This window comes from Erpetoichthys calabaricus, chromosome 12, assembly GCF_900747795.2.
Source record: "Erpetoichthys calabaricus chromosome 12, fErpCal1.3, whole genome shotgun sequence".
NCBI classification, from domain to species: domain Eukaryota; kingdom Metazoa; phylum Chordata; class Cladistia; order Polypteriformes; family Polypteridae; genus Erpetoichthys; species Erpetoichthys calabaricus.
This window is the reverse complement of record NC_041405.2, coordinates 137,205,270-137,349,448: the sequence shown is the minus strand read 5'-3', so window position 1 is coordinate 137,349,448 and position 144,179 is coordinate 137,205,270. Positions and strand designations below refer to the sequence as shown.

The window sequence follows — 144,179 nt, the reverse complement described above, 5'->3', positions numbered from 1 at the left end:
TTTTTCAATTGAACCGGCAGCCCATCACTACCATTTACCATTTAGTATAGGCCTAACTGTTGTGGATATTGGTACAAAGTTAGGTATTGTACAAGTGGAAGTAAAAGAATACAGTACATAGTTATTTTCTTAATTTTCACATAGGGCCTATGTATGCCTATGTGCATCAGTTCAAATAGGCTACTAACTACTCAAATATGGAAAATGCATAATGGCCTTCATACAACTAATTACATGTAGGCCTAATCTGCCTTGCAATGAAATTAATTATACTCTACCAGTTCGGGCGCATGAAAATGGAAATGAGAATAGTGAATAAAATAGTTTGCTCCATATATGGTAGCGATATGTAGCCAGAAGGCACAAAAGAAGAACCAATGTGCAATTGTTTTATTTTGTTTTATTTGTCTGTTGCGTCAATACTGCTCCTCTCGAAAATATTTTTATTCTAGAAACTTATCATAAAACCATAAGCAAAACTTTCAATGTAACAGGTGGCCATACGCTCCATTTCTAACCATGTGACACAAATGGTTACTGTGGAACCAGCGTGTAGGTGACCTAACCTGTTGCGCTGCTGGTCAAAATTCGCGTCACATATTGCATGTCCTATGGGGAAAAATATAAAGTGGCCTCGCGAAGTACAACGTTTTCCAAAAAGCAAAAGTGGAGCTTCACCACATGCTTACATCAGTGGGGGTGCAGCCTAAGCACAAGCCAGCAGACACAGACAGTGCCTATTTGATTTTACGTTATTTTTTCCAAATACAAATTAATGGCAAAAAATGTGTACAAAATAAATATTTGTAAAAATCCTCTGTTGTGCTTACCGAATACCGTATTCAGATTTAGCTCCATCCTACATTACAGAGTAAGGCAAAACATTTAATCTGGACCTAAACCAGATCCAGAATGTCACATCAAACTGAACCAACTCACGTTCAAGTTCTTCACTTGCAAATATGTTACGTTAAGTTTACCGTTCTTAGATAGATGAGCTTATTCAATGAACCCGTTCTTTTTAACTACCATATATACTCGCGTTTAAGTTCTCCCGCGGGTAAGTCAGGGCTTGATTTTGCCGTATAATTTCCGGTATTTTATAATGTCGGTTGTATAAGTCAAATTCAGAAAACTGACACTATTGGTCCAGGAGATTATGATATGCTAATACCCACATGTGAGAGTAACCATGGAGCACACTGCCATTTTTTTTCCCTATGTATTATGCCTACATGACCACATGGTAATACCAGAACTATTCCGAAGCGATGTTTGTACTATTTTGTGTTTTTTGTATCTCACACCCTAATTCACCTTTGTCGATAGAGCATCCCTTATCTACGATGGAACGTTCAATCAAAAGAAAATATGAAACTGGTATTAAATTAAAAGTTGTTGAAGTGGTGAAAGAAATTGCTAACTGCACTGCTGCAATAAAATTTGACGTGTCTGACAAACTTGTGTGAGATTGGAGGAAGCAAGAAGATGTAATAAAAAAAAAGTAAGTGCCGTATTTTTAAACGGCGTATAAGTTGGGGTCTGATTTTATGATCGATTTTTCGGGTTTCAAGACCCGACTTATACGTGAGTATATACGGTAGTTCATGCACAACATTGATTCTCTGGTCTAATGAAGCCAAAACTGAGTTCTGAGTGTAAGGCTCCTTGTGTCTGTACTGCTCATCACTTTCCGTCAGTATTTCGATACAATTAAGTCGGTAAACTGCAGAAGAGAAAGTGTAGAATTTGGTAAAAGAATGCCAATATTTTGTTCACATGTAAATATGATAGCAAATATTTCTGAAGGTGAAGTAAAATAAGAAAAAAACTAATTAAACAATTAGATCATTTAGAATTAAGACTGAACCATTTATTTGTGGAACTGGTTGGAATGAAAACCTGCAGCTACAGTGGTACCCCAGGACTGAACTTGCAAAACCCTGCCTTTGAGAACTTTACAGTGGTACTACATGAAGGGGTTCGTCTTAATATGTTTTTGTGCTGAGTCGCGTCTTTCGTAGCGTTATCCTGTTTATGTAGTCTATGGTGCGTCTGTGTAAATGTTGTCCCCCTGGAACCAAAAGGGGGAAGGAGAACACTGCAGGACCGTGACCCTTCAAGGTAATTTTCCTGTACCCCCCCATAAAGTTTGTTTGGGTTATTCCCTATTTAAATGTGAGGAGGGAGAGATGAAAAGGAGAAAAGGAGGCAAATCAGAACACAACACCGAAACGCATCACAAGAACAGAGAAATGCCGATCCGGGTCATCATTGTACCTTTCCACAGCTTGCTGCTCTCAATGCCAGACCTGTAATGATATCACCATTCTCACAAAACCCCGGGGTTCAGAAATATCAGGACCCGGCGAGGACCATATGGTGAGACCATTTCTTTTTTAATTTCAGAAAAGGAGCAAACAATCAAGTGCTTCCATATTACAGTTACCACTGGACAGTTTCTAACCGGTTCAAGTTCATTTCCATTAATCATTCTCTGGGCGATTCCTTGGACTTTATGTTTGTTAGGTGTTTCTTGTACGTCATATCTGTTTAATGTTCAGTGTATGGTAAAGGCAGTGTATATTTATCACTGCACCGTTTTTTATGATATTCCGCTGTTTACTTGTGAGGTTGTGCGTGTTATGGGATAAAGGTGAGTGATTTATACTGTTTGGCATTTTGTTACACTTTCTTTTATTAATATATGAACTGCTCAAAAAAATTAAAGGAACACTTTGAAAACACATCAGATCTTATTGGAAAAAAATCCTGCTGGATATCTCTACTGATATGGACTGGGTAATGTGTTAGGAACGACAGGATGCCACATCATTTGATGGAAATGAAAATTATCAGCCTACTGAGGGCTGAATTCAAAGACACCCTGAAAATCAAAGTGAAAAAATGATGCGGCAGGTGAGTCCATTTTCCCGAAATTTCATTGCAGCAACTCCAAATTGTACTCAGTAGTTTGTATGGCCCCATGTGCTTGTATGCATGCCTGACAATGTTGGGGGAGCATGCTCCTAATGAAACGACGGATGGTATCCTGGGGGATCTCCTCCCAGATCTGGACCAGGGCATCACTGAGCTCCTGGACAGTCTAAGGTGCAACCTGGCGGCGTCGGATGGACCAGAACATAATGTCCCAGAGGTGTTCTATTGGATTGAGGTCTGGCGAGTGAGTGTGGAGGCCAGTCAATGGTATCAATTCCTTCATCCTCCAGGAACTGCTTGCATACTCTTACCACATGAGGCTGGGCATTGTCGTGCACCAGGAGGAACCCAGGACTCACGGCACCAGCAGAGGGTCTGACAATGGGTCCAAGGATTTCATCCTGATACCTAATGGCAGTCAAGGTGCCATTGTCTAGCCTGTAGAGGTCTGTACGTCCCTCTAAGGAGATGCCTCCCCAGACTATCACTCACCCACCACCAAACCAGTCATGCTGAACGATGTTACAGGCAGCATAATGTTCTCCACGGCTTCTCCAGACCCTTTCATGTCTGCAACATGTGCTCAGGGTGAACCTGCTCTCATCTGTGAAAAGCACAGGGTGCCAGTGGTGGACCTGCCAATTCTGGTATTCTATGGCAAATGCCAGTCAAGCTCCACAGTGCCAGGCAGTGAGCAAAGAGCCCACTAGAGGATTTTGTGCCCTCAGGCCACCCTCATGAAGTTTGTTTCTGATTGGTTGGTCAGAGACATTCACTCCAGTGGCTTGCTGGAGGTCATTTTGTAGGGCTCTGGCAGTAATCATCCTGTTCCTCCTTGCCCAAAGGAGCAGATACTGGTCCTGCTAAGGGGGTAAGGACCTTCTACGGCCCTGTCCAGCTCTCCTAGAGTAGCTGCCTATCTCCTGGAATCTCCTCCATGCCTTTGAGACTGTGCTGGGAAACACAGCAAACCTTCTGGCAATGGTACATATTGATGTGCCATCCTGGAGAAGTTGGACTACATTTGCCACCTCTGTAGGGTCCATGTATCGTCTCATGCCATCAGTAGTGACACTGACCATAGCCAAATGCAAAACTAGTAAAAAACAGGTGAGGAGGGAAAAATGTCAGTCGCCTCCATCTGTTAAACCATTCGTGTTTTGGGGGTCGTCTCATTGTAGCCCTTCTAGTGCACCTGTTGTTAATTTCATTAAAACCAAAGCAGCTGAAACTGATTAACAGCCCCCTCTGCTACTTAACTGACCAGATCAATAGCCCAGAAGTTTCATTGAGTTGATGCTATATTAACTTACGTACTGTTGGTTTGTTTGTTTTTTTCTATTTGATCGCCGATTGGGGAAATAATTGGGAGAAGTACGGGTCTTGTAGGTGCCGGTCTGGACGACTGGGTCAGCCATTACAATTTGTCTGTTCATAAGTTGATGGCATATTCGCTGTAATTGTAACTGAGCCTGCAGCACACATTGAAAGCAAATTCTAGGCTGCACGTGTGGTCTGATGTCAGTTGTGATAATCTGCTGGGTTTCTTTTACTTCTTGTAAAGTTGTACTTCTTGTAAAGTTGAAATGTGATGGTCAACAAAAACCTTACGGACAGAAAATCATAAGTAAAAAAATGTGTCTGTTTACTTCTCATGGGTCTACATTTTGTTGACAACATTTCATCTACCACGTCACAAAAAAGAGAAATCCTTTTTGAAGACAAAACCGTTTTTGATGTATGCTGATGCCAGTTACGGGTCTGTGGCAGGTTTTTATTAAGAACAATGTGCTCAGGCTCTGGGTGGGCATAGATGCACATGTTAGCGTGGATGAGAGGCCCTGGGGTGTTGACGAGGGAATTGGTGGAGCCAGCACTCGTTTATGCCAATCAGCTGATTTCCTCATTAGGCACCTGCACCCACTGAAGCATAAAAGGAGTCTGATTAGGACCAAGAGGGGACAGATCAAGAAAGAAAGAAAGAAAGAAAGAAAGAAAGAAAGAAAGAAAGAAAGAAAGAAAGAAAGAAAGAAAGAAAGAAAGAAAGACGCACCGATGGTTAAAATGAAAATGAATGAAAAAAAGGGGAGCGGCAGGATGGTGGCTGAGCCGGTGCTTCTACAGGAAGGAAGCAGATAGTCGGGAATGCTGGCCCGGGCAGAACTGTGGCATTCTGGTGCAGGGTCACTCTTGTTGATCACCCAATCAGAACCAAACACTCTCACTAAAGATTGAGAAATGGCAGCAAGGGAGAGGACTAGGGCTGGCAGGGTCCTTGTACATTCTGAGGGATGGCAGCAAGGACATGAGCTGCATAAAAAGGGTTAACTGCGCCTGTCATCTTGCTGAGGAGACGGAAAAGGGTAAGCAGAGGAGACGTCAGTTTTAGAAGGAAGCATTGAGGCTCATGATGGTTTCACTGAAGGAATCCTGACCATATTTTAACCACAGATTTTAACCTTTATGAATTTGTTTATTTATTTGAATTTTAACCTCCTCAGAGACACTGTTTTTAATCAAGGATTGTTTATTATTTAAAGACTTGCCTTGTACTTTTGAACTCTCTGAATGTAAATAAAAAGCACTTTACACATTTACACCTACTCTTGCTGTGTTATGTGTCCTCGTTGCCCAGTCCATCTTGTTTTATGACTATGGAGGTCCCTGGTTCAAGGATGAGTATGCCTGCTGCGGGCAACCTGGGCATCACAAGACGCACTACCAGCAACATTTACGAGGTCTACACATGTAATGCAGGATGTTGTTGTTGACTAATCAGTTATGATTGGAAAGGTCGTCGACAGTGAAGAGATACAAACCTTGTACAGTTACTGAGTTGGCAGCATCTCTGCTGAACTACATGTAAATTTTATTGGTAGTTGGAAAATAGTGGCCCATGACCACCAATTTCTGAAAAACCAAACCTGTTAATGTTTTGTTTAGTTCTTCATTCAAAGCTAACAACACCTGATTTTGTGGAAAAAAATTTGGTGGAAGAATGAAAACTTTTTTCCCTTCCTTTTCATTCTCTGTTTCTGCCGCTCTCAAAACAGAGTGTTGAAGGATCTTATTCTTTTTGTTCTTAACATTTGACATGTCATTTCACACATACTGCAAAGAAAACATAAACAGGTGCTGAACCAGGTTCATGGTGTAGATCATACATCATCTCACGCTTCGATCTGAGGAGAGGTGTGTCTTCTTGGGATGTGAGGTCCAGAATGAGCAAGGACAAGAGGCTTTATGTTGAGTAAACTGAAGGGGTGGGGCTAGTGACGTAGAAATGACATCATTAGTCTTCCAGGGCGTTCTCCATTCTAAAGAAAACAGAAATCTTCTTCATATTTTTTTACAAAGCAACACTACCAGTGCTCATATGCATGATGATGATGTTGATATATATATATATATATATATATATATATATATATATATATATATATATATATCCATCTGTCCATCCATTTCCCAACCCGCTATATCCTAACTACAGGGTCACGGGGGTCTGCTGGAGCCAATCCCAGCCAACACAGGGCGCAAGGCAGGAAATAAGGGCGCACACATACACACACACACACCAAGCACACACTAGGGACAATTTGGGATCGCCAATGCATCTAACCTGCATGCTTTTGGACTGTGGGAGGAAACCGGAGCACCCGGAGGAAACCCACGCAGACATGGGGAGAACATGCAAACTCCACGCAGGGAGGACCCAGGAAGTGAACCCAGGTCTCCTAACTGTGAGGCAACAGTGCTACTCACTGCACCACCGTGCCACCCATATATATATATATATATATATATATATATATATATATATATATATATATATATATATATATATATATATATATATACAGTATACTGTGATGGGCTGGCGCCCTGCCTGGGGTTTGTTTCCTGCCTTGTGTCCTGCGTTGGCTGGGATTGGCTCCAGCAGACCCCCGTGACCCTGTAGTTAGGATATAGCGGGTTGGATAATGGATGGATGGATATACAGTATATATATATATATATATATATATATATATATATATATATATATATATATATATATATATATACACAGTGACATTCTTGCTTAAAATGTCTGTTACTGTGAATAGTTAAGCAGGCAAAAAGATGAACTGATCACCAAAAGTAATAAAGTTAACGTTGACACGTTTCTTTTCAGCATTGTATGCAAGATTACTGTATTATTTTTGTTTTGTACAATTATACAGTGAAAAGAGATCACCATGCAAAACTTTGGGCACCCTAAGATATTTGCGATCTCAGACCTTCATTAGCTCGCTAGTACGTTGGTGGCTTGTTTACAGTCGTCATTAGGAAACCCCAGGTGATGCAAATTGCAAAGCTGCATAAATTCTGATTCCTTAAAACAACCCAACAATGAACAGCCTTGGGCTCCTCTAAGCTGCTGCCAAGCACTCTGAAAAATAAAACAATTGAGGCCCACAAAGCTGAAGAAGGCTACAGGAAGACAGCAAAGCATTTTCAGGTCGCTGTTTCCTCAGTTCGTAATGCTAATAAGACATGTCAGTTAGCAGGAATAGTGGAGGTTTCTCCCTTTGCAGAATGGATGATGGACTTAACACCATTGACGTCATTTCTGGTTTGAGACCTCCTGAACCTGCCTCTTCCCTACTGTGGACCTAAAATCTGGCTCCAGTCGCTGACAGACTTGCATCAAAAAGAAAAATATTGCTGCATTTACTGCGTGTTTCTTTTGCAGTTTATTTCATTTATATGGAGATCACCTTCGGTTGGCCCAGCCAATCATTATTTATTGTGTTATTCTTTTCACAAAACATTATGAGTTATTAAACTAATATGTTTACGTGTCTTTGTACATTCAACAAATTACTCACACAAACTGAACCTTATTAAAATGTTACTCTAACGTCTAAGACTTATTTCATTTTCAGCTTTAGCTCATTAATTCCACTGAGCATGTGCCATCCGCTAATTCTTTTGAATTTGAACTGAATTATTACCTGAGAATGAGTCACACAGTCTTTGTTTACTTGAACTTATTTTCTTATATTAATGTAATGTAATGGAAAAAAAACCTGCAACCACTGCAGCCCTCCAGGACTGACTTTTCCCACCCGTGCTTTAGCCTAATAGAATTAGTTTATCGGTCCCTTCCTGGGCCATCCACCAATAAAAGACTTCTGGTACAGCTCATTCCCCCAGTTGCTTTGTTTAGGCAGTTAATGGCCTTCCTGTGGTGGGTGGCTTGTACAGGCCCGGTCTTAGGTATTATGGGGCCCTAGGCGAAAGGGGGGTCCATAGCCCCCCTGGAAGCTCTATGAAATGCGTGAAAATTAGACCAAGGAGTCGATCCGGGGCCCCCCGGACGCCGGGGCCCTAGGCGGTCACCTACTTCGCCTATGCCTAAGGCCGGGCCTGATTGGGACAAATAATGCTGTAGTATATTTAAGTATATATGACAATTGCTCACTCGGACAATTTGTTTTGGGGGCCCCCAAGAAGGCGGGGGCCCTAAGCTATAGCTTGTGTAGCTTATATGTAAATCCTGCACTGGGCTTGTAGACTCTTGTAAGACCAAACACAGTCACCCTTGCAAGTCTGGTCTGAAGCTCCATCATCCTCAACATAAACCCCTCATCCTGACTCCATTGTATGGATTGTGTTTGGGGGGGGGGGGGGTTGATTGATTAGGTAGACATCAAACACTGCTGTTCTCATCAATGAAGTAAAACATGCATCGTGAAACACTAAAATTACATTTGCTTTGTCTAGTTTACAAATAAAGACATGCAGAATACTTATCAACTTACATGCTAGAAATCACTCCATCAAATGCCATAAAGATCTTTTGGCAGTGCTGTGCCTAAATTACATGGCCAAAAATAAATGGAATTTTTTTCCGCTTATGTAATAAAGGATCTGCAGATGGCTGAAGATTAATGAGTATAAACCTCCAAATGTTTTAAAGAAATCCAAAAAAATATGATTAAAAACATTTGTTTACGCCAATGTCAACTAAAAATTTAGAGATTTCTCTTCAAAAAACTGGATTTTACAGTCCATAACCAAGACATCTTATGATACAGAACCCTGAAATCAATTTTCATCTGTGCCCCAATCTGTCAGATAGCACAGTGCCAAGTTAAGATGTTGCATTCCAAAACATTATAAAGATATACTGTTTGGCACAAACTTTCCCCATTTCTTGAAACATTGTGTTTCTTTCAGGAAACATTTAAGCTGTTGCACCTAAACAATATCTCAAAACAAGTATTACAGTTTTTTTTTAGAAAAAAAATGTACATATATATATACTGTATATACACACTAGGGGGCTTCACCCCCTGCTCACTGCGCTCACCCACCCCCAGGACTGTGCTACACGCTAGCCTCTTTGCAGTTCAGCCGCTCACGTATGGGGATGTGGATATACAATTTAAACAGATTTTTATTTTCATGGGAATTGTTACATATGGATAATAGAACAAACTATTTTACATTACAGCGAGTAATTAACCATAATAAAAATAGTAAAACGTAATAATTTGAAAGTAAATTGTGTTTCATGTTGTGTTAGAGTTATTCGTTGCGTAATACGATTTCACTCTGTTTGGCTTTGAAATTAACATGCAAATACTTTTTAAACTTACTCTTTTACTGTAAAACTTCAGTAAAAACAATTTTCTGAATAAAATTTTCATCAATATCGCATTGAATTTTGATGCTATGTTTGGACTTTAATCATGACAATGCAATGTATAACTGCCCATGATTGAATTTTGTTTCTTTCTCTCTATTAAATAAAATGACTTTTTCGAATGTTTGGCTCTGAGATTTGTTAATTGTCTTTGCAAAAGCTATTCTAATGGGAAACTGTTAATGTTTTAATACGAATGACATATCAAGATCTCCTTTGTTGTCTAATATTACCCCCAGAAGATGTACTACATTACCTTTCTTGGATACATCCTTCTTTCTACTGTGATTCAGGCTGTGGAAAACCGGATGGTGTTAACGGTTGTAGATATCCTTCATGATATTGTAAGTTGTTGTTTTCATCTTCCGCACCATCACCACCTACTGTTTCAGCAGAGTCTATTGATATGCATTTAACCAATTTGCCGTGTAACCGATCATTTTTGCCGTTCATTCATTTGACTTCATCGTTTCTTGGTGCTAGGAGTGCCTGTGTACTCATTTTTTCTGTTGATAACCCTTGGTGATGAAATTCTTCAATAAGATTTGGACATAATACGTCTTCTTTAATTGGGAACTTAAAGTGAGGAAAACGTTAACATTTATAAGAGCTGAGAGTGCAAGAACTGTGTCTGTCAAAAGCATTCACACAAATGAGAGGTAAGAGGACCATGTGCGTGGTTGAATATGGTTGAGTGGAGGACGTGATTTGAAAAAATCTCACGGCCAAAGTCTCGTCTTGCAGGACTTGAAAAAATCTTCCAAAAAGTCTTGTCTCGTCGCAGGATTTTTTTAAATATTATATAAAAAACACTTCCGCCACACCTGGAAGTGTAGCCAGAGGAAGTGCAGCCACCTTACCACCAGTCATGGAGCCATATTCGAGAGGTGGAGGACAAAGCTTGTCGGAGGAGGAGTGGAGTTTGAAAGAAAGAAAGAAAGAGGAAGAAAAGGACTGTGTTACATATATTTGGTGCTTTGTGCTGAAAAACGCTTCCCTACTTAAATAAAAGTGTGTTGTCTGGCAAGACTTGTGTCTCAGCCTGTCTGTGTCGGTATTTGGGGAGCGGTACACCCCCTGGTGGTCCACAATATTTATATATATACAGTATATTCATCTCTGATCATTTGGGACTTTGTGGAGGTAACCAGGGTTTTTGGTGGTGTGCATTATTTTTTCTCCTGTTTTCAACTTTTGATTTTTGATTACTTTTGTTGTCATTTCTGAGAAGTGGACCCTTCTGAAATATGTTTATTAAAGGAGGAAGAAGATCCTTTGCTTTTTCTTTTTTTTTTCTGTGGACAAACCCGACCCAGACATTCACCAAGCACAAGTCCAGCAGCACACAAGGTTTTTATTTTGATGTGGGAAATGTTTCCCACTAATGCCCAGCACACTTATAAGCACAAAAGCAGCATAATAGTAAAGCACTAAGCAATTTGTCTTTTCTTCTCTCTGTCTCCTTCATTTTCCACTCCTCCTCCAGTTACCTTCATCCTCCTCCTCTCAACTCTAACTCCCTGAATGAAGTCAGGTGGTCCCTTTCATGCTGCACCCAGGAGCACTTCAGGTAGCCCATCAGCATGATCTGGAAGTTCTCCCAGGTGTGGTGCCAGCCCAATGTAGTAGGGCTCTGTCACTATTACAGCACCCCCTGGTGGCACCCATGGAACCCAACAGGGCTGTGCCGAACTCCAAGGCACTGATGCCATCTAGCGCTCTGGGGAATATATTGCCCTGTGCATGTCCTTTCTTATGGTGGCGAAAGGGCCCCGGCCATCCATTAATACAAATACTCTACAGTCACTTGCACTTGTTTTTGCTTTTTAATTGTGTCATAGACTTGTGCTTAAAAATGGCTTGACACTGTTTTATAAATAATTGCCACTTGCTGGAATAAAACAGGAATTCTATTTTTACAATATCCTACAATAGCCACAAAATGGCAGCATTAGTGAAAAACAAAATGGCCTTAGGAAAGATGCAAAAAAAAAATGAACTACATGAAATAAATGTAAACAAAAAACTAATCACTGATTTAGAATCTGGGTATTTCAAAACTCAAAATGATTATGATAAAAAACTGTAAAACTGTAAACAAATCCACATTAAAATAAGAGTTTACGACTATGAATCACAGGGGATGACGGATCACATGACTGCCTCCCAGCATCTTAGCACAGTTTGTGAATTTTCAACGTACAACAAACTCGTTGTATTTGACAGTCAATTAATATGCTGCCTTGACATCACTGGTGGCTATGACAATGTTGTCAGGTATGGAGAGTTCAACTGCAGTCTTTTCATTTTCTTTCTCCATTCTGTTTTGGTATATGAAACACGAGACACTGGTGACAAGAAGTCTCTCTTCTATTTGCGAGTTCCAAAACATTTGCTTTCCTTTGTAACAAAAAACACAGACAAGCATAAAGATTTGGGCATCCGCAGGCAGACCCCACATAATTGAAAACCCATTAACAAAGACATCTTCATAGACATGAGTCCCAAAGTAACTACTCGAAGTTTGCAGGAAAATCCAGATCCGAAGTGATGTGAGAGGTGGTAGGGCCGCCAATCATCCGGCCTATAGAAGGAGGAAGAGAAGAGCCATTAGTACACAGGGCCACCCTGTGGATCGGCATGGAATTACCACCAGCAGAGCCTTTAAGCCATCCCCAAGGCACACACGTGTGACACCTTGTTTGTTTGTGTTTCATTCTATGCCTTCTACTACAGGCTCGTTGGTGTTTCTGCAGCTTTCACACACACATAACCTATCCCTTCCCCTTAAGTCATGATCAAACCTCTTGGATTCTGTCGGTGCAAATTGCAGACTGCTTGGATTGAGCCAAAGGGGATGTCAGACTACATGACTAGAGATGCCAATGCACATTGTGACTGCTCTGATTCACTAAGATTACATAAATGAAGATTATGACTGATAATGGATGAAAAATGTGTGTAGTGTGACAATGGCTTTACACAGTCAGTGCACATCACCAATACCCAGCTCCTTTATTTTGTTCCATAGACACACATTTTCAACATCAATGGCAACAACACAATTTATTTTTTGTGTAGCACTCTTCAATGAGTGCAGTCACAGAGCGCTGTGAACAATTCTCAATTAAAATACAAGTATAAATTATACTAATTACTAAAAACAGAACTGGCACATGTGTAAATGCAGATGTGTTAAAATACACAGAAAACAGGGTAGAACTGATTAAACATAAATGTAAACCAACAATCTGTCCATTAATTAATTGATGAATTATGGCCAGTTAACAGCGGTGGAGATTAAAATTGTTAAACAGAAAGTCAAAAGCAAAGGAGACCCCGGCCAACTGGCTTCCTACCCTCCCCTGAGTTTTCTAGAGTGGAGTCTGTGCTGGCTGTTCAGTCTGACGAGACAATCGTTCCATCCAGTGACTCCAGTGATCTTTTATCCAAGATGACTTTTCATTATGCAGGTGCCACATCCAGATACCGAGAAGAGAAACAGAATAGAGGAGGGTTCGTTTAACAGTATAGCCTTAGCTACATGACTGTACAACTGACTAACAAACAGAGATGCAGTATGTAAAGTTAACCAGCAGCTCTAGTCAGGGTATGCTGGACTAAAGTTGTGAATCTTCAGCCTAATTTAAAAGCTTTGACTGAATTGGCATTGCTTATATTAGTAGGCAGATCATTCCACAGCTGTAGCTGTACATTCCCCCAGCCCTGTAGCTCTGTAGCTTGACCTCTCCACTGTTATTTTATTAATCTTTGGAATCCTAAGTAGGCCAGCATTTTGAGATCGTAATGTGCGCACTGGTTTGTAAGCAAAGATCCCAAAATCAATATTCATTTTTTTAGATGTGATCTTCACCAATGTCTGTTTCTTCTTATTTATACCTAAATCATGTCACGCAGAAAATGACACAAAATCAATACCTTCTGTGCCTATTGTACCTGCATAACCATGCACTAGAGTCTTACTTCTTGAAGGTAGCAAATCCCTTTTCTTCCTTTCCAGTTCCCTTCACCACCCTTTCTGTTTTTCTGCCGCTCCATCTCACTATGTCCTCTAACTTGATGATCGCAATAGTGAAGAACAATACTCATGATTTGGAGCTGCTTTACTGACTCAGGGCCTGGAGAGCTAGCCATTGTCAAGGGGAAAACAAATTTCAATGTTTATCAAGATATCCTACAGGATAACCTCAGGGTGGGCGGCACAGTGGCGCAGTGGGTAGCGCTGCTGCCTCGCAGTTGGGAGATCTGGGGACCTGGGTTCGATTCCCGGGCCCTCCCTGTGTGGAGTTTGCATGTTCTCCCCGTGTCTGCGTGGGTTTCCTTCCAAAGACATGCAGGTTAGGTGGATTGGCGATTCTAAATTGGCCCTAGTGTGTGCTTGGTGTGTGGGTGTGTTTGTGTGTGTCCTGCGGTGGGTTGGCACCCTGCCCAGGATTGGTTCCCTGCCTTGTGCCCTGTGTTGGCTGGGATTGGGCTCCAGCAGACCCCCGTGACCCTGTGTTCGGATTCAGCGGGTTGGAAAATGGATGGATGGATGGATGGATAACCACAGGGTGGCTGTCAATAGAAGTTGGGTGATGCAGTAGGACAATGACCCTAAAAATCAAAGTAATGGCTTCAATAAAGAGTGATCTGCCTTTTGGAGTGGCCCAGTCAGAAACTGGACCTTAACTACCCCAATGGAGATGCTCACAACGAACATCCTAAGAATATGGCTGAGCTGAAACAGTTCTGCAGTGAAGAATGGTCCAAAATTCCTTCTGAACATTGCGCAGGTCTGATCTGCTGCTATTAGAAGTGCTTCTTTGAGGTTGCTGCTACCAAAGGAGATCTGGCCAGTAATTCAGTCCAAGGGTACACGTTTTCCACAGCACGATATTATTGTTTGATAAAAACATGACACTTTATAATTGTGGGTTATTAGCTTAAGCATACTGTGTTTGTTTATACATGAAGATGAAGATGAAGAGCAGAGCACATTTTATGACCAACTAATGCAGAAAACCAGGTCATTCCAAAGGGTCCTCATACTTTTTCATTCCGCTGTTCAGTTTCCAAAAAGATGTATTTTCATCAGTCAAAACCTCTGCTTGAATGTGGATGAAAGACTAAAACAAATAAAGAGGATGTGGTTTCACATTTTTCCATGTTAGTGTGTAACTGTAATATTTTTAACAAGATTTCTAAAAAATATAGATTTTATATTTTGATTAAGACGTGGTCTCGACTAAGTTTCAACAACTACACATGTCACATTGTTATTTGTTAGAAACATTTCCTAGAAAACCCAAATGCACTTGGTGAGGCTGTTTTCAACACCATAATAGATAATGAGGGAATCTTATAGCACAACAGGGTCGTTTACAGACACTGGCTAGGAGACTGGCAGCAATAAAACCCTGCAGCTACTAATTATAAACCCACAAAGAAATAAATAGACGACTAAACAGATCAAACTCCCCAGCTGTTCGCAGAGAGGCAGAAGGCCGCAGTGCTGCCCTCTTATGGCCAGCTTCGGAAGTGCAGCCACAGCTCTTTGACACCGCGGCTGTCTAAGGTGTCGGGAGACGCTGGTAGTAAAAAGGGAAAAGCAATAAAAGATGTCACTGTTTTCAAAGTGATGAAATGTGCACATAAATAAATAAAACTGAAAACATTCAGCTGTTTTACAGTTTCTGTACTGCCCATTTCTGGTCTAAGTTGGAACACACCTTATGAAAAAAAAGCTAATAAAGGCGTCTGCATTATTAAAATGATAAAATATTATATACAGTACATAAGTAGATTAAAATTTTTGACTTGATATACGCAGTGTGCTACTGAATTAAAAAGTGCAGACCAAGCTGTACGGTTTGCTTTCTGTATTGAGTGCACCTTATAAAAATGACACCAAATAATAAAGACATTATACAAATGACTAAATGTGTGCAAAAGTAAACAGCTGAAAGAAGTGACAAAGACGGACTGCTCTACCGCCCTCTTTAGGAATAAATTGTACGTTCAGCTGTGGCTTTATGGATCTCAGCTGCCTCTGTGATGCACTGTATGAAGAACAAAGACATCATGTTTTAAAATGATAAAATAGAACATTCCTAACCCTGTCTCAGGGGATGGAGCCCATCCTGGCAGCACCGGACAGGGCATCAGTCCATTGCAGGGCACACATCCATGCGGAGGAATCACCAGATGGCCTAACCAGCACATCTTTGGGGAGTCACACAGACAATTTCTGGGTGTAGGATTTGAACCCTAGTCACTGAATCCATGACCTGAGCGCTCTGCTTACAGCCCGTGATAAAAGCTGCACTACCAGACAGACTCAGCCTTCCAGGGACTCAACGCTTGACTGAAGCCAACTGGTGTGCTGCCCTCTTCTGCCATAACTTAGAGGAGCAAATTACCTCATTACTGTCTGCTGTTGAGAATTAAACATTATTAAATACTAGTAATAATAATAAATAAAGTTCTACTATACTCTAATTTTGATATTTTTAAAATGATAAAGCATTAACACAAGTGGGTAACATTCCTAGGTATTCAACACTCAATAGAAGAAGCCTGGAGTGTCGCCGTCCTCTGGTGTGCAGCCCCAGTTTTTAGCTCTCAGTTGGTTTGCTTTGCCTTGTTGGGGTGGGGGAATGACAACGTAAAGATATACTGTACAGCACTTCAGCAGTTTGCTTTCTGGTGCCGGGATTCATTTTAGGAAAACAAAATGAAAAAGTCACTAGCTTGGAAACTGGCTGCAATAAAACAGCGCAGTTACTAATTATAAAATCACAAAGAAAAAGAACATAAAACTACGCACATCAGACTGCCTAGCTGGCCACATGACAGCGTGGACGCGTCTGCTGCCCTCTGCTGGCCTTGCATTGCCACTGCACCTACAATGCTCTGGCATTCAGCTGCTTGGATTGTAGTATTAGGGTTCACCTTGGAGAAAAAAATAGTAAAGATATAATTTTCTTAAAGTAATAAAACATGAGTACAAGCAGATTAAACTTTCATTTTCGTTTTACAGGATTTGTTCCTGCCTTGTGCCCTGTGTTGGCTGGGATTGGCTCCAGCAGACTCCCCATGACCCTGTGTTAGGATATAGCAGGTTGGAAAATGACTGACTGACTGACTGATATTACAGACTCACACCGGTGTGCTGCCCTCTGCTGGCTTTGTATTGCAAGTGTAGCTGTAGCTCTATGGCTCTGAGCTGCTTGGATTGTAGTGATGCAATTTACTTTAGGAAAAAAATATGAAGATATTTTTTTTTTTTATCAAAATAACAAAAAAGGAACACAAACATATTCAAATTCCAGACTTTACATTTTAGATATGACATGAGCACATTGGTGTGCTGCCCTCTCCTAGCATGTATTAGAACCATGTCTGTGGCTCTGAGCTGTTTGGATTGTGGTGTTGGGGCTGCACAGTAGGAAAAAAAAATAATAAAGATGTCAGTTTTATTCAGATTATAACACATAAACACAAACATACAGATGCTTTTTAAATGTGACAGTGGCACACCGGTGTGCTGCCCTCTCCTGGCATGCACTCAAAGAGCAGCTGCTACTCAATGGCTCTGAGCTGATTGAATCATGGCGTTTAGGCTGCACGTTAGGAATGAAATTAATAATAAAGATGTCAAATTGATTAAAATGACAATAGATAAACATAAACAAATCGATTCAACTTTTAGGTTTACTTTCTAGATATGACAGGAGCACTGGTGTGCTGCCCTCTCCTGGTATGAATTAAAAGTGCAGCTGCAGCTCTCTGGCTTTGAGCTGCCTGGATTGTCGTGTTAGGGGTACACATTAGAATAAAAAATAATAACAATAACAATAAAGATGTTGGTTTAAAAAATATGTAAGGTTTGTTAAAATAAAACATAAACACAAATAAACAGATAAAACTTTTGGATTTTCTTTTTAGATATGACAGGCGCACTCTGGTGTGCTGTCCTCTCCTGGCGTGAACTAAAAGTACAACTGCAGCTCTAAAGCTCTGGATTGCTTGGATTGTGGCATTCGATGCTGACCTTATGAAAAAGATAATAATAATAATAATAATAATAATAATAATGTCAGTCAAACATAAATACAAATAAAGCAGATGAAATTTTCAAATTTACTGTCCAGATGACAGGAGTGCACTGGTGTGCTGCCCTCTCCTGGCCTGAGTTAAAAGTGCATCTGCAGCTCTCTGCCTCTGTGCTGCTTGGATTATGGTGTTAGATAGATAGATAGATAGATAGATAGATAGATAGATAGATACTTTATTAATCCCAAGGGTAAATTCACAAAGGGGTACATATTAGAAAAAAATAATAAAGATGATGGTTTAGTTGAAAAAAAAAGTCATCTTTGTTAAAATGCTTAAACATAAACACACATAAAGAGATAAAACATTTGGATTTTCTTTTTAGATTTCACAGGCACACCCTGCTTTGCTTCCCTCTCTTGGCAAGCAATAGAAATGCAACTGTAACTCTATAGCTCTGAGCTGCTTGGATTGTGGTGTTTGATGCGACCCGCATGATAAAGAAATAATAATAAAGAAGCTGTATTAGATTAAAAAAACATAAATACAAAAAAAAGCAGATGAAATTTTCAGATTTACTTTCTAGATACGACATAATCTGTCTTCTTCTGGATTTAATTCCCAATGCAGATCCAGTGTTGTAGCTCTTGGCTGATTTGGTACACATTATGAGAAAAGATAATAAAGATGTCAATAGTAATAAAATGATAAACTTAATCCAAATAAAGAAATAAAATGTCCCCAGTTATTGAACACTTTACAGAAGCAGGGTGGTGTGCTGCCCTCTTCTGGCACACACTGTAAGTGCAGACTCGATTTAACAGCTCTGAAATTATTTTCTTTTCTGTGTTGGGATGCAAATAAAGATTTCAATATTATTAAAAACATGAAACATTTAAAATAGCATGAAAAATACATACCCTGTATATATCTGGGCATATTGGTCCACTGATGTTTAGTGGTTTGCTTTGTTTGCTGCTCAGTCAGCAAGTATTTTATTGTGTTGGCTGCCTCGGTGAGTGTCAGGGGATGAAGGTGATGCCACCCCAATGTGGTCAGACATCTTGTGTATGCTGCAGAGTTAATGAGCCTGCCACGTCGCTGGTAATGCGGCCCTGGATAGTTTTGGCAGGAGAGAGTTAATAAACTGCTCCTCTCAGCAATTCATCAAGACAAGCTTAGTGACTAATCTAAAATACATTCTGCTGCATTATAAGAACGCTGGGCAGCGCTGGTCTCTGTGGAGGGATCCTCGAGGTGAATTCGGGAGGCTGAGGAATTAAACATGACATAGAAGACTTCAGATAGCTCTACGCCTGCAAGTGGTCAGACGCAGGCAAACAAGGTCAATTACGGGCCATGTCACGGTGACATAATGCAGCTTTATGATTAATTCTGTGCAGAGTTAATGCACTTGAACACACACACATACACACACACAGACACACGCACACACTCGCCATCCTCCGCCAATTCACTTATACAAAGTTTAAAAAGCAGGGTGGGAATCCCCTCATGAGGCCAGCTGTCCACAGAGTTGCCTTATGACTGGTGACGAGTGGCCTAGCCCACCAAAGGCTGTGCTACAAACTCCGATGGGTAAAATCAATCAGAGGTGGTCCCACCACTTAGACACTTGTCTTTTTATTTGTTTGCACTTCCTTGGAATGGCATTGGAATAGCCCAAGGGCTCCATCAGTAGATTGCTCCTCAGATGGACCCCCTCATTGATGCCCACATTCAGATTATTTGACTTCTTCTTCAGGAGGTTAGAGTGCCCTTTCTGTGCATTTTAATACCAATCATAACTTTATGTCTAGGTGTTGTGAAGTTCAACAAATTCCAAAATTCTGCACATCTTCTCGCTGGTCAGAGTTCATTTTGAGGCCCATTATGTTCTATTATTGTTCCAGTATTGACTGTCTATTCTGATGCCAAGCTGGCTAGACCATCCTTACCTAACCTTTCAGCACCTTCTGATGCCCCATTTTTGTTGTGTTTAACCAGTATCAGTGTGTTTAAAATGTATCACTCTAAGGGTACATCCTAGGCTGGCTAATCTATATAAGGGGGCTAATACGTTTAGAATACTCCACAATTACTGGAGTCATGTAAAACTTCTTATTCAACTAGACATTTACCTCACATAATATGAGTTTCCCTGCAATTTTCCGTCAACACCACTGAATTTCCAAATGGATTTGAAAAGTCCAATCCATATTACTAACCGAGAATGGTAAACCGGATATGGACGCAGGGACCTGCCCGTGGACGCATGAGACATAGTGCGCAGGCGCCACACAAAGCCCCTCCGCCCCAGAGCGAAACGGGAGAGACTACAAACCATCTGAAATGCCGCAAGCAGGGTAAAGCGAGGTCAGAAATAAAAGACAGAGTACGAAACAAAATAAAATGTCCTAAAGAGGTTAAAGAACAGGGACAAACACATGGAGAGCGGGTTACAGATGATGAAAACTAGAATGCAACAGCTTCAAAAAAACCTAGGCACGAAACACATGCACAGCGAGATACAGAATATAAAGGCAGAAACAACGACAGTTAAATGTCCACACCACACAGCGGAGGCAGACCCGGAAGGTGCAGGCGCCTACATCATGCGTCGGAAGGCGCGGGAAAGCACGAAAGGCAAAGGCGCCTACACAGCATGGTAAAACCCGACATAATACAGAAGGCGCGGGCGTTGCCGCCATATTGTGAGTGGCACTAATGCATAGTGAAGGCACAGGCGTCACCGCCATATTGTGCGTGGCACTACTGCGGAGTGAAGTTAGGAATAATGTGCTGCTTGGGATCGTACAAAACGGCGAACGCGACCCACCGTCTGAAACTGCGGAAGCAAAGCAGGCTCTGGTTCAAACCGAACGAGCTCGACTGACGGATATACACCTACAATGCGCGTCTCAAACCGCAGAAGCAGGGCAAGCGCAGGTTCAAAACAACGCAAGCTCCTACAACGCACGTCTGAAACTACGGCTGCCCAGCAGGCACGGGTTCAAAACGCCGGGGGTAGGCGAGCGAAGCGAGCAGGGGGCAAAGCCCCCTTGTCTAATCTAATCTAATCTCACGTATTCAATGCCCACAAGCAGTAAGGAACAATGGCAGCTGCAAGGAAAGAAGGAAAGTGTAATTGTAGGAGAGGCTTATCAAACTTTAAATGTCTGTTAGATGTTTCATAGGATGAGATTCCAGCTTTTTGTGGTGTGCTCCACGTTGATAACTTGTCAAAAATGAGGCAGCTTTCTCATACTGTTGTAGCACAATACAAGAGCTAAAGCCGTGATAACAAAATCTCGTAGTCAGTCAGCCCCACAATCACATTTGCCAGGAACAGCACAAATTCCTAGTGAAGTGAAAGCTCAATACCCGCCTAATGGCATTAGGCACCAGCCCAATGAATGATGTATTTAACAATTTTACCATAATACATCATATAAAATTGAAGATTGAGAAAGAGGACTATACTTAGGGGGGCCATCCCCTTTGGTCTTTCGAGTGCAATGCTATATGTATATCACAGAACATTGAGGGGGCCTTGTTGTTTTAATTGTGTTGCTAGAGAAGGGGCCAGTTTATTCTGTGAGATGCTGGTATACATTGCAACAAAGCACTTCCACAAAGGGAAAAAGTTGGGGATCGTCCCCATATAATGTCCGATGGACAAAAGAAAAAAAATGATGAGGCAAAATATGTGATCAAAAACCATTTACATAGCAGTTGATAACGTGTATACAAAAGATGGCGTTTTTATACGTTGACAAAATGGCTGACGGAAATGAGGTGGCAGGAGATGACGTCGAAACTGGCAGATCGATACAACGTCATCAAAAGGAACCAGAAGTGATGTGATGGAGGAAGTGATGTCATCTTTGGGAGACCAGAAGTACCGTCATTGGATGGAGCCAGAAATGACGTCATCAGAGGGTGCTGGAAGTGACGTTTGGCAGCTAAAGGAGGAGTGGTGGCTCTGAGGCTAAGGATCTGTGCTGGTATCCAGAAGGTTGCTGGTTCAAATCCCCGTCACTGCCAAAAGAGATCCTACTCTGCTTGGCCCTTGAACAAGACCCTTAACCTGTAATTGCTCCAGGGGCTCTGTACAATGGCTGACCCTGCGCTCTGACCCCAAGGGGTGTGCAAAAACTAACAAATTCCTATTACAAGAAATTGTATGAGGCGAAATAAAGAACAAAAAAAAAAATCTTGGGAACCTGGAAGTATGGGATATACTTTATTTTTCTTCTTTGTGTCTGATCCGTAAATCATCCCTTTTGTCTTGCGATATTTCACTCACCTCCAGGCTTGTTGACTGCCTCCTAAACGCACGTGTGTGACAACATCTATTAACTCAACCGCTAACATGGAATTAAATTTATTATACATTTGTAAACTAGCCCCAAACACCACACATTTTTACCCACGCAGGTGTTTTCAGACTATTACAATTTGGCGCAAAAACCCACACATCTGGCAACCTTACCCACAATCAGGGCCGGCTTGAGGCAAAGCTGTAAATTGTCATGAACTATACAAAATAAAAATATTTATTACAAACATGCTCTGAAAACAACAAAGCTTGGTTGAGCACAAAAGGCACAGAAGGAGTTACCTGAAATATGCAATCCAGTTGCAAACAAGTCCAATGCATAATCTGAAACAGTAATCAAAAACAGAGCGAGAGGGTCACAGAAACTGGGAATACACAAAAGAGCAGGAAGAAACACAAGGACTCGCCTACACCACTAACAAAGAATAATGCAAAAAACGAACACGAGTAACACGATTAACACAGGCAAAAGAATCAAAATGGAACAAAAAAGACATAAAAAAAGGAATCTGAACACCAGCAGGGTAGGAACCCTGGCTAAAATATAACATACATGGTTCCCCTTCCTGGACAATCATACGCCTCATTCTGTGACCTGAGAGATTCATAAATGGAAGATTACTGCTTTTTGACCCTTTGATATACAGTAGTGTTACCTAGAAAACATGTTGTGTGTAATCTAGTAGTTTAAACGCATTATGAACTGATTTATACAATCCCATTCTTGAAAGCATTTCATGTGGAACCACAGGGATAGTTTTGTTTAAGTGAATTTCAAAATGCTTGGTAAATGAGGCCAACGAAAACCAGCAGTTTACTATGGATATGAAGCAAATTAATGTAAATTTGACTTGGCAATTTAGAATTGAGTATATTTAATTTACAAAATGTACAAATGTGTGATGATGCTCTGTGTAAGAAAGGACAGAGCCGGTTATACTTCCTTAGAAGGCTGGTGTCCTTCAACATCTGCAATAAGATGCTGCAGATGTTCTATCAGACGGTTGTGGCGATCGCCCTCTTCTATGCGATGGTGTGCTGGGGAGGCAACATTAAGAAGAAAGACTCCTCACGCCTGGACAAACTGGTGAGGAAGGCAGGCTCTATTGTTGGCATGGAGCTGGACAGTTTGACATCTGTGGCAGAGCGACGGGCGCTCAGCAGGCTCCTATCAATTATGGAGAATCAACTGCATCCACTAAACAGTATCATCTTCAGACAGAAGAGCAGCTTCAGCGACAGACTGCTGTCACTGTCCTGCTCTACTGACAGACTGAGGAGATCGTTCCTCCCCCAAACTATGCGACTCTTCAGTTCCACCCGGGGGGGTAAATGTTAACATTATAAAAATTATTGTCTGTTATTACCTGCATTATTATCAATCTTTAATTTAATATTGTTTTTGTATCAGTAAGGTGCTGCTAGAGTATGTGAATTTCCCCTTGGGATTAATAAAGTATCTATCTATCTATCTATCTATCTATCTATCTATCTATCTATCTATCTATCTATCTATCTATCTATCTATCTATCTATCTATCTATCTATCTATCTATCTATCTATCTATCTATCTATCTATCTATCTAAATATGTAAATATAAGAATATAGCAACCATAAATAGGTTAATTCCTTGATGGTAGTTTTATATTACAATGCTGATTAAAAAAAATATATGATAATAATAATAATATGTTTAAATAAAGTTCTTTAACATTATAAAAATACAAATCACTGAAACTTCAAAACTTAGAAACAAATTCTATTAAATCCAAATTTAAATGTTTGGGATAGTTCAATCTCCACTGATAAGGATCCTGAAGATTTCTGTGTGTGAAACATAGACATTTATGTGTTCATATATATATATATATATATATATATATATATATATATATATATATATGTTTGTGTGTTTGTATATATACTGTATATAAGGGAGCGAAGATCTGTGATACGGTTTGCATATTTGTAGCTGGAAATCCACAAAGAGAGAAAATGAATCGCTGTCGTACATGGCTGGGAGTCAGACCCGGCCGGGACACCTGGAGGAACCAAGAGGGAGCAGGGAGGCTCAAGTCCATAGAGACCCGTATTTACCGCCTGGGGGTGCCCCGAGCCTCATGGAGCCCGGGGCTTATTTACTTCCTCCACGCCAATGGACGTTGATCCTTCCAGGGTCACCCGGATTGCTTCCGGGTGCTCTCCTGATGCTTCCGCCACACCAGGACGTGACGTCAGGTAGAGCACCTGGAGCTCATCTGGGTGAGGATAAATGGGGCCGCCTCCTTCCTATCATAGAGCTGGAGTCAGGAGCAGGAGCAGGACGAAGTTCCTGGAGAGAGAGGACAGGTGGCCCAGGGATGAGGAGAGAGAAGGCCCAGGAGAAGGGTGACTGGGGCTAGAGGCACTATGTTGTTGTGCGGGACTGTGAGTTGTGTTGTGGAGAAGAAAATAAAGAAGAGATTTGTATAAAGATGTGGTCTCCGACTGGTGGTGTCTGGGCAAAAATCACAATCGTGTATTTTAAAACAGTTTTTTATTCCTAAGCTTTCAACTCCTATTAGGAATCATTATCAGACGAAAATAATTAGACATACAGGAATCCAAGGCAATATATAGCAAATAAGGAGGGAAGGGTGGGTGGATGAAGAGGGGGATTGATGAGGTGGGGTTCAGATGGTGTTGGTTATCAAGTCTTATTTATTATTTGCATGTTCTTCTTTTCAAGCCTGCATATGCTGGTTCATGTCCAAATGTCTGTTAATGTCTGTTAATGTCATTTTCATTGGATAGCCACATTTCAGCCAGGTCTCGGGTACTTTTAGTATTAGCCTTGATTTTTAATTGCACTGAGTCCCATTTAAATATATCTCCGGTCAAACACATACCGTGGGTCCTTTCTTCTGACTGGAATGCAATGTTCCTGTATATGTGTGCCGAGTGTTTTTGATGTTTGTCCCACATATACAGCTGGGCATTAATCACATGGTCTGCTGTAAACCACATTCTGTGTCTCTGCTGACAATTTCATGCTATTAACATTGAAAAGGACTGTGCGCAGCATGTTTGTAGGCTTGTGCACCACTTTCATGCCTGCTCTGCACAGGATATTTGCTGTACCTTCTGATACCCCATGATGATAAGGAAGTGTGTGCCAGGTGGGATGGGTGGGTCATGTTGAAGTCAATTGTTTGCTCTGATGTACAATTTAAAAAGATTTTTATTTCCATGGGAATTGTTACATATGCATAATAGAACTATTTTACATTACAGCTAGTAATTAACCATATTAAAAAAGACTAGAGCGTAATAATTTGAAAGTAAATTATGTTTCATGTTGTGTTAGACTTATTTGTTGTGTAATATGATTTTGTTCTGTTTGGCTTTGAAATTAACACGCAAATACTTTTTAAACTTACAATTTTACTGTAAAAATTCAGTAAGCACAATTTTTTTAATTACATTATTGTCAATATCGCATTGAATTTTGATTCTGTGTTTGGACATTTATTGTGACAACGTAACGTATAATTGCCCATGACTGAATTTTGTTTATTTCTCTCTATTAAATAAAATGACTTTTTCAGATGTTTGGCTCTGAGATTTGTTAATTGTCTTTGCAAAAGCAATTCTAACGGGAAACTGTTAACGTTTTAATACAAATGGCATATCAAGATCTCCTTTGTTGTCTAATCTTATCCGCGGTAGATGTACTACATTACCTTTCTTGGACACATCCTTCTTTCAACAATAATTCGTGTGGTGGAAGACCGGACGGTGTTAATGGTTGTAGATATTCTTCGGAATATTATAAGTTGATGTTTTCATCTTTCACATGATCTCCACCAACTGTTTCTGCATAGCCTATTGATACGCATTTAACCAATTTGCAGTGTAACCGATTGTCATTTTTGGCGTTAATTTGTTTGATTTCATCGTTTTTCAGTGCTAGGATTGCCCGTGTACTCATTTTTTCTGTTGATAACCCTTGGTAATGAAATTCTTCAATAAGATTTGGAAATAATAAGTCTTCTTTAATTGGGAACTAAAAGTGAGGAAAATGTTAAAATTTATAAGAGCTGAGAGAGCAGAAACTGTGTCTGTCAAAAGCATTCACACGAATGAGAGGTGAGAAGACCGTGTGCATGGGCCATGAACCATAAATGGTTGCTAGGAGGGCAGGACTTGGAAAAATCTCTTGGAAATAGTCTCATCTCAAGATCTTCTTTTATAATAGAGAGATAAAAGATTTTTTCTTCACAAAAAAATGAAGAAAAGTGTCAAAAGCATTCACACGAATGAGAGGTGTGATTACTGTGTGCATGGTTGAATATGGCAGAGTGCAGGGTGTGACTTGAAAACATCGCATGGCCAATGTATTTCAACTTGTGAGACTTGAAAAAATCTTCCAAAAAGTCTTGTCGCAGGAAATAATAGAGAGATATTGGCAAGAACGTACAACCCTTTTGAAACTGCAAATTTTTCTGGAAAGGGTCTAGATGAGGATAGACTGGGAAAAAGCATCAATATGGCTAAACACAACCCATGATGTGCCACACTGTTGTACTCTTCATTTATCTCATCACCAGTGCACTTTATATGCAATTTGAGGCAGAGCAGGCCTCAAAGGGTTTGGATTCTCATTCTTCTGTTTTATAACAAACCATTTCCCACTTTTCAAGAATTTTTAACACCCTGTAGATAATGCTTTCATCAGAGCCACTTCTGATGCTTTCACCCCAGGTTTAATTTCACCCTATCTTTCACTTTGAAACAAACTTGTGATGTGGGAAAGCGGGGTCCTTTCATCGGATTGGCTGGCCCAGCACTGTTTCAGTCGTGGAATGGCCAAATGGGGGAGGCTGCTTAATGGATGAGGTCTCCAGGACTCTAAATATATCCAAATCTTATTATGTGATATCATCTACTGTTAAATTCTGCTCCGTACTTCTACATTTTTTATTTTTGTATTGAGAATTTGTTCTATTCTGTGTATTGTATTATATTGTACTAGCCAACCCACGGCATAACATATGCCGCATAATTATGTATTGATGGGTGAACACTTGCTGAACGACACAGTTGTCCAAATGGGGTGGGTTTGTGGATACCACTGTGAGTGAATGAAAAGATGGACCTCTGGAGAGAGCAACATACACTTGTCCGTGACTGAAAGCGGGATCGTCTGTGATGATGGAGGCCACGCTGGTGAAAGTTACTTCATCGGTAGGGATAAGTTTCAGCACTTGTTCATTAAGGTGTAGCGAGTCTTCGTTGTTGACGCTTAATATAGCTTGCGTACTGAGTTGTTCCGGAGTCACAGTTGAGAAACACTTTTTTAATGTCTTTTAAGCACAGGGAAAAAAATTAACATGTGAAACATCCGTAATCTAATAAGCCACCAAGAAAAGTAACATTGCAACAATGCATGCTACGATCCGATCGCTGTAAACAGAAGAGAAAACAAAATCTAGGCTGGTGCATTCTTTAACTGCCTTGTAGCGCAATGGTAGTGCTGCTGTTTTGCAGTAAGGAGACTGTGGAAGATTTTAGGTTCGCTTCCCGGTTTCTCCCTGTGTGGATAGCGCTTTGAATACTGAAAACACCGGTATATCAATGTAATGAAGTATTATTATTCTTATGTGTCCAGCGCTCTCTCTCTCGCGCACCTGTATGTGTGTGTGTGTCGCTCGCTCTCTCTCGCTCGCTGCACGTGTTCCTGCAGGCATACCAGTAAGTGAATGAAAAGATGGAACTCTGGAGACAGCAACATACAACTGTCCGTGACTGAAAACTGGTTTTGGCAGATACATTCACATCTTTTTGAAAGTTTGGCCCTGTGCCTTATTAATTGTCATTGCAAAGGCAAATCTAACAGGAAATTGTCTTTGCTCAGCAGCACGCGAGCCCTCTCTCTCTCTGTAACATTGCAGCAGTTGTATAAACACTTTTTTTTTAAATGAGTTTTAAGCACAGGGGGAAAAAAAGGAACATTTGAACAAATCCGAACTTTATGTAAAAGCCAACCAAGATAGTAACATTGCAGGAGTTCACCATTTTTAATCAGGCGACTGACAGTAGTGGAGTCAGGAACAGAGAAGTTCAGCTGCTGAGAAAGCGTCTCGACTGTTGCAGGGCGGTGAAGCAGGTGAGACGCTAATGAAAAAGAGGCACAGGGCTTATTGGTTTTTAAAGACTGCTTTCTTCATTGTGTTTTAACCTCAGTTTTAAAGGATTGCGCAGCTCTCTCTGTCGCGCTGCCTGTGTGTGAGCGGCTCTCTCTCTCTCGGGCTGCCTGTGTGTGCGCGGCTCTCTCTGGCGCTGCCTGTGTGTGCCTCTGTCTCTCTCTGGCGCTGCCTCTGTGTGAACCAAGGTTCCACTGAGGTTGACTAATGAAAAGTCAACGTGGCTCAGAGCTGCATGTGGACTGTGGCACAGACAAACAGAAATGATGGCATGTTTTCCGAGGCGTCGCGTCCGAGTTGGTGGGCGTGGCTCTGCGAGTTGTCGTCGTATCCAATGGTCTTAGAGTTGGTGGCCGTGGCTCCTTCCTGTGTGCGCCATGGGTGTCTTACTTGTCGGCGGCTTAGTGAATCCACGCTCCTTCCGGCGTGCTTTCCATGGGTGGCTACTTGTCTTCTGGCTTAGTGAATTATATATATACAGTAGATTGTATTGACCCCCTTCTTTTGACACCCACTGCACACCCAACCTACCTGGAAAGGGTTCTCTCTTTATGAACTGCCTTTCCCGAGGTTTCTTCCATTTTTCCCTACAAGGTTTTTTTGGGAGTTTATCCTTGTCTTCTTGGAGAGTCAAAGCTGGGGGGCTGTCAAGAGGCAGGGCCTGTTAAAGCCCATTGCGGCACTTCTTGTGTGATTTTGGGCTATACAAAAATAAACTGTATTGTATTGTATTGTAAGATCCCGAGCTACCGTTTATTTGCATAACCCATTTTATTTATGGAATTCATCTGTTCATTTTCCAGTGGGCCAGGTTCTTCCTTTTATTGTGTTGAACTGAACCCCTTTAAAGCTTTTTGATACAGGTCTTGCCCAAGGGATATTCAAAAACCTTGATTTCTGTTATTTGCATAATGAGTCAGTTCCCCTTTTCTAGCAATTTTAATGCTAAGCTAACTGTAATTTTTTTTTTAATATATGAATTGAGCCCTGCACGTCTGTTTTTACATGTGAGCAAGAGTCACATTTTCTCTTTTACTGCTTGTCACTGCATGTCAACTCACACCCTTTTATGCATTTTGACACTTAAACAGTTCAAAGAAAATTTAGGATTTCACTTTCTGTGCTTTTCATAACAGAACAGTTGACCTTCTCTAATTGTTTAAATGCCATTCAAGTTGTAAACCGTTTCAGTAAAAAAACATTTACAGTCATGTGAAAAAATAAGTACTACTAATAGAAACGGTTGACTTTTTTGTGTATTTAAGCAAGCAAACAGTAGATCTTCATGTAAACAGTGCCCATGAATAAAGGTGACATACCTGAGCAAATGACACAGAAAATTAACTGGTGGATTAATCCTCATGATCTTAACAGAAATGCAGATTTGTCACACGGATGGAAAAAGTCAGTCCACTCCATCATTTATCACAAGTTCAGATCTATCAAATTAGAATCAGTTGTTGCAGATGAGTGGCCAATGATTAGAACCTCCATGCATGTGGACCCCGTCTTATATGAACTGCAGATATCGAGGGTTTTTGTGTTCTCTTTGCTATTGACGTGTGTCGTGTCATCATGCCAAGATCAAAAGAGCTCTCCAAGGTACTCACAAAGAAGATTCTGGATGCTATGAGTCTGACAAAAGATTCTGAAAGATCACTAAATTATTTCAAATCAATGATTCCACTGGAACGAAAGTTATCTACAAGTGGAGTAGATTTCAAGTGACTGCTAATTTGTCCAGGACTGGCTGGCCCAGCAAATGTAGCACACGCAATGACCAGTTGATACTAAAAGAAGTCTCCAAGTACCCCAAAATTCTGTTGAAGTATTGGCAGGTAACTCTTGCATACAGCCCGATGTGAAGGTGCAGACATCTACATTCAGAAAAAGATTGCATGAATTTCACTTGCAAGTGAGTTGTGCCAGGAAAAATCCTTTTCTGCTCCTAAAGAACAAGAGCAAGACTGCAATTTGTCATTGAACATCTAGACCTTCTGAAACAATCTGCTCTGGACAGATGACTTGCAGATAGAGACTGTTTGGCCACAGTAACAGTAGACATGTTTAGCGCCAACCAAAGACAGCATTTCCGGAGAAGAATCTCATACCAATCACTTCCGGGTGCCTTATAAAAGAAGCCAGCAGCCACTACTCCGGGAGCCAGAGTTGAGTGGGAGAAGACAAAGCTTGCCAGGAGCAGTGGAGGAAAGAGAGAAGAGAAGTGTGTTTAGTATTTGGAACTGTGCTATGACTGGAACGGAGGAAGGCATTTCCCATGGAAAAAAGGACAAAAAATACAAATGTGTGCCCAGAACTTGTGTCCTACAACTGTCTGTATCGGGTCTGGGTGGTGGTGTGCCTGCTGGTGGTCCACAGGCCCTAAGGCTAAACCTTTGGCTTAGGCCCCTATACTAACCCATAATCAGATAGATAGATAGATAGATAGATAGATAGATAGATAGATAGATAGATAGATAGATAGATAGATAGATAGATAGATAGATAGATAGATAGATAGATAGATAGATAGATACTTTATTAATCCCAAGGGGAAATTCACAAATCATTCCCTTTTTAGAATTATTTTAGAATACTTCAATTGAAATGTAATATTAAGATCAAAATTTAATGCTCATTTTAATTCATTTATCATGCTGTTTTCAAACGTGAATGTATAAACGTTATTTGTAGTATATTATTATTTGGTTTTTACTTGCAGTTTTATTAACTACCAGTAGGGAGCACTCTATTTGAACACCCTTGCTGTTTAAGGTGTTTCAGACTGTGACTTTGAACAGATTTTTTATATACAATTTAAATGATATTTTAAAACAAGTTTAGCATTTTATGAATTAATTATTTTAATTATTTTTGGAACAGCGAAAAGCGATCGAATATATGGACATAGGTGATATGACAGAAGTATGTAGATAGGCTTTAAAGTTTAAGTCGGAGACTTATATTTCATCTATTTTGTGTTGCCATCAAGGAAAAGTAGAGTTTCTTCCCAATGAAGAGGCGTATCAACGAGAACTAAAAGATTTGTTGTTTGGTGAAATTGAAATCCACAAACACTACAGGCAAACCATACGTGTCTACAATAATCTGTTCGCGTTCACATCATTCAATGCTCAAAACGTAGATTTACACGATTCAGGACCATACACTATGAGAATCTGTGGTCCTGCAACAATTAAAGCTACGACAAGTTTAATTTAGAAGAAATCATGGAGAAGCAATGTAACTTGGAATCGAAAGAGGTAAATGATCTGATATTTTACTATTTTTTACTATGGTTAATTACTCGCTGTAATGTAAAATAGTTAGTACTATTATGCATATGTAACAGTTCCCATGAAAATAACAAACAAACATTTAAATTGTTCATCCGGTTACCCATATGCAAGTGGCAGAGTCGCGAAGTGGCAGGCGCATAGTGTCCGCCCAGGGGTTATCGAGCAAAGCGAGCAGGGGACAGAGCCCCCTAGTTTAGTAAAAAAAGAAATTAAACAGATTTCACCATTCTGAGATGACTTTGGATCTCCCATTTCTGTCTATTTCACCACCAGTCCAAATACACTCTTTGACGTAAGGCAGCTCTGCTAAGGGGTTGCAACCGAACACAACCGAATTCAGTTGTACCCTTTAAACATTTTGTCCATTTTGATAAGACTCTGAATCCTCATTTTCTGTCAATGTCATCACCAGTCACACTGTACTGTGCTCATACATTGTAAGCCACAGTTCAGAGAAGACTGAGGCCACAAACCCAACTATAGACTGTGTAATTCATCCCAATTCAGAGGTCCCCATCACCTCTCACTCCCCCACACTTTATGGATTTGTTTATTGTGAAACAAAACTGCAATCTACTTTCACAAATGTTTCGCATATATTTGTAATCTGGCATATTCTGACACCATGCATGATGCCCCATTTCTGTGCATATAATCACAAGTTAAACTGCATCACTGCATACAGTCACATAGCAAATTATCAGAAACACCTGTACATCTGCTTATTAATGCAACTACTTAATCAACCAATCATTTGGCAGAAGCTCAATGTATAAAATCACATATACAGTACGTCAAGTGCTTCAGTTAATTTTCATTTCAAACAGCAGAATGTGGAAAAAATGTGATCTCAGTGATTTCGACTGTGGCATGATTGTGGGTGCCAGACGGGCTGGTTTGAGTATTTCTGTAACTGCTGATCTCCTATAATTTTCACATACAACAGTCTGTAGAGTTTACTCAGAATGGTGTGGAAGACAAAAATCATCCAGTGAGTGGCAGTTCTGTGGAGAGAAACGCCTTTTTGACGAGAGAGGCCGGACTGTCAGACAGACTGTGATAATTCAGATAAGCACTATGTACAGCACATGTCTAACTTTGAGGTGGATGGGCTATACCAGCAGAACAAGTCCCACTCCTGTCAGCCAAGAGCAGAAAGCTGAAGCTGCAGTGAGTACAGGCTCACCACAACAGGGCAGCTGAAGACTGGAAAACTGTTGTCTGATCTGATGAATCTCAATTTCTCAGTTGATCAAGCTGCCCAGTGGGACATCCTGAGACTTTGTGGGATTCCCTCAAGGTTGCTGGATATCATGGCTGGCCTGCACACTGGGATTGTGAGTGCTGTGCAGAGTGGAGGCAGAACCTCTGCATTTTTTTCCCAATTGATTCTGGGGTTCATCAGGGGTGTGTTCTTGTTCCTACTCTGTTCAATGCTTGCATGAATTGGGTGTTGGGCAGCGGCTGTGTGGCTTCTGTTGGTGAAGAAAGATTCACGGATCTTGACTTTATTGATGATGCTGTGATCTTCATGGAGTCAATGGAAGCTCTGATCGGGGCTCTTGAGAAACTGAGTGAGGAGTCTGGGTGTCTGGGCTTGCGAGTGTCCAGATAAAAACCAAGATCCAGGCCTTTAATGACCTCTTGGGCACAGCCATCAGCAGTGTGTCTGTCTGCGGAGAGAGTGTCATCCTTGTCAAGAGGATTACTGACCTCGGCACTGACATTCATGTCTCTGGCGACTCTTCCTATGAAGTCAATAGACTGATTGGGAGAGCATGGGGGGTCATAAGGTTGCCAGAAAGAGGTGTGTGGCTCTTAATAAATATCTTTGCAAAAGGATGAAGGTCCAAGTGTTTAGAGTCCTGGTGCTTCCTGTCTTGCTCTATGGTCCTGAGTCATGGACGCTATCCAGTGACCTGAGGTGAAGACTGGACTCCTTTTATACCGTGTCTCTTCGGAGAATCCTTGAGTACCACTGGTTTGACTTTGTATTGAATGAGTGGTTGCTCATGAAGTCTTGAATGAGGCACATTACCTGCATTGTGAGGGAGCGTCAGTTACGGGGCGTGTGGCCATGTGGCACGATTCATTGAGGGTTATCCAGCTTACAGGATCTTCATTGTTGAGGACCTGAGTGGCTGGATCAGGCCAAGGGGATGCCCACGTAACACCTTTCTGTGGCAGATAGATGGTCATTTCTGGAGGGTGGGACTGAGCTGCGTGTCTTCCTGGGGGGATGCCAACCAGAATCCCCAGCTGTTTCGTCATGCCGTACCAGTGCAAGCTCCCCAACCTGACCTGAACTGAGAATTTGGTACCAACAGCATGACTCCATGCTCCCAACCTGCCTTGTGTGAACACTCTATGCTGATGGTGGTGGGGTAACAGTGTGGGGAATGTTAGCTTGACACACTTTAGGCCTGTCAATCAATCATCTCTTGAAAGCCACTTGCCTATTCAAGTATTATTCCTGACTATATGGATCCCTTTATGGCAAAAACGTATCCAACACCTAATGGCTACTTTCAACATTATCAAGTACCACATCACAAAGCAAAAGTCACCTCAAATTGGTTTAATGAACATGACAATGAGGTTAGTGTTCTTCACTGGCCTTCCCAGTCACTGAATATGAATCCAACAGAACACCTTTGGGATTCACAGCATGAATGGGCAGCTGACAAATCGTCAGACATTAGGTGATGCGGTCATGTTATCATGAACCTGAATCTCAAAGGAATGTTCCCAACATCTTGTGGAATCCATGCCATAAAGAACAGAGGCTGTTTTGAGAGTAAGAAGTGTTAGTATTTACTATATATGGTGTAGTATGGCATTAGGGTTCTACTAATGTGCTCACTGCGTGTACAGGTATATGTTCACTTACTCAGGCACAGAGTCACAATCTCACTTTCTGTGCTTTTCTTAATCAACGAGTTCCATTTTACTGATAGTTTAAATGCTACTCAGATTCTTTCTTTTCTGGGTAAAACACAAACCAATTGAATGACCAGCTGTACACATTTTCAAGACTCAGACTCCCCCATTTCTGTAAACGTCAGGGCCAAACAGGACCAGGACCCCCGCCCCCCACATCCTTACAGTTCACAACTGACAGTAGCACGCAGGCCGCACCTTTCCTGCATTTCATCAACTGTCAGGCTCCCATTTCCGCGCACAGTTAACACTCTTTTGTCCCCCCTTCTGCTTTTTTAACTTGGGTTGTGTCACAATGATTTATTTATGTAAGAAGACAGCAGAGCCGTGGCCCACAGGTTGAGACACATTTCTTTGTACTACCCATAGCTCAAGATGCCACTGAGAATGATTAATGAAAAACACGCATACCAAAGACAAGAAAGCGCTGTTTTTTGGGGTTTTTTTTTCAGCCAACAGGTTTAATATGAAAGCCACAAAGATTAAAGTCTTTTTTTCCCCCCCAGCATGTATTAGTTCAGTGACACTTGTGCAAAGACCCCCCCAACCCTCACCAAAATACAGTATACAAATTATAACTATAGAACAAGAGTCAAACAGTACACAAATATCGTTCAACAACTGTATATACAGCAAATGTACACATTATACAACACATATATACACTCTTGTAATATATTAATGTATAATCTTTTTTCTTTTTAATTATCTTTTTAATCTTGTCAACATAGCTATAGCTAGAGGAAGGTGCCTAGAGACATGTCGTTTCTGCTTTGCTCATTTGCCCATTTCTGAATCGGAGCAGAAACCAAAAAGCAGAAAACACACACAAACCCCTGGGCTTCAATTCAAGCAGATTGCTTCAGGTTTCCTTCCACTTCTTGTGGATTCTCAGTTATGGGCTCCTTGGTAAGGTGGTCATCTTAAGGTGGTTTCCTCCCTCAGTCCAAACACATGTAGGTCATTGAACTGGCATTGTTAAATTGGCCCCTGATTTGTGGGTGTGTGTGCACAAGTGTGTGTTCACCCTGCGATGGACTGGCGCCCTATCCAGATGTTACTCCTGCCTTGCACACTTTGTGTGCTGAAATAAACTCCAGGTTCCTTTCAACCCTTCACTAAAATGGATGGGTGATCAGTATCAAGAAAACAGAAGGTCCTCCAGAAACTGTTGGTTGTGCTTACTCATTTCCGAAACGGTCTATTAATTCTGACTGCAGGCCCAGCCTCGTTCCGTGTCCCGTTAAAGGGGGCAGAGGGGCCTGTCCATTCATTCACTTCCTAACCCGCTGTACCAGTTCAGAGTCACGGGGAGTTATCTAGGCAGCGATGGGAACAAGGCATGAATGGACTTTGGACAGGGTGTCAGTCCTCTGTATGGCACACTCACACTCACTCCACTGTTTGCCTAAATCGACTGACCAAGGTTACAGTTTTGCTGATACAAAGAAAACCACTGGCTGCCCTTAAATGTGGCACCCATCTCAAACAGGAGGTCACAGTTGTTTAAATCAGGTGGATCAGGATTAGTTGGAAGCAAAATGGTGCCCCTTTGGGACATTTAGACATATCCATATACCAGTGCCAGTTGTTTTACTTTGAGTCTGTCCAGAAATGTTGGGTGAGAAAATTTGCAAGATGTTTTGGGGTCCAGACGAGGAAATAAGGCATTATTATTAAAGCCTGCAACACGTGGCACAGTGGTGTTACTACCTCTAAAGCCAATGTCACAATACATGACAGTGCTACTTTGATGACTGAAGCCACTGATCTACACGGGTAGGTTTTCACACTGTATGCTAAAATAGACGACCCCATGACGACTTTCCAGCACAGTTTCACATATCCAGAGTAAGCTCGGCCCATTTTCTGACAGCCAATAACGTGCTGCCTGACCATGTTGGTACCCGTGCGTTAAGCTAACAGGTACGCCGAGTTCAGCTTCACCAATCTTTTGTTCTTTTTTTAGGTGTGTTTGAATATAATGCACAAAGCACCTATTGTGATAGCCATGTCTGTCTGTCCTCATGAAACAACTCCGTCCTCCCATGGACCACTTGATCAAAATGTAGCACACTTATTCTTCAAGGAGATTTGTGAGGACAATTCAATTTTCGTCAAGATATTAAACAGATTTCTCCACGCACAGTTTTAAAGTTCCCAAATCTCCCATTAAAAAGCTTTGGAGACTTAAGATAAACATTCACTTTAAAACAGAAGAAATGTTCTTTGCGGTTTAAACTACTGATTAGTTTAGTGTTTTATTATTTTTTGATTGTTGCCTATCCCTTAGTCAGGTAAGGATCCCGCAGCAGACAGCGTTTATACCAACATGTATATTTAGTGGATTTTTCTGTTTTTCACAGAAGCGGCAAACAGATCCCCAAAACGAGTTAAAGAGAAAACATCAGATTGTGTGTGCAGGCAAGGAACTCGCTGCTATTGGCCGACTGCGTGTGTATGGGATGGTAGCCCTCTATCTGCAAGTCCAGTGAGGGGTCTGCAGAAACCTCTGCATATATCTCCCTCTCCTCGATGCTTTAAGTGGTAACAGGTAAGTTTAAAACATGGAAGAAAATTTCTTTGCGATTTCAGCTACTAATTAGTTTAAGTGATAGGCGACAATAAAAAAAAATAAATCACTAGTCAGGTAAGAACCCTGTAACAGACAGCAGTTATACCAACATGTAGATTTTATGGATTTTTCTGTTTTTCACAGAAATGGCAAACAGATCCCCAAAACAAGTTAATGAAAAAACAACAGGCTGTGTGCGTGGGCAAGGAAGTCGCTGCTACTGGCTGATTGCACGTGTGTAGGATGGCAGCCCTCTGCGTGAGGGGCTTGCAGAAACCTCTGCATGCACCTCCCTCTCCTCTATGCTTTAAGTGGTAAGTTAAATGATAGTACTAATCATAAAAGTATAAATGTAAGAAAGGAGAATAAAGAGTTAACTGGATTAGAATGAAGTACCCTGTGGCTAAGGGTGGATCTACCATCAGGTTGTTCTGGGAAATGGGACCCTCACCTGTTTAGAAAGCCAGCACAATGGAAGAATCAGGGAAGAAGAGCAGTGTCCCTGGGCTTCAGTTCCTTTTCAGATACCAATATGGCATGCAGGGAACTTGAGTCCTGAGCTACAGCCCTGTTGGGATCCATGGGCACCACCAGCAGGCAATGCAGGGATTTACAATCCCTACTTTATGGAACTTCCACCTGACCCAGAAGTGCTTCCAATGGACCGAGTCCTAGCACCGCAAGTACTCCCAGGTCTTAGATAAAAGGAACTGCCCTGCCTCGCCCAGGGGAGTTTGGAGTCGAGTGAAAGAGGGCAAAGCTCGTTTGGGAGTAGTGGAGGTAAGGCGAAAGGTAGAAGAGTATTGTGTTTATGTGCTGTACTTTACAAGAAGGCTCCTTGTGATATTATTTTTCTTGTAATAAATCTTTGAACCTGGGAATTGTATCTGTGATGTTGTGTCCAAGTTGCTGTTTTGTCCCCTAAAGGTCACAATACACAAAGCCTGTCCCTAAACTCGTTTGACTGGGGAAAGTTTCAGACTGCTCAAGACTGAGTTCCTGGGGATGTCAGACTACACAATGGCATCCAACTTACTAATATTATATAAATGATGTAAGCAACTGAAAAGAAATTGCTGGAAAAGTCGTACAATGTGATGCTACCTGTGATTGGGTTAAAATCTTGGCCAAGCACCCTGCCTGAGTGGAGTTTCTCAATTCTGCATCTATCTTCACGTCCTGACTGGGCTGGGATGTGCACCCCAATCTCCGGAGCTAGGAGGCAGCAGCACTAGCCACTGTGCCATTGTTGTGGCCTGAATGGAGTTGAGAAGTTCCCAGAATGCTCCCTGATTGTAGCTTTTCCAAAATGACAAGGTAGATTTCAAAATTGCCTCCAGTGTGCAATAAGCAGAAGAGTGGAACTGGGAACAGGGCTTCAAGCCTCACTGCTGTAACACACAATGTTGAAAATAAAATAAAAACTCCCCATAGTCATGGAGGCCCATACAAATGAGTCAGCCACCACAGCACAAGGCCTACAAACTCAGCAAAGCAAACTGAAAAATAAGAAGGCGCACGCACTCACACAACATGGCATTTAAGTGCCATGTCGCTTTAAAAACTACTTCAGTTCAGCTCCCTCCATGGCTACAGAAGGTCGTGGGTCTCATGCACTCTTCGCCTTTGGCCTCTTTGCTCCAGCTCTTTTTTTCCCCTCACTTGGATATCCTCTTCATTCCAGTAGATGGCACACTTTCTGTACACGTATAATAAAATAAAGAGGACAAAGGGAAGGCTCTTCTTCAGTGACACACACACTCTGCTCCTCTACCTTAAGTCTCTTTGAACCCCACGCCTCACCAGAACAAGAGCAGCATCAGGCCAAGGCACAGAACGGAGCCTGTGGATATCCTGCTGTCCGGCGCACCACTCGGCAGCCTTGGAGTCCGAGGTGGGCTTTGCTTCAATTTACTTGGCGGTAGGGCCTTCAGGTCCTGTAGTGCCCCATAAGCGGCCATGGAGAACTCCGGGTCACCCGTGGTCAGTAAATCAAAGACGCACGACTGGAAATAGACGTCCTCTACTTGCAGGATCTCCCGGCACTTGGCTGTGGCGTGCTCCACCGTATAAGCCTGCCTCTGGGGGGCTCCTGCTGCCTGCAGGCGTGGGCTGAAGCTCTGGCGAGTCAGCGTGTGCTCTTTGATGAGTTCATTTCGGGGGCAGCCATGAAGACAGAGCTGGAGTCCCGTGTTCTCTTCAGAAAAATTCAACATGTCCTCCGGTACCCGGATGGCGAAGGTAAGGTAACGGCCGACCTGGCGCACGATGATGGACGTGGCGATGTACCGGGCTTGGATTTCCACCTGGGAGGAAAAGCCCGTCGCTGAGGCCGTCCGCTCCACTATGCGCAGACTGCCCCCGTTAGCCTCTTGAGTGCCGCCGCTTGTGGTGCCATCCATGAACGCTGAGGGCAGGTCCTCTGTGGTCGCCTGGTAGACTTTCTGTTCTGTGCAGCCAAGGTAGCTTTTAAAAATCACGGTAATCTGCAGAAAAAAAAAAACAGGAAACAAAGAAAATAAATATCTTCCAAAATTCACACACAATTAACCACGTTGGCACTGAATAGTTACAGTTAGCAAGTGGGCACCGGTTCCTCAGGGCTGTGGCCTAAATATGGATACTGACATCCCATCAGAAAAGATATCCACCATGAGATGGGGCACCAATATTCAAAGAGAGAAAGGATTATTTGGTTGAAGGGTGCCAACATCAAGAGACATGGCAGCTCCGATTTCCCAGGCAGCAACAGAGCTACTGAGGACAAAGAAAGATGGCCAAGTGTCAGCATCCCAGAGGAGGGAAAGCACTGATATTAACAGAGGGGCTGCCGTTCAGCAGTAGGCACCTTTCACTATGAAGGAGCCATGTGCCAGTGGCATCTCTAAACCGTCATGTACCGTCATCCCTCAACTGGCTACTAAAAACCAGTGACCGTTTTCTATCCTGCGAGCATCTTAGGTTTTTGTGCTGCCAAAGTGCCTCATACAGTCATGTGAAAAAGTGAGTACACCCCATGAAGATCATATTTGAACAGGCAAACAGCAGATCTTCATGCAAACAGTGCCTGCAGATAAAGGTGATACACTTCAATAAAAACACAAGGAAAAGGGGCCTGTTCAGTCATTTATTCAACAAAGACATCAATAGATTGTAATGACATCCTGGGGAAAAAGTAAACCCACCGTTGGCCTCAGACACCAGCATTACCACTAAAATGACTGTTTGTGGGCATTTCACCTGTCCACCTGTCTCCAACATCGACCTCCATGCAAAATTCCTTCCATTTGTGGGTTTTCTTGATTCTCTTCAGATTCCTCCACCACATTTCAATGGGATTCAAATCAGGGCTTTGACCAGGCGAGTCCTTAACCTTACATTTCTTCTTTCTGAGCCATTGATGGTGTGCTTTGGATCTTTTTTCATGTGGTAGTAGGGTGTGGTACCGTGGTAGCCATTACGAATACAATGAGAAGTCAATGAGAAGTCAAGCAAAATAACATCTTTTATTAGCCAACAAAAAGTTTACATATTAAAAGGTCCATTTCTGATTTAACTTCAACTTTTGGACAGATGGCCTCACATTCTCCTCAAGCCTACTTTGGTATGACTCAGAATTCAGACGACTTGATGACTGCAAACTGTCCCAGGCCCTGAGGCAGCAATGAAACCCCAAATTATGCCAAGTCCACCACCCTGCTTCAAGGCTGGTATGAGGTTCTTCTCCTAAAATGCCATCTTTGGTGTGCACAAAACATGTCTACCGTTACTATGGCCAAACAGCTCTATGCTTGATTCATCTATTGCTCCAGAAGGCCTGGGCTTTTCCTGGACGTTCAATGGCAAACTGCAGTGTTGCTCGGATGTTCTTTGTGGACAGCAAAGACTTTTTTCCTGGCACACCTCACACGCAGGTCAAATTTGTGTAATCTCTTCTGACTGTGGATACTTACACGTTCACACCAACTTTTGCAAGAATTACCTGCAGATGTCATAACGAACTTTTGGGGCTCTTGGAGACTTTTAGTATCAAATTTTTCAGCATGCTCAGAATTTGCTGTCATTTGAAATCTATGCCACTTGTAGATGATTTTCCTTACAGTGGAATGACTGATGCCAAATTATCTGGCAATCTTTTTAAATCCCTTGCCAGCCTCCTAGGCACCCACAATCTTCTACTTTGAGAGCCTTAAAGAGCTCTTTTGATCCTGGCATGATGACACCACACACGCCAATTGTAAGGAGAACGCCAGACCCTCCATATCTGCAGTTCATACAAGATGGGGTCCACCTGAATATTTCCTAAGGAGGTTCTAATCATTGGCACCTCATCTGGAACACCCGATTTTAATTTGATGGATTTGAAGTGCCCCGTGACCCTGTAGTTAGGATATAGCGGGTTGGATAATGGATGGATGGATGGATGGATGGATGGATGGATGGATGGATGGATGGATTTGAAGTGGTGATAAATGAAGACGTGGACTCACTTTTTCCATGTGATAAATTAGCAATGAAATCACCATATCAGTTTTATGTTCCATTTGTTCAAGCATGTCACTTTTATCTGTAGGCACTGTTTGCATAAAGAGTTGATGTTTGCTTGTTTAAATACGTTTAAAAAGTCAGCAGGTTCCTTGGGGTGCACTTACGTTTCCACATGACTATACGTTGAATATAGAGGTCTCCATTATGGAAGGCTATCCATTACACGTCACGGTAACAGTTGTGCACAATTTAAAAAAAATAAAACAGTGTGCATGACAATGATAAGTCCCACCTTTAGGGTGCCATGGTGGTCTATTAATTGCTGATGGGCACACATCTTCTTTCAGATATAATGTGGAGAAGAACAGAAACAGAATATAAAACCAAGTCTCCTACCCAACAACAATTCAGATGCTTCATGCACTCCTATGAGCAATAAATGATATTATTGATCTTATAAAGTGCACCCCCATCATCGGATTAGGAAGCTTACAGGATGGCATTCCACTTTCCTCGGTGGAAATTGTGGCTTTGATGCCAGGAGCTGCTAATCGCTGCACCTGTGCCAAGTCCCCATTATATATAGTAGAAGTGTGAGTACGGAGGGAAAGGATTGAAAGAACGGAGGTTATAGAAGAAGGCTACAGGTAGGTGGAAGCCGGTACGTGTAAGTGTGAGCGAGCGAGCGAGCGGGTGAAGGCAGGCAGCTGGGAGAAGAGCCCCCCGGGGGTGTTAGGCCGACACTCGGGGGCAGCTAGAAGTGGTCGCTCCTGCTGAGCAATTTGGAGGAGCAGGAGTCACTGGAAGGTGGTTGGCTCGCCGCAAAAAGTTAGCGGGAGTCAGGGGGCTTGGGAGGTGGCAGCCCCAGCGTGAGCGTCCTGGTCGCTGGGGAACCCAAGTCATAGTCTGGAGAGTCCTATGGAGCCAGGGATCGCAGGGCTACAGACTAGAAAGAGAAGGTCAGCTGCAGGTAGGGCGACTCCCCTGGTGCACAGCCTGGATGGTTTTTAATGGATTATTTATTTATTTATTGATTATTTATTTTGAACACTGTCTTTGGTTTTGTTGTTTTTAATAAAAGCACTGTTTGCACCTTTTTGCACCATTCCCTTGCTTCGTCGTGTCGTCACTGTCCATCTCACCCGGTGACATTACCGACAGTGTCGGGTTCAAGAGCTCCCAAAAAGGAAGATGGGAGCATAGAGAAGAACCTGCATCGTCACAGAGCCCACTTCACCAGTTGAACACAACATGTCGGTCAGCCTCAGCCATTCAAAATTCAAAGTCCGAGGTGCACTGATGAAGTGAGGCTGGTGCGCTTCGTGCTCTCACACAACCTTCCACCAAAACAACGCCTGGTGTAAGAATTCAGCTGCAACTGCCAAGAATTATAAGGATTTAAGGTTGAAAACAAAACTCAGGTCAAGCAGGCCATTACGCTGGATTGAAACCTCGACAAGGAAGATTTACTACAGTAAAATATTTTTTTCTTACCAAATGCATTGATCAGTAGCCAACATGGTCAACATTGACCAGGTAAGAACTCTCAAAGGAAGGCAACGGCAACAAGCCTCCCATTTTATGGTTTCCTTTGCCTTTTAAATGTATTACTGAAATATCAAATTATCACTTTATGAACTCCCTTGGGTTCTGCGGTGGCGCAGTGGTAGCGCTGCTGCCTCCCAGTAAGGAGATCTGGGTTCGATTTCCGGATCCTCCCTGCATGGAGTTTGTATGTTCTCCTTGTATCTGCGTGGGTTTCCACCCAAAGACATGCAGGTTAGGTGCATTGGCGATCCTAAAATTGTCCCTAGTGTGTGCTTGGTGTGTGTGTGTGTGTGTGCCCTGTGGTGGGCTGGCACTCTGACCGGGGTTTGTTCCTGCCTTGTGCCCTGTACTGGCTGGGATTGGCTCCAGCAGACCCCCGTGACCCTGTGTTAGGTTATACCGGGTTGGATAATGACTGACTGACTGAACTCCCTTGAAATGTACGTATTATGAAGAGCTCATTTCTTTTGCAGATTTTTTCCGTCTGCTATTCTGATTTGCTTTACTGTCTTGTTTCTCTGGCCCCAGATACCCATCAGTCAGTCAGAGCGACTGACCTTGAAGAGCTTAAGCACTTGAACAAAGATCCATAGAGCCAGTCACACTGATGACACATTCGAGGTGGCCTCCTCCTCCTCCTCCTCATCCCTGAAGCCTGTTAACCCGAGGCCGTTATAATACACGACCCATTCTTCCACGTTATGTATCCTCAAGTGTGCATGAAACCGAATAAGCCTCTGGGATAAAAACGCTCTTCCTGATTCATCATCCTCTTACAAGTCCAACTACGCTGACGCAAACAGCCGTTCCTGAGTAAAACATTCAGGCGTTCTTCTCTGTCCAATTTTTTTTCTGAAAGTTCTGCACGCCTCACTCAGTCTGTATGAATAAATCTCCCAGCAGTCACCGAGTCCTTGCTGTCACTTTAAAAGGTTCCACTAGAGGGCAGCAAAACGCCTTCTACTAAGAGGGACACAGAAAGCAGACAAGACACAGCAATGAGGAAAAAAGAGCAAAAACACACAAGCACAGCGGAGGCTGTGAGCCACAAGATGGGGGCTCACCCACAAATACGAGTCAACAAATAGAAGAACTGGGCCAGTCAGTGGAGTAAGGGGGGCCAATACACCAAAAGTGACCCAGAAGAAGGAATAAAAGGGGCGCATCAAAGGGGTACATGAGAAACAAAAAGGAGGCATAAAATGGGGGCATATGATGGAAAGCCATCCACAAAGAGACTAAAAGGAAAAATAAATCCATCATAAACAAACATCAGCATGGGGCACAAAAAAGAGCCTGAAAAGGTGTTTAGGAGGGTATTCATGCTAAAGAAAAAGTGAACTGTGTGGCTGTTAAACACCCAGTGGTACCCAGAAGCAGCAATTAGAGTGAGGGGTGCCAACTAGTACAATAAGGAGGATAGTTGTCATCCACCCCAAAACACAACTAAGAGGTACTGGGGGCCGCCCACCCAAAAAAGACCAGCAATATATACAGTATTGTGGTAGATGGTTGGCAACCTTAATCAGCTAGGAAGCCTCCATAATGGAAGGACAGGGGAAGAAAGTCTGCTCAGGGCATTATCTCCCCCGCATCATTAGATGGCAGCCCCCCTGGTGGATACACCGTTATGGATTCCCACAGGGCACACTGGGACTTGGAGTTTGGTTGCTCATCCCTGTTGGGTTCTGGGGGTGCCACCAGGGAGTGCGGCAGACACTGCTGAGCCCACTTTGTCGGGCTCCCACCTCACTCTGAAGTGCTTCCAGACCATGATATCAGGTCACCGGATGTGTTCCTGGGTGCAGCATAAAAGGAGCAAGCTGTCACTGCTCCAGGAGCCACATTTGGGAGGGAGAAGATGAAGCTTGCTGGAGGCCAGAGGAGGCAGCGAAGAACAGAGAAAGAATCAAAGACAAAAGTGTTGTGTGCTGTACTTTGTGTGTTGCTTGGTGCTTTATTGTACTGTGCTGTGGGAAACACTTAATGAAAGAGTTTCCCAGGACATATATAAAGTATATACTGTATGCATTTCATGCTGCACTGCAAAACATTAACACTGAGGTCTACTTTGATTACTTAGATTTCTAACCTTCTTAAACTGTTAGCACAGCTATATATAAATGAAATGCTAAGGTCTGTCCTTCTGTCAGACAATTATTTGTGACACACTGGGGCTAGAATCTTGATGCTTAAGCTTATGACGTGATACATGCTGGTGAAGCAAAAAAATTGGGTGGCAGTAACCTTTGCCAAGATTTGTTCAGGGTTCACATCTTTCTTAAGACAAACTAATCGAGAAGCTGAAATGGCAGAAAGGAAAAGAAACACAGCAACATCTGCTGAGCTCGAAGCACATTGTTGAGGTTGCTAATCAGGCTGCACACAGCAGGCGTTCACTGATGAAGAACAAGGACAGGTTGTGCCATTGAGCAGCAGGTTAACACTGTGTCTCATCAGCATGCGATCAACATCACAAAACGGAATGCAAGAACAAAAAACAACAAAGAAATGTATGTCGACAAAGGAAGTGATTGTCAAATACTCACAATATCCACCCATATGCAAAACATTTCTTTTACAAGCTTACATCAATGTTTGGTTCAGAAGGACTACTGTTGAAAATTCGATCGATGACATACTCACTGTGGGGTGGTATTTTTTCTTTTGTTTTCTGAAAACAAAAGAATGTGTGGCCAAAATGGAATTCTTCTCACCCTTCAGGAACTGCATTTATTTGAGGACTGAAGGTCTGCGTTTTTTGTAGTGAACTAAGAAAAGCTATGAAGGCTGCAATTGGTACATGGGCACCACACACCAAAGAGAGTATGTAAGATGAAGAAGGGGCAAATTTGGAACAAGAATGGACTAACATTAAAAACAATAAATAAATAAATAAATAATAGTAAACAAAATTATGAAAAATATAATAATAATAATAATAATAATAATAATAATAATAATAATAATAGTCAGAGCAGGTAGCAATGGACAAAAGGAAGGGGGTGGTGATCATTCATTACCCAGTTTATGCTTGTGGTGAGCAGAAGTCTATCTTGACAACACAAAGCAGAAAGAAAGAGCCACTCCTGGACACAGTGCCAGCCTACTCCAGGGCACTCTTTCTCCCACACACACACACACGGACAATTTAGAGAGGTTATTGAAAAGTTAAAGGCTTGGCTTCAACAAACACACACTCTGTCATTAACTTGCAAATATGTTCAATTATGTTGTGGGCACATGCATTGAGTACATGTGGTACTGACCAATGGTGTGATTGGTCAAAAGACAGCAAGATCGTTCAAAATGATTTATTTTGGTAATCAGACAATGCATTGAGCCCTTTTGTGGGCTGGCAATTAAATGAAAGTTCTAGCATGGGGGTTATATGATGTTGGTTTGCCAAGACCAGTTTGTGTGCGGTTCCTGTTCTTCCAGGCACTTAAGTGGGCTTCCTTCTGGACAATGACACATTCCGTGACTAGTCGGTGGGTATATCAGACTTACTGATCTTGTCACCAGACCCTGTCAATTTAAATGATTGAAAAATCGCTAGGCATGTCGAGTTTAGCGACTGCATGCCAACCCTCCAGCCCAGTCTTGCTTACCCCTTTTTCTGACAGCCAGTAGCATGCTGCCTGACTAAGCCAGTGCTGTACGAAGGGTTAAGAGTTATGGAGAGATAAGCTGCGAACTCTCCCCTTTTCTCCTCATTCTGTTGAAATACATAAAACACAAGCCATCAGACAGAGGAGATTCTCCAAAACACCTGCATTCCTTATTCCTCACTGCTGCATTCTATGCTTTGTACTTACAGATGAGCATTCGTTGGTTACCAGCTCTCATGCACACAGAGCCCACCCTACGGCTAAAGACAAAGTCAAACTTGTTTAACTTTGTTGGAATGAGTCCTAGACAGTTGGCCCGAGTCGCTGGGCATGTCACATTACATGACACGTGAGAGCACCGCCGACTCCCTCAGATTACGTAAATGAAGTCTACGACTGTAAATCACTGGAAAAGTCGTCTAACGTGACACTGCCTTTTGAAACACTCCAAGGTGGGCACAGAATACAAATGGACAAACATACACCCATTGTTTTCCAAACTCCATTTCTTTAAAACTGACTGGTTGTCTTCCTAGAATGCCAGCCACCGATTTCTTTTCATGTTTGGCTACCTTGCGTAACTTAAATATTTCTTACCTTGCTAGTAGCGGTGGCACTAGAACCCTGTACCACAGGTACATTGGTCACCTGCACGGAGAGGTACTGGTTGTCGATAAGAGGCCAGGCCCCTTCAACTTTACATGTCTGAAACTCATCCCGAAAGGTGCGCAAGTGAGGGTCTCCAAATAATCCACAGTGCACAAACTTCTTGGGTGACCCAGCGGCCCAGCGACTCTCGTAGTCACACAGCTCAGAAGCCGGTGGCTGGTTGGGGTTGGCAGCCTTGGCGGAGGCTGTTGGCCCATCATTGGAACAGTTGTGCTGGCTGAAGAGCTCCTTGATACGGAAGACGGCCGAGTGGTAGACAAGGTCCCCACGGCAGGCCCGCGCGGTCTTCTTGGTACACTGGGAGTAGGCCCTCAAGGCAATGCAGTAGTCCACGTCGGCTGGCTGCTCGTCTTGCAGGCCGGTGGTGGTCGAGGTTGAGGCCACGTATTCAGTATTGCAGCGGTGAATCCGGCACTGCTGGCAAAGCGCTGCAACAACAGGTAAAAAGAGAAAAGAAAGAAAGAATTATTAACTGGGGCACACGGAGTGGGACTTCCAATACAAGCTTTACGTCCCACAGGAAGAACAAGAGAATACCCAGCTGTGCCACAGATGTGCAGCAAGACGCCTGAGTGCAACTCAGTGGCCACAAGCACAGCTGACTCATCCACAATGCCCTGAAGAAAGAAACTGCTTCCTTAAAGGACACCATAAAACACCACTGGTGGGTCTCCAGTGCAGCAGTGGGCCGAGTCCCCTATACTGTGCCCTCAAGTCAACTACAAAACCTCAGTGTGGCCCTGGGCAACATCACGATTTACTCGCAGACGTAAACTACTGGCTTCAAACCACACAGACACAGTTAAGCCCAAACACACTTTATGCTCAATTAAGGGTTTTTTATTGAGCCCCAACACCTTCTTCACAAGAATAACAACAAAAATACACTAAGCACAATTTTCCTTCCACCTCCAAGAGTGTAGCACACTGAAACCCCCCACCCTCTGGCAGTCCCCAAAGACCCCAACAGGGTTGTGTTTCCAGACTCCATTTCCCATGCAACCCTGCGGGTGTCCTAATCAGATTTAGCTCTGAGGAACACTGCCATCTGCTGTATGGGGGAATGACCTGCTGCTGGTAAGCCTATTCTTCTTGTTCTTCCATTATGGCCCCCTGGCCGGGTATGAAGCCTTCCATTATCCCAGCTAGGATGCCTGTACTTCCTTCTTGGCACCCACGATTATATCACCCATGTGAAAAAGCAATTCCCCCTTAGTCACTTTCTCAACCAGTGAACCAAACGTACATGATAACGGGTTAAATTAGACTAGACCCAGCTTTGTTTGATTGCGGCCAACCCTATTAAACGTTCCAAATATCTCATCAGTAGAAGCTTCCCAATAATGTGAAGTTGGCTAAAAGGCCTCAACACGTAGCACACCATGCATTCATCAAAAGAAATTCCAGAAGACCCGAGAAATATACCAGTTGGGAATGGGTTATAAAGCAATCTTTAAAACTCTGGCATTCCAGCGAACCATCATCTCCAAATGGAGAAAACTTGAAAGTGTGGAAAATCTGCCCAGGAGAGGCCAGCCTAGTGAAACGACTCCAAGAGCACATAGAAAACTCATCCAGGAAGACCCCAAAAGAACATCAAAGGAACTTCAGGCCTCTCTCAGCACAGGTAATGTCATCATTCCTGATTCCACCACTGGGCAAAAATGGAAGGTGAAAACCACTGCTAGGCAAGAGGAACATAAAGGCTCATTGAACATTTGCCAAAAAAAGACATCGATTACTCCCAAAACGTTCAGCATAATGTTCTGTAGTCCGACGGGTCAAAAATGAAACTTTTTGGAGGTCCTTCTACATATGCAAACTCGTGCTGTAAAAAATCAAGGGGTAATAGAAACTATTGAAATTGTCAGAAAAAAAAATTGAAATGTCGAAATGTCAGGTAATTGAAAGGAACTACTCTGGGCGTCTCTCTCCTGGGAGGTTTCGTTTTGCCAACGTCCTCGCCTCGCTTGTGTATTAAGGGGCTAAACGAGCATTTCTTTCTTCTGAGGTTTCGTTTTGCTGATGTGCTCGCCCTGCTTGTGTTATTAGCGGCTAAGTGAGTTTCTGTTTTCTCGGAGGTGGAGCCCTTACCCCGACTCCAGCTCTCACTTCCGGACAGACAGACACACTTCCATGTGTAGACATTTATAGTATATATATATATATATATATATATATATATATATATATATATATATATATATATATATATATATATATATATATATATATATATCTGCGGTGGGTTGGCACCCTGCCCAGGATTGGTTCCTGCCTTGTGCCCTGTGTTGGCTGGGATTGGCTCCAGCAGACCCCCGTGACCCTGTGTTCGGATTCAGCGGGTTGGGAAATGGATGGATGGATGGATACATATATATATATATATATATTACCTGGTAGGTAACCACCCATACAATCAGATTGTGACACAGACTTCGAATGCCGTGAATATAATTACCCCGATCTACATGCTGTCAAATAAATGAACCACACGCCGTGGCGCAACATTAGGGGCATCGCCTCTGGCACTGACGTCCGAGGTTCGATTCCCGAGAGGGAGTGCAGTGGAGTGTGTACACCTAATGAGCCCAGAATGAGGGCGAAACACGTGTCGTGTACTCTTGGCATTTATTTGACAGTAAACTATTTCAACCATTCTATGATCTGCTCCTCACAAACTGAGGGCACCGTGGCGGATGTTAGCAGATTGCTGACCAACCACAAGCGTTACCTGGTAGGTAACCACCCATACAATCAGATTGTGACACAGACTTCGAATGCCGTGAATATATATATATGGAAGAGAAGGTCTGTGATACGGTTTGCATATTTGCAGTTGGAGATCCACAAAGGGAGAAAAAACGAATCACGTATCATAAAATAGTTTTATTCCTGAGCTTTCAACCCCTATCAGGGGTCTTCATCAGAGGATAATGCTTAGACTTACAAGAATCAAAGGCAATATATAGTAACACATTCAGTATGCGGGGGGGGGTGGAGGTGACTAAGTCAGTATGATCAAGGGGGGGGGGGGTTGTATAGTTTAATTAATGTGTATATGTCCTTCTTAAGTTGACATATGCTGGGTTTATGCCCAAGTGTCTGTTGATGGCGTTTTCATCTGATAGCCAAGACTCGGTCAACTCTCTGGCGCTTTTTGTACTGGCCTTAAATTTTACTTTTACGTTGTCCCAGTTGAATGTGTGTCCTGTCGATTTGGTATGTGCATATATCAAAGATAGTGCGTCCTTTCTTCTGACGGCGTTGCGATGTTCCTGTACACGTGTTGAGATTTTTTTTGACGTTTGTCCTATGTATACCGCTGAGCAAGAATTGCATGGAATACTATAAACTGCGTTTCGTGTTTCGGCTGTCGATTTCTTATTTTTAGCATTAAACAAAAGTAAAATTTAAGGCCAATACAAAAAGCGCCAGAGAGTTGGCCGAGTCTTGGCTATCAGACATAAACCACTTGGACATAAGCCCAGCATATGCCAACTTAAGAAGGACATATACACATTAATTAAACTATACAACCCCACCCCCCTTGATCATACTGACTTAGTCACCTCCACCCACCCCCCCCATACTGAATGTGTTACTATATATTGCCTTTGATTCTTGTAAGTCTAAGCATTATCCTCTGATGAAGACCCCTGATAGGGGTTGAAAGCTCAGGAATAAAACTATTTTATGATACGTGATTCGTTTTTTCTCCCTTTGTGGATCTCCAACTGCAAAATATATATATATATATATATATATATATATATATATATATATATATATATATATATATATATATATATATATATATATATATATATATATATACAAAAAACCCAATGTCCATCTGTCTGTCCGCTTAACGGATTTAGATTGTTTTTTTTTTTCATTATTATATTTCCAGGTGTGCTAATTGTTTAATGAATCCATTATTTACTAATCAGTGGGTCTGACACTAAAGTAGTTGCTGCCTTTGATGATTCAGTGTTGTTTGCCTGGGTGTCTGTTCTGCTCGTTTTTAATTGTCATTATTAAGATACAACGAAGGGATCAAACTGAACAGAGAAAGGTGAAAATATAATGAAATCAACAAAAAAGAGTTAAGCATTTAAATCTTTAGCAAAAGTAGAAATATTTCTAAATGTCTTATCAATTTAAAAATCATGCTGCTGTGCTTTCATAATGTAGAATAAGAGAAGAGAAAACAATACCAGCAAAATAAATGAGATTAGGGTTATCAGTGGTCACTGATTATGAATCTGGTTGAAGCAAAAACCTGAAGCCACAGTGGCCCCCCAGGACCGACTTTGAGAACCCCTGATCTAGTCTAGTCTAGTCCTGACTTGAACCCCAATTGAGATGTTGTGGTGGGCAGTCCATAGTCCAAAACCCTCCAATGTGGCCGAATTAAGACAATTCAGTTGAGGAGAGAGGGCCAAAATGTCTCCACAGCGATGCTAAGGACTGCTCTCCTGTTACCAGAAGTGTCTGATTGCAGTTGTTGTAGCTAATGGAGGCACAAGCAAGTATTAAGTTTAGGCAGGCAATTCCTCTTCTACAATACCAAAACAGGCGAGTTGGTGAACTTTTCCCCCTCAATAATACGAAAGTCCATTTTAAAACTGTGTATTGTTCTTACTCATGCTGTATTTTGTATTATACTACATTTGTTGGGAGATCAGAAACAATTACTTGTTATGAATAAGGAAAAATAGAACAAATCAAGAAGTGGTAAAAATACTTTTTCACAGCACCATAATGGTCATCTCCATTTAAAAAATACAATCTGCCCTCCAGACCCTCAAGATCCCCTCCCCCAATTCAACCATCCATTCCACAGAGTCCCAAAGCTTCTTCCCAGTTCAATGGAGGCCTTATGTCACCACCCGCATGTTGCTTGCCATTTGGGATGTTAGCTCCCTGTGTGCATCACCATGGAGTCTAAAGGCGGTCTAACTACAATACCTATGGCATAGGTCAGGTAATGCCCGTAATGTCAGTCACGAAACACCCTTTGAGTCGGATAACCCCCCCAACATATCCCTAATCTTAACCATAGTGTAACGGGGCCCTAATGTTAATCACAGTCTAATGCGATGGGTGTTTCGTGACTGGCATTGAGGGTGTTTTGTGATGTTGGGGCATTACGTGACTGACCTCACAGGTACTGCAGTCTGCAATTACACTCTGTTGAAGGCGGTCACTGCCTCATCTCCCAGTGTTAGCACATTTCACCCTCTTGAGGGAGTCGTGCACTTCCCTGCCAGGCTTCCTCTCACTCACTCACTGACTCCGACTCGAGGTGCACAGAGCCGCCTGTGTTGAGTTTTACTGCGTGCTCGATCAATTAAAAACTGCTGCTTTTTTAACACCTCCCCCTCTTGTCCCGCAGCAGCCTGTGCGAGGCCCCTTTCCTCCCAGGCCACAGGGTCAGAGTGTAGTGGCTGAAATGTGGAGTGAGTGCTTTTCTCCGCAATTGCCTGTTGATCAAATTCTTATTTTTTATTGCAACATTTGAACTCTTGGAAAGCATTTGTGGTGGGGGAGGTGTTGGGGGGGGTGCAGGGAGCGTAGGGCACTGTGGGGGTTGGGGGATTTGAATAATCATTCATCTTGACTCAGAGGCTCAATCCTTCATGGGTTCACAGCAGAGAGCTGTAAAAGCTTTAAAAAGGCACCCTTGTGTGCCCTCCGCCGCAGCCTGCGAATGCCACACTGAACTGGAGGAGTGGCAGAGGGGCCCTTATGTGGGTTCTGTTGTTTAAGAACTCCTCCGTGCAATACATGCGATAGTTCTCTTACCCGATTTAAGGGTTAAGTAAGCAACAAATGTACCCATAAATTTATCTAGATAATGCAAGGCTGCCCGTCTGCACTAAAAATTAAACAAACAAACAGCCACCAACACACCCTGCATAAGAAGGTGTAGCCTGGCATACACGTAAGAACTGGCCTCTCTCGGAGAACACAAGGAACAAGAAATGAGGCAAACGAGAGGAGGTCATTCAGTCCATCAAGCCCGTTTGTTCAGATAGCAGCTAAAGCCCACGTCACGTGATGCATCCTTTCTAGTGGTTTCCAGTCGTAGCCTTTACCTCCATAATGTTAGTGAGTCAGAGGAAGTCATGTCCAGCGACTCACTCCAACTGGTCTGCAACTCGCTCTGACAAAAGAATCATCCAGGTTTTTAGTCATAGCGGTTGACTCTGTGTGCAATATGGAAGTACAACTCCTAGAATGCATTGGCAAGGAGTAAGGAGCGCAGGTGTTCTGGACCTCACAAACAGAAGAGGAGCTTGTCTGTCTGATGTCTCGTGTTTTATGTACCACGTCGGAATGGAAAAGAGTTAAAGAAGGTGGAGATGCAACCAAACTCTTCGTACAGCGCCGACTCTGTCAGGCAGTCACAAAGTGGGGTGAGCACACAGTCGGAAGATGGGACATGCCCAATGATTTTCAGACGGTCATATTGACATGGTTCAGCATTGCGATCGGTTAATCTGACATACCAAGCAACTCAAAGTTGCGTAATGTGACATTGGCTTAAGGATGTCCCACTACCTCATCTAGATACTTCTTAAGGTTTGTCAAGATTTCTGCTTCCACTGCATGACTCAAGAGTTTCTTCCAGATTTCCACAACTGTCCCTGACCTCAGTCCTGAATGCCCTTCCCATTATTAATGTCCACCAATGGTAGAACACAAAGTAAAGTTCCTGTGGATTATAAGGAGTGTGGTGAAGACGACAAAAAAACAAGTTTTAGCTTCTGAACAAATGCAGGCCATCGGGAGTACCTTCCCCGTGATCATCCCCACCCCACCCCACCCCAAGTGCTTCCATGTTTGTTAAAACCCAAATATCCCCAAACTCAGCTTAATGTTTACAACCAAGGGGCTACTCAAAAAAGAACTTTAACCCTCCATTTCACATATTTATAGGTCTCGCTGTAGATTTCACTAGTCAGGTGACACCAGAGCACAGTGATGCTGTCTTGCGGATCCAGCAACCTGAGTCAAGTCCTGTGTGGGAGTCTCCACGGGTTTTTCTCAGAGTATCCCACATTTCCTCACATCAGAAAGCACCTGATAAGGTGCCACATGAGAGGTCGGGCATCAAGCTAAAAGAAGTAGGAGTTATGGGTGATGTTTGTACATGGGTGCAGAATTGACACAGGAAGTAGAGGGTGATGGTGCGAGGAACCCCATCAGAACTGGCTGACGTTAAGAGTGCTAGGGCTGCTGCTATTTTTAATATACAGGGTGGCCTGTATTTATGTATTTGATTGAAAAGGCAATATTGTCAGGAAACTACCAACGTTATTATTAAATAACATAATGGAACATGAACATTAAAAACCTTAAATGTTTTTCATCCCCTGTTCTCCATGGTGTGGTCCACCAATGCTCCGTCCAAAATGATACACGCCTGAAGAAGAGCCCAACTTTGAAAGGCATTCACCACAAGAGCTGTGTTGGCATTGGTACGCACACTCCTGGGCCTGCCTGCTCCCTTCGCTTGTTGAATTTTGTGTTTATTCTTGCGATGGTTAGCACACTAGGTCCACTGCCTCCAAACTCAACTGCCATTCTCTGTTTCACCAGTGCATAGTTGTTTGTTGTGGAGTATAAACACACACAATGTACTCGCTGCTCTAGCGACAATCAATTCACTGCCATTCTGTATCCGAACACAGCAGGGGTTGCCAAGTCCAGCACATCACTACTCCCATTCTCAGGCTACACATTGATGCTATATTCGATACTTTTTGCACAGTAGTTTAAATGCTACAGCCTGTGAAATGTATATAAATGATTTAGATAGGAATATAAGTAACAAGCTGGTTAAGTTTGTAGATGATAACAAGACAGGTGGATTAGCAGATAATTTGAAATCCATTATATCATCACAGAAGGACTTGGATAGCATATAGGCTTGGGCAGATTTGTGGTAGATAAAGTTTAATGTCAGTAAATGTAAAGTATTACACATAGGAAGTAAAAATTTTAGGTTTGAATACACAATGGGCGGTCAGAAAATCGAGAGTACACCTTATGAGAAGGATTTAGGAGTCATTGTGGACTCTACGCTATCGACTTCTCGACAGTGTTCTGAAGCCATTAAGAAGGCTAACAGAATGTCAGGTTATATAGCGCCTTGATGTGTGCAGTACAAGACCAAGGAGGTTCTGCTCAAGCTTTATAACACACTGGTGAGGCCTCATCTTGAGTACTGTGTGCAGTTTTGGTCTCCAGGCTACAAAAAGGACATAACAGCGCTAGAAAAGGTCCAGAGAAGAGCAACAGGACTGATTGCAGGGCTACAGGGGATGAATTATGAGGAAAGATTAATAAAGCTGAGCCTTTACAGTTTAAGCAAAAGAAGATTAAGAGGTGACATGATTGAAGTGTTTAAAATTATGAAGATAATTAGTCCACTGGATCGAGACTGTGACTTTAAAATTAGTTCATCAAGAACACAGGGACACAGTTGGAAACTTGTTAAGGGTAAATTTTGCACAAACATTAGCAAGTTTTTCTTTTTACAAAGAATGATAGACACTTGGGATGAGCGTCCTAGTAGTGTGGTAGACATTAAGACTTTAGGGATTTTCAAAACTCAACTGGATGTTTTTTTTGGAAGAAATAAGTGGATAAGACTCATGAGCTTTGTTGGGCTGAATGGCCTGTTCTCGTCTAGATTGTTCTAATGTTCTAATATACCAAATGTAGTGATGTGTGGGTAGGTGAGTTCTGCAATGCAGCACTTTCCTGCCTTGAACCCGATACTGCTGGGATAGATGTTGGCCCCATAATGCTGAACTGGATTAAGTAGATTTCAGGAACCTCTGTTGAATTTGGCCTCACAATCCTTGGATCTCAGATGAAGAGGGTTCCCTACAGCAGTGCTTCTCAAACTATGTTCTTCCAAGGCACCCCCTTAAGCCAAAACAAAGATCCTGATGCACCTCCCCTTCCTTTCACCTAATAAATTAATCTTACAGGAAAGCAAAATTATGAAGAAAATTCTTTAGGAGTGGCAATCAACCTTGGGTACCCTCCTGATGTAAAACTAATCCTATCCAAACAGGACTTTAAACACTCGATTCACTTTTGAGACTAAGCTCGGTTTTTAGCGAACTGAAAGACTAAAAGGAACTTTCCTCCATGAGAAAAGTAAAGGAACCACAAAGAAGAAAACAGGAGGCACTGCTAGGAAAGAAGATTAAAGCGGAGCTTAGGAACTCGAGGACCTTGTAAGATGGTCAGCTCCACTTTCAGCTCCAAAAACATATTTAGGAGCTACGGGTACAGCGTTTGAAAAGCACTGCCCTCCAGCACACATCGTGTGTGTGTGTGTGTGTGTGTGTGTGTGTGTGCGTGTGTGGGTGTGTGTGTGTGATGGACATGTTTGTGGTTTTGTGCTCTAACAGTCGATCCTGTGATGGGCTATACTCAGTCCAGAATGGGTTTTTGCCAGGACAGGGTTGAAGTTCTCCTGACCCGACTTTTAAGGGGATTTCTGAAACTGCATTGACATAAGGCAAGCAGTATGGTGTAGATTTAGAGAGGCCCAAAATGTACGTATGTAACTTTCCATGCAAAAGTCGGAATTTATAACTTAAAACCTGATGGGACTGCTTGTGGCCATTTACTGTCACTCTTACCAATGGGTATGCAACGTTTCAGAGAAAGTGAAGAGTGACAACACCTTTGATAAAGCAGGGAAATGAAGCCAGACCAGCTAAATGACGACTCACGTGTGTAATAATTCATATCCCCGAGCCGTTATTATAATCATAAACATTTTAACCCCTTAACCGCCCTCTGCCGGATATATCCGGCATCGTTGTTTTATTGCTAACGCCATACTGCCGGAATTATCCGGCACATTTTCCTGTGGTTATATGAATGCCTGGCAAGTAGTATAACTGACGGTTTGGCGTGGGTATTATTACTACGTTGTATTTCGACAAGTCTGTGGTTGTTTTGGCCGGTCATGTGACGTGATTCGCATGTAACAGCTGTGAATATGGCGAAACGTAAACTGACTTCAAGTGAGGCTTTGCAGGCGATTTTGGACAGTTCTGATCATGATTGTAGCAGTTCTGAAGAAGATTTTAGTGACAGTGATGAGCAGCAACGTGCGCTGCATAATACTGTGAATGAAGAGGCATCGGATGACGGCGCTGAGTGGGTGTATCCCCAGCATCTCAGCTGGGCTGCTGCCCGTGGTGAACTACCTTTTCTGCATTCGTTTGAGGGAACGTGTGGCTTTATTGTTGATGTAAACAATTACACTGCTGAGCAGTTTTATGAGCTGTTTGTGTCACCTGATTTGATCAGACATTTTGTTCATCAGACAAATCTGTATGCAGCACAGTTTATTGAGAAAAATCCCAATTTACCTCCACATTCCCGTGTTCGTGCTTGGTTTGACACTGATGAAAACGAAATGAAAAAATTCATTGGGATTTTGATGTTGATGGGAATAATCAGAAAACCAGATATTGAGATGTACTGGTCTACAGATCCTATGTATGCAACACCTATTTTTGCAGCTGACATGACACGTAACCGATTCTCTTTGCTGCTGAAATTCTTTTATTTGAATGACAACAGAAACGAGCCAGATAAGAAAGATCCAAACCGCGACCACTTGTTCAAGCTACGTCCTTTGATTGATCATTTATTTGAAGCATTTCAGTTGCCCTACATGCCAGGAACCGTCAGTTTGCAGTTGATGAAAGTTTATTGTCGTGGAAGGGCCGCTTACAGTTTCGACAGTATCTACCATTGAAAAGGGCACGGTTTGGTATCAAGATGTTTTGCTTAGCTGAGAATTCAGGTTACATTTATAGATTTCGTGTATACACTGGCAACTTGCACAACATTTAGTGGTCAATACTGCTTGAATAAATGTAAAAAATGTAAAAAAAGTAAAAAAACGAAAATTGTTCAGATTTCGCCTGGCGTGGGGAATATTTAGGGAGTTGGCGGTTAAAGGGTTAAACAATAAAAACAATGAATATGATGTACAAGCTGTATTTCAGTTCCCTTTGAAGAGGGCCAATGCTGCGTATTTGCCCTGGCGAACTTTTTTGGTTTTTCGTCATTTTATATCGGCTTCCTGTTGTCAATTCTCAAGGAACTGGCCGACAAGTCAGGAATATCTCAGCCAGGCTTCACTCCATCATGCCTGCTGGGCTGGAAGCCATTAAGCGACTGGCGAGGCATTACATCCAGTTTTTGTATGGTGTAGGTGCACATACAATAAATAAATAACCTGTCTTTGCCAACATGAAGAGTCAATTTGCAGCAGTGTCTGGTTCTCCAAACGTAATTAGAGCAATTCACTGCACTCATATTTGGGACACCTTAGCTATTAGTTAAACAAACGGACTTGACAGACTGAATGGTCCTCTTGTTTGTTCTTATGTATATTGCAGTAAGGGTACCTAGCGAGAATGACGCTGCTTTTGTTAACTGTAAGCTGTGACATTTCATTAACACACAAGTCATCTATGATACTAAGATGAGACTGACAAATATCATGGCTCTTTGGCTTCATTTATTTTGAGGCAAAGTAGCTTTGACAGACGTGATGGTGCTGTATGTGGCTTGTTGGTGAGATAACTGGTTGAACCCACAGTGTTTCATATGTCCTGTGCTATTCAATTTAACAGCAGTCACATCATTACATTTGTCAGATGACAGTGTCAACCCGCTCAAATGCTGACACCTTATGCCTTTCCCTAACCGCTAGTGCACCAAGGAGATGTGCTATAATGCCAACCGTGATCTTGTGCTCTCAGTTGCCAACTACAGTATAGGACTTGATGCATCACGTGGGGGGCTTGTTCTGCCAGCCAAAGAAGCTCTGCATATGTATGAGGCTAATTAGCATAGTTCATATATGGTTATTACAGGGTGACAGCCTGGCGGGGTTGGAGGTGTGTCCAAGTATGTACATTTACATGATGACTGTGATTTGTAAAGGTAAATTGTGTAGATATGTGTTTATGCCAAGTTTTGTAAACTGGATTATTTTTGGCATACACATTTTCCTGTTTGGCATACGTTTATTTTTAAGCTCAATTCTACCCAAAGTTTTATAAACAAGACCACTAAAGGCTTCCAGTTCAATACCCACCTCTACCGACGTAACCTGCCTGGACTCCAACTAGAGAAAGTCTGCAAGCAGCTGTGGCATATCCGGAATAAAGGCTTCAGCCAAATACACAGCAGTAATAAAATAAGCACAAGCACAGCTTGACAGCACAGCAGCTCCATGATGCCAACAGAGCCAACGGATTAATCAACACATTTTTATCTCATGTATCACCTTTCATGATTAATGTTGCCAACTCACAAATCCAGTATCCCCGATTAAAATCCCACACCCAGTTATTGTCTTTGTGAGGTCTACATGTTCTCCCCATGTCTTCTCTCCACATCCCAAAAACCTGCAGGTTCAGTTACTTGGCAATTTAAACAAAGCCCTGTGTCAATGTGGGTGGGTAGAGGCAATTCCTGACTTGAACCTGATGCTGCCAGGATAAACCCCAGCCCCTCGCCCTCCTCAAGAAAATCAAACAACTGCTTTTCTTTATACAGTAAAAAGAAAATTGATAATGATAAAGCACATTGCACGCGTGACAGCGCTCTATGACCATTCATGAGGTTCACCATCTCAAAATTTCTTAACAGGTACAGCACAAATGACTCCATTTCAGGTCAGTTAATTCTGAGGGAGGATGGGTTAAGCGACTTGTTCTCGTAACATGTGGACAGCAAAAGATAAAAGTCTTATTTTATACTGCGTATTTTATTTAGGTCACATCTGGAGGCCAGCATAACCTAGCTGAGATACATATCAGACCAGATGCAAGGTCACAGTCAAGGATGGGGCTTGAATGTGAACCCTTAACATCCTGAGCCACAAGGAGGCGCTGTTTCAAGCAGCTTGGACCAATCAGTTATAACACCTCTCCCACACTGCATCATGGGTAATTAAAAACAGTAGGTGGACACAAGACTGGTTGGCCACATCCATGGATGCATAAAGGATAAATAATAAAAGTTCTAGGGCTGAAGCAAGAGAGGTGTGGACTGGAGTTAAGTGCCACAGCCAAGTAATCACAGAAATGTTGCTGCTGACATTTTTCACGTTGCCAGTGGGATAAACTGCATGCAGATTTTGTGAAAAGCTTTCTAATGATGTCATTTACAAAAATCTTAAGAAACTAACCTAAGATTGTCAAACCAGCTTTCAAAATATTGGGAAAGCTAGCGCCAGTTTCAGCAGCATGAGGCACCAATGGATGAAATGTCAGTCTTTGGCTGTACCCCACATGCAGGTGACCAGCTTAGAGGTTTCAATTTACTTAACACACAAATCTTTAGGATGATATTAATAATACATTTTATTTATATAGCACCTTTCACATAAGGAAGGAAAACTCACACAGACACAGAGAGAACATGCAAATGCCACACAAAGGGTGAGTGGGCACTGGACCTATGAGGGCACATCACTAACTTCCTTCACTCAAAGAATATGGTGGCCATCTCAGCTCACACTGCCCAATAAATTAGCTCAAGGTGTTTAAGCATGAGGAGTTAATGCAAGTCTTTCTTACATTCTGCCACCAGCACCAGGGGCATGACAGAAGAAGGACCCCCCTCCTCCCCCTTCCCCAAAGTGAAAGTGCTTAAAAGGGACACCGTGCTAAGCCCCAAGGTTTATATTTAGCAGTTCCTGTGTGTCACGCTGATGCTTGGGTTGCCACCTTTCAGGAGCTGCTGAGGCACACGGTCGGAGATCTGTAATTACAGGCCGCTGATACAATCGTGAAGCCCCCCCCCCACCACCTCAAGGGGAAAGTACAGTTTGGGGTGTGGTGGAAATAGTAGGCCCTGAGGCCAAAAACAATCAGCCCTCTATTAGCAGGACGGGTACGACTCTGCTATGCCAAGGAAGGTTCACATGAAGACAGTGGTGGGGAGAAGGCAGCGGGATAGGGAAGATGACGGGTGTGCTTGAACTCTGAACACTTTAAATTGTAAAACCAATGGGCAGAAAACAGAAACGACTCCTTTCTGAAGTTTATTTACCCCCACAAAGAGTCTGTGTAAGCCCGAGATGCTCTGGTGGGTTAGTCTCAGTGGTCCTAGTGGGAGTAAGCAGGGGTAGATAATAGAGGAATACATTTTATACTGGACTCTGGACAGACTCATTTACTGGGCAGCACAACACAACCAACATATGGGTATGAGGGCACCACAGCTAAGCATGGTGAATGGCAGTGACAGTCAGTACTTAAATGAACCCACTCTGGTAGATGGCTCTGCTGGGACCTGTGGGGACATTCACTCCAAGTAATAAAAAACAAGTTAATGCCCAGACACTGCTTGGAGTCTGCATGTTCTCTATGTGTGTATATGGGACCTTCCTGAGGTACAAAAGTTTTCCGTTCAAATCAGAAACACACACCTTAAGGCCAATTAAGAGCAGTGGGTGTGTGGCCAATGTGTGCCCACTGATATACTGGCCTCCCATCCAGGGCTTGTTCCTGCCTTGTACATGAAGCTATCAGGACAGCCAGTGGTCTCTAGTGATCCTGAACTGGATCATCAGATTAGCAAATGAATGGACTGAACTACTGTGGAGGTCAAACATTCGTCTACTCCCTTTATGGCTATCATTCCATTGGCTGGACTTGCTGAACAGAATTTCAGATTGAGAAAGGAAGGGATAAACCCTGGACAGGACACCAGGTCAAGTCAAACAAACCCTGGACAGGACACTAAATCATCTAGACAAGAAAAAAAAAACTCTGCATGCAAATGGGAGTTCAAAGCCAGAACAAATCCAGGGTGGTGTGCCACTGCAAGTCTTAACAAACCCTGGAATGGGACACTGATCCATCGAGAAAGGAATAAACTCATGATAGTAAGGAAGGTGAGAGGCCAGAACAAGTCCTTGATGGGATGCCAGTCCATCAAGTCAGGAGTAAAAACACTGAATGGGATGCAAGTTCACGTCAAACAAATCCTGGATGAGTATGGCAGGAACAACCCTTTGGTAGGATGCCAGTCCATTAGTGGGAACATACAATCACAGCTCACTAGCACAATGCATGTCTTTAGGATGTGGGAGGACATCTGGAGCATCTGTAAAAAATCCACATGGACAAGGACAGTATCTAGATTAAGGAATCTGGGGCTGTGAGGCAGACATGCCATGCACTGTGCCAGCCACATACAGACATGAATGCAGAATGTAAGAACAGCCAATACACGGATAGTCCAACATCGTAGTTTAAGTATTGGCCGTTGTATGCATTACCCATCCATCCATCCATCCATCCATCCATCCATCCATCCATCCATCCATCCATCCATCCATCCATCCATCCATCCATCCAACTATCATGTTCTGAGTCTTCTCTTTCCATTCCAGGACTGTGCGACTCTATACTAACAGTCAGGTTTTTCATCTTTATTCTCCAATTTATATACTGTGTGAATACTGAATGGTTAAACATCAGCCTTCCCTGACACCAATGAACACAAGACGGTAGCCGATCCTGGACTACACAACAGCTCAAGGCCAACTGTCCTGATGCACAGGAAGATGGAGTGCTACACTGTGATTGCCCAAGCCAGGGTTTAACATGACAGCACTAACCACTGTGCTGCACTACAGTATATGCATGGTGTTTACATGGGTGCACAGTGGTGCGGTTGGCAAAGCTGCCATCTCATCAATCGAGCATGCCCAGTCGTTGCTAGTGTGGAGGTCTTGTGTCGGTTTCACCTCACATATACAGGAGACTCTAAATAGACCGAGTGTACCTTAATGTCGAAAAGTGGACCGACCCAGTGACAGAGTGGTGCCGGGACCCATCAGGTCTGTGAGGACAGGCTGTGGCCCCACGTTGAATTAGGTAATGTCATGCTAAATATTATTTTCAGACCATGTATCACATTTCCTTGTCTGTTTCTTGATACTGGTTACATCCTGGCCTTGTACTACTGCTGCTGGGACAGACCTTTGGCCCCTCTTAAGCCATCCATTTTTTTTTTTAAACCTACTTACCCAGGTCACAATTGTGGGGAATTGTGGTGTGCCCACCACAGGCAGCCCAGCACAGCCATTCTCTCTACAATTTGCCAGTTTAAAAAATCAACAGTCACTTTGACTATTGTGAGCATGTGATTACATCAACTTTGCCCGGAATTAAACCATATTGTGCTGGCGGCTAACTTCGGCAGGCTGAAAATGCCAGAGCAAAAATAATTCACAAGGTGTGCATTAAAATTATATGTAATATGAATAAATAAGACAGCTGGGTGGCACTGTGGTTAGTGCCTCTGCATCATGGCTATGTAATTTTACAAATAAACACATAAAAATAACACAAAACTGCTTAATCAAATTCAGGTGTGGTTAAAGCGTAAACGAGCACAATCAGGTGCAATTCAGGACCACCTCAAGAGGGGCAACACATATCCAGTTTTTCCATCCACATTCCCAAAATATGCAAGGTGGTGGAGTTTACTGGAAATCTGAAATTAGCCTTTGTGAGAGGGAGTGTGTGTGTGTGTGTGTGTGTGTGCGTGTGTGTGTGTGTGTGTGTGTGTGTGCTTAAATAGCATATGTGATGGGCTGGTGCCCTGCCCAGGGTTGGCTTCCATCTACATTGTGCCTTATTCTGCCATGATAGGTGCTGCCCTGTATGCCTAAATTGGATTTTCATGAGCAGAGTAAATATGTTTAGTTGTATAGACATGCACATTGTTACCAGTGGGGAGCGCTCTTGAGTCAACCCCGCTTTTACAATGAGCCACAGATACCTCAGAGTCCAGTCATAAGGATTTTTATTTATAGACAGACGGTTTCCAGGGTGGTACAGGGCACAGCTTACATAAAGACAGAACAACAAACACCCACCATGTCTGGGCCTGCTGTATCTCCACAATACATGGAGTTTAGATCCTGGTCTACCTTTTCCTCCTCTCTCTCATCTCCGCAGTGGTACTGGTTAGTTTCTCTCCTTTTACTCCACTTCTCTGCCCATGCCAATTTTACCTCATGCCCATCTTTGAGTTTACCTGGCTGAGTGGAGGAGACTTGTTTTAAAGTGTAACCCTTGACTACTTCTGGGGTCATGGTCAATTGGTTGACCAATGGTTCCAGGTCATTCCTGACCCTTTAGGAAGTATGCCACCATCTACTTAATGGGCTAGGAACACTGATATTTGGCTGTAACCTGGGAATGGCTTCCTGCTGCTCCCTCGTGACCAGGAGGACTAATGCTGTCAGTGGTCTCCAGTTCTCCCTTGGCTACCTTTCAATTCCCAGGTTGCTCCTTTGTATTCTGTGCAGCCAGTGGTCTCAACAAGCTCCCAGATGGCACAAAATATAAATCAGAACCCTGCAGTGTGCCTCTGTGCCCAGTTGACCTTCATAACACAGAATGGACTGAGCAGCGGACTCAAATTCTAGGCACGCTCACTTTGTACATTTTGCCGTGTCCGTGTAGGTTTTTCTCTGGGTACTCTGTGTTTTCTTTCACACATCCCAAAACTGCATATGTGTTGTTAACTTTTAAGTCCAAATTGTCCCAGCAGAAGTGAGGATGAACGAGTAAGTTGGCGCACAGCGTGACTGACTGGCCAGATTCTTATCTCACCAGTACAGGCCCTGGTGCACTTTTGTGCTGTAATTGGATTAAATGGGTTTGAAAGTGGATGGACTGTAACTTGGCCTTCTGTGTGAGCGTGCATGCGACTGGTGTCCTGTCCATAAGCCGTCTCCCGCCCTGTGCCCAGTGCTGCTGGGATTGGCACCAGCACCCCACAACCCTGGATCAGATTAAGCAGGATGGCCGATTATATGTTAAATGCACAAATGAGCACGACCACCCAGTATCATTATTATAAACTTACATGAAAACACAGCCATTATGCCTTCAGCTAGTGATCAACTTGATTAACACGCAGCAGCAGAAACCTGTCGCCCATCTCATATCTTTTCACTTATGGAATTAATTTTTGATGCCCACCCCCAATGTTTTCCTAACATATACTAATGCCATCCTCAGTAACTCTTCTACATTAAGTTTGAGAAGCATACATTAGGCAGTACGATGGTACGGTGGGTGTGTCCCAGCAATTGCATGACTTGACCCCCCCTTCTTTGTGCCATTTACTCTCTTGTATTCTCTCTGTACCCCGTGGGTTTCAGTCAGCCCTCCATTCAAGTTGTCTCCCACAGTCCAAAGCTGCACATTTTACTTTGACAGAGACTTTCAATTAGCCTGTGAGCAAGTGTGCCCTGCAACAGGCTGGCATCCCATCTAACGGGGGGCTCATGTCTGGTAACCATCACTGCCAGTATAGGGTCCAGCTGTCTATAACTCCAAAACGGAGTAGGTGGGCTCGGGTGTGGATACACAGACACACTCAAATAGACCGACACAAATACTTAAGCTATGTTCTTCAAAACACTGGATCTTTAATGGCACTTTACTGGCTTGTGTGGCTCCTCAAAGATCCATTGCTTAACAGAGAACTATTGCATTCTGGGAAATATTCTTTGCATATTACATTTGGTTCTGTGAGTTTTGGAAAAGACCCTAATATGCGGACAAAACGGAAATCTTTAATGGCTAGTAGGCTCCCTAGCAGGATAAAACTAATCAAGAAAACCTGACGTTAGCCTGTGCTTGAAAATGTTCTTACAATCATGAAGATATTCGGTACTTCTCAAATCTGTTATCAGCTATTCATAGATTTTTATGGAAACCATTACCAGAACTAAATAAATGAAGGTGCTTTCTGGAACCTTCTTGTGGATGGTTCTTTTGGGAAGCAAAACTTCTTCCCATATGGCAACACTATGAAGAACCACTTTGCCACCTTAAGTTTTAAGACTGGGCCACACTTTTGAATGTACCACCGAGTTGAGAGATTTTATTTATGAAAAATTCATAACTGATCAATGTGCCAATTGAAAAAAAAAAAAAACACAACTACCAGTTTAGGTTTCACATAAACAATATTTTCAGAATACGGGAGGACTATTTTACAAACCGCTCCACGACACTCCACACTCGAGTCCCTTGCGTCGCTTACACTGCCAGCCTCCTAATCACCTCTGACCACACCGTACTGCTCACTTCTTCATAACCTTCAAACAATAATGAATATAGCCATGAGCTCCAGGCAGCAGATTGCTCATCAGAAGGATTTAAGCAATTAAAGACTTAAGTTTGAATCCTTCATTTGTGCAAATCTCCCACTCATTCTCATGAACATAAATTTAATGATAATTACCGCAGCCACCAGCTCAATGTGAACTATAATGGAATGAAACGCATGGATGTTACTGACAAATGGCTCTTCATTTGCACGGATTTATTTTAACATTAAAAATAATTAATACAGCTTTAATCTGAATGATTAGAGCACCATCCGCTACGGGGCAATTCCATTGTGTGGTAGGAATCTGTTGGAACACATCTTGGGAAACAAATTGGAGAAGTTAGCAGGAGGGTGGAGATCAGACAATGTCACTCCATAACTCCATGAGATCCGACTTCTGCCTCCTTCTGGTGGCGCATAATTGTGTGTTTTCATTTCATACGTATTAATACTATAATTCACTCTGTTTATTAATAAAACAATGACATTTACAGACAGCTACACCCCACCCCAAATTCCCCATCGTAATGTTCTCGAGCCTACAATTCGGCTGTCAGACTACTTGTACACGTTGGTTCTGCGACAGCACTGTGCTGGGTTGTGTGGTTCACTCTACGACGGGTTCTTTGCATGTGCCTTTGATTCTGTGAAGTTTGAAATGGTCCCCCCCTAAGCGGACAGAATGGAAATGGCAGATCACTGACCAATCCAGAGCATCTGAATGTAGCCTGTGTGACTGCAAGCCACAAGTGTCTTTTGAAGATGAGGAACCCACTGTTTCCAGCTATTTGTGGTTATTTAAGGAACCTGTTACAGATCTAAATTAATAAAGGTTCTATTCCTGGGGTTTTCATATGGATGGTTCTTTTAGGAACCAAAAATGGTTCCTCCATGGCATCGATCTGAAGAACCGCTTTGGCACTTTTCTTCTATTTAGGAGTGTGGGCCTCGCTCCATAGCAACATTGTGAATTTCCCCTTGGGATTAATAAAGTATCTATCTATCTATCTATCTATCTATCTATCTATCTATCTATCTATCTATCTATCTATCTATCTATCTATCTATCTATCTATCTATCTATCTATCTATCTATCTATCTATCTATCTATCTATCTATCTATCTATCACGTGATCCAGTGGCTGCTCAATACATAAACAGCCTTTGATTATTAAGGGGTAAAGCAGATCACAGCACTTTATAGGTTAATATTTCTAATGCCCTACATTCTAACTGCAGTGCTCTTTTATTATTTCTCTTCTGTTCCCATTAGAACTCCTCTACTTGCTACTTTAAAGAATGCAAAGCTTAAGTGATGGATTGTGTAGTCATCTATAGCATTGAGACACATAACTATCACAGTCACCTCATATTGAGACTGAGACCACTGTAATGCTGCCCATATAATAAAGTGCACACCTACATTAGTGTTTTCTGCCCAGTACAGACCCTGCTTTGACATACTGCACACCCAACCTTCGTAGATGTAGGGGTTTTTCTATTTTATTTCTTTATGAAAGGTGTTTAGGGAATTGTTCTTGTCTTTATAGAATGTCTAAGAATGGCGGCTGTCAAATAAAGCCCATTGAGGCAATTGATAGAAGAAGGTCTCTATAGAAATACTGTACATTTTTTTTTTGTTTTTGTATATTACTATTGGGGCGGCACGGTGGCGCAGTGGGTAGCGCTGCTGCCTCACAGTTGGGAGATCTGGGGACCCGGGTTCGCTTCCCGGGTCCTCCCTGCGTGGAGTTTGCATGTTCTCCCCGTGTCTGCGTGGGTTTCCTCCGGGCACTCCGGTTTCCTCCCACAGTCCAAAGACATGCAGGTTAGGTGGATTGGCGATTCTAAATTGGCCCTAGTGTGTGCTTGGTGTGTGGGTGTGTTTGTGTGTGTCCTGCGGTGGGTTGGCACCCTGCCCGGGATTTGGTTCCTGCCTTGTGCCCTGTGTTGGCTGGGATTGGCTCCAGCAGACCCCCGTGACCCTGTGTTCGGATTCAGCGGGTTGGAAAATGGTTGGATGGATATTACTATTGTCTATTTTTTGGATGTGAAGCACTTTGAGCTGAATTCTCATTGTCTGAAAATGCTGTATAAATAAATGTCGCGACTGTTACTGGGATTTAGCGCACACTCTCTGGCACCAAAATGGATTTTGATGTTACATAACGTCTTGGAGGACAAGGCATTTTCATTTCTAGTGTCTTTTTCTCTCTATGGACTATACGAAAAATAATCGAGAAGGTTCGGGGGTCATCCTGAATAGCGACACAAGTCTGGTGACGCGGGCATGCAGGACCCCAGTGCGCTGAGGTTTGTGCAAGAGCGCATTCGGAGTGTCGAGTTCGAGTGGTAAATACATTATTTTATAAAGAGACAGATTTCAGAAACAGCGAGGGATCTGATTCTTTCAAGACTGAGGCTGCGTGTTGGGGTTTCAGAAAAACTAGCGGGAGGCCACGCGCCAGTAACCCGAGTGAAATGCGCCCGGCGCCCCGGTGTCGTTTATCTGTGAGCTGCTGCGATCCTTCTTTTAAGTTATGGATCGCCGCTAAAATTACGATCGGGCATTGGTGGGTGTGTTAATAACAGCTGCTGTATAAACTCAAGCATTGTGAGAAATGTTTATTGTTCTAAGATTTTAATTCTGGTGGGTTCGTTTCTGCTTGTGTATCCAGCACCTGGCTATATCTTACATTCTTGTGCGTTCAAGTTGTATAAAGATACCCATCAACGTGCGCCCAACTACTCTTCGTTGTAATTTTGATCACCATTTTATTATTAACCCCGTTATATTCTTAATAATAATGATTCTGTAAAGGCAGTTTGGTGGGTTGAGTGGTTCCACCGTTTCTCGACAGAGTACCGATTGATTCTGTAAAACGATCTTTGCGTATAAAATGGGTTCTTTGGCTTTTGAAAGGGTTATTATCCCTAATACGTGGCCAAAACAGACATCTTTAATACCTTACATAATATAACAGATGAAGAAAACCTGAACCCAGCCTGTGTTACTGCATGCAGGGAGATTACTTTTAAAACCAGAGAGTCGTCGGTATTTCACAAATCAGTTATCATCTGTTCATGATATTTATGGAACGCGTTCCAAAGCTAAATAAATAAAGGTCCTTGCTAAGCCTTCTTGTGGATTACTCTTTTGGGAACTACACAGCGTCTCCCAAAGAATAACTTTGACGCCTTAATGTTTAAGAGTGCCATCTTGACTACTTTTCTTGATTATTTCGTGATTTGGCGACTTGTCACGGCTTGGCACCAGCGGTTTCTGCCTAGAGAAGTTCCATTCTTCCGCACCTCTAACGAAAAAATGGATGCGTGACACGTTCTACTCGCGCTTTAATAAAAACTTCTAACTTCTATCTCGTTGCAGATCTCCATCTGCATATCCTTAGCAGCGCGTCCGCGGCGCTCAAGTCGCCCCCATAAAACATCTCGAGACTGAACTGGAAATTAGCCACAGAAATCGATAATAACCGGGAAAGCTGTAAAGCTAACGAGAATTGAACAGACACTTATTAAAAAGCACACAATGGTTTGACTTTAGTGAGCTGTCGGTATCTGTCGAAAACGTGTAAAAACACATCCATCACACCCTTTCAGCCAACCTCTCCGTATAAAAGTCTGGCTAGAATAATAAATGCTAACTTTACTCATTCCATCCGTTTATTTCCTAAACTGTATTAAGCGGTTCAGGACTCAGTGATTATTAAGGGCAGCTGTGCGCGCAAGCATGAAACCAACCCTGGTCGGGGCGCCAGCGCAACTCGTTTTTCAAGAAAATTCGTAAATGTATCCATTTTATTAATTTAAGATGAATTGGTATTAACTTCATTTACAATTAACATAACTACTGTAAATATGCAACCCAAAACGTGCACACAGATTTACAGTGGAAAACTTTACTGAAGCCCCAAATGTCTCAATTCAGTATAAATTATCCTTTTTTTCCCCTTAATTGCTGACAGGTGTCAAATTAAAAAAAAAAATTGTATAATTCATATGATAGATAGATAGATAGATAGATAGATAGATAGATAGATAGATAGATAGATAGATAGATAGATAGATGTGTTCCACATGTAATGGTAACATAAAACTGGCAGCGCTGGCGTAGACGATAACCCTCATGAGAGAGCAAGACCTCGCTGAACAGACCCCAAAAGCATGTGTGACTTTCTGCTAAAGTGAACACTCCACATTTACCGTCCTACAGTCCACCGATCGAGCCCGACATTCGACGTGCTTTCGCGCTAGCTGCCTACGGATAACGGGAACCTTCTGCACCAGTGCAGCTGCCGCGATGGTCACGCAGGAGAGCAACATCGATCTACGGATTGAATCCCTAAATGCATCCCTGAAGAATAGCGTATCTGCATCATAAAAGAACAAATCATACTGGCCAGTTTTTCTTTTTGTCGACTTCATAAAGTTGCCCGGGCAATTCCACATGAAAAACGTCTTAGCCCCAGGAAGCGCTCACCCGCGGCGAAAGAAAAAGAACAAAAAGCAGAGTTTGTCGAAAGAAAGAAAGTAATTTCAATACATGCGAATGGATGTGGGGGCTGCAAACAAAAACACCTCCCACACTTGAATGTGCAGCACCGTTACTCAGAAGTGAAAACAACTTCTAAAGTTCTCGATGGACTTCCCAGCACCAGATCGCGTGGAGTCTCCGCCATCCCCAGATTCCTCGAGGCTTTCCCCACACTCTAAAAGTTTCAACCGACTCATTTTTGATCGCACATCAAGTGGGCTGCATTTACAGGACCTCGATAATGCGATTTAGGGCTTGAGCTTTTCTCGTCCGCCCCTAGCGCCCCTCATTCGAGCCCCTTTTCAAAATAGCTGCAATAAATAAAATCGGCGTGCAGAAACAGAAAAGTATTCAGAAATGCGAAGCTTGACTACATACCTGATCTTGGCCACAAGGAGACGAGGAGCATGATGAAAGCGAAAGACGTCCAAAGCTGCTGCTTAGCCAGGGGTTGAAATCCTCCTTTCCCCATGCCAATCCATCCAGTTGGAATGGAGATCTGGGAGTGCTCCGGGACTCTGTGGTTGAAGCAAATTAAATAAGAATTTACATCCCTGCGAGAACTGTCATTCAAACTTGCTCATGAACGCAACTTAACAGTTCGAGGGGCGGGGACAGGATTTTTGACTGGCAGTCACCACCGCCAAGCAGCGCGTGCTTAGTGCCTGCGAACTTTAAAAGCCTTTTTCGAGCAATAAGAACGAGCACCAATCGAAAGAGAGGGAGGGGCCAGTATTAGTCACAGGGTGCGTTGCGCCGTGATAAAAAAAAAAAGTTCGGTAATTGTATAGATCTTAAAGCGAAAGCCAGGCTTTGACAAGCAATCGTTCAAATCGAAACGTTCTCAGTTTCCCAAGTTTCACATACTAAACTGGCAACGTACATTACACCCTAGTGAGTGTAATAGCACTTTATAATGTCTCAATATCTAAATGACACAAATATTCCCAAGATTACCTCTGCAGTATTTTCATTACCCCAACTCTAAAAATAACATTTTTATTTTAAAAGCTGCTTTGTTATGTCAACAGCTAGTAGCGGTCCATTGATTTATTGTAGACACTGCTTCTTCCATGTAATAACAACATAAAACTGGACTATATTCTGGTAGTAAATGGCACAAATTAAGACCCAAAGACACTGCAGATCGCAAAAGGGCGCCCGCCGATTTAAAGAACATGGAGCTGACCTGTGCAGAACCCCAGGCAAATACTAGGAGAGCATATACAGTATATAGTAAGTATTTAAAGAGACAAAAAACTGGTGGGGGCCAAGAAGTGTGGCAGCAGAAGCGTTCACCATTACATATTAACAGGGGCCGTAGCGGCTGTACACTCAAAAAAGATTCTTCTTCTTCTCCTTCTTCTTCTTCTTCTTCTTTGATACAACATTTCATGAGCTTCTGTAAAAAGCTAAATTTTCCCCTTGGGACAAACAGAGTACAGTGTGGCGTTATGTGTTCTTCTGTGTCTACCAGATCTTTTCTTTGGGTTCTTCTGTTTTTCCCCTTACGTTCTAAAATGCGTGCATTAAGGTAAACAGTAGCTTTAAATTAGCCTGACAAGAGCAACTGTGGAGGTGTGTGTGAGTGAGTGCACCGTGTGATGGACTGGCCCTTCATGTTCTGGCGATAGTCTTTGACCCACCACATATCTGAAGAGGAAAAGATAAATTATTAAAATTAGATTATTAAAGGTTGGTTTCCTGTTCTAAGTTTGTTGTTGCCAAGACAGGATCTGACTAATCATGACCTTGTAATGAACAAATCAGTTTTAGAAATTGTATGTATACATATGCATCTTTATATACTGTATGTATATATGTAGAGAGAGAGAGAGGAGTTGGGGCACAGCATCTTGCCGCACCCACCACATCACAAGCCACCCGGATTGGAACCTGAGTGCAGACGTGCAATGGGTGACACCTCAGCACCCCACTGGAATGGTGTCAGGTTTTTTTACAATGGCTGGAGTGCAAATCCTTCCACCAACCCCAATGTTTTCCCTGGAAGTTGAAGGTCCTGCTTGCAGGGCTGGATGCAGGCTAACATCATACCCAGGACGAAGCAGTAGGCATATATAAATATATAACATCATATACAGTATATAATGTGTGACCACTAGGGGGTTCACAGAGACCCATACTCCAGGGATAACTGCACCAACTCAGTCTGGGGTTCAAGTAAACTATTTTTATTAATCAAAATACTGTCTTACATGCTTCTTCCTTTACATAATTCTCCTTCCTTCTCTTTTTCTTCATCCACTTCTTCAAGGCAAGCTTTGTACACATCCTTCCAAACCGCCATTAAACAGGGGCATCTCTCCCACCTGTAGCCTCTGGAGGCACCCAGAGACCCCAAACATCAGCTCTGTGGGTGCCCAAACTGGACCAATGCTAGAGGAGCACTGCCACCTGTCATAGTCAGGGAGGCGCTGTCCTCGCCAGGTAGTTTCTTTTGTCCATCCATTATATCTTCCCTCCAACTGGGAGATTTAATTTGATCCATCCAGGCTGTGGTGTGCATCCATCCACTCCATCCTTATATAATGGCTCCCTGGAGGTGTGTGTGAGTGAGTGTACCCTGTGATGGACTGGCCCTTGATGTTACAGTGATAGCCTCTTGGGTAAGGTGCCACTCTTCATCCAAGTTGGGATGCCAGTCCATCCATTATGTCTTTCATAATTTACATATACTGTATGTAAAGTTAATATATACTGTACATATGCATGACATTTATGTATATGTATATATGCATGTAAAAGTATTAACAGTACTATTATAAATCCAACTTAGCATGATCTGATGCTTTCGATACATATTATTAAGAAGATGTCTCCACTTACATGAAAAAATACGATTATCACTGTAAACTAATACTGATTTTCTTCATTTTGTGTGATGGACTGTTACCTTGTCCAGGGTTTTGTCCTACCTTGTACCCTGTACTTATTGGGATAGTCTCATCTTTCCAGTGACCCTGTTCAGGATGAAGTAGGTTTCGAAAATGGATGGATGGGTGTCCTCTACTCCTACCTAGGTATTCAGTACAAGCCAATTCCCTGTCTTTGTTTGGAATGTGCAGATCCCAGAAAAACACAGACAGGGAGGAATATGCAAACTCCACAGGGACAGTGATGGTGACCATTGAGGTGTGAGGCCGCAGCACCAACAACTGTGTCGCCATGCCACCTCAGCTCTATTTGTTAATACTATTCTCTCTATTATATAAAAAAAATCCTGCGACGAGACAAGACTTTTTTGAAGAGATTTTTTTCAAGTCCTGTGAGACTTTGACCATGAGATATTTTCAAGTCCTGCGCTTCTGTCAACCATATTCAACCATGCCCATGGTTCTCTCACCTCTCATTCATGTTGATGCTTTTGACAGACACAGTTCCAGCACTCTCAGCTCTTATACATTTTAACATTTTCCTCAATTTAAGTTCCCAATTAAAGAAGACGTATTATGTTCAAATCATATTGAAGAATTTCATCACAAAGGGTTATCAACAGAAAAAATGAGTATGCAGGCAATCCTAGCACAGAGAAACGATGAAGTCAAAAGAATTAACGCCAAATATGACGATTGGTTACACAGCAAATTGCTTAAATGCGTATCAATAGACCCTGCTGAAACAGTTGGTGGTGATGGTGCGAAAGATGAAAACACCAATTTACAATATCCCAATGAATATCTACAACCGTTAACACCATCTGGTCTTCCACCACACAAATTACTGTACAAAGAAGGATGTATCCAAGAAAGGTAATGTAGCACATCTTCAGGGGATAACATTAGACATCAAAAGAGATCTTGATATGCCACTCGTATTAAAACGTTAACAGTTTCCTGTTATCCCCTGCGGTGGGCTGGTGCCCTGCCCAGAGTTTGTTTCCTGCCTTGTGCCCTGTGTTGGCTGGGATTGGCTCCAGCAGACCCCCGTGACCCTGTAGTTAGGATATAGCGGGTTGGATAGTGGATGGATGGATGAACAGTTTCCCATTAGAATAGCTTTTGCAAAGACTATTAACAAATCTCAGAGCCAATCATTCGAAAAAGTTGTTTTATTTAATAGAGATAAAGAAACGAAATTCAATCACGGGCAGTTATACGTTGCATTGTCACGATGGAAGCCCAAACACAGAATCAAAAATCAATGCGATATTGACGGAAATTTAATTAAAAAAATTGTTTTTATTGACGTTTTACAGTAAAAGTGTAAATTTAAAAAGTATTTGCGTGTTAATTTCAAAGCCAAACGGAACAAAATCATATTACTCAATAAATAACTCTAACACAACATGAAACGTAATTTACTTTCAAATTATTACGTTTCACTATTTTTTAATATTGTTAATTACTTGCTGTATTGTAAAATAGTTAGTTCTATTATGCATATGTAACAATTCCCATGAAGATAAAAATCTGTTTAAACTGTACATCAGCATCCCCATACACGAGCGGTAGAACCGCAAAGAGGCTAGCATATAGCGCAGGCCCGGGGGTTGGCGAGCAAAGCGAGCAGGGGACAAAGCCCCCTAGTATTAGAAGAAAACGAAAAAGAAAGCACATATTGCAGTTCATTCTCCACAATGGTATAGTGAGTACAGTACAAGTGTACATCAGCTAATCTGATCCAAGCAAATACCAGGATCTCAATAATCTCTGCTTAGTCTATATTGAAGGCTACCATATAACCTAAACTGCATGTCTTTGAACATCAGTGAGGAAAACTGAAATACCTGAAGGAAAAATCATGTAGGTGTGGAGAGAAAGTGCAGACACCACATGGACTACAAGCAGGTGTCGGATTTGAACCCAAGACTCTGGATCTGTATGGGTGTGCCAAATCCCAGTAATAACTGGAAGAGCCCATGAACAAGTGGTATGGAAACGCGGCAGGGGGGGATATCAAATGAGGTGATCTGTGCTCAATTAAAGGGCATGATGTGATTTGTATTTTAATATGTTCTTGCTTATCTTGGACTGTGATGATATATTGCGTGTTGGTCAGAATTTCACTATACTGTGTACATGAGACAATGCTGCTGTACCTACTACTGCTACTATTATTGATGTTAGGCAGTCTTCGGTAAAGTCTGCTAATCCTTCAGCCACAGTTAATAATAATGTCAATAAAATGGCTTCCCACTTCCTGCTGTTATATCATATACAATAAAACCAACAGTATGCCCACCATGAAAACAATTATAAATTCCAATAATGCAATTTAAAACACTACTCCTATCTGATTATCCATATTAAGGTGTAAGGCCTACTGATCCTGATTTTTTAAGTCAACAATACATTTGCTTATGTTCACTAAGCATTAATAGCACATTTGTTACTTGTAAAGATACAACTATGGTGTCAACAGTGCTAGAAGAATGTAAGCAAGGAAGAGGGACTTGGAAAGAAATGAAATTGTCTTTCTGCAGCTGGCAATGTGATCAGAGAGTCAACCAGACCATCACTCCTACTTGTCCTCATAAAGCTACTGCTTCAGTCGTCTTGTGCCATCTTATACATTACTCCTGCCATTGGTAATAAAGCAGCCTTATTGTCCACCACCTCTGCCCACTGGATTTCTGACAGCTCTGAATTAACTCTTCATGGGTGACTCATGAACTTCCTACCCATAGACAATACCATCAAGGCTATCGAAATGCACGTACATTTACTCAGAACAAAATGGTAACCACACAGGAGTAATGAAGTACTGTAATCAACCAATATAAATGTGACTAGAGGAAAAAAACAATATGAAAAGCATCAATAAATAACTAGTATCATCAATGCATAGACACATAAACCAATATCAGAACTGCACCTCAACAATTTTAAGACAGAGTCATCATTTATCTCAAGTCGTAAATATGCACTTTCATGCAATAATCACATCCGCACGAATGAACATAATACCCCAATTCCCAGACAGTCGGAACTTAGGTGCGTCCAGTAAGCAGACAAGCTACATACAAATCAAAATAAACCAAGCAATGAAAAATAAATCTTTGCATGTTTTTTTTTATTGTCAATTATGAATCTGGCACCCAAGTCTTAAAATTGTTGAGGTATGGTTCTGATATTACTTTATGGGCCTATGCATTGATGAGGTTAGTGTAGGGCATTCCACAGATGTCCAGTCCAGGATTCTCCTGTGAAGACCCTCATCAGACAAGCAGAACTGGTTCTTAGTCTCATTGCCTTCTCTTTTCAGAAGAACGTTTTTGACCAGGTCAGTAGTGTTGCAATAGATACTAGAATGGGAGCTAGCAATGTCAACATAATCCTTGTTGACTGGGTAGAAGAGCATTTCTTTCCTTCTTACCTGAGCTTTGTATTGATGATTGATGTTGGTGCCACCTCTTGCTCCAGAGGCCAGCTACTTGAATTCATTATGATTTTAGTAGTTTCCATTTATCTTTCTGGTTTAAAGCTGATGTTCCTACCACAACTCTACCATTTTTAGATATCAGTCATTGTATCAGCTTTCCAGGACTTAAAATCTCTCTGTACTATAAGCCCACTGACGTACACAGTTACAGTACCTTCTCTACCTCTCCTTCCATCCCTGGCATACTAAAAGCTCTCTACCTCTTTGGTACCTCCCTAGAATCCACAGTAACGAGGTTGACTTTTGTAATAAAGCACTCAGAATGAAGAGTTTCTTCATCGATAGAGGATATCTTCTCATATCGTGGAGGGGGCCTGCAAACAAGTCAGTAGTAGACATTATAACATCCACTCTATGAGCAGCCTCAATAATGAAACCCTCTATTGAAAAACCCTCAGTAATAATTGTCCCATTACACTCTATCCCACCCAAAGGGCATTAAACAAAACTTCCGCATTTTGCAGACTTATCCTTGCGCAGGAGTCATTTTTGCAAACCCTCCTGTGATGTCCTTCCATCAACCACCTAACGTGCACTCACTTCACAGAGGAGAGTCACATTCCTCACCAGGCACTTTATGCTGTAACAGGTCTGCGGTGTCACTTGTAAATATGTCACCAACAATACCCTTGTATCTGGTTCCTCTGGTAAATTCAATCCTAAACAACGGGCCTCTTGACAGTCTGAAAACCTTATTACTGCATTTCTTGTAGGAAGTATCCAGCCAACACAGGGTGATGGTTAGCGAACCATTTAAAAGAGCATGTTTAAAGCATAAAGAACAAAGACCTTACAAAGTCTATTGTAGAACACCTCACATTCTTTGATCACTGCCATGCTGAGCTTTTTTTTGTTTGTGTTCTTCCACAGGGCTTTAAGGACACTTTCAAAGAAAATCAGAGGAAACTAAGCTCATTCGCAGCCTGTGATTGCACATTTCTCCAGGTCTCAATGACCGACTAACTTTATAATCTTTCCCTTCATCTTCTCTAATGGCAGCTTCTTCTTACCTACTTGTTCCCCCATATTTAACCTGCTCTTTCCTTTCAGTTTCCCACTTGATAAAGATCATACAGCCAGAATTGTGTGCCTATTTCCTTTTCAGTGTGGAAGTAACCTTTAACCTTTATTTTTATATGTATTGATGCTATTGGTTATTCATAGGTGCTTTGTCATGTTGCCTTTGTCTTCTGTTCTTTAACTTAGTATGATATCTACTTTTGCTCTGAAGGTAACTTTGTTATTTGGGCTTCCACATGGCATTGTTCTCTTCCCTTGTCTTTATCTTTCTTCTGTTCTTCTATTCTTCTTTTCTTCTTCTTCTATAATTCTATTCTTCTATTAATAGACAATGCCTCATCATCCATGCTAAACTCACCAGAGAGAAAATGAATCACCCCTTGTGTAAGAGGCAGTACGTACTTCAGATACCACAGAGGGCATCCCAGTATGAATTCCGTCCTACAAACAACCATATCGTGTGCTAAGGGGATCGCAGAGTGAAGGGAAGTAGAGATGTGCCACGTGTGTTTGGTTCTCTCTGTGAAAAATGGTTCACACGGCAGAGGCGAATGATTGGCAAAAAGAGGTTATTCCTTTCAGCTGTGTCAAAGGGCATAGTGTACAAGAACTTGACCACTTTGCAGGTGTGTCAAAGCATAATTTCCAATGGGTCTTCCAGCAGAGTCAGACATTATAGACAGCAGACCTCCTTACTACCAAGCGAAAACAGTCAATGCAGGCCCAGAGTATGCTGTTTCTGAATGAACACTAAGAAGATAACTGCATGCCATGGGTGTGTGGAGCAGAGTACTGCGGAGTAGGTCCTTGCTAACAGTTACTAACAACGCTACAGGGTTAAAATTGATACTGAGCCATAAACACTGAACTGTTGACATCTGAAAACATGTAAACTGGTTTGATGAGTCGACTTTTTGCTTCTACTTGAATGGTGTAAGGCAATGGGTACATCATGAACTGCATTATGGCTTCCATAAGAATTGTGGTCAAAGTGCTGTTGAAGCTCCCTGACGATCAGTTATGAGGAAATGAGTCCTTTGGTTGAGGCGACGATGCACTTAAACCAGAAAGGCTACATTAGGCTTCTGGGCAGCCATGTGTTAATAATTGTGGCTCATCTCCAGAGCGAGCAAAGAATGGCTACCTCAGTCTTCTAAGACGACAATTGACATGAAGAACATTCCGAAGAATTCTCGCATCTCCCCTGGCCCGCAAAATCCTTCAATTTAAATCCCACAGAAAATCTTTGGGACTCTTTGGAGCAACGAATGAAATGCTGGTGGAGCAATTTGACCAATCTGGCCAAAGTGCGGGATTTGATTCTGGAAGAATGGGTGAAAAGTGATGTTACCTACATGTACAAACTGGTGGCGTCTATGCCAGAGAGAGTTGTAGCTGTTCTTTGGTTTTCAATTTTGCCAGGGATGACTACATTTTTGTCGTGTGAGCTTACTACTTGAATAAAATTTTTGCATTTTTAGACCAGGGAAAAACACACACATACAAGCACACGCACGCACACACACACACACACACACACACACACACACTGCTGCCTTGCTTTGTCCACCATTATCTTGTCTTATATTGTATTTTAGTGCTCATAAATCTACTGTGCAAATAAAACCCATCTGAGGACTAGACATAGAGAGAGACAAAGTGACGGCCTCAGACTGAAGGCGCTGGCTTGTGACTCTCATTTGCATAACTTCGACACCATAAATTGGTCTCCCAGAGTGGAGAACTGCACTCTCGACTCCCTTTAGAGATGAAAACTCCATGTCTGCTCCTGGGGGCTTCACAAGTCTGTCAAAGCAATGAAGTGACTGAAGTGTCTGCTGAGGGTGGGGGAGGGGCCTCCTTGTGGTGACACTTGACCCTTTGAGCCACTTAGGTCAGGTAAAGTCCGGTGGCCTGTGTGCTATGTAGACGGCACTAGGCCTGCATTTCTTTGTTTTCTTTGGCTATTGGACAACAGTTTAGGGACAAGGGACACTAGAAAACTAAAGCATGCAAAGCAGATTATTACACCCCAGCAAAGACGGATGGCCTGGTATGGGCTGGGCAACAATGGAGCTTTGGGGATTTCTGTCTCAAGCAATATGGTGTCCCCCCTTAGTCCCTTATTCTCATTTATTATTCTGCTAAAGTTGGAATTCTCAAGAATCTCAGTTAGACCCCCACTCAGCACTTGGCTTAGAAAGCACCAGTGTGAGACTATCAAGAAAATGAACATTCTGAAGAACGAAGCTGTAAATGCAGATTAGAGTTCAGTGGTCATCAAAAGGAGAAGCATGGGCTGGTCAAACATCCAGGTGAGTACTGTCCATCACCAACAAAAGAGAGAAAAGAACGCTGGGTGAGGGAGAGCTGGACGTCTGAGGCCTAGAGCAGAGGGGGAGGGTGGGCTGGCTGGCTGGCCGACTACATGTGATGTCATCCGCATAAATCCTGACTTGGAAGGGAAGAGATCCGTCTCAACAGCCGGGCGAGCTCTGATGGCTCACGATTTATGGCCCATGTTTCATCACTGAGCTATTCTCTCTGTGCTGCGGTTTTCTCTGCAAGCCACTTTCTTCTTTTGCAGGAATGGTGAGGGCCGTCAGCTCCGCTCCTGTTTTATTTGATTTTTTTTTTACTTTTTGTTTGATCGCAAACCTGTGTGCCTTTCCTTGGTGATGGCTGCCAATTTTCCAAAACTTTCAGGGATGAGGTGGAGGGGGAGGGGATGGGGAGCACAAGATGGAAAAGGCCTTGCTGGTAGAGCGTGATGAGAATAAACATCTTCCAGCTGTCACAGCGCAAGCCTGCAGTTTGCTTTCTTCTCATGCACTGTTTGACAGCTGCTGAGCTGTTTTTAATGAAAACTCTTCTAATAGTGTGCCATTTGTTTTTCTCTTTATGCTTATCTGGGTCCTCTGACTGTGACCATAAGTGCAACAGGTGTGATAGGTCAACTGATGATGACTTTCCAGGATATGGAGCAGCCTTATGATGACCACCTAATGTCACCAGGCTGGGGACCCCTGATCCTTGTCTCCTTGTCTTACCCAAATAATCTGATAACTCCAAGTAGCAATTTTATAAAACTCTAAAATGAGGCTCTCTGATCTTTGTCTCCTTGTGTCCCGCAAGTAAGATGTTGACTCTGAGTCTGCTGATCTCTCCAAGCTGAAAGTCTGTGATATTAACCTTCAAGATGAGCCTCTCCCACCAGAAGCAGCAACCTGAGTTCTTCCTCCATGGACCTGAGCTGAGAATGACCCACAAGATGAAGTCTTCTAAATTGGGATTAATTTACACAGCACACAGTGTTTCCTTGAAGCTGTCATCTTTATCTCTATGTTTCTCTCTATGCCAATGGAGTTTAGTGTTATACTAGGGGGCTCCGCCCCCTGCTCGCTTCGCTCGCCAACCCCTGGTGTTGGGAATGACAAAGAGCGTGATGTATGAATGAGATATAGAATAGTGTGAAGGTGTAGATGATGCAAATAGAAAGCAAACAATAAAGTGTGTGGCACAGTGTAAAGGTTTATTTGAAAATTTCTTTGTACACGCCGTTTAAGTGTAAAAGGTAATTCCAGCTCAGAACTTGTAAGGTCATTTAAGATGGTTATTGTTGTGATCAGAGTCAAGTTTGTCAGAGCTTAGAAAGAGTTGTGTCTCTCCAGGAAGTAATGGAATGACTTGGGTATTTATGTTTTCCACATTAATATTTTTTGGACATAATATAGTGCGTTGTGTTTAAAGGGGCATTTGGTCTAATGAGATTGCTGTTCCAAATCTGTCTGTAACTAAGTCTTCACAGATAAAGGCTTGAGGAATTGTAATAATATGTGGCTGAAGTCCATCTGTATTGGTGAGTGTACCATCTCTCAGTTGTAATAAGCAATTGTTATGATCTGGTTCTGGACATCGCATCTTTTTTACTAACTGTATCTTTTGAAAGCAATGCCAATTGTCTGCGTATTTTAAGGTGCACTGAACAATAGCTGAGTGCATGGCATCTGGAAGAATAGCTAATCACTGTCTAAAATCTCCTCCTCATAAAAGTACCTTTCCTCCAAATGGAATATTATTATTCATAAACGTTTGTAGAAGTTTATGAATGGTGTTGAGTAAGTGACTTCATGCCATTGTACATTCATCAATAAACAACATTTTTTCAAGACGGATGTGACGTGCAGTGCCACCGTTAATGTTCATAGTGGATACCGATTTGTAGGATCTAATGTAGTTGATAAAGATTTCACTTTCAGGTACATCGTCAGTTATAAGCTTCTGTAGATATTCAGTATATGAATGTAAAGAAGGTTAGTCTAATTTGACCCTTTTGACAACAACGTGTAAATGTATAACTTGTATTGCCAGTTATTTCTTCAGGGAAGTGAACTGAATGACAATGATTGCAAATGACATTCATTAATCCGAATGAATTTTCCTGGTGTATGTTTTGCTTGTGCCATTTGAGAGGCGCGTTGTTGCATGTGTAGTATTTGGGACGTGTTGTTTTGGAGCTGTAATCGATTTGCCTGTGCTGTGTGAGAAGCCCGTTGTAGCCTTCGCTGCCATTAACGTATGTCTGAGACGGGAGGTGTTTCGTTTTGAATCCGTGCCTGTTGTGATGTAGCACTTTGATTGATAGTTTGCGTCATGTGGATCTAGGATGTAGATTTGTGCATATTTGTGTTGTTGATTTGTTTCAGGGTGCACTGTTCCAATGCGATGCAGTATTTGTGCACATATGCGAAAGCAGTATGGGCCATTGCCTTTTGGTGGCTTGTGTCCCGTCCGGTGCCTGTAGGGGGGGGGGGGGGGGGGGGGGGGCCTTGCTGTTGTGCGCGAGCCTTTTTTTTTTTTTTTTGGGTCTAGTTTCGTGTGCAATGTGTTTCGTGCTTTGCTTGCGTTTGAATACTTTTTTATGTGCCTTTTCCTTTTTTCGGTGCTCTTTGCGCCTCATTTCTCCATTTTTCCTGTGCTCACTCCTTTTTTCTCAGTTGTAATAAGTAATTGTTATGATTTGGTTCTGGACATCGTATCTTTTTTACTAACTGTATCTTTTGAAAGCAATGCCAATTGTCTGCGTATTTTAAGGTGCACTGAACAATAGCTGAGTGCATGGCATCTGGAAGAATAGCTAATCACTGTCTAAAATCTCCTCCTCATAAAAGTACCTTTCATCCAAATCGAATATTATTATTCATAAACGTTTGTAGAAGTTTATGAATGGTGTTGAGTAAGTGACTTCATGCCATTGTACATTCATCAATATAAAGTATCTATCTATCTATCTATCTATCTATCTATCTATCTATCTATCTATCTATCTATCTATCTATCTATCTATCTATCTATCTATCTATCTATCTATCTATCTATCTATCTATCTATCTATCTATCTATCTATCTATCTATCTATCTATCTATCTAATTAACATTTTTTCAAGACGGATGTCACGTGCAGTGCCACCGTTAATGTTCATAGTGGATACCGGATCTAATGTAGTTGATAAAGATTTCACTTTCAGGTACATCGTCAGTTATAAGCTTCTGTAGATATTCAGTATATGAATGTAAAGAAGGCAGTCTAATTTGACCCTTTTGACAACAACGTGTAAATGTATTACTTGTATTGCTAGTTGTTTCTTCAGGGAAGTGAACTGAATGACAATGATTGCAAATGACATTCATTAATCCGAATGAATTTTCCTGGTGTATATTTTGCTTGTGCCGTTTGAGAGGCGCGTTGTTGCATGTGTAGTATTTGGGACGTGTTGTTTTGGAGCTGTAATCGATTTGCCTGTGCTGTGTGAGAAGCCTGTTGTAGCCTTCCTTGCCGTTAACGTATGTCTGAGACGGGAGGTGTTTCGTTTTGAATCCGTGCCTGTTGTGATGCAGCACTTTGATTGATAGTTTGCGTCATGTGGATCTAGGATGTAGATTTGTGCATATTTGCGCTGTTGATTTGTTTCAGGGTGCACTGTTCCAATGCGATGCAGTATTTGTGCACATATGTGAAAGCAGTATGGGCCATTGCCTTTTGGTGGCCTGATATTTACTCCGTTAGATGCAAAAGCAAATGAACTATTGTAGGATCTAATGCAGTTCATAAAGTTTTTACTTTTAGGTACATCGTTAGTTAGAAGCTTTACTTGAGCTTTGCGTTTTTGGAGTCGAGACATTTTTTCTTTTAGAAATATGGATAAGTAATAAGGAGTATTGCACTCACTGTTAATATGGAGCCTTTTCTGCGGTTGAACGGTTAATAGTGCCTTATTGTAATGAGATCCACCAATGCTGACACCTATGCTGTCTAGTGTGAAGGTGTTGACGTTCACTTTAGAATATGTGGCTTTGGGTGTCACTTCTTATGGATGTGTGTGTGGGGGGGCTGAGGATTGTTGTTGCGCGAGCGTCTTCTTTCTTTTTGTGTTCCTGTGTCTTGTTGAATCCCCCTCTTTGTGTGTGTCCCGTCCGTTGCTTGTAGGGTGTGTGGGGTGGTTTTGTGTTCTTTTTTTTGTGTTCCATGGGCTTGTTGAATCCCCCTCTTGGTGTGTGTCCTGTCCGGTGCCTGTGGGGGGTGGGTGGGTGTTGCCTTGCTGTTGTGTGCGAGCCTCTTTTTTTTTTTTTTTTTTTTTTTTTTGGGTCTAGTTTCGTGTGCAATGTGTTTCGTGCTTTGCCTGCATTTGACTACTTTTTTATGTGCCTTTTCCTTTTTTCGCTGCTCCTTGCGCGTCATTTCTCCTTTTTTGTCTTTTTTCTGTGCTCACTCCTTTTTTCTGTGGTCTTGTCCGTCTCTCGCGGCCCCTCATCTGCCTCTCGCGGCCTCTTTTGTCCCCCTCTCGCGGCTCCTCATCCGCCTCTCGCGGACTCTTTGTGCGCCTGCGCAGTACGTCTTTTTGCAGCTACGGCCCATGGCCGGATGTGCCTGCGTCCATCATCCGGTTTAGCATTCTCGGTTAGTAATATGGATAATAATATGGATACAGTAGGACTCTTCACACAAATTTAGAAATATAATAGAGGATCAGAAATACACCTAACTGTACAAGACTGACACACAAATATCAAGATAAATAAATGCTTATATACGGTTTGGTAAGGTTTAATTAAGATTACATTGAAGACATTCTAGACTAGATACAGCTAACAAAGTTAATGGGCAATCGTGAAATCAGAAGAATCAGACTGCAGCTTACCTAGGCCAGCCATCCACCCTTACACAATGGCAGACACCCCAGGCTGAAGTCCATAGCTGAAGTACAATGTGATGGTAAGGGACTGTGGCAGGAGCCATTGACATTTAAGGTTCATCTATCTATCTATCTATCTATCTATCTATCTATCTATCTATCTATCTATCTATCTATCTATCTATCTATCTATCTATCTATCTATCTATCTATCTATCTATCTATCTATCTATCTATCTATCTATCTATCTATCTATCTATCAATCACACATTGCTTTCTGAGGGTCTTGAGTGTTGCTCAGTCAACATAAAATGATTTATCGAGGCTCCGATCACTTTCCTCTCATGTTTTTGGTGGTCCTTGCAACTCTTTCCTCTTCTCACTCCCAGTTCTTATATGTCCTTTTACCAGCTGCATATGTACCCTTTTTGTTATAACAGTTATGGGATTTGACTCTGCTAAACATCCATCTAACCGTCCATTTAATTTAATTCAAGGTTTCAATCTATTCCTGCAGCATGTGACCAAATTGTGTTTTGTTTTTATTTAATTAAGAAGGCCCAACTTGTAATTGTAAGACTGACCGGAGTCAACTGAAAAGTACAGGTTTGTTACATACAGTAGAGTTAATCCAGAAAGTGTTATTAAGATAGCAATGAATTAATACCAGAAGTAGTGATGAGTGAAATAATTCCAAAATTTGTGTTCACTGCAAAACTTTGTCTTACACGTCCATACAAAAATTTCTGAAACAGTGAAATTCATGCAATCTGCAACAAGAAGAAATGTGTTTAGTTCTTGTTGCATTACATTTTACATGCATTCGCATACATTAGTTTCATATGTTTGACTATCATTTAGGATTTAAATAAAGATTGTTAGTGCAAAAAAATCACCAGACTCATTTCTCATCTTATGTATTGTAAGCATTTTGTTTAGTCACCAGATGTATTCTGTTAGTATGATGCCCACTTTGCCAATTTTGATGACAGTCTTGGTGATCACAATCTAGGAATGAAATACAGAAATGAATATTGGAGGTTCTACTGCTCTTAGAGATGTGTATACTCGACTCCTTCTGCATGAATCAAGAAACAGGAAAAGGAACTTGCTAGGTAATGGTGGGAAGAGTAATTTCCTGTGTGTGAGTTGTTCTGTGGAGGTAAACACAGTAAAGTGGTGTGCTTTGGTGTATCCTCATGTGCAAAGTATTTTTTTAAACATACCAGTCTCCTCTGGAATGATGGGAACGAGGGGTATAAATAAATGTAATTTCACCAAGGTGCTACAGATTATATGCATGGGTGAATAAGGATTTATTCCTTGTTTTACACCTCAAAACTTTTTAATGAGTTTTGCATTTTGCATTTGCAATATTGTTTGCATAGCAGATTTTAGTGGTCACAAAACTGTCTATGAATCAAAACTTGTTTGCTCATCACTAATCAGAAGTGCTCAAGAAGAATTTTTGCTGTTATTCTTTTAGTTTCCAAGTGGTTTTCTTTATCCTTACGTAAAAGTACCGATAAAGATTGTGCTTTAGGCTCTTTTTCCTAAATAGGCATCACCCATTGACATGCAAAATGTGCAGAATGTGCCATGATAACACAATATGACATCATCAAAGCAGTGACAAAAAAAGGAAACAATAAATTAATTAATTTTTAAAGAAATTAAACATGGAAAAATACCCAGAAAAGCAGCAAATTACATTTAATCTGAAAATCTTGACACAACACTGGAGTCAAGCCAAGAACTTTCCCTGGAGGGAGCATCTGCCAAGGATCTGACATGAAGTTTGAAATGAGGACATTTACTTAGCAGAGGAGGAACACAACTACAGCAAAACGTTGCAAATACTGGGTGCACTAAACAGGGAGAGCATTGCTGGCCAGGCGCTCTGTTTCACATCTCTTCCCTGTCGCGTCCACTATTGCTTTTATCAGGTGATCCACACTTCCTTTTATATCTCTGCCTCTGCCTCTGGGCTTAGGAGTCACTCCAAAGGACAGTGGTAATCATGGAGTACCTCCACGTTGTGACCACTGGGCATATTGTACAATCTAAGCCTTACTGTATTTTGTGCAAAATACTTTGGTACAATGTGTGCTCACACCTTGGACCCCTGAAGGAATGGATCATGATGATGAGAGGTTCATTACTAGAATGGTCAAGAATCAAGCCTGTGTCTTCTGTGTGTGGAAGGTCCTATTTTTTACACAACCTTGTTGCCATATGTCATTTTAGGTTTGAAAATATTAGCAGTCATGATGTCATAATGGAGCAGTGGTTAACACTTCAGCTTCAGAATCCAGGCTTTCAATCCAATATTGGACACTATCTGTGTGGAATCTGCACGTTTTACCAATGGCTGTCTATTTGCTTAAATTCCACATCCCAGAAGAAGGCTAAGTGCGGAGTATAAATCCATCCAGCATAAGTAAGTTTGTCCTGTGATGGACTGTTACCCAGTCCAGGGCTGACCGCTGTGTGTCCCATGTGTCAATGGCTACTTTGGCTCCTGCCTCTTTCAACAAGAAAGTGTGAACTGTTACTTATCAACTCTATTTGGAAATGCTTTTCACTTTTAATTACTTACAAGGGGGTTCATCAACCCCCCAAACCCCCCCCCCCCACCACCCTGCACTACACACCACTTCTCGTCTCTGTCACTAGCGTTGTGAAGAGGGGGGCTGAACGCACCCCAAGGAGACGCAGTCACTCCTCTGAAACCCCCTCTTAAATGGTGATACAATGGGAAACAAATACAGTTTTTTTTACCTCCTCTTTGCTTGATCAGCTGCTGGCTTGCTGCTGCTGTGCTGTGTGATCTGCATCTTGCGTGGTGCTTCAAACATTTAAAAGCCTGTACAGCAGCTGTCCTACTATTTGTCTTTTATTTCCAGTCCCAGGTGTGGTTAAATCTCTTAGCACAAAGTCTCGTTTCGCGGGACGTGAGTTCTTGATATTTTTTAATTTATAATTTTAAAATGGAATAAGAATCTGAAAATCTATCGAAATTCTGAAAAGAATGATACCAAACATATATATATATATGTAGGTTTTAGAAATAAACCTGATTTAGGGGTGACAAAAAACATGACATTAAAAACATGACATAAAATCATTGCCCAAAATCGTTGCACTTTTAGGCTTGAATTTTATATATACTGTATATATAGAGTAGATTATTTTTTTCTCAGTTTGTGTTGGTTGCTTTTTAGCAGGAACCAACTGGGTTCTTTAGGTGTTATTATGTGATGGTCAGGACTTTACTAAGTATGTGGGAAGTTCCAAGGAGGATGATCTTCTGCACCTGGATGGCACTAACTTTATCTGACAGTTCATCAAGATATTTTTGGAAACTTAGTGGAGAAGTTTCATGTCTAGACTTACACAAACCTTTGTGTTCCACATATTCAAAATCTTAATGTCAAGGTTTTCATCTTTGCTAAGTTTTTCTACCTCTTTGACTGAGATGTTTGCGTAATCTAGAATGGCTATGTTGATGAGCAGATACAATATGATAAAATACAATTTATTTTTGTATAGCCCAAAATCACACAAGAAGTGCCACAATGGGCTTTAACAGGCCCTACCTCTTGACAGCCCCCCAGCCTTGACTCTCTAAGAAGACAGGGAAAAACTCCCAAAAAAAAACCTAGTAGGAAAAAATGGAAGAAACTTTGGGAAAGGCAGTTCAAAGAGAGATATCGCCTCTTGTTTCTGTCGTGGAGAATGATGCTCCACAGTTGACTCCAGTTGTACTGTTTGATCGGTGTTCACAGCCATATCATATATAATGGTGGTGTTCTCCATCTTTTCAACTTTTTCATGCTGATGATCGCACCAGTGATATGGCACTGGTAGGCCATGTTCACAGAGCATTGACCAGTGCAAGTAGCTTACTATCCAACTGTAACAACAAGTGTATTTTTATGGCTCTAGCAATAAGCATCCAAAAAAAATATGACTGATGTGCTCTTCATGTTGCTGGCATATCCTGCGCTTGCTATCAACTTCCATCTAGAGAATATTGTTCTAATGGTAGTGTGTGTTTAGTGCCTGACCGTAAGCTACCATGAAGAGACTGTCAGACCCTTCAGCCAAGACCTTTGCAGCCCTCTAAAGGTCAGTTTCTTGTCTACATATTTGTTCAATGTCTGTATGTAGAACTGACCATGGAGTGATTTTGACAAGAAGTTGTTGACTTTTCTGTTGATAAGCAAAGGTTTCATCCTGCTCTTAATGGTCTTGAGACTAGATGTTATAGTCCAGGGACAATTTAATATAAATTATTTTGTTCATATTACAGCAGGAGTGCAGGAATGTTAAAGAGCACATTCAAAACCAACACAGTGAATCAGAGGCAGGGATTGAATTGGAATCCCTGCAATGCCATGGACAGATCTCCACTGCACCACACAATCTTTATAAACTCAGTCATAGTGTGTCCAAAGAATATAACTGCATGCATTACAGTATAACTGCATGCTTTCTTCAAGATTCTAAAAACTTGCATGTTAAGTGAATCAGTGACTATACTGTACATTAGACCCATCTTGGTCTTGTGTGGGTGAAACTGAGCCAGAAAGCAGGCCAGACATCATGCCAGGCAGCCTGACTGCCTACTTCAAGGGTTGGCTTCAGCATATACCAGCCCAAATGGACTTTGCTGTCAAAAGTGCAAATATCTATCTATATAATCAAGCACTAATGTGTATTTGTCCAAATCCTCAGAGCAATCTCATTGGTCAGTTTGGCTTTGGTGCTATTGGTCAGTTTCACTTTGGTTTCTCAGTCAAACGTAATCAAGACAGAATGCAGCAGGCAGGGACAGACATAGGAGGATCACTGAGAGCTTCCTTCAAACATGGGAAGTAAACACTCTGAGTTTCACCGTACTGGCACCTTTTCTTGGCATACCAGTGAATACTGGCAGCTCTTTATGAAGCTTCACACTGGACCACCCGCTACCTCCAAATATTTAATTGAATGTCACTAACAGAAATAGAGCACAATCAGTAATTTGGTTCCACTTGGTTTCAAGTACTGACTACCATTATTGCTATAACTACTTTAATTACTAGTACTACTACAACCGATTCTGCTACTATGATAAATACTGCCACTACTACTGTTACTACCACAACTACTGTTACTGCTACAACTACTACAATTACTACTACTACAATTACTGCTAATACAACTACCTACTGTTACTAATACAACTACAGTAAGTATGATTTTAACTGCTACTACTCCTACTACTACAATTACTAAGATTATTACTACTACTGCTACAGCTACTGTTACCACTACTATGACCATGACTATTATTACTACTACTACCACAACTAGTAAGTCTACTATTACTATTGCTACTACTATGACTACTACTACTGCTTTTGCTACTACAGTAACTACTGCTACTGCTACAGCTACTGTGACTACTAAGACTACTACTACCTACTACTTCTGTAAATATTGCTATTTCAATAACCGCAACCACTGCTACGACTACACTATTACAACTACTAGTACTTCTACAACTACTATGACTATTAGTACTACTACAACAACTACTACTACTACTTTTACTACCACAACCACTGCTACTACTGCTACTATTACAACTACTTCAATTATCACTACTACTACTACTATTACTGTTACTACCACAACCACTGCTACTAGTGTTACTATTACAACTACTACAATTATCACTACTACTACTACTACTACTACTACTACTACTACTACTACTATTATTGTTACTACCACAACCACTGCTACTAGTGCTACTATTACAACTACTACAATTATCACTACTACTAGTACTACTACTACTACTACTACTACTACTACTACTACTACTACTACTTCTACTACCACAACTACTGCTATTACTACTACTATTACAACTACTACAATTATCACTACTACTACTGCTACTACCACAAGTACTGCTACTACTACAATTAGTATAACTACTATCACATCTACTATAACTACTACCACAACTGCTAATAGTACTTGGTGCTCGGTCTTCACAACCCTGACCAAGTACAACCACAACAACAACAGCAACATTTATTTCTAAAGCACATTTTCATACACAGCTCAAATTGCTTTACATAATGTTGCAAGAAAAGAATCACAAATCAAAATTAGCTTGGATGGATGGATGAATAGATGGATACTTGATTCTAAATTTGTTAGGTGGACAATTGCAATATATAAGTGGTAGTTATGAGTCTTAACTTAGAAAGAATATTCTCAGGTGCTGCTTTTGTAAGTCAATGAAGACCGCTTATGTCCTAAAACATCAGGATTACAAGTTTCCAGCTTTTCTATGTTATTGTGTACTAGCCATCCCTTGCGGATTCACCCATGTAGAAGTGAAACAGGACAGTGAGGAGGGCCCTGCCTGGCTCCTCACTCCTGAAGTTATGCATCTCCCTCCCCTCAGCCTGCAGCTTCTGTCTCGGGTTATCGTGAATATATCGCTCTTGCAAACGGACTATGATTCTTAGCGTGATGAGAGAAGTATCAAAATCAAATGGAATGTTCAAGCAAATTATAGAAAAAAACCCAATCTAAATCTGTTAAGTAGTTCTCTCATTCACTAGCTAAGCGGATGTATGATACGCCCTGAGGCTGACGCATGAGTGAGAAGGGCCTCGTCTACCTCCCCTTGGTCCGCTGCATGTCTCTCTTGGAATCGCGCAAATAAATTGGTACCGCAAGCGAACTGTAATACATAGCACAATGAGAGAGTCGCAAAATCAACCGGAATGTTCAAGCAAATTATAGAAAAAAATCCGATCTAAATCTGTTAAGTAGTTCTCTCGTGAAAAGCGAACAGACAGACAGATGTTGGATTTTATGTATATAGAGATGTTCCTTGTTTCAGACACAAGTCAACACGGATACTGAAAATGAATAAAACTCGTATCATGCTATTATTGAATTTCTAACACCAAAGGTCGATATACCTTAAGAGATTCCTTCCATCTCAGCCAATGTGCACCAGGACCAAGCCCCTTCATAGGTCACAGTCAAGAGATGGACTGCAGAATTCTGCCATGGACAATGACCCAAGGTCTGGCTGGCCTTTTAAACTGATGAAACAAAGAATTCATCGGCCACTGTGGAGCAAATTGTAGTGGGGAACAGAAGAGTGATGCATGGTGCGTGAGGTAGCAGACACTATAGGGATTAGTTACGGGTCATTTGAAGCCATTCTTTATGAGAAGGGTTTGTGCACTTTGGGTGTCCAGAATGTTGACTCACCCTATCCAGTGTTCCAAGGACGCTCTCGAGCTAATGAATTTAGATTAGGAAAATTTTAAGAAGTATGTTTTAGCTGGGGATAAAGCTTTGAAACAGGACTTTGAGCCATGGTCCAAAACCAAATAATAATCTAAACAACAGAAGCTTTGAGATTTTTCCAACACCATACAAATTCAAGGCCCAAGCCAGTGCCAGCAAAATGACGTGCACAATTTTTCATATGTTGAAAGTGTGGTCCTTATTAATTGCAGGCTTCAAAATGCTCACATTATAAAAAAAAATCAAAATTATGTTGATACACTTAAGAGTATGGGGTAGTCGATCAAGGACAAAGAGAAAGGAGAGTCATTGACCATCTGCTGAACAACAAAGCCCTCACTCTAAAGGCTGCTCTAAAATATTGAGTGTTCAGACAAATTCGACAACCACTTTTATCTCCACACCTGGCCCTGTGTGACCACCACCTGCTCTCTAGTCCGCAGGATGAAGACAACAAGTCAGCCACCGAAAGTGGGTGCTAAAAAGACCAAACGTTATATCTGAGTGGCACAGCAAAGCTTCATTAATGTTCAGATGAGAGCAGCAGTGTTCACAGGGAATGAGAAATGAAACTTGTATGATTGTACTGATGTTACCTTAGTAGGCCAGGCGCAATACTTTATAAATTACTATAACATCCAAGCTAATGGTAACCAGAAAAAATAACACCTTTGATGGTGCTGTGAAAAGTTGCAGCTCGTAAAGTGAAGTCAAAGGCCATTTACTCACATATCAATATCCTTGGCTGAGTCCATGAGAGGATTTAAGAAGAAAGACGTTTGGGCTGAGAATGGCCAGAAGAACCTCGTGAGTACTGACTTCTTTGATGATGAGGACACCAGTTGTCTCCGTGTCCAATGTTTCTCACCAAACTGGTCAACAGCAGTGGCTGAAAGAGCAAAAGGGATATAAAATGTCAATCTAATGATCTTAAAACCTTTAATTGCTTCCTCCATAGAATAACATTCACTGAGGCAAGGAAGAACCCTCTGCCAATAGAGTAAAGGATGAACCCGGCACACAAAGGATTAATGTGTCCAGGTGCCCGCTAGCTCAGGTGCATGGCAAAGATGGCTTCTCAGTGTAAATGTATTGAGTTACACAATGCACAATACTTTGTTCAACTCGTGCAACGCTTGAGCAAACGGCTGGGATGCACCAGGTAGAATGGGAAGTGGGACATTTCTTCTGACACTGTATTGCTTGTTCTAATACAAAAGAAAATGAGGTCAGCTGGGTAAAATTAGCCACTGGCCTCACGGATGCCAAACTAGTGAGAAGGAACGGCTGGTTTCTATTTGTGCTTTTTGAGTAATGTGGAAAGGAATGGACGCTGGGAAGAGAAAGAACGTAAAGTGAGGTGAGTGGGAGAGAAGAGAACAAGAGAGAAACTAAATAAAAGAAAGTATGGAATAATAACAAGACAATCAGAAAAAGGGAAGGAGGTGGACGACAATGATAGGGAAGGTGGAAAAGAATAGGAGGGCAGCAAATACAGCAGAGTTTCAGGATCACAGCAACTGAAGGAGCACTTGGTGGTCTTTTCCATGTTTTTCACTTTCTTTGATTTTCATTTGTTTAGCTTATTACATTAACTTCTCCCTTTCATGGCCGGACAAACCTTTCAACTCTCTCTGTATACACAGGAATAAAGTCATACCGTGAGCCCCCAAAAACTCTGCAGTCAGCCCCCACTGGCCTCTCCGATGGCTAGAAGGCGACTCTAGGTGTGAGGCAGTGAAAGCGCCAAGCCCCCGACGTGATAAGATCTGCTGATCTCCTCTCAGGCCTGTCAAGCCAGAATGATTGATGCCTGTCAGCAGGGTGTGAGGTTTGGACTTTAAGGGGCCCAAAGACTTGACCTTAACGGTGCCAAACAGGCCTTGTTTTATCATGCCGAATTCACAGAGCAGTTCAAGGGTAATGTAATATTCATGTGGGACACAGACATGCATTGAAAGCAGCCAAAAGCGCATATTGGCATTTCGGATACATAACAACAACAGCAACATCATTTAGAATCATTCAATCAATAGGCCAACCATGTCAAATCAATCATAGGATCTTCCAATGCACATGATGTATGGTCAGTCATAGAATCACTGAATCGATATGCCCACAGTGTAAAATCAATTGTGGAATCATTCAATCAATGTGCTCATGATGTCAAATCAATCAGTTTTATGTAGCCCCTTGTAAGCAAGCACCTTCAGAAGGTGCCATCCCATTAACCAAATGAGACATTCTGGCCATTCAGTAATTCAGTTTCTGCCATAATAAGCACAACGTCTCAGTAATATTAAAACAGGCTTAGAGGGAGTTGTTGGCCTCCACAGTGCAATCCATAATTGAAAAGGTGTAGTAAAATCAAAAGTACCCTGTGCGCTTTGGGTTGGCATTGTTGGGCTTTTTTGTGTGGCCTTAGCATGTTTTCCCTGAATTCATGAGGGGTTTGTCCAGAATTTTACTCTGTTTACATAAAGATATACAGGTAGGTTATTTGAACAAGTACCCCTGTGTTACTAAGGCTTGGTGCACCCGCCTATGCCTTTTGATGGACTGTTTACAGGCCTTCTAGGACTTTGTACTGAAGGTGCAGTTTCAGAAAATGGATGGATTGCTAAGTGGAAAATGATAGACCATTCATTCATTTGTTGGCAGGATGGCCCACTCATTCATTCATTTGCTGAGGCTATTTAATCCGATTTTTGTGTCAGAGTCTACCACGGCAGCACCAGGTGCCAGGCAGAATCCAGTGCTAGATAAAGTGTCAGTTTCTTTAATGCCACCAGTCATGTACACCCACGGTCACTCATGGCGGCCAAATTTAGCATTACCAAACGATCATGCATGGGAAGAAAACAGGAGAAAAGCACACACAGGCAACTTAATATAATAATATATTATATTAAGGTGCCTTTATTAAGGTACCTTTCTGGCCAATATAAAAATGGAAGTAGTACCCAAAGAAAATACAAAGTAGACATGGAGGTGAAGTTGTAGACATCATATAAACTAATTTCTGGAGCTTTGAGACAGCAGTGTGTGACTAAAATAATATTAGATTAGATTAGATTAGATAATAGGTGGCACTGTGATAGTAATGCTACTTTGCAGAAAGGAAACCAGGGTTCAAGCTCCAGGTTCTTCCTGCAAGGAGTTTGCTTGTTCTCCCTGTGTCCACGTGGGGTTTCCTCCAGGGCTCTGTCTTCCTCCGGTGTCAAAAGACATTCAGATTATGTGGACTAGTGATGCCAGATTGGCTGCTGGGGAGTGTGACTGTGTGTTCACCCTGCAATGTTCATGTCCAGGGATTGTTCCAGCCTTGCGTCCTATTCTTGTTGAAGTAAGATGGATGAATGGGTAATATAATATAATATAATATAATATAATATAATATAATATAATATAATATAATATAATATAATATATAAATGTCTATGTGTGGAAGTGTGGCCCGGAAGTGAGATGTGGAGTCAGACTAAAGGCTCCACCTCTGAGGATACCCAAGTGAGGCCAGCACGTCGGCAAAACGAAACCTCCGAAGAAAGAGTCACTTGCTTATCTGCTAATACAGAAGTGTGGCGAGCACATCGGCAAAACGACATCCCTTTTACTTTTCCTCCCGCCACTAATACACAAGCGAGGTGAGCACGTCAGCAAAACGAAACCTCAGAAGAAAGAAAAAGTCACTTAGCTGCTAATACAGAAGCGAGGCAAGCGCATTGGCAAAATGGTATCCCTTTTCCTTTTCCTCCCACCGTTAATACACAAGTGATGTGAGCACGTCGGCAAAACGAAACCACCTAGGAAAGAGGTACCCAGAGAAGTTCCTTTCAATTATCTGACCTTTCTACATTTTAATTTTTTTTTCTGACGATTTCAATAGTTTCTAGGACCGTGTGTGTTTTACAGCAGGGGCTTACAGAGCTAATATAATATAATATAATATAATATAATATAATATAATATAATATAATATAATATAATATAATATAATATAATAAACATCTATGCGTGGAAGTGTGTGTGTCTGTCCGGCCCGGAAGTGAGAGGTGGAGTTGGGCTAAACGCTCCATCTCTGAGGATACCCAAGCAAGGCCAGCACGTCGGCAAAACGAAACATCTGAAGAGAGGATCACTCGCTTATCCACTATTACAGAAGCGTGGTGAGCACATCGGCTAAACGTTATCCCTTTTACTTTCCCTCCCACTGCTAATACACAAGCAAGGCGAGCACAACGGCAAAACGAATCCTCCTAGGAGAGAGACTCCCAGAGTAGTTCCTTTCAATTACCTGACATCTCAACATTTCAATTTTGTTTTCTGACGATTTCAATAGTATCTAGGACCCCGGGCTTTTATAGCACAGGCTTACACAGCTAATATAATATAATATAATATAATATAATATAATATAATATAATATAATATAATATAATATAATATAATATAATATAATATAATATAATATAATGTAATATAATATAATATAATATAATATAATGTGGCATGATAATGCATTGGATAGAACTTCCGCTTCATGGTTTGAATCTCCTGCCTGGGTGGATAGAGGAGCCACTGAATTTGAACCTTCTGCCTTTTGGGATTACCAACTTGCCTTGGATCATCCAAATGCACTTTAATACTCCAAAATACTCCAAAAATCTATCTATCTATCTATCTATCTATCTATCTATCTATCTATCTATCTATCTATCTATCTATCTATCTATCTATCTATCTATCTATCTATCTATCTATCTATCTATCTATCTATCTATCTATCTATCTATCTATCTATCTATCTATCTATCTATGTTTTTGTTAGATGACATGCTGAGCGAATTTATTCACACTTTTGTTAAACGACACCTTGAAGGAAGCTGACTTAAGCTGAAACCCTCCAAGAGAACCAAGCTGAAAGTGAAAGAGGCTTGGCAGCAGGGTCCTGTATTTCCTTTGATAATCAAAAATCCTTTTATTATACTGATTTCAGCTTAAGGCTGAATTTAGGGAATGAGAAACAAGTAATTGTTTCTTCTTTAAAGAAAAACACTTCATTCTTGAGTCAAACCCCACAGGTGGTGCCTGAGAAATGACAGCCCCTATTGAGGGTGGTATTGGCCAGCGCTATTGTCGATCTCCTACTTTTTTCAGTTGTGAAATTAAGGGCTTGTACCAGCTGTGGCTTCTTTCTTCTTCTTGAACAAATGCTGATGAAGTGTCTTTTAAAGCCCAGTGCTTTTGAAAAGGAGGTGTGTAACCTAAACCCAGTCTTGAGGCCCCCTTTGTGTTTATGGGGACGACCAAAGCCCTTTACACGGTTTGCAGGTTTGACACGGGTGAGCTGCGCTGACCTTTGACCCCAGTGACTGCACCTGAGCTAAGGTATGACAACACAGAGCATGAAGCCTATTGAAGGTCAGAGATAAGGTGGATTGGTTTACACCCTACGGAGGATGTTCATTTTTGAGATTAGGCTATCAACAACACACTGCTTACTTCTTCCCATTCTATAATGGGACCCCCCTCCACCCCTCCACCAACAAAGCTTTCAAAACAGTAGCTTGAAAAAAAGCAAGTTGAAGCCGTGAGAAAGCAATCTTAAGTCTTATTTGAGAAAAAGTATTTTTCAGATGTTAAATGGTGGATTTGTACCAGCTGGACTGCAATGCTTTTCAATGTGATTTTAAGAAAAGATCAATTCAAAGGCTCCCTAAAATTCTTTCTGCCTGTACAAACAGAATGACATGGAGGTACTGCAGGAGAATGGGAGTGCTGACAATGCTTTGGACTTTTACCTCACTTCCCCAAGCACATGGGTCATGATTTCAGGTTAGTCACTGTGTATTCGTGTTCTCTTAGTATATATATCTTGGTTTTCGGTTTCTTCTTTTTAATCTACAAATATCTCACCCAAGTATTTGTGAAAGAAGAAACAATTAGAATGGCCCATGCAGAAGTAAAAGCAAACCTTGAGTTCATAGATTTTAAAATAAAAGAGTAAAATGTGCCCTCATTATCTTTTAGATTAGTACAGGGGTTGGCACCCTTTCAGTGGTGTTTTGCTGAACCTTTTATAACGTTATTCCATGACCCGACATAATTCTACCGATTTTGTTATATATAGTATCAAAATTGGTCCAGTTATAATGGGCTTCAAAGGTATATCTAGCTCTAAATATATAGAATCCTAAGTCTAAAAGTGCAACAATTTTGTGCAACGATTTTATGTGACGTTCTTATGTCACGTTTTTTGTCACGCTTTAAATCGGGCTTATTTTAAAACCTACATATATATGTTTGGTATTGTTCTCTTCAGAATTTATCGAACTTTAATGTGATGGTGTTAGATTTTCAGATTCTCATTACGTTTTTAAATTCTAAACTAAAAAATATCAAGAACTTACATCCGGCAAGACGAGACTTTGTGCCAAAAGATTTAACCACGCCCGGGGCTGGAAATAAAAGACAAAGAGTAGGACAGCTATTGTACAGGCTTTTAAATGTTTGAAGCACCACATGAGATGCAGATCATGCAGCACGGCAGCAGCAGCAAGCCAGCAGCTGATCGAGCAAAGAAGAGGTAAAAAAAACTATTTGTTTCCCATTGTCTCACCGTTTAAGACGGGGCTTCAGAGGAGCGACCACGTCTCCTTGGGGTGCGTTCAGCCCCTGTCTTCACGATGTGAGCGGTAGAGACGCAAAATGGCTGGAACATAGTGCAGGGTGGGGAGGTTGGCAAGCGAAACGAGCAGGGGGCGAACCCCCTGGTATTATTATATTATATACTTTTGAAGCCCATTATAAATGGATCTTATATTATTGGTCATTTAATATTTTAAAATACATAGGATCATATATGAAAAGAATGTGTTGTCAAATTTTTTTATAACTACATTCGGTGGCTTTATTTTTGGTTCCAATTATTTGACTAAAATAAGTAGTTTTTTTCTTAAAGCCAGAAGCAGCCCTTTTTATAGCTTCACTTTTCTCATCAGAGTTTTTAAACGTGGACTGATGTTTAGTTTGATAACGTCTTTGTACACTTGACGTATGACACATGACATCTTTCACAGCATGACGCACACATTTTAACGTACCACGGCCTGCACTGAACACATGGTTTCCCTTTACATGTGAGTAACATGCGCAAAACGTAGGTGGGGATGCGAAGCGTGAACGCATGCGGTATAATTAAAATATAATAACAAGAGGTTTCTTTTAACGTACTATGGCCTGAACTGAACATATGGTTTCCATTTACATGTAAGCCGCATACGCAAAACGTAGGTGAGGGTGCGAACGTGTGCACTGTAATTAAAATAAAATTTTTTAATATATTTCAATTCAACAGAGTGCCATTGAAAATCTTTCCGCGTGCCAAGCGTGGTGTGCCGTAGGTTGCCGACCCCTGGATTAGTAAATCCTCCCGATTTTATGGGATTTTTACCGATCATATTGAACAAAATGGAACATGTCATCTATAAACTTTTATTAGGCATATCTGAGCAGTCACCTCAGAAAGGAGAAGTACCTGAGGATGGGAAAATTGCAAAGATGACTCCAATCTTCAAGAAGAGAGACAAAATGGATCTTGGCAATTACAGACCAATGCAAAATTATGGAAACTACATAAGAAATAAATTAGAAAAGTACCAATATGAAAATAACATACTGAATAACAGCCATGATGCATTTATGAATGAAGGGTCCTGCCAAACCAATCTTAGATTTTTTTGGACAGTCAATTGCAATTGTTGACAAAAGCAAATGAAAATATTTAGTTACACTTTCAAAAACCTTTTGACTCAGTGTTACACTGAAGATTCAATCTAAAACTTGAAGCTGTAGACTTCAGAAGTAACCGAAAAACTGGATCTTAAATTGATTAAACAACAGCAGGCACAGAGTACCATTTAGAGGAGAAAGTTTCATGTAGAGGGAGGACACCAGTAGAGTCCTTCAGGGTCTGTCCTTGGTCCGTTACTTTTCCTGATTTATATTAATCGAGAGACTGAACAAGGAGTCTGAGTGTCTGGTCTTGTGAGTGTCCTGATAAAAACCAACATTCAGGCCTTTAATGACCTCTTAGGCACAGCCATCAGCAGTGTGTCTGTCTGTCCAGAGAGTGTCGACCTTGTCGAGCGGTTTTCTTTCTTTGGCAGTGACATTCATGTCTCTGTTGACTCTAACTATGAAGTCAGTAAATGGATTGGGAGAGCATGGGGTGTCATGAGGTCGTTGGAAAGGGGTGTGTGGCGCTCCTGATATCTATGCAAAAGGACGAAGGTCCATGTCTTTAGAGTCCTGGTGCTTCCCATTTTGCTATATGGTTGCGAGACATGGACACTATCCAGTGACCTGAGATGAAGACTGGACTACTTTGGCAGTGTGTCTCTTCGGAGAATCCTTGGGTACCACTGGTTTGACATTGTGTTGAATGAGCGGTTGTTCACGGAGTTCCGAATGAGGCACATTGTGTAGGAGTGTCAGTTATGGCACTACGGCCATGTGACGCGATTTCCCAAGGGTGATCCGGCTTGCAGGATCCTCATTGCTGAGGACCCAAACAGCTGGACCAGGCCAAGGGGACACTCATGTAACACCTGGCTGCAGCAGATGGATGGCCATTTCCGGAGGTTGGGACTGCACCACATGTCTGCCTGGGGTCTTGCCAACCAGGATCTCGAGCTTGTGCGGTGGGTGTGGCAACGTGCTGTACCAGTGCATGCTCCCTAACCTGACCTGATTCCAGTATAGTTAGTGAACTTGTAAATTTTACAGATCACACAGAAATTGGAGGAATGGCAGACACTGATGAGGCTGCAAAAACATTTCAAGACCAAGCTGGGCTAACTAACACTTGCAAGAAAACTGCAAAGTTCTACTTGTGGGTAAAAGGAATAAAAATTATAAACGCAAGATAGGAGACTCTGGCCTACAGGAAGCAAACTCTTAAAGGGATTTAGGGGTTTATGTTGACACAACATCTTCATCATTTAAGCAATGTTCAGAAGCCGTTAAAAAAGTAAATAAAATGTTAGGTAACATCGTAAGCACTGCTGAATTTAAATCAATGGACAGTATGCTGAGATTATTATTATTGGACTATTGAGATTGAATGCAGAGTACTGTGTGCAGTTCTGGTCTCCATAGTACAAAAAAGACATAGCAGCACTTGAAGCTGTGCAGAGGAGAGCAACTAAATTGTATCCCAGGACTTAAAGACATGTCCTACTTGACATGCTCAGAGAATTAGACCTCTAATCCAAGTCTTCAAAGCCCAAAACGGCATTGATAGAGCAGATCCAGCAGAACTCTTTCTACTTAACAGTGGATCATGTGGAACTGAAGCCAGGATGAACTTCTATACACAAAGAGTTGTGGGAATAGGGAACAAACTACCTAGTTGAAGAAGAAACCTTTAAGAAATATCGGGATGAGAAATTTGGACAGCATACTAATAAGGTAAATGAATGAGCTTGATGGACTGAATGGCCTCCTCTTGTTCATCAGATTCCCTATGTTCTTATGTTAGGATGATTGGCAACTCCAAAATGGTGTCCGGTGTGAGTATACCCTGCAAAGGACTCATGCTCCATCTGAGGTTGGTCCCAGTTTGAGATGTGAGTGGGTTAGGCTGTGGCACCTCATAACTCCCAAATAATAGTTTTACTACGTGGCACTGCTGAGTTGAAGCTGAAGCAGCGACCTCACAGGTCTCAGACTCCTGGATTTCCATCCGAATAAACAACTTTGTGGCTCTCATTTACAGAGTCATGGGGTATAGTTAATAACGTCAGTAAAATTGATAAAGAATATATGGGAAGTATAGAGTGAGGAGCTCATCACTACAGGAGTGCTTCAGAGTAGAATTGGTGCTTCTGTAGATTGAGAGGAGCTGGCTGAGAAGTTTTGGGCCTGTAAGCGGGATGCTCCATTGGAGCCTCAAACAGGAGGTGTATGAGACATGGCCCAATTGAAGTAGACCCAGGATAAAATGGATGATTATATCCCTCAGCCACTCTGGCAACTTTTGGGAATTCCTCATGAAAGATTAGCAGAATTTACTGAGTGATGATAAATGATATGTGGGTTGGGGAAAAGAAAGAGAAAGTGAGCTGTATCAGGATGTGGCATATAGGAAATATATGGAATATTAGGATCTAGATAAAAGGGCTTATGAAAGAATTTAAATACAGCAAAGAAAGACAGTTATTCAGAAGGAGAATACCATTCCGGCATACCCAGGGCCAAGAATTAAAACGATGGGAAGTGTTTTGTGTCTATAACTATGACTAGCTTGGCTTGAAGGTGAAACCTCAGGGACACGGAAAGAAACCTCTGTCACGTCATTAAGCTTTAAACATTCCCCACGATGAATCTTCAATTATTATTGGACATTGGCAGAGTTTTAAAAACAGCTTCAGATGACCGCAGAGTAGTTGCAAATGAACAAACTGCATGTGGTAAGTTTGAACAAAACAATGAAGAAAGTTCAATCTGATGGGAAGAACTGCCAATACCCTCCAAGTTAGATGAACCTTCCAGACATGCTTTGAAACTGCCAAGATTGTCTACAAAAAATAAAGCAGATGTGAAAGTATCCCAAAAATCTCAGAACATGCAGGAGGTAAATCAAATAATTCTTTATAATCAAGACTAAAGGCAGAACTGAAACAAGCTTGAAATGGTGCATAAAATAATACAGCAGTCTCTTGATTAGCAATGGTTACATGAATAAGTGGCCAACGTGAACTGACTGAGAACTTCAAAGATGACACCTGAGATCTGAAATACAATAATTCTTCTTTTGCCTTAAAGTCAGAATGTGATACAAAGGATAGCATTGGGTTCATGGAGAGGTGGATTCTATTCTGGAATAAATGGTGCCATCCACGGACATAGCGCCAGTCCATTTCTGCTTCCATAAACTCACAACCATAAAGTGCCAGCTTGGATTTGCCGATTAATTTTACTCACACATCTCTGAGGATGTGCAAGAAAATGATATCACTCTGAGAAAAACCCATGCAGACACAGGGAGATCACGCAAATGTTTAATGACCAGGTATGGGATTCTAATCCTGGACTGTGCTAACTACTGTGCCACCCTTTATCACTATCATCTGCAATTGAAATGTTTCCTGTATACTAGAAAATATTGCAAAGTGTTGAAAAAATAACATACCAGCAATTAGGAAATTTAAAAATGGTAAAAATCATCAGAGAAGAACAAATTAAAAATTGAATAAGGAATTAATAAAAGACTGCAATGATTTACACCTACCGTTAGTGATGAGTAAAACAATTTGCCCAAAACTGAATTTGCAGTGAAACTCAATGTTTCATTTTGCAAAATTAATTGCATTTCTCATCCAATGGAATTTGTAGCATTCAAGCAACAGAAAAGGCATTTAGTTGCAGCCAGGAATCATTTTCTTGCATTCATTTCTGCATGCATCTGCCTATAATTTAGTACTTAAAGAAGAATCCCTTGTGAAAAAGAAAATACTGGAAGTGTGTGTATATCCTCAGATAGGACAAGTCAGTTACTAGGAAACGAAGGGTGTGGTTGGCAGTGCCAACTTTCTGTGTACTGAGTTTTCCTGTAGAGAAAACATAGTAATGGGCATAATGGCACCTGTTACATTAGATTAGATTAGAGTAGATTAGATTAGATTAGATTAGATTAGATTAGATTAGATTAGATTAGATTAGATTAGATTATATTAGATTAGAGAGACGTTACTAATCCCAAAGGGTAATATAGATGCAAACAACTGCAGAAACATAATAAACAACAATACAGACTCACATGACAGATAATACAATTGATAGATAGATAGATAGATAGATAGATAGATAGATAGATAGATAGATAGATAGATAGATAGATAGATAGATAGATAGATAGATAGATAGATAGATAGATAGATAGATAGATAGATGGATAGATAGATAGATAGATAGTGTCAGGCTTAGGTTTAAATGTTCGAAGCCCCCCACGAGATGCAGATCATGCAGCACAGCAGCAGCAGCAAGCCAAGCAGCTAACTGAGCAAAGAGGAGGCAGAAAAATTGTATTGGTTTCCCATTGTATCACCATTTAAGAGGGGGTTTCAGAAGAGCGACTGCGTCTTCTAGGGGTGCATTCAGCCCCCCTCTTCACACCCCCTCCGTCAGCTTTATTCACATCTTCCCGAATTAAGCGACTCTCCAAACCAGGTTCAGACAGGAACAATAAGAAATCTGCATTAATGTGCACAGAGCTGGATTGATGACTGACGGTAAAACTATACGGTTGCAAGTTCAAGATCCATCTCATGAATCTGTGCAACCCCTCTTCCGGTACCACTTGTCAGGCTTGAGTCACACAGTTGCATAGATTCATTCAGGGTTTTCAAGAAATATAAACTTTATTCTTAAACAGCATAATAAAGAATAAAGAAGAGGATGTCTGGGGGAGAAGAGAGACAAGGCAAAAAGATCAAAGGACAGCTGCTGTACAGGCTTTTAAATGTTCGAATCGCTGCGCGAGATGCAGATCACGTGGCACAGATGCCGCAGCAAGCCAGCAGCTAATCAAGCAAAAAGGAGGTAAAAAAACTGTATTTCTTTTCCATTGCATCACCGTTTAAGAGGGAGTTTTGGGGGAGCGACCGCATCTTCTAGGGGTGTGTTCAACCACCTCTTCACAATAGATAGATTTAAAAACAGCATAAGCTGTTAGTTTGGGACATCAGGAGGAAGCACTGAATTGCCTGATAGCAGTGGGCACAAAAAACCCCCAGAAACGCTTCTTAGTACACCATAGTGGATTGAGCCTGGGGCTAAAACTACTCCAAGAGTGTGTCTCCTGTAGGGAACAGAAGGGATTTTTCATGATCTCATCCAGTTTTGCCAATTTCCTCTTTTCCACAACAGTGTCCAGTGTGTCCAGGGTTCGTCCTTTTATGAAGCAGGCTTACTTGATAAATTTGCTCAGGCACTGTGTATCTTTTGAACTCAGAATGCTTCCCAAGGAGACCACAGTGTAGAACAATACACTGGCTACTATGGACTGGTAGAGCATTTACCTCAGCTTGCTGCACACAATAGAAAACCTGAGTGTACTCAGTAAATCCAGTCTGCTCTGACCCTTCTTGCAGAGCACCACTGTGTTTGTTGTCAGACCAGTCCAATGGTTTATGTGAACCATCAGGTACTTGCAGCTTTGCACCAGTTCCACATCCTCCTCCTGAATGGTGACTGGTTACAGAATCTCTTAGGCAAACCAAAAATCCACCACCAACTCTTTTGTCTTGCTGCAGGTGGTTCTTGACGCCCCTGAAGGTGAAATCCTGCACATGCCCCATACACTGGGACTCATCTCCGTTATTAATGCATCCTATGATGGAGGAGTCATCTAAGAATTCCTAAAGATGGCAAGTGCTGGTATTGTAATGGAAGTATATTGTGTAGAGGATAAACAGGAAGGGAGACAGAGCAGTTCCCTAAGGTGTTCCAGTATTACACACAACCATGTCTGACATACTGCTGTTTGTTTGGTCAGTTAGTTCATGATCCAGGAGATTGTGGGGGCATCAAGATGCATAGCCTTGAACTTTTTTTCTATCCAATGAGGTAGAATGGTGTGAAAGACACTGGAAAAATCAAAGGCCATGATCTTGACTTAGGCGCTGGCTTTGTCCAAGTGGGGGTAGGCTCTGTGGAGCATGAAGATCAAAGCATCCTGCACTCCTATCTGTGTCTGTTAGGCAAACTGCAAAGGACACACATGTTCTGGACCCAGGGGTCGGAGCAATTTGAGGACCAGCTTCTCAAAGGTCTTCATGTTGTATGTAAGAGCAGCTGGTATGACGTCCTTGGGATCACTGGAATGCTAGTGATTAGTGTGTCTCTGTAGAAAATGTCACATTTTTTAAAAAATGTACCGCAGTCCTCCTCAGTGATGTGAGTGACAGGCATAAATCGACTTGATTTTATTGGTGGGGTACGGATTACATGCTTTAAAAAGTTGCAGAAAAGAACACAAATAAACACAGAAGTGTGAATGAGACTTTAGGGAACAGCATTCCTCATTTTTCACCCAAAAAACAAACCCAAATTACTCTTTAGTGACTTATGCAAAACCACAATCGGGAAGAGAAGTCAATCGGTATGCAAGAATGGAAACCAGGTAGACAAGAGATCGGACAACTAAACCAAAGAGAAGGTAAACTTGTAATAGGAAAATGAAAACTAAGCAGCGTCAAAACCAGAAAACAAGCTGTTTGCACAAAAGGTTTCTAAATGTATCCAAAGAATTGGATAGCAAAACTTTCACCATGGCTCTATTTGTGCCATTGCAGATTTGATGTAATGAAGCAACCTCTGTGGTGGTGTGGCCCTGGCAACTGCCTAACAAACAGATACTAAAACAGTGATGTTCAAATAAATACAATATGGCATCTTATATATAAGTGTCTATGCGTGGAAGTGTGTGTGTCTGTCTGTTCGGCTTGGAAGTATGAGGCTAGAGCATGAAGCTGAAAGAAAGCAACTCCGTCACCAAAGTGAAACCACCGAGGAAAGACAAACTTGCTTAGCCACTGATAGACAGGGGTGGCGAACAAGTATACAAAACGAAACCCGCCGACTCTACATTTCAATTTATTCTGACAATTTCAATAGTTTTTAGGATCCCAAGCTTTTTAAGGCACGGCCTTACACAGCTAGTTGTGGTATAAATATCAACGCAAAAATAATCAATAACTTTCACATGACACCACAGTCCATAGAAATACTTAACCAAAAATGTCCTTGACCATAACTACGGTAAGTTATTGTTTACAGGAAAGTATATCCTCCTTGGTTCATGACACCCCTGAAGAATGAATTTTAGTGTAGAGCCGTAGCGTGGCAAAACGACGCCTTCTGCCGAAAGGGAAAATAAATGACCTTCTTCAATAAAAATGGATAAAACAAAGTATTGTATTCACAAAGAAAACAAAAAATTATTATTTTTGAATTTTATTTAGTTACATATACAAATTACAATACTTTTGATAAAATTAACACAATATATACAGAAACAAAATAAAGATTCAGGACACAACAATATTCAGCCGTGTGTAACGGTCAAACGCTTTGCGCCCTGTTAGGCTTAATTAAAATCTAATTTGCTTCAAAGGACCACATTTGGAACTTAGATATCAAGTTTCATCAAAATCCATCAATAAATACAGATTGCACACATCAAACTCCTCCACACATAGTTATATGTGTTATGGTGTGGTGGGGGAAGGGGCACAAAGCAAAATTGTTTATTAACATAAAAGAATTACAATATTTTCAAACACCAGCAGAAACACACCGAGAGTGTAGAGATACGAGTAGATAGAGGATCACTATGAGAGCGTAATGACCGGTTGTACATCGCGGTTCCGACAATAAAGGTGTGCACTGCTCATATTAGTGGCGTGTCAGTTTTCAAGCAGTGCTTCATTCTCATTGCTTTTTTACTTAGAATTGCACTTTTATCTTTATGTATAATACGCTACCGTGGCTGTCCGTTTCTCTGTCCAGGATTTTAAATCACCTTTAGCTCGCAAACCGTTTGACCTATTGACCTGAAATTTGGTACACATATACTACGTGACATCTAACATCCGCTTTCAGGGTGATGATTGACCTCCAAGGTTATTCCTCTTTTTATTTTTATTTTATTTTATTGTAGAATCAACTCTTGGCAGCGGCCAGTGGGGCAAACGTGCGGCACATGCATACGGGCGCCGTTCTCATCCCTACCACCTTCGCCACCACTTCCCCTACCTCTTCATATTTTAAATCATTCTTGAGGCAGATTGAAGACTTAAGTGCCAGCTTAAGTGAAAAATGAAAGAAAACATACTAAGTAATTACAACACAAACACTGACTTAATCAGTTTTAATGTGAAAAGATGGTGACAAAATAAGAGAAGAAGCGGGCCGCTAGGGAACAGAAAAGAAGAGCTGCTTAGGAAGGAGCAAGGGCATCAACCTCTGAGTAAATGAATGATAAACGTACAGAGAAAGAGGATGAAAACTAGGAATGCTCAAGTCAAGTGTATTCACTGCACGTTATCGTGCAGTGTGCCGTTACTGGTTTCCAATAATTTGGCTGTGATTACAAAAGAAAATATAAGCATATTTCAATGTGCAAGTTGTTTACAAAAATCATAAAAAGTAAAGGGAAATATCTATAAAATTTATATTAATTTTCAGTAATATTAATGTTTTTATTCTTTTTTTTTTTTTAACCCGAAACAACCACATTGTCAAATGGCACACTTTGAAGATTGGCACCTGGTGTGGGTTCACAGTTCACACCACCCACACTACAGCTCTGTTTTAGTGCGAGTCTCTTAAAACTGTATGTGAATGGAAACTTGCCTGTTTTGTTCATCACTACTTGAAGGTCACTGAAAAGTAATTTTAGTTGCCAGGAAACTCCAAGAGAAAGGCATAATTGAAACAAGCTTCTCATAACAGGTTTGCAATAGATGGTGACAGAGATACAGAAAAAAAAATACAGAAATCAGACAAGACAAGCTGATAATCGAGGTGTGTCAATTTGAGTTCTGCTTGTTGATGTTTTATTAGGAACAGCATCTAAAGTAACGATGGCAAGGAACTCAGAGGGTATCTGCAGCAACAACAGAGAGTAACTGTTGTTGGAAGTGATGAGGTGGGATCGCCATATCAATACATTAGATTGATGTACAAAATTAAACAGCTGAGTCACACAAGCTGTATCTTAGCATAATATTATTACCACGTTACAATCAAACATGGGATTCAAATCCAAGAGGTTAGATCTGTAAAGTTGTCACACTAACCACACAGGCCCTTCATGCTGAATTATTAAATAGTAAATTTCTGTCTTGGGTTTAATCAGGCAATGCCATCAGAAATGTTCTTTCAAATGCCACAGCTGGTATGAAGCTCTCTAATCTCACATTGGATGTTTACTGCAGATACATTAGTGCGAAGAGCACAGGCAGAGAACCATCCTCTGCCATGCACTCCTCAAGAGATAGGAAGAGCACAAGAAGCCAACAGGCCTTAACCCTTGAATTCTTCAGTGAATGCAAACTAGTGGGCTTCTGAAGGCCTACAGCCTGGGTCTTGTGGTATGGTTTGAGTGAACTCATCTCCTGACAATTCAAGGCCACCATTAACTGTTTCTTCATGATTCCAAGACAAACTGTGCTGGATTTACCTTTTTTAGCCACCAAAACAGTTTTGATCTAGCACAACAAAGCATCTGTCCAAGAGTGATGTGTGCTCATCCAGTGGTTTGATGAACAAGATAAAATAGTTAGCCATTAACTTGGCCTTCTAAGTTACCTGCTGGACCCTGCTGAGTATTTATGGGAGTTGATGTTTGAGAGAGCATTTTCCATCCATTAACAAAGTGTGAGTTGATTGATTTTAGTTGGAAAATTTGCTTCCACATTCCTCAAAATTCCACATCGTGGAAACAAATTGTGAAAGAGAATGAGAAGGAAGAAAGGATCTATTCTATATCATTTTGTGTAAAATTCTACAGCACTACCATCCCTGTAGTGAACAAGGTACAGAACAGACACACATCTGCAATCAAAAGGAGATCACAAGCTTGCCAGATTCCACATCTAACATCCAGCAGGGATCATAACATGTAAAGTGGACTCACGGGTCAGCAGATAGGATCCCTTTGCCGGGTGAGACTATGCGATGAGGTTTAATGTGACCCTCGGCTCGAGTTCGAAGTCGCAGGGTAATAGAACTGTGGTGCATGTTATCATTTGCAGCTCACAGCTAGAAGGGCTGCTTTAAATCAATCTGTCACAAGTGATTTACAAGGCATTAGTAAAGCTACATTAGTGCAATATTTCTGAAGGGAGTCTCCGAGCTGCTTGATGACCCACCAATAACAAAGTGCTATTTCTTGAATTTTTGGGACGCTGCATGGAAAAAGTGCTAATATTTTTATCCAGTTTATGAGTGGAAAAGGTACTTTTGGAACTGGAGCTGGGTGGCAGCCCAAGGGAAGAGGTCAGAGTCCACCATCTCTCTCCAACACCTGTTCAGCCCCCCCTGTCTAAATTATGAGTCTTGAGGGACTACTGGTGGTATATTTGCAAGAAATGCTTTAAAATTCTTTCTTTTTTCCTCCTCTCTTCTGGCATTCCTAGCTGACTTTCTAGACACCCTGGCTTTCTTATGAATAGACGTAATTATTTTCTGGCTTTCAAGCAAAATCATATAACACTTTATCAAGCCAGAGCACGTTCAGCTACCAAAACTGTGAACTGGATTAGGTGAATGGATTTATTATACGATATTATCCATCCATTTTCTTAACTCGCTTATCCAGGGCAGCGTCACTGGGGGGCTTGAGCCTATCTCAGCAAGCATAGTATGCAAGGCAGGAACAATGCTCGGACAGGACGCCTGTCCAGCAGAGGGAAAACAAACACACAAGATAATTTAGCAACACCAATTCAGCAAACTTGCATGAGCAAACCGGAGCACATGGAGGAAAACCCACACACTAGGAGGAAGAACGTGCTTTTTTGTTAGTTTTTGATCCTTTAAATGTTGCTAATATGTATCTTTCTTTGTTTTTGGTTTTGTCTATATGTTTAAGCTGCCTTTGCTGTGCTCCATGTGGTTTGTGGGTGGGTGGTTCTCCCAAGAGGCGGAGCCACCTGTCAATCACCACCAGGAACTGCCCTCTGTTCTATAAGTCTGGAGGATCTTCCACAGTTCCTGGCAGATTATTGTGAATAAGCAAGAGAGTTGGTGAATGTACTTGTGTCTTTTGTGATTTTTGTATATTATTAGGTCTCTGATTTTTCACCTTTCGGCCCTGTTTTTTGACCTTGCTTCTGGAATTTGTATTGGTGCTTGTTTGATTGGGGTTGCCTTCATGTTACAGGCAAGTCCATGTTGTCTTTGTGCTTAACAGAGCTTCACTGCGATTGGAACACTTTTTTGTGAAGAAAAAATCCTTTATCTCTCTATTATAAAAAAAAATCTTGAGATGAGATGAGACTATTTCCAAGAAATTTTTTCAAGTCCTGCCCTCCTATCAACAATTTACGGTTAACGGCCTACACCCACGGTCTTCTCACCCCTCATTCATGTGAATGCTTTTGTCAGACACAGTTCCTGCGCTCTCAGCTCTTATAAATTTTTACATTTTCCTCACATTAAGGTCCCAATTAAAGAAGACTTATTATGTCCTAATCTTATTGAAGAATTTCATCCCGAAAGGCTATCAACAGAAGAAATGTGTTCACGGGCAATCAGTTAAATGCATATCAATAGACTATGCTGAAACAGTTGGTGGTGGTGGTGCAGAAGATGAAAACATCAACTTACAATATCACGAAGAATATCTACAACCATTATTACCATCCGGTCTTCCACCGCCCGAATTACTGTTAAAAGAAGGATGTATCGTAAAGTTATTGCGTAATGTATGTATGAGTGATGGGCTATGCAATAGGACAAGATTAGTTGCATTCAAAATTGGTCAAACAATTCTGACATGTAAAATTTTAACAGGCGACAAGAAAGGTAATGTAGTAAATCTTCCGGGGAAAACACTGGACACTAAAGGAGATCTTGATATGTTTAGGGTTTCCTGTTACAATAGCTTTTGCTATGACAATTAACAAATCACAGGGACAAATATTCAAAAAGGTTGGTTTATTTATTAGAGAGAAGGAAATTAAATTCACTCACGGGCAGTTATAAATTACATTGTCATAATGTAAGTCCAAACACAGAAACAAAATTCATATTGATATTGTTAATTCCAAATATTGTTTTCACTGAAGTTTTACAGTAAAAGTGTAAGTTTAAAAAGTATTTGCATGTTAATTTCAAAGCCAAACAGAATGAAAACATATAACGCACGAATACCTCTAATGTAACATAAAACATAATTTTTTTCAATTTATTATGTTTTACTATTTTTTACTATGGTTAATTACTCTCTGTAATGTAAAATAGTTAGGTCTCTTATGCATATGTAACAATTACCAATTCAAGATTCAGAACCCAGGATTCGGACATATTATATTATATAACAGGTTGGGGGCATGGTGGTGCAATGGTGTCAGCACTGCTAATCTCACAGATACAACATTCTGGGTATGAATCCCTAGATCTGGCAGACCTTACATGTTCTTCCTGTGTGTGTGTTGGTTGTTCACCCCTCTTATTCTGCCAATTCAAAACTCTTTGGAATTTAGATTAATTGTTCTTAAATTATCCAGGTGGTCCAAGATGGAAATTTTCAGGTAAGATAGTTCTCCTCACTACTGGAGGGTGGTGATGCGTTGCCTATTGAGTAGCACATGCAAGTTAGAATTTCACTCTATTATGTACATGTGTCAGTAATGACTCTATAGGCCCATGAATCTGTACTCAGGTTTTTCCCAAAGACATGCATGTCAGGTTGATTGGCAATTCCAAACATGCTCCAGTGCATTTGTGGGCTCTGTGAATGACTGGCACCCTGCTCAGAGTTAGGCTTAGGGTTAGGTTTTGTTTTTTGGTTAAGTGCTGCCATTCCATGACCCTGATTTCAATGGAGTGGGTCTGGGAATGTTACAATATGTTGTATTATAAAGGAGAGGCACTGGTTAGCATTGCTGGTTTAAGAGTTCGTTACCAATGCTCAGTCATTTTCTGTAGGAGGTTTGTATGTTCTCCCTATGTCTGTCTATATTGTACTTGGGTTTTCTTCCCACATCCTCAAAGATGTGCATATTAGGTAAATTGGTGATTCCAGATTGCCCTGTGTGTATGTGATGGTAGGTGGGTGTGTGAGTGGGCCTCATAATGGAATTTTCTGCGCTTCTATCCTGCTTCTGTAACCCTAAATTAGATTAAGAAGATTTGCAAATGTTATATTATGAGTAAACTAAAATAATACATTTAAATTACACCATCAGATAGGTAAAAAGACATTAGCCCCCTCTCGTCTCTCTGTCTCTGCCTCTTTCCTTGTGCTGCTGTCTTTCCAATTGGATGAGCCGTTGAAGAAGCAGCAGCAACGCTCTGGAGACACCCCAGCCTGGGGCCGAGCAAAGACACAGACAGCCTACAAATTGTTCTCTAATGACCAGTGTGAGTTACTGCACTCCACAGTGACAGATCAGAGCAGGGCATCTTTAAAGTCTTCATTGGGCACTAAAAGATAATGGTGTAGAGGGAGGCCACACTTGCACCTTAGAATTTACGAGGCAAGGATCGAGCATTTCAGACAGGGAAACAGTGTTGGCGTTTTACCATATAAGCATGCTGAGCACCCAGGACCTTACTGGGGTTAAGCTTCCAAAATCAGTTTTGTAAGGTAATAATGGGAAGAGAGATTTTGGAAAAGTTGTCTATCCTTAATACTTTCTTAAGGCAGAAAGCATTTTTTCAAAACAGACTAAAAGATGAATTATGTTCAGACAGACATACACAAATTGTATGCAGATGGAAGGATATTTAAAACTGGTAATTGAAAAAGCTGTGAAATTTCCAGTTCAATTCAATGGAGCCTTATTGGCATGGCATACGCAGGATTGCCAAAACTTTAAAAATACACTATGGACGACAGAGCAGGTTTAGAGAATGGACAGCTAGATGGGTAAAGTCAAAGTAAACCACAACCTAAAGTCCATCTACGTGTACACTGATGACTGTACTGACATGGGCGAGAGAACTGAGAGACATGGAGTCAGATTAAGAGTTAGTGTCAGGGCAGACTGAGGTGACAATGAATGTCTAGGTCACTTGCTTAGCCAACAGACCACACTATCAGTGAAAATAAGGAACGAACTGAAGCAAATTACAGCATTGTTTTAGTAGATCCAGAAATAGGCTTTCACACTATATCATTTTTTTTACTTGGTGCAGAAAAACTTTATCGCTGCTTTTTGGAGTGGGAGATTATATGATTTATTCTACACACTCTCCTAAACCCACTTATTCCTATGAAGGTTGCCAGGGGCTGGAGCCTATCCCAAAAAACATAGGACCCAAGTTAGGATCAAACCCTGACCAGGACGCTACTCCATCACAAGCAAACATGCTCAGACACCCCACACTGGGGCCAACTTAGCATCACCAACTCACCCAACCTGCTCGAGGAAACCCTAAACACAGACATGGGGAGAACATACAAACATCACACAGAGGGGACTTGGAACAAGAACCTTAGTCTCCTTATTGCAAGGCAACAGTGCTAACAGAACAGGCGCCATACTGCCCCTCTGATTTAAACATTCATCTGTTTTCTGAACCCACCTCTTATCTTTAAGGGTTACAAGGAAAAGGATCTGGAATAAATCCTGGACAGGAAGTAATTTGGTTGTAATAGGGTACATTAATAAACACATACCTCCGTAGGTATATCAGTAGGAAAGTTTGGGATGAACTGCAGTGCTCAGGAAAAAAAGTAATGTGGAAAGTGAAGAGTGTGCAAATCTAGGAAAGGGACTACATAAAAGAGATAGGCAGATAGATATGAAAGACACTATATCATAGATAGATAGATAGATAGATAGATAGATAGATAGATAGATAGATAGATAGATAGATAGATAGATAGATAGATAGATAGATAGATAGATAGATAGATAGATAGGAGAATTACCTTAAGATCAAAATGTTGACTTTTAGGAATTTGCTTTCCAATTGTAATCCACAATTTGATAATAATATTCACCTCAATTTGTCCTTATTGATACTATTTAAGTGGTTTAATTCAGTTTGTGAAAAAATATGTAAAGCATTCGCAAATTGTGAAATGCTCTAAGTGGTTTAACTCCACATATCTGTTCAGCCATTAAGCTACAGTTGTTTAATAATTCGATATTTCCTATTGAAGATTGCCTGCCGTGATGTTATCATGAAGCTCTGGTTGTGGTCGCCCTTTTCACCCAGCGGCTGCATGGCCTGGGGCACAGAAAAGCGGGTTGCAGAGGTCCTTAGGCTGCTGCCGGCTGGGGGCTTTGAAGTGCTCGACGAGTGGTGGAAAATAAGCTGTTTGTTATGGGATGAGTGAATTTGATCCCATGGGCCCATGACAGGCCTCCCGAAAATCTTTTCAGCAGATGTGGGTGTTTTGACTTTTTTTCGTTTATATGAATCTGAAACTATTTGAAGCATTTGTAAAGCTCAAGGAGTTGTCCTCCTTTGAAAAGAGACTCTGTTCAAGGCATGATGTGACCAGATGTCCCTTACAGATCAAGTCAAAAAACACACATCTGTCTTTGAGCGATTTCTGTGTCTGAATAAAACATGTTAAAACACATCCATCATTGAGATAGATAGATAGATAGATAGATAGATAGATAGATAGATAGATAGATAGATAGATAGATAGATAGATAGATAGATAGATAGATAGATAGATAGATAGATAGATAGATAGATAGATAGATAGATAGATAGATACTTATCCCAAATGTATTCATGAATATACTTGGCCGATTTGGAACGACCAATTTGGTGATGTGGGAAAAACCATAAATGAAGTAAATACACACAGGTATAGGGAGAATACAAAAACTCCACATGAATAACAGCTGGTCACAGGATTCAAACCCAGGATTCTCAATTGTGAGACAACAGCACTTACCACTTTGCCAATGCATTTCCCTAACCTATGCAAGGCACTAAATTATACAGATAGATAATACAAACACTACATAAAACAGACAGATATTAAAAGCATTATATAAATGGCACTATACAATATTCACAATCGGTGTATGCTGTACTGAGCCCATAAGTGAAAATGTATTTTATTATGTAAAAACTAAATTAAAATGTAGTCATATAGCTGTTTATGACATAAATAAATAATGTATTTCTTTGCTACCTCCGACAGTCAAAGTTAAATTGGTTAATATCAGGGACACTATATCAGGTAGGTAGATTCAAGTATTTCTGATCCTTCTTTAATATTTGCTTATAGATAGATAGATAGATAGATAGATAGATAGATAGATAGATAGATAGATAGATAGATAGATAGATAGATAGATAGATAGATAGATAGATAGATAGATAGATAGATAGATAGATAGATAGATAGATAGATAGATAGATAGGATATTAACTAATATTTTGACTTTAGTTAATATTCATAATTTAATTTGGGTTGAAACATCCATGAACATTATAAACGTTACTTAATCCGTACAATTCATAATAAATAAGATTTTTATAGTTATAAATAACACCAAAATAAGATCTATCCTTCAATCCATTTGAAGGCAGCACACCCACATGAACAGCCACTCACCTGCTCAGACAAGCCCAATGCAGAGTTATGGATTAGTTCAATCTGCCGTAGTCAGAGAAAATTCCTATCGGTCATGGGGAGAGCATTCAAAGTCCACACAGCCAACGGAGTGAGCACCTGTAACTGAACTCAGATCTTCACAGCAGTGGGTAAACAGCCTCTAACTAAAGCACCAATGTGCTGCCATGACAATATCATAAAAAGGGAAATTAATACAAAAATAAATGTCAGAGATAACAGAAAGTAAATAAACAAGCAGCAATGTTCATACAACTGAACGTGACTTTATGGATGTCTCCATGCTGGTGTGGAGGGTCCCCAGCACTCCGAAACATAAGAAGTTTGACAAATGACGGGAGACCATTCAGTCCATCAGGCTCGTTTGTTCAGCTTACAGTTAAGCCGTCCCAACAACTCTACTCCATGTCTGCACTCCAGTGCTTGTATGTTTCTGTCTGCCTGATCCTCAACTCTGTTCATTTGTCTGTCCGCCTATCAAACCATCATTTGAAGAACTAGGCAAAAGAAGCCACTGAATTAGCAGAACTCCTAGGCAAATAACAGTTCAGCCCCTCAAATCCTCCTCTTTAGGTGTTGAGCCTTAATTTCCACTCCATATTGATTTTTTTTTCTTCCCAGCTTCTGCAGTCATTTCATTTTATTTGTCTCTTTTTCTGCTTGTCTGCTACCCCAGGCACTGCCCTTCATTTTTGATTTTCAGTTAGTGTGTATATTTTCAATTTCAATTCAATTTACACTCAGAAGTAAGAAATGGCATGTAGGGGGCCTCATAGAAGCATGGTGACAGCTGTCATGAACAGGACTACAGCACAAACAGCCAGCCACTGAACGTCATAATACTTCCAGACATTGAATTTTCAAGCCTGCCTTTACCAAATTGTGTAAAACTAATATTTGGAAGTCATCCCTGTTGAATTGGGCACAGGGTGGAAAAGCACAAGTGAATATACAGACCGTCTAACTAAACAATTGTCACATAAAGATCCCTGTGCTTGACTTTTACTCCACCTAAATGACATTTGGATTCATCAGTTGCTGTTGTGCTCCATGAATCTGCCTGGTGATTGTTCTCATCACCTGTACGCCTCACGTAAAGAGCTCCAAGCTGCCTGTATATACCAAGCTCCTAGGACCCTGTCTGCCCCATCCCTTGCTGAAGCTACCACAGCATGTCCAACAACAGAGAAGTTCCCCATGCAGCTCCCCCTGAAGTCCCTAGACCAGGAATTGCACTTCAAAGAACCTCAACGCTTACCTGGCAAGCAGCTTCACGCGGCAGAGAAAGTTAGGATGTGAGTTGCAGAGAGCACACAGATTGCCGGAGCTCCGAGTGGCCTGGACGCACTGACTGCACTTCTGCTATATGTGGAAAGATCCTTGTGATTTAAAGCATGTGACGACAGTTGTCTTTTTAAAGAATCTGCACTTTGATTAGGAGGGCTACAGATCACAGAAGAACCTAATGCCCAGGCACCAGCCAGGGTAATTAAAAAGCCCAACATGTGTCACGCTTGGACTCTGTCCCATATTCCCTGCTGGACTCTGAGTGATGCAGGGACAAGGTTGTAGAAAATGCCACATGGCTGCCATCCCAAGGTGCCTAATGTCATAAGCCGGCAAAGGTGAAATATTCACTGGCGCCTTGTTCACCAGCCAGCAGGGATGATGTTAAAAGCCAAAGATGGCACCTGGTCACTTGGTCCACAGTCCTCAGGGAGATTGCTGCTCAGCTGGCAGTTGGGGGAGGGGGCTGGTTGGGGGTGTTTGCTTGTGGTTCTTCCCAAGCAGCAGTGACTCACCTGATTTATAGGACTGCGGCTGCAGGCAAGGAAACCGACAGGTTAGGACTGTAGTTAGAGGCCACAGGAAACTGCGGAAACTCTGTTTAGACACATCTGAGCTGCAATGGTGAGGGGGCCTGGGGGGGTGGGGGATGGTTTGAAGGTGTTGAGGGATCAATTGGTTTACTCGGCACTTCTGTCACTGACTCATATATAACACAACACTTTCCTTTTTTTTTTTACAGCCTCATGAATCACAGATTTTGAGAGCACAATGCTGCTGTGGATGGGAAAGCCAGCTGAGCTCGGCTTCAGCTACACTGGACTGGGATATTGTTAAGATCCTAATGCTTTGCAGAACTCATTTTTTCTGCTAATTCTATGGTTGGAATTTCCCCTTATTGCTAATTCAGTGACTTCACCTTGTTACCCATCTTGTTGATCCTTTCTTCCTGCAGTCACCACCATTTTGTCTCAAGCCGATGTCACATTATGCGACTTCTAGTCATGAGGTGTGTCAGACTTGCTTAGACCTTGTCTGTTTACATGACTGAAAGTTGCCAGGCAGGTCACATTTAGCAACGGTATGCTGATTTTCCACCACAGCTGTGTCTGCCCCTTTTTGTGACAGCCAGTATGGTGCTGCTTGACTGTGCTGGATCTGTATGAAGGTTAAATAGTTATGGAGAGTTCAGCAGCAATCTCAGTCATTTTTTCTTTTTTCCATTCTAACTTGGTACATAAAACATGAGAAATCAGACAGATGAGCTTTTCTTCTGTTGTGTGAGGTCCAGAATTCCCATGTTCCTCATTCCTCATCGCTGCATTATATGCATTGTATTTCCAGATATGCACTTATTGATTGAACACAGAGCCACCCCTACAATTAAAGGCAAAACCAAACCTGTCAGAGCGAGTCATGGAGTAGTCAGTCTGAGTCACTGGGCCTGTCACAGTATGTGATTGGCTAAAGAGGAGCACCAAGCTGACTACCTCCGACTTGCTAAGATTATGGAAATTAAGGTTATGACTGAAAATCACTGGAAAAGTCTCTTAATGTGACATGACCTTTATATCGTGTGGCCACAACCATATTGTTGTAAGTAACAACTCCCTGTTGATAACCCATGGTGGCTGGAAGTGCAATGTGTGATGTCATCATGCCATCAGTATTTAAGATGTCGGCTCACTATCACTGGTAGTGATGAGTGAAGCAGACGAGTTTCGATTCGTAGTTATGGTATTCCAACCAGGATCTCAGAAGGAAAGTGAAGAGCAAAACTGGTAAACCTCTGTTCACATATAGGGGTAAACCCAAAAATTTACCAGCATGGGAAAAGGGAGTAGTTCTTGATTAAGTCATTAGGTATCGTATGCCGACTGTGTGGGTAATCCATTTACTCTGTGGCTTTGTGATGGGTTGATCAAGTGTGATTTCTATGGTTTATTCTACAGCTAGGCTAAGTACCCAACATTTCCTGGGTGTAAATATGGGGAGAAAAACTGCCCACTGAAAATTCAATATGGCTAAACAAAACCTATGATTAGACAACAGCTCTTATCCAGTGAGACATATTTTGATCCAAATTAGTTGAGAAGAAAATTTAAGATGAGATCCCACTTTACCCAGAACAAAAATTTGTGCTTGGTGACAACAGTGTCCTCCCATCATTCCCAGCACTCCCATGTTACTTGATGGGGACTGTAGTCCTCACATCATCACTAGTTTTTGGGTTACTCTCATCCCGTTACAATCCCTCTCCCTAGTATGCTGTATAGCGTTTATTTTAAGTTGATCTAAAGGCAGCGCACATGCAAAATTTTGTTAAAATCAGTTTAGCCATTTTTGCATGACTGGTGATCCAAGAAACAGACAAAGAAACACGTTGCAATTTTATTTATATAGATTGTGCAGGTGACTTGGGCAATTATTTTGTTCCCTCCAAGCCACCATGGCAGGTTTTCAACAGACAATGATGATATGTTATTCAACATTGATGGACTTGTTTGTGAAGAGTTTGTTCCTAGTGGATAGCCTGCTAATCAGTGACATTACAACGCATTTTGCACCATGACAGCTCAGCCGCACTCAACATGTTATCAGTCAAAGAATTTTTGACCAAAACAATGTGGTTGTTGCTTCACACCCTCACTGTGACTTGTTTTTTTTTTCTTCTTAATAATAAAGTTGAGACTGAAGTGAAGATTTGCAACCCTGGAAGAAATTCAGGAAAAAGAGCAGGAGGCTCCAGACACGGTAACAAAAGATGAGCACAGAGAAAGTGCCCAGGATTGGGAGAAACTCGGGGACAAGTGTACTGCATTTCAAGGAGACACTTAAAGGGAACTACTGAAAGCTTTATTCTTTCTTCTTCTTTCGGCTGCTCCCTTTTAGGGGTTGCCACAGCGGATAATTTTTTCCTATATCTTCCTGTCATTTACATTTTAAAATGGATACATTTGACATTTTTTCCATCACTTTACACTTCTTCTTTTTTCAGCTGTGCCCATTAGGGGTTGCCACAGCAGATCATCTTGTTCCATATCTTCCTGTTCTCTGCATCTTGCTCTGTCACACCCATCACCTGCATGTCCTCTCTCACCACATTCATAATCCTTCTCTTAGGCCTTCCTCTTTTCCACTTTCCTGGCAGCTCTATCCCTAGCACCCTTCTCCCAATATACTCAGCATCTCTCCTCTGCACATGTCCAAACCAACGCAATCTCGCATCTCTGACTTTGTCTCCAAACTGTCCAACCTGAGCTGACCCTCTAATGTCCTCATTTCTAATCCTGTCCATCCTTGTCACACTCAATGCGAATCTTAGCATCTTTAACTCTGCCACCTCCAGCTCTGTCTCCTGCTTTCTGGTCAATGCCACCGTCTCCAACCCATATAACATAGCTGGTCTCACTAACATCCTGTAGACCTTCCCTTTCACTCTTCCTGATAACTGTCTGTCACAAATTATGTTGATCTGGCAAAATTTTACACCGGATGCCCTTCCTGACGAAACCCTCTCCATTTATCTGGGCTTGGGACTGGCATGAAGAAACGCATGGTTTGTGCATCACCTGTGGCTGGGTTTTCTGAAAGCTTTATGATAAAGTTTTTTATTTAATCAATTTCTGAGAATTTTGGGGTGCCCAATCGTACAGTTTTGCAAAATTCATATTGCAGGTGATTTCATAATTGCAAAATGCAAAACGCACTACAAATACTTTAGAGGATTTTAGGGGTGAAATATAAGGCATATTGATCCATAAAGCCTCGTTGACACTTTTGTATTTATCTGTGTTCTTTTCTGCAGCTGTGTAATGCCGAGTGTCACCTGCATTCCAGTCCAATTAATTCTATTTGCTCCTCTCATTCACACCACCACGGAAAAACAGAGGATGATTTTTTTAAATGTGACACTCTATATATTTTCAATTTGCAGACACAACAAAATGCTCCATTGTGTACATTGCTGAATTTTCTCGAATAACCAACTGTACAAAAAGCCGCTGGCCCCACCCCAGCCCCCCAAACCCACCACCACCACTACTCTGTCCAATTTCTCAGTTCCTGCTGATGAGCTTCATGATATGCATGCTTCATGTGTTGTGGAGCTTCAAGAGCCTTTTCTGTCTCCTATGCTTCTCCAAGATTGTACCAGCAGAACAACCATAATACCCGGCTGACCAAACATCTACACGTGACAAAAAATGAGTCTGGTGTTTTTGTTTTTTTTCACTAAAAATCTTTATTGAAATCTTGAGTGACAGACAGACTCTTACAGAATAATTGCATGTCAATGTTCCCATGCAGAGCTAAACACCTTTGTTTGTGTGTCAATGGCACACATTTCACTGGAAGTGAAAGGCCATTTGCGTCATAAATTTTTTCACAAATTGAAACTCTGAGTTTTGCTGCAAATTCATTTAATACAAATTGTTTTGCTCATCACTAATAACTGGGATTAAAGTTTCTGGATTTTAAAGTAAAATAGAGTTGTTGGGTTAGGTAGTGAGGATAAATGAGTTCTTCTTTGGCTTAGGATGTTCTCATGTGTGTTTTTTGAGTTTGATTTTTGGGTGTTGTTTCTTGAAAATGTTTAGGTCCTTCTTCTATACCTTTTCAACCTCTGCTTGTTCCCGTCCACATCAATCCCTCTCATCTCACAATGCTGCTATTCAGTGGTCCTAAGGCATACCATTATTACATGGAGGTATAACAAATACAATTTACTGGGCCTAAGTCAACTGTGGGACACCCAAGAATGACACCTGTATTATATAATTGTTGTGAACACAAAATGTGCCCAAGGATTATTGTGAGTGAGAATTAACCAGGAGATGAAAAGAAGAAGGTGAAAAATGGAGGTGAAAAGGAACAGAGAGGGTCAAAATACCACAAGTCAGAACAAGATCTAGTAACCAAAAACCAAAGGGCAAAACAAAAATCATAAGTCAAATGTAGAAGAGGTCAAAAGTAAAGCACCAAATCTAATGCTATGGCCTACTTCAAATAAAGTTCATTAATGCTAAAGAGAAAGAGAGATTTTGAATCCACCAAGGGAAAGCTTGTGTATTTATATTGTAATTCCCTGTGATGCCAAAAGCATGATGATTGTGATAACACAATGAATTCCAATGGTGTCGTGTAAATAAGGAAAATCAAGATGGTCTAAAAGAAGCCGGGACACAGATAGACACTGAGACAGCCAGATGTCCAAAAAGCACACTCAATTTATTGCGGTGCCCAATTACCCACAAGTCTCAGTTCTTCATTTGTTCTGTTACTTCACTGCCGCCCCCACTCCTCTCTCGCAAGGTCCGTCCTCTTCCTTGGCCTGGTCCAGTCACTCAGGTCCTCAACAATGAGTATCCTGTGATCACCTTTGGGATATCATGCCATAACTGACTCCCTCACAATGCAGGTAATGTGCCTCATTCATTCACACAACAAAACTGACAAAATATTTCAAGTAATAAAAACAAAACAATTAAGCCCGTGACATCAGGCATACCAGCTGGCAAAAGTTATCTTAATAAATTCCTAACAGAAAGTAAAAAGCACCGTAAAGACCCCTCAGCCAAAAACAACACACAATATCTCACCACAGCCACATAAACAATAAACAGTTTCTGATCTTATAAATGGAAGTGAACTGTGGAACTGTGGCCTAAGCCAAAATAATAGAACAATATCCCACATCTGCCACCAACATCACGCATTGTTTTTAGATTAAAAGTGAAAGTAACATTTTGTAGAAATGTGAGCTTAGCCCAAAAAAACTACCGATTATCTCACAACTACCACTAAAGCAATATACATGTTTGATGTTATAAGTGACAGCAGTTTAGACTCCTCAGCCTAAATAACAAGTCATATCCTGCTACTATCAGCAAAGAAGTCAACAGAGCTTAATATTATAAGAAAAAGCAAAATTCAGCAGAGTTAGCTAATATCTCACGTTTGACAGCTGTACTGAGAGTACGGAATGGGAGAAGTTTAAAGGAAGATGAAATCCGAAGATGGATCGCAACTGTAATAGCAAGTCAAAGTCATAACTGTGAGAACATGAGTTAAACACACAATGGCCAGGATGTGAGGCAAAAGCGTAGAACAAGATTCAGTAACCAGAATATTTCACGTAACCTAAGCCAAAGTTCAAGACAAAAATCAAAGTTGAAGTACAAAAAGGGATTCATAACCAGAGGTATCTTTAACAATAATAACATGAGGGCGTGCTTTGTTGTTTTGATTTATTCATAAACTTGGACAGACAGGAAGTGTATGACGCTGGCCTCTGTCTCCCACAGACCAGAGAGTGGTACACGCCGACGTCACTTCCAGTTTTCCCTTTTTTGCTGTTGTGCTATTTAAAGAACTGAGACACCAGAAGTCGGTGCTCATTTGCAAACTCAGATTCAGAGGAGAGAGCAATTGTTAAAGCACGAGAGACAGGCCATTAAGTTATTGGACCTGTTTATTAAACAAGACCCCCGGCTGGTCCTCTATACTTCACCTCATACTTCCTTTTATTATTTCTTACTGTTTCAGCATAGATATTGATACGCATTTAACCAATTTGCAGTGTAACTGATCAACATTTTTGGCGCTAATTCATTTGACTTCATCGTTTCTCGTTGCTAGGATTGCCTGTGAACTCATTTTTTCTGTTGATAACCCTTCATGATGAAATTCTTCAATATGATTTGGACATAATAAGTCTTCTTTATAATTGGGAACTTAAAGTGAGGAAAACATTAAAATTTATAAGAGCTGAGAGAGCAGGAAATGTGTATGACAATAGCATTCACACGAATGAGGGGTGAGAGTACCGTGTGTGTGGTTGAATATGGTTGAGAGGAGGACGTGACTTGAAAAAATCTCATGGCCAAAGTCTCATCTTGTGGGACTTGAAAAAATCTCTTAAAAAAAGGTGGAAGAGCACTTTATTAAAAAAATTAACTCAACTGAATCTTTTTACAGTTGAGCCACCGATAGATTAAGTGAGTCAATAGGGGCAAAGGATTGAATTGGCAACCCTTTGTATCTTAACCACTTAGTCACTAGCATAATGGTGGCATTGGCCATTGTAACTCTTACTGCATCTGAGCTGCTGCCTGGCCTTAAGTGTCAATGGCTCCTGACGCAGTACCCTCTCATTAAATCATAAAACAGCTATGGACTTCAGGCTGCATTGTATGCTATTGCATAAGGTGGACATTTGGTCTGTGTCTCTCCTGATTTCATGATTGCCCATTTCTTTTGCTGGCTGATTCTCTTCATAGATGTCTTCAGTCCGTTACAAGTGTATATCTTCATATATGTGCTTCTGCATGTCAGTCTTGAATGGCTGGATTTATTTCTGTTTCTCTTTTATAATTGTGTTAGCTGTCTGAACATCCCAAGTGAAGAAACCTGCCTAAGAAAAACCACCATGAACACAGAGACACTCTATTAAGGTTGCTGTGTCTACTATGGAAATTGAATAAATCTCACTTCATCTGCCCACAAACCACAATTGATTGACCATCGGCACCACGAACTAGGACAGGTCATTAGTCTCCTCCAAATTTAGACTCTCCTCCATACAAGGGCGCGGCCTTTGGCAATTGTTCATGCCGCAGCTCTTTTGTTTCTGCCTGAATGTCTCTGCCTGGAAATATGTGGCCAGGGCAAAGCTGCTTGGCGACAGGGCGAAATCCACTCCAGAGTTAAAAGAGTTTAAAGCCCAGCCGGCAGCACATACTTGTGGGGGTCTTTCGGAGACTCTAGGCCGCTCTGCCGCAGTTGTTCCTGACTCTTCTGTGGAACGGCAGCTGCAAGCCCTACACGTCTAATCCTGGGCTGAAGTGGGAGCTCCATAAAGCCTCTTCACTACAAAAGCATTGCTGTCCTTGGCTAGCACACGTGCATCAGAGGAGCAGGTCGGCAATTTTTTTTTTTTGGCCTCGGACATGGCTTATGCTACTAAGCCCTGGACGTGTGGCATGGAGTGGCTCTCTCATGTTCAGCCACTTTGAACACTGGTGCAGGGAGGGGACCTCCAGAACATGTGTTCCTGCATACTAACAATCTGGCGATGACAACTTTCAAATGGGTGATGGGGGGCATGTGCAGGATGGCCTGGAAATAAATGATGTGTTGCACTACCAGTAAAATGGTTATTGTCAAGAGCTGGCAAGATTGTGGAGGATAAAACTGAAATGCAGAGACCTCTTGTCCCACAGGGTACTCCTTCCCATATTATTTGCCTGGCCAGAAAGTCACATCCATGTGGAATATCAACAGAGGCCTCTATCGTCATGAAGTTGCTTTGTTTTTTATATTTTCTGATATTTTTTGTGCTCATTTTAGGTTTTGGAATATATAAATTTTAATTTACATAATGTTTTCTGAATTAATGTTGTTAAAATATTTTTGCATTCTTTTTCAAAGTTCCTTAGTTTCATTGTAGTCAAAACACTTGTAGAGCATGTGAATAGTACAGGGAGATTAACTCAAAAGAGGCCCCAAATATTCTGTAATAACTCTCGCTAGGACAAAGCAATCTGGACGAAACAACGTGCAATGTGCTCCTCAGTATATGGAGCTTCGAACAAGCCGGGATGCCCCTATGTCGGAGCGATGAGGTAGGTGCCAGACAGCCATCTTGATGTTTGACCTCCATTTGCAACTTTTGGGTGCATTCTGCCCATACCCTTTTACTCAGTCACTCGACTTCTCATCAGAATAGTGGTGTACAGTATTGAGCAGTGCGTCTTCATGGTGTGAACCTATTGGGTCACCAATTCATTTAAGCGATGTCTGAATCAACTTGATAATCGTGAGTTACCAGAAGGTTAATTCCAGCAAGATGGAGTAACGTGTCACACATCGGCAAGGAGAATGGTAGAAATTGAGTCCTTTCTTGGGCAACAGGGTAATTTCAAAGGTGCTCTGGCCACCACAGTCGCCGGATCTGATATCACCAGACTGCTTCCTTTGGGGTATGCTCAAAGGAAAAGTCTGTTGAAACAAGCCTCGCACTGTGGAAAACATCCAACGTGAAATTGCTGCTATTGCTCCCGTGATGCTTGCTGATAAGTACAGGAACATGGAGCGCCATGTCGAAATGCGTCTGTCAGAAAACAGAAACCACTTCCAGCATTGCATGTAATGCAATCGATTACAAATACGTCAAGGTATATAGCGTATTTTTTTGGTACAGAATTGCTTCATCCTAACGGGAGTTACAACAGAATAATTGGAGCCTCTTTTGAGTGAATCTCCCTGTAATTTCCTAACAGAATTTTACTGTGTACATCCATTTCTAACTGAGGAACTCGCTATAACACCACTTGTCACTTTCAGTGCTTTACTGCTCTTGTAACGCGTTCTGTTTTAGTCAAGTTACATTCACTTATAACTCAATGCCCTGTTAAAATACTGATGTGAAAGCATTGCTACCTACATCATATAAATCGTAGTTCCCTACTGGGAATTCACTGTTTAGATCATTTCCTAAATGTTACACAAGCTACGCCTCTTCATCTCACATTCAGTTGTTTTCACCATCGAAACACATTGTGCTACTTTGAAGTAGACTATTACACAAAGTACCTTGGTTTCAATGTGGTCAAAACACTTATAGAGCATGGGAACAGTAGTTTCCTAACAGAACTTTATTGTGTAGATCCATTTCTAACTAATGAACTCGCTGTAACACTACTTGTCACTTTCAGTGCTTTACTGCACTTGTAACGTGTTCTGTTTTAGTCAAGTTACATTCAATTATATAACTCAATGCTCTGTTAAAATACTGATGTGAAAATGGTGCTACATCATATAATTCATAGTTCCCTAATGGGAATTCAATATTTAAATAATTTCCTAACTGTTACAGAAGGTACACCTCAACATCTCACATTTTGTAGGTATCGTTATTTTGTGGAACAATATTGCTACCAAGTTGCTAAGGGGGCGGCACGGTGGCGCAGTGGGTAGCGCTGCTGCCTCGCAGTTGGGAGACCTGGGGACCTGGGTTCACTTCCCGGGTCCTCCCTGCGTGGAGTTTGCATGTTCTCCCCGTGTCTGCGTGGGTTTCCTCTGGGCGCTCCGGTTTCCTCCCACAGTCCAAAGACATGCAGGTTAGGTGGATTGGCAATTCTAAATTGACCCTAGTGTGTGCTTGGTGTGTGGGTGTGTTTGTGTGTGTCCTGTGGTGGGTTGGCACCCTGCCCAGGATTGGTTCCCTGCCTTGTGCCCTGTGTTGGCTGGGATTAGCTCCAGCAGACCCCCGTGACCCTGTGTTCGGATTCAGCGGGTTGGAAAATGGATGGATGGAAGTTGCTAAGGAAAACCACCGGAAGTACATGGCATCACCACTGCAACGGTATAAAGGTCGGCTCCATGTACTTCCTGGTTGTCTAAGTATAAAACAAAAAGATTTCACGAATGATTCTCTCGTTAGCGATTTCATGGAGCAATGTCCCTCTACTTCAGTTTAGCGTTGTGTTTTTGGCTTCATAAAACATTGGTTTTGATACTTTGCTTTGTATTCTGGTTCACATCTTGTTTCCTGGTTCCTAATTTACAAAAACTCCTGCCTTTCCACCCTCTGGCAGAACACCTGTGAGGTTCTGCAACGTTCGATGAGGAGAGCCCAACGGTTCCTTCCCTCAGAAACTCAGCAGCATTAAAGAACAAATTAAACAAAAAAACTAAAATGAAAACTAAACAGAAATTCAATCGTCTATTCACAACTAATAATTCATTACATTTATATAGCGCTTTTCTCAGTACACAAAGCACTATCCACACAGGGAGGAACCAGGAAGCGACCCCACAATCTCCACAGTTTCCTTACTGCAAAGCAGCAGCACTACAACTGCGCCACCAGAAAACATACATAGGTGGAAAAGAAAATGTGTTTTATTTGTTTTTTTTTAATAAATCAATGGCTGATGGGATTACTTTGACCAATATTTCAGTACAATGTAATTTTCATCATACAAAATTTTACAGCAGCTCCCTAAAAGTTAACAAGGAGGGGGTCTTGACGGCCCTCCTCTCACAAATCAGTTACTCAGATTTGTCATGGAAGGCCTATAGACGCATCCTTGGAAAACTGATTCGAGAGTGACCCTGTTAGTTTGTCTGAAGCCCATCTACTTTTAACATCATTCACGCACAGTTTGCCAGTTATTGGCTTTGAAGTAACTGGTTTGGAAAACACACTAAAAGCAAAACTCAATGACCAGATTCTTTAATAAACAACCCAGCTTTAACGTTTGATGTGAATTCAAACCTCTGTGTCTTAGGTTGAGTTAGAGTCACCTTCAGATTGATGAAACAAATACAATTGTTTTTATTCCTAATGATATGTGAAGCGTAACGGCTTTAAAGACAGAATACTAGGAGATGTTGTTTTCTGTAAAATGCGCAAACACAAATACATACTGATGTGCGAAACATGATAAATAACACAAATTGTGGGGCTCACAGGATTACAGAACGGAGATCAACTCAGCCCTCTTCATCAGTCTTTGTTACATTTTCTTCTCCTTGTTCTCTGTTGTTATCATTTTTTGAAGGTGGCTAAATGGTTTTTATCTTGATGCAGCATTTTTTTTTCTTTGCTTTCTTAATGCCTGGTATTATTATTTTTTTCTTTGTTTCTGTTTTGGATATCTGCCTTTGCCTCTGATGCTGTCAAGTTAAGTTTTGGTGGATAAGACAGATTCAGTCATGAACTGAAGGATGGATGGATGGATTGAAAGCATTGTTTGTTAATATATGAAATGCATTTGTGGCCGGTAGTAATTTTTGCAAGTCCAAAATGTTACTCTGATTTTTTATTCTGACACGAATCCAGAGTTGTGATATTCAGTAGTTTTAAATGAAGTTTTAATAATCTACTTCTTAGTTATACTCTGTTAAAAAGGTATATTGCACGCATAGTTCATTTAAAAATCTCCAGCCAAAAGCACCATTACGTTTTCTATTCACTTTCACGAAGTAATAAATAAATTGTTTGCGCCTGAATAATTTCAATAAACTTTAATCAATGCATTTTCAAGCACAAAATTTCATAGTAATATACGTGAACTAACTGTGTAAGCCCGTGCTGTAAAAAGCCCGGGGTCCTAGAAACTATTGAAATCGTCAGAAAAAAAATTGAAATGTAGAGATGTCAGGTAATTGAAAGGAACTACTTTGGGCATCTCTCTCCTAAGAGGATTCATTTTGCCGATGTGTTTGCCTCACTTGTGTATTAGCGGCCATGCGACATTGTCTTTCTTCGGAGGTTTTTGTTTTGCTGATGTGCTCGCCTCACTTCTGTATTAGTGGCTAAGCGAGTGTTTCTTTCTTCAGAGGTTTCATTTTGCTGACGTGCTCACATCTCTTGTGTATAAGCGGCTAAGTGACTTTGTCTTTCTTCAGAGGTTTCGTTTTGCTGATGTGCTCGCCTCACTTCTGTATTAGCGGCTAAACGAGTGTCTCTTTCTTCCGAGGTTTCGTCTTGCCGACATGCTGGCTTCACTTGTGTTATTAGCGACTAAGTGAGTTTCTGTTTCCTCGGAGGTGGAGCCCTTACCCCGACTTCCGGACCAGACAGACAGATATACACACTTCCATGCATAGATATTTATATATAAGATATGTTAATTTTATTGCATAACACTAAGTACAGCTCCCTTTAATTTAGTCCCCATAGCCTCGGTCAAATGATCACAATTCTGTGATCCATCAATCAGGTTAGTAACAGGATGGATGATCATCCTCAGGGAGTAGGGCACTGGTACGATGGGTGTTTCTTATGGCTGTTTACTGTGTCTCTTTTTGGAATCTTTAAAGTCCCTTTAAGCCTCTCATACTAATGAGGAATAGACAATCCTGGACATGAATTCCGTCAGCTCTTGCCCCATTTTGGTTTGCTACATCTCCTGTTGTTTAGTGGTGTCTTCTGCTGTGAACTTATCTAGGAAAATTAGAACACTTGTGATGAGAACAGGACATTCAGCTCAACAAATTGTCCAAAATGAGGTCAAGTCCAGATTGGAAGGTCCCGGAAGTAATAATCTCCATCACACTACTTGGTCCTTTACTCCATGTGTCTGTGGTTCTTTGCATGAAGACCAAACTTTCTAGCATTTGTGTGAAATCTGCCTGTAGCATGTTTACAGCTGTAACCTTGTGTGTTTGCTAAAGGGTTCCTTTTAAAAGTATCCGTTTCGATTCACTGAAGTAAATCCTTTCATAATTTTTAATCTCTTAATCTTTGTTTGCTTAAACTGAAAGGTCTCTCCTCATATCTCATACCTCTCAGGAATCGGTATATTTGCTCTTCTCTGGACTTTCTCAAGTGCTGGTATGTCTTATTTTGTAATGTAAGACACTAGAACTACACACCATATTTTATATGAGGTCCTTCTAGTGAATTGTAAAACTTAAGCATAACCTCCACACACCAAGATACAATATTTAACCTAATATCTCTTAGCCTTCTTGATCACTTCTGTCTTGGTATAGGTAGTGAGGTGTCCACTATGACTACTAGATTCTACTTATAAGGGGTTCTTTCAAATTTCAGACCTCACATGATGTGTTCAGATCAGTGCTTGGCAGGCTATTAAAAGGAGACATCTGCCATGATGTGATTTTTAAATGAAGACTCTAAATTGGCACCTGTGTGAAGTTTGTCCCATCGTTGCTTGTGTGGGATATTCTTTAGGTTCTTCAGTTTTTCTCTAACATGCCAAACCCTTGTATCCCAACTTAATGTGCCACTATAAATACCCATATATAAGTGATTGCAAATGTGTGCATAAGTATGCCCTGCAAATATGCTGCCATGCCATGTGGGGTTAGTTTCTGCCTTGTGCCCAATAAAGCCCTTTGTCTTTACCTACTCACCAGCGTGGTGCAGTAGTAACCCAATGCAAGAAGGCATGCCTCAGCAGTGTCAGAGTATCAAATCCATTTTTATTTTTGCTTTCATTCTCACGTTGTAGAGGCCTGCTTAAAGGTTCCAGCTTCCATTTCTGGACCGCATTTTTTCACTGGCTGCCCCCATCATACCAGTGCTGAACCATCATCTCCCTGAGGCAGGTCAGAGATGAGTTGTCACTCACAATGATTAATGAGAACTGGTGTTGCTCCCCTGGAGGGTGGCCTGCCCTACGCCTCTGCCCCAGACATACAGCCCAGCATCTGCTGCCTGTTTGTGCAGGGACCCTGACCGACACAGTAAAGCTGGAGAGCCTGCGGATGAAGGGACGCATCTGGCAAAAGTTGGACAGGAAACCTCTGTTTGCAGAGGGCAACCTTTGAAAGCACCAATTCTTGTGTCAGCATAGCAATGAAGCCGCAGCGTGGGGACATTTTAAGGCAGCAACTCCCCCCCACACACATCTACATTATAGGGCCTTAAGGCACCGGAAGAATGGTGCGGCAGTGTGCCGGGGCGGGAAAGGGGGACTTGGCTCAAAGTGAAAATCATTGAACTTGAACCTCTTACATTTAAATTGGGAGACAATGGCTAAGCCTGAACGTTAGTCACATTGTATGTGAAACATTAGCGCCAAAAGCTGGACTTGTAGGCATATAAAGTTAATACAGAAAGTATTGAGACCCCTTCCCTTTCTGCATACTTTATCATGTTGCAGATTTCATTTTTACTGGATTTTTCCCCATCAATCTACGCTCAATAACCCATAACCTCAAAGTGAAAACATGTTCACAGAAAGATCTTCAAATTTATTAAAAATCAAAACGGAAAATTCTCATTTATATAAGTATTCTGTCCCATAATTCAGTTCTTTATAGAAGTCCTTTTGGCAGCAGTTCCAGCTTTGACTCTTCTTGGGTACTGTAAGTCTCTACCAGCTTTGCATACCTGTGTTTGAACAGTTTATCCCATTGTTCCCTGCAGATCTTCTCCGGCTCCATTAGAAGCATCTGTAAGTTGCCATCTTTGGGTGTTTCCACAGATGTTCTATGGGGTTTAGGTCTGGGCCACTCAAGAACTGTTACAGACTTTTCCCAAAGCCACTCCAGGGTTGTCTTAGCTGTATGCTTTGAGTCATTTTTGTGCTGAGAGGCAAACTGTCACCCCCGTCTGAGGTCACTGCACTCTGAAGTAGGTTTTCTTCAAGGACCTCTCTGTATTTATCTGCATTCATCCTTCCCTCAGTTCTGACCAGTCTTCCAGTTCTAGCTGCTGAGAAGCACTGACAAAGCATGATGTTCACACCACTATTCTTCAGCATAGGGATGGTATTAGGAAGGTGATGAGTGGTGCCTGATCTTCACCAGACATAGCGCTTGGAGATCTGCCCAAAGACTTAAACTTTTGTCTCACCAGACCAGAGGATATTTTTCATTTTGCTCTCAGAGTTCTTTAAACTTTCATAAGCCTTTGACTCAAGAGTGGCTTCCATCTAGCCTGCCTGATTAATGAAGTGTGTCTGTGACGGTTATCCTTCTGACAGGTTCTCCCATCTCAGCAAGATGAGAGTTACAATGAACATTTGGTTTTCGGTCACCACCCTGAACAAGGCCCTTCTTGACTGGTTATTCAGGTTTGGCCAGAGAACCAACTATTGCAAGAGTTTTGGTGGTTCCAAACTTCTTCCATTTCTCAATTGTTGAGGCCACTGAGCTCCACTTGGCTTTAGATGTGTTTTTCTCACCTTGCCCTGGTCTATGCCTTACCACTATTTTATCAAAGAGGTCTACAGAGAGTTCCTTGGACGTCATGGCTCGGTTTTTGTTCTAATATACGTACAATGTGAATTGTGGGAGCCTCAATACATAGGAATGTGCCTTTCTAAACGATGTCCAGTCAGTTCAGTTTGTCACAGGTGGAATTCCAGTCCTAGAGACATCCCAATGATAATTAAAGCCAACAGGATGCACCTGTCCACAATTTGGAGTGCCACACCATGGGGTCTGAATACTTATAAATATGAAAGATTTCAGGGTTTTGATTTTTAATACATACACAAACCTTTCCAAAAACATGTTTTCACTTTGTTATTATAGTTTATTGAGTGGAGATTGATGGACATTTTTGTCCATTGAAAATGAATTTTACAACACAGTAAAATGTGCAGAAAGCAAAAGGGGTTCAAATACTTCTGAATCCACAATGTCATCGAATCAGGTGTAGGGGCAGACAGAATGAATGAGAGAGATCCATCCATCCATCCATTATCCAACCCACTATATCCTAACTACAGGGTCAAGGGGGTCTACTAGAGCCAATCCCAGCCAACACAGGGCGCAAGGCAGGAAACAAACCCCAGGCAGGGTGCCAGCCCACCACAGGGCACAAACACACACACACACACACACGCACGCACACACACACACACACACACACACACACACACACACACACACACACACACACACACCCCAAGCACACACTAGGGACAATTTAAAATCGCCAATGCACCTAACCTGCATTTCTTTGGACTGTGGGAGGAAACCGGAGTACCCGGAGGAAACCCAGACAGACACGGGTAGAACATGCAAACTCCACGCAGGGCGAACCCAGGAAGTGAACCCGGGTCTCCTAACTGCGAGGCAGCAGTGCTAGAAAGGAGAATAGCTAGAAAGGATGCAGCTTTTTAGTAAAACCCCCCTGAATCGGTGGCCTGAAACGCTGCCAACAGGCTTTGTGACTTCTGGCTAACCAAAACCAGACAGAAGAACACATTTGTACATGTTGTCCCCTCAGAACTGGAAGCCAACCCACTGTAGGATGTTATTTAAGTTATAATTTTGGTTACAGTTATAGAACACTGTGTTTGTATTACACTTATGTTACTTATTCATCTGAATTTTATGTTGCTTCCACCTTTCATTAATTACATTTGCAATCTATACCTGATTGGCGCAGTGAGCATAAGAACATTTTAGGAGTCAGAGTGCTTCTTTGCCTTGATGGTTTGGGCCAGATTGACGCACATATCTCAAAGCAGTCCTTCAGTTTCAAGTGGCTATGGGCATAAGAAATCAGTGCAATCCTTTATGTGAGAGTTTTACTGTAATTACATCTGGTTCCATCAAATCAGTCAAATACTATGTATGTTTTATATTCAAGTTTGCAACTGCTTGGTGTCCATTATTTATGGTGCATCTTGAGAAATGTCTGAATGTATGTATTCATGTAGAGTGAGTTCTGTATGAGCAAATGCACGTGTGTGCACTGAATTGAACGTCAGCACGGAAAGAAAATTTACATAAAGCTAACTTGGTACCTGCCGGCAATGAGCACAGCCCACAACATATTGTTAATCAGTAGTGTGTGGTAATCGCATCACAACAAAAATTCTGGAATAAATGATAATTTTTCCAAAATATCACATCCACTACTTCGAATCCACGTCTTCTGAGTAATTCTTTGGAATTATTGATATATGACAGTAGAGTCAGCATGGCTCGACTATTAAAATGCAGTCAGGCCCTAATTTACGGGCAACCAAGTTGAGGCTATTAGTACTTATGACCAAGGGCCAAAAGAAAACAATTTGGTAATAATGTTCTGTAAACTGGCAAAACCAGTCACAGTAATAAATTGTTTATTATTAGTATCATTAGTATTTTGCAGGGTCTCCTATGTATTCTGACTGTTCAAGGTTTGTTTTGAACAATGCTGCTTCACATGGCTAATTCTTATACATTTAATCCACACCACCTTCCTTACACCAGTGTTTCTCGACCTTTATGGTCCCTCACCCCAGTTTTGCCATTTTAAATTCATTGACGATTCACCAGCAGCAACTGAAAACTGCCCCCTTGGTGAAGAGGGAGAGGTGACGCAATTGACTTGTTCACAAATATGAAGGTAAATAAAAACGGGAATGGTGTCTGTTACTTTAAAACAAGTTCTTCAACTCAAAGATGAAATGGAAATTTCAAGCAAACGTGAGAAATGATACTTCACAAAGATAATTTTGGAGACATGGAAAAGAATACAAAGTAGTGGAGTTGATAATAACATCATGGAGATGCAAATGTTAAGTTGAATGAACAGAATGGCCTGATCTCATCAAAGCATTTAATTTTTATTTGCAAGTTATTGACTTCTTAATGAACAGGTTAGCTTTTTTCTTGAGTCATTCTTCATCTGAATTTGAACAAATACAGCCAAAAAGAAGTACCACATTTAAAACGTTTATTCTACAAAACCACTTCAAGATAAAATAAATTTCATTACGACACACAAAAGGGTATACAAAATAGATTTTTTTTACTGTTTTAAAAATGACATCTTTAAGGTGGTGGCCATTATTAGCGATACACTCTTCGAGATGATTTCTGAAAGCTTGCATGACTCGTTTATCCATTTCATGGAGAACAGCAGCAATTTTGTGGTGAATAGTGTCCTTGAGGGCTTCAATGTCTTGAGGTTGGTGTGTGTATACCTTCGACTTGAGATAACTCCACAAGAAGAAATAACAATGAGCGAGATCAGGAGAACGTGAAGGCCACCCGACATCACTGTGCAGGGAGATCAGCTTCCCTTGAAACATGTCCCGTAAAACTTGCGTGGATCTCTGTGCCGTATGAGCTGTTGCTCCATCCTGTTGAAACCAGGTATCCTTCACATCCATTTCTTCCAGTTGGGGCCGCAAAAAGTTCTCTAGCATTTCAATGTAACATTCTGAAGTGATGGTGACCGTTGCTCCCCCCTCATCAAAAAAGTAAGAGCCTACAATGCCAAATTCTCCAATGGCGCACCAAACTATAACATGCTCACTGTGCAGGGTTCTCTGATGAAGTTCATGAGGGTTGCTTTCTGCCCAATAGCGAAAGTTTTTCTTATTTATGCAACCATTCAAATGGAAATATGCCTCATCGCTGCACATGACGATGGCATCTCGATGAACGGTTTGCAGAATGTCCACACACAGCTCTCTACGGCTCTCCCAGTCTCTCTCAGTGAGTTCCTGCACTACCATCATTTTGTATGGTTGAAAATTAAGGACCTCAGAGATGTGTTGGAAATGCCTAAGGCATAAGCATGTTTGCGCGCTGAACATCTAGGAGACTTCAAAATTGATGCCCTTACAGCTTCGATGTTTTCAGACATTCATACAGTCCGAGGACGACCTGGAGATTTTCTGTTTAGTGTTGTACCCGTCTGTCTAAATTTAGCCACTCACTGTAGAATTGTTTTCAGATTTGGGATGTCACCATTAGGAGGAATGCTGAAGTGCTTTCGGAAAGGCTTGTTGCGTAGTGATGAATTTGTTGTATTCAAGAACGCTTAAACAGCAATAGCACAGAGCACATCGGACCAAGGCATGTTGGACCCCCACCCCAACCCACTCGGCTGCCACTACCTCACGCAATGACCTTGAGAAATGTGGTACTTCATTTTGTCTTACCCTGTATTTTTAAATAATCTGAAGTTTATGTGAATCCTGGTGAATCACTCCATCAGTTGGTCTATCAACTAATGTAAAGGTAAATTTAATTCAAAGAAACAGTTATAATTGTAAGTAACTGCAGCAGACAGTGACTTGGGCTACTTTCACACTACTTACCTTTTCAATAAAACACACTTTGTCCACACTAGCATTTTCACATCAGTTACGAAAGTATTTATACCCACACTTAAACGACTGAAAACAAATATAATGTTGCTGTTCGCCTACACTGGGCACGTGCACATCAACGGAAACAAGAAACCTTTGTAACTCCGTCCAAGGGGCGATCTCATCATCAGGAAGTAGTATTTCAATGAGAGTAGACGTCCTAGACATTCTAAACCTTTCTTGCCATTTTTCAGGAAGCAGAACTTCTTATGAAAAACTGCCACACCAAGCACTGCTCCACCCAGTTCTTACCCAAAACCGGTAATCGTTGAAAGGATGGTAATGCCACCAGCCATGGAATAAATTGTAAAACCATAGTGTCTTTTACACATATTTGTAACATTCAAACTGAAGAAAATGCAAATTAGATGCATACAGATAAGCAACACAATAAGTGTGATGGAAAGCATCTCTTTTGTGTTACAGTTTTCTTCCATGAAAGGTTAACAATCAGAGAATAAGGCAATGTAATCAGCAGATCTATTTAGGGAAGCGCAAACCAACAGTCCGTGTTTTCAAAACTAAGTACGTTATCACCTGCCCACATTGCAATGTATTATATGACTCTGGAGAGCATTTTCAAAAGTCTCCATTTTTGGGAGGTAAAAATACTGGGGTGGTGTGAATGAAAGGGGAAAATGGAGCCTTGTGTCTGTTTTTTTTAACTAAAACTAGGGGGCTTCACCCCCTGCTCACTTCGCTCGCTAACCCTCCGGTCTCATTGCGGTTCTGCCACTCGTGTATGGAGATGTGGACGTACAATTTAAACAGATTAAAATTTTCACTTGAAGTGTTACATTTGCATGAACATGACGTATAACTGCCTGTTTCTTTCTCTCTATTAAATAATTTTTTGAATGTTTGGCTCTGAGATTTGTTAATTGTCTTTGCAAAAGCTATTCTAACGAGAAACTGTTAACATTTACAATATGAACGGCATATCGATATCTCCTTTGTTGCCTAATTTTATCTGCGGAAGATGAACTACATTACCTTTCTTGGATACATCCTTCTTTCTACAGTCATTCATGTGGTGGAAGACCGGATGGCGTTAACGGTTGTAGATATTCTTCGTGATATTGTAAGTTGTTGTTTTCATCTTCTGCATGATCACCACCTACTGTTTCAGCATAGTCTATTGATACGCATTTAACCATTTTGTTGTGTTACCGATTGACATATTTGGCATAAATTCGTTTGACTTCCTCGTTTCTAGGTGCTGGGATTGCCTGTGTGCTCATTTTTACTGTTAATAACCCTTCGTGATGAAATTCTTCAATAAACTTTGGACATAATACATCTTTTTAATTGGGAACTTAAAGTGAGGAAAACATTAAAATTTATAAGAGCTGAGAGAGCAGGAAGTGTGTCTGACTGAGAGGTGAGAGTACCATGGTCTTGTTTGAAAATGGTTGCTAGGAGGGTGTGACTTTTAAAAATATCATGACAATATTCTCGTCTAGCGGGACTTGAAAAAATCTTTTCCAAAAGGTCTCATCTCCTAAAAAGTCTTGTCGTGTTGAAAGATTTTTTTATATAATATAGAGATGTAGTAGTGTGGATGTAGCATTGCCTGCCTCACACCTCCTATATTCCGAGTTCAGATTTTGGCCTGCTCATTGTCTGTGTGGAGTTTGCATGTTCTCATCTTGATAGCTTAATTTTCATTTTTGTTTATCCTCCCACAATAAATGAGTGTATGTGATTGTAACTACAGTATGTGTGTATGTTGTGTGTGTGTGTGTTATGTTAATCTGACCACACATTCAGTCATATGAAAAAGTTTGGGAACCCCTCTTAATTCTTTGGATTTTTGTTTATCATTGGCTGAGCTTTCAAAGTAGCAACTTCCTTTTAATATATGACATGCCTTATGGAAACAGTAGTATATCAGCAGTGACATTAAGTTTATTGGATTAACAGAAAACATGCAATATGCATCATAACAAAACTAGACAGGTACATAAATTTGGTCACCCCAACAGAGATATTACATTAATACTTAGTTGAGCCTCCTTTTGCAAATATAACAGCCTCTAGACGCTGTCCTCCTATAGCCTTTGATGAGTGTCTGGATTCTGGATGGAGGTACTGTTGACCATTCTTCCATACAAAATCTCTCCAGTTCAGTTAAATTTGATGGCTGCTGAGCATGGACAGCCTGCTTCAAATCATCCCATAGATTTTCAATGATATTCAAGTCAGGGGACTGTGACGGCCATTCCAGAACATTGTACTTCTCCCTCTGCATGAATGCCTTTGTAGATTTCGAACTGTGTTTCGACTCATTGTTTTGTTGGAATATTCAACCCCTGTGTAACTTCAACTTTGTGACTGGTGCTTGAACATTATCCTGAAGAATTTGTTGATATTGGATTGAATTCATCCGACCCTCGACTTTAACAAGGGCCCCAGTCCCTGAACTAGCCACACAGCCCCACAGCATGATGAAACCTCCACCAAATTTGACAGCAGGTGTTTTTCTTGGAATGTTTTTCTTCCACCATGCAAAGCGCTTTTTGTTATGACCAAATAACTCCATTTTTGTCTCATCAGCCCAAAACACTTTGTTCCAAAATGAATCTGGCTTGTCTAAATGAGCATTTGCATACAACAAGCGACTCTGTTGGTGGCATGAGTGCAGAAAGGGCTTCTTTCTCATCATCCTGCCATACAGATGTTCTTTGTGCAAATTGCGCTGAATTGTAGAACGATGTACAGATACACCATCTGCAGCAAGATGTTCTTGCAGGTCTTTGGAGGTGATCTGTGGGTTGTCTGTAACCATTCTCACAATCCTGCACATATGTCGCTCCTGTATTTTTCTTGGCCTGCCAGACCTGCTGGGTTTAACAGCAACTGTGCCTGTGACCTTCCATTTCCTGATTACATTCCTTACAGTTGAAATTGACAGTTTAAATGTCAGAGATAGCTTTTTGTAGCCTTCCCCTAAACCATGAAACTGAACAATCTTTGTTTTCAGATCTTCTGAGAGTTGCTTTGAGGATCCCATGCTGTCACTCTTCAGAGGAGAGTCAAAGGGAAGCACAACTTGCCATTGACCACCTTAAATACCTTTTCTCCTGATTGGACACACCTGTCTATGAAGTTCAAGGCTTAACGAGCTCATCCAACCAATTTGGTGTTGCAAGTAATCAGCATTGAGCAGTGACATGAATTTAAATCAGCAAAATTACAAGGGGACCCACATTTTTGCACAGCCAGTTTTTCACATTTGATTTAATTTCATACAACCAAATACTGCTTCACTAAAAATCTTTGTTCGGAAAACACCCCAGTACTCCGATGTTCCTAGGAAACGAAAGACATACCACTGTTATCTTTTTTGTTGAAAGGAGAGTCAATTATTATGAGGCTGAGAGGGGTTCCCAAACTTTTTCATATGACTGTACATATATGAATGTTCTCCATTATGGACTAGAAGGTGAGTTTCTGAGTTTCACCACCTTGACGCTAAATTTAATCACACAGGCTGAAGCAGAGGGTTAATTTCACCTGTGGCATCACAAAACTTATTTTTATGCCAGTAAATCTGTTTGTGAATTTTAATGAGAGATATAAGAAATGTTCCCTTTGCCATGCTGCTGCAATGACGCTTCTAAGGTAACTGAGCTTGTCACTACCCCAGAGCCACAAGGGTTTAGACTGGAAGGGGCGGTTTGAAGATTTGACTTTAGGATCTCCCTCTGGAGGATGGCCATGTCATCACAAGTCTATATTTAGTGAGCACAAAGCAGCCGCACAAATCCTCACCCTCACATTGTTTGAATTGTACTGTCCAGCTGGAGCTGCATTTCCAGGAGACCTGCAGGACCGGGACGCCAATGCCTTTTGTAGACCTTTAATGGCTGAGTGAAATCAGTCAACTGGCACCCAGAGACACTTCAAACAATGTTCCTCTTCTTCATCGGCCCTTTCTTCTTTACCACCCGGGGCAATGAAGAGGGTGAACTTTAACAATTCACTTATTCTCAGCTCTCAATAAAGAAAAAAAAGGCTTAGCATGATGTTTAAGAGTCTGTGAGCACTGCCCTCCCGAACAAACACACACACATGCAGACACACAATTAACATATGCAACCACTGACCAGAGGGGGTAGGAATAACACTTGGGAAACCTTTGAGGAAAAAAGGAAAAGCTGTTCTTCTGTTCAGGCCTACAAAGACACAGCTGCATGTGCTTCCCAAATGACTTTTCAACCTGCTAATACTTAAAACTACAAAGGAAAAGGGGGGTGGGGCGAGGAAGGAGAGAGTGCCGTGTGGAGGTCCTGGAGGACGGAGGAGCGGAGGGTGAGAGCGACATGAGGGGAAGAGAAAGACAGAATGAGAGCAAGAGGGAGGAGAAGAAAGGAGAGGAGAGAAGTGGGGGAAACAGAGGGACACGTATAGAGGAAGACAGACAGACAGACAGACAGACAGACAGACAGACAGACAGACAGACAGACAGACAGACAGACAGATAGATAGATAGATAGATAGATAGATAGATAGATAGATAGATATTTTTTATTTTTAAATATTTTTTAATCTCAAATTTAAAAATAGCAATACAATATCAAATATATAAACCCATTTTATAATGTTGGGCAGCACGGTGGTGCAGTGGGTAGCGCTGCTGCCTCGCAGTTGGGAGACCTGGGGACCTGGGTTCGCTTCCCGGGTCCTCCCTGCGTGGAGTTTGCATGTTCTCCCTGTGTCTGCGTGGGTTTCCTCCGGGCGCTCCGGTTTCCTCCCACAGTCCAAAGACATGCAGGTTAGGTGGATTGGCGATTCTAAATTGGCCCTAGTGTGTGCTTGGTGTGTGGCTGTGTTTGTGTGTGTCCTGCGGTGGGTTGGCACCCTGCCCAGGATTGGTTTCCTGCCTTGTGCCCTGTGTTGGCTGGGATTGGCTCCAGCAGACCCCCGTGACCCTGCATTCGGATTCAGCGGGTTGGATAATGGATGGATGGATTTTATAATGTTTGTGAAAATGAATACATTAACAAATAAGGAAAGTGCATTATTTAACAAACTTCCACTCCCACCTCACACACTTTTAAACAAATGCTGTAGTAGTCACAATTAGCACTTTTCACCCCGTCCCATTAGTAAGTGCCTCTCACTTTTAAACTTGCTGATTGTACATCAAGGGAGGTGCTCAAGGAATGAAAGTCTACTTGAAAAGGCCATCTATCAAGAGTTGAAAATAGATTATATCCTTCCATATGTCTTCATTCAGCTACACAGGAAAATGCATCATTATTATACATTAAACACTTGTAATTTATATAAAGTCTTTTTAAATCTATATTCAACAAATAAACGAGCAGAGGAGTACGAAGAAATAGTTGGAGTGCTACTGTGTGCATTAGCAGAGTCTGGAAGGTGATCCTGAGATGCCTAGGTGTGACACTATATTTATATTTAATGTATCCATCCATCCATTTTCCAACCCGCTAAATCTGAACACAGGGTCACGGGGTATCTGCTGGAGCCAACCCCAGCCAACACAGGGCACATGGCAGGAACCAATCCCGGGCAGGGTGCCAACCCACCGCAGATGTAATGTATCTCTCTCTATATATAAAATTCAACGTCTGTCTGTCTGTATGTCTGTCCACTTTTCATGCCAGAACTACTTACCGGATTTAGATCAGGTGTTTTTCTAGAATTTGCTTAAACATTCCGGTTGATTTTGCGACTTCTGTCATTGCACTAAGATATATAGTTCACTTGCAGTACCAATTTATTTGTGTGAATTCCAGAGACATGCAGTGGACCGATGACGGGGGAAGCGTGACGTCAGGAGTAGGGAACCTGGCGGGGCCCTCCTCATTGTCCTGTTTCACTACTAGACAGATGGAGCCGCAGGGGA

General features: G+C 41.5%; 1 protein-coding gene across 1 annotated transcript; it reads right to left on the bottom strand.

The window, feature by feature from the left end:
* Positions 1 to 35,071: 35,071 nt before the first annotated feature.
* On the bottom strand, positions 35,072 to 118,806 carry rgmd (RGM domain family, member D). Its single transcript, XM_028816367.2, has 5 exons — positions 118,687 to 118,806; positions 93,809 to 93,968; positions 71,507 to 71,646; positions 47,283 to 47,782; positions 35,072 to 39,524 (listed from the first exon to the last, which is right to left on the bottom strand). Exons 2-5 carry the CDS (start codon positions 93,832 to 93,834, stop codon positions 38,838 to 38,840), a joined length of 1,353 nt encoding a protein of 450 aa, XP_028672200.1. The 5' UTR covers positions 93,835 to 93,968; positions 118,687 to 118,806; the 3' UTR covers positions 35,072 to 38,837.
* Positions 118,807 to 144,179: the final 25,373 nt, after the last annotated feature.

What these genes read in the sequence shown, in the direction of transcription:
- rgmd (XM_028816367.2), bottom strand. Translation starts at nt 93,834, where the DNA reads ATGGACTCAGCCAAGGATATTGATAT. An exon ending in TCAGCCAAGGATATTGATAT is followed by an intron (nt 71,647 to 93,808) that starts GTGAGTAAATGG and finishes CTTCAACCACAG; the next exon opens with AGTCCCGGAGCACTCCCAGA. An exon ending in CTCCTTGTGGCCAAGATCAG is followed by an intron (nt 47,783 to 71,506) that starts GTATGTAGTCAA and finishes CTGTTGTTGCAG; the next exon opens with CGCTTTGCCAGCAGTGCCGG.